Source organism: Phodopus roborovskii, unplaced genomic scaffold, assembly GCF_943737965.1.
Source record: "Phodopus roborovskii unplaced genomic scaffold, PHOROB, whole genome shotgun sequence".
Taxonomy (NCBI): Eukaryota; Metazoa; Chordata; class Mammalia; order Rodentia; family Cricetidae; genus Phodopus; species Phodopus roborovskii.
The window spans coordinates 9,652,730-9,796,908 of record NW_026126516.1 but is presented as its reverse complement, the minus strand read 5'-3'; the positions used below and the strand labels follow the sequence as shown (position 1 = coordinate 9,796,908).

General features: G+C 42.3%; 3 long non-coding RNA genes, 19 other non-coding genes and 4 pseudogenes across 22 annotated transcripts; all 26 read right to left on the bottom strand.

Annotated features, from left to right (window-relative positions):
• Nucleotides 1-70,806: 70,806 nt before the first annotated feature.
• LOC127231227 (small nucleolar RNA SNORD113/SNORD114 family) lies at nucleotides 70,807-70,877 on the bottom strand. Its single transcript, XR_007835272.1, has one exon. It is a non-coding gene; the product is annotated as a small nucleolar RNA SNORD113/SNORD114 family (small nucleolar RNA).
• Nucleotides 70,878-71,802: 925 nt separating this feature from the next.
• On the bottom strand, nucleotides 71,803-71,874 carry LOC127231220 (small nucleolar RNA SNORD113/SNORD114 family). The gene has a single exon (XR_007835267.1). It is a non-coding gene; the product is annotated as a small nucleolar RNA SNORD113/SNORD114 family (small nucleolar RNA).
• Nucleotides 71,875-73,470: 1,596 nt separating this feature from the next.
• LOC127231230 (small nucleolar RNA SNORD113/SNORD114 family) lies at nucleotides 73,471-73,543 on the bottom strand. Its single transcript, XR_007835275.1, has one exon. It is a non-coding gene; the product is annotated as a small nucleolar RNA SNORD113/SNORD114 family (small nucleolar RNA).
• A 1,523-nt stretch (nucleotides 73,544-75,066) lies between these two features.
• Nucleotides 75,067-75,140, bottom strand: LOC127231224 (small nucleolar RNA SNORD113/SNORD114 family). The gene has a single exon (XR_007835270.1). It is a non-coding gene; the product is annotated as a small nucleolar RNA SNORD113/SNORD114 family (small nucleolar RNA).
• Nucleotides 75,141-75,912: 772 nt separating this feature from the next.
• LOC127231228 (small nucleolar RNA SNORD113/SNORD114 family) lies at nucleotides 75,913-75,987 on the bottom strand. Its single transcript, XR_007835273.1, has one exon. It is a non-coding gene; the product is annotated as a small nucleolar RNA SNORD113/SNORD114 family (small nucleolar RNA).
• Nucleotides 75,988-76,607: 620 nt separating this feature from the next.
• LOC127231223 (small nucleolar RNA SNORD113/SNORD114 family) lies at nucleotides 76,608-76,681 on the bottom strand. The gene has a single exon (XR_007835269.1). It is a non-coding gene; the product is annotated as a small nucleolar RNA SNORD113/SNORD114 family (small nucleolar RNA).
• A 663-nt stretch (nucleotides 76,682-77,344) lies between these two features.
• On the bottom strand, nucleotides 77,345-77,419 carry LOC127231225 (small nucleolar RNA SNORD113/SNORD114 family). The gene has a single exon (XR_007835271.1). It is a non-coding gene; the product is annotated as a small nucleolar RNA SNORD113/SNORD114 family (small nucleolar RNA).
• A 6,043-nt stretch (nucleotides 77,420-83,462) lies between these two features.
• LOC127231232 (uncharacterized) lies at nucleotides 83,463-83,529 on the bottom strand (annotated as a pseudogene).
• An 11,040-nt stretch (nucleotides 83,530-94,569) lies between these two features.
• Nucleotides 94,570-99,455, bottom strand: LOC127231047 (uncharacterized). The gene is made up of 6 exons (XR_007835253.1): nucleotides 99,379-99,455; nucleotides 98,635-98,708; nucleotides 97,045-97,095; nucleotides 96,301-96,381; nucleotides 95,649-95,725; nucleotides 94,570-95,080 (listed from the first exon to the last, which is right to left on the bottom strand). It is a non-coding gene; the product is annotated as an uncharacterized LOC127231047 (long non-coding RNA).
• LOC127231216 (small nucleolar RNA SNORD113/SNORD114 family) lies at nucleotides 96,717-96,788 on the bottom strand. Its single transcript, XR_007835263.1, has one exon. It is a non-coding gene; the product is annotated as a small nucleolar RNA SNORD113/SNORD114 family (small nucleolar RNA).
• On the bottom strand, nucleotides 99,033-99,103 carry LOC127231215 (small nucleolar RNA SNORD113/SNORD114 family). Its single transcript, XR_007835262.1, has one exon. It is a non-coding gene; the product is annotated as a small nucleolar RNA SNORD113/SNORD114 family (small nucleolar RNA).
• Nucleotides 99,456-99,674: 219 nt separating the features above from the next.
• On the bottom strand, nucleotides 99,675-99,745 carry LOC127231211 (small nucleolar RNA SNORD113/SNORD114 family). The gene has a single exon (XR_007835258.1). It is a non-coding gene; the product is annotated as a small nucleolar RNA SNORD113/SNORD114 family (small nucleolar RNA).
• A 3,086-nt stretch (nucleotides 99,746-102,831) lies between these two features.
• On the bottom strand, nucleotides 102,832-102,899 carry LOC127231226 (uncharacterized; annotated as a pseudogene).
• Nucleotides 102,900-103,094: 195 nt separating this feature from the next.
• LOC127231046 (uncharacterized) lies at nucleotides 103,095-105,209 on the bottom strand. Its single transcript, XR_007835252.1, has 3 exons — nucleotides 105,121-105,209; nucleotides 104,366-104,447; nucleotides 103,095-103,201 (listed from the first exon to the last, which is right to left on the bottom strand). It is a non-coding gene; the product is annotated as an uncharacterized LOC127231046 (long non-coding RNA).
• On the bottom strand, nucleotides 104,156-104,227 carry LOC127231214 (small nucleolar RNA SNORD113/SNORD114 family). The gene has a single exon (XR_007835261.1). It is a non-coding gene; the product is annotated as a small nucleolar RNA SNORD113/SNORD114 family (small nucleolar RNA).
• Nucleotides 104,807-104,865, bottom strand: LOC127231233 (uncharacterized; annotated as a pseudogene).
• A 292-nt stretch (nucleotides 105,210-105,501) lies between the features above and the next one.
• On the bottom strand, nucleotides 105,502-105,573 carry LOC127231212 (small nucleolar RNA SNORD113/SNORD114 family). Its single transcript, XR_007835259.1, has one exon. It is a non-coding gene; the product is annotated as a small nucleolar RNA SNORD113/SNORD114 family (small nucleolar RNA).
• A 321-nt stretch (nucleotides 105,574-105,894) lies between these two features.
• LOC127231045 (uncharacterized) lies at nucleotides 105,895-110,309 on the bottom strand. The gene is made up of 5 exons (XR_007835251.1): nucleotides 110,221-110,309; nucleotides 109,443-109,529; nucleotides 108,599-108,686; nucleotides 107,841-107,926; nucleotides 105,895-105,985 (listed from the first exon to the last, which is right to left on the bottom strand). It is a non-coding gene; the product is annotated as an uncharacterized LOC127231045 (long non-coding RNA).
• LOC127231234 (small nucleolar RNA SNORD113/SNORD114 family) lies at nucleotides 106,755-106,824 on the bottom strand. Its single transcript, XR_007835277.1, has one exon. It is a non-coding gene; the product is annotated as a small nucleolar RNA SNORD113/SNORD114 family (small nucleolar RNA).
• Nucleotides 108,277-108,348, bottom strand: LOC127231210 (small nucleolar RNA SNORD113/SNORD114 family). The gene has a single exon (XR_007835257.1). It is a non-coding gene; the product is annotated as a small nucleolar RNA SNORD113/SNORD114 family (small nucleolar RNA).
• On the bottom strand, nucleotides 109,064-109,119 carry LOC127231235 (uncharacterized; annotated as a pseudogene).
• On the bottom strand, nucleotides 109,859-109,930 carry LOC127231213 (small nucleolar RNA SNORD113/SNORD114 family). Its single transcript, XR_007835260.1, has one exon. It is a non-coding gene; the product is annotated as a small nucleolar RNA SNORD113/SNORD114 family (small nucleolar RNA).
• Nucleotides 110,310-114,001: 3,692 nt separating the features above from the next.
• LOC127231229 (small nucleolar RNA SNORD113/SNORD114 family) lies at nucleotides 114,002-114,073 on the bottom strand. Its single transcript, XR_007835274.1, has one exon. It is a non-coding gene; the product is annotated as a small nucleolar RNA SNORD113/SNORD114 family (small nucleolar RNA).
• A 2,851-nt stretch (nucleotides 114,074-116,924) lies between these two features.
• On the bottom strand, nucleotides 116,925-116,996 carry LOC127231217 (small nucleolar RNA SNORD113/SNORD114 family). Its single transcript, XR_007835264.1, has one exon. It is a non-coding gene; the product is annotated as a small nucleolar RNA SNORD113/SNORD114 family (small nucleolar RNA).
• Nucleotides 116,997-119,962: 2,966 nt separating this feature from the next.
• On the bottom strand, nucleotides 119,963-120,034 carry LOC127231222 (small nucleolar RNA SNORD113/SNORD114 family). Its single transcript, XR_007835268.1, has one exon. It is a non-coding gene; the product is annotated as a small nucleolar RNA SNORD113/SNORD114 family (small nucleolar RNA).
• Nucleotides 120,035-123,121: 3,087 nt separating this feature from the next.
• Nucleotides 123,122-123,193, bottom strand: LOC127231218 (small nucleolar RNA SNORD113/SNORD114 family). Its single transcript, XR_007835265.1, has one exon. It is a non-coding gene; the product is annotated as a small nucleolar RNA SNORD113/SNORD114 family (small nucleolar RNA).
• Between the last annotated feature and the right edge of the window lie 20,986 nt (nucleotides 123,194-144,179).

Below are 144,179 nucleotides of genomic sequence, written 5' to 3'. Positions count from 1 at the left end.
AGCAATTAGGAGACAGAAGCAAGCGTATCTCTGTGCGTTTGAGGCCACCCTGGTCTACATAGTAAGTTCCAGGACAGCCAGCACTACATAGTGAGACCCTGTTTTGAAAAAAAAAAAAACAAGAACAACAAAAACCAAGCACCGTAAGTGAACATTTGATTTGTACATCTATTTCATATACCTGTGCTGGGTGAAGGATGGAGAGATGGCTCAGCTGTGCAAACATGAGGGTGCAGCTCAGAGCCCCAGCATCTACATAAAAGCTAGGCGTGGCAGCACACGACTGTAATCCAGCATTGACAGAGTGGAGATGAAAAATGGACTATATGTACTTTTTCATAATGTTGGGGGTGTGGTGTCAGTGTCCTATCTGAGGTTTGTTCACATCTCCCTAGGGAAAGTCACACAGCAGAGGGACAGCTGCCACACATACAGGCTGGGGTACAGCCGTGGCTTCGAAGCACATACAATAGGACCAACAAGGGGAAACTTACTAATTACACCTGAACCATGCATTGGAGGGTAGGAAGCATCATCTCTACCCCAGCCCCAGGGAAGAGGCAGCCAGAAAGCTGGGATATGTACCCCTCTCCTCATGGACCTGCCCAGGGAATTGTCAACCCAGAAAGAAACTGCAGCAGCAGTATGATAACAGGCAGGGAAGAAATGACAGCTATTTCAGTGGCCAAGCCCTGGGGACCCCATGCCCCTTAACCTGAGGCTGCCCACCCCCACATGGGGCTCTGATCATGGGGTTCTCCTTCCATAGGAAAAGTGCCAGTGACCACACTACAGTCCCAGCCTCTGTTCCAGGCATACAATGTTGATAGCGTTAGCATAGGCATAGAGCAGGGCAGGAGAGGCAAAGAAGGCTAAGATACCTAGGACTCACGGGCTCCTGCCACTCACCTCACTGGACACCATATTGACATACTTTCAGGTCCCAAGAGCCCAGGCCATCCAACAAGGGCAACATGTGGAGGATTCCAAGGACTTCTCGAAGGTCATACAGAAGTTGTGGGAGAGCCAGGTGTTCAGATGTGTCAGAGTGTATGCCATCTTTGAAAGCCCCATCTTGGGTTTAGAACCCAGGGTTGACTAGACTAGCTGGCATCATTTCCTTACCCCTTGGTCCCTTCCCAAAGCCTGGGAGGATGTTGATTGCTGGAATGCAAACATTCTTTGTGTGTGTGAACCTCACTTTTATGCTTAGGCAGTGTGTAATCAAAGTTACTTTGGCTAGGTGGGCCATCCTGACACCCATTACAGCAGGAACATGGCCAGTTGAGCATCTTCAGAGAAGAGGAAAGTGACCTCTGTGCCCTGAAATCAAAATCGAATGAGCATGAGCGTTAGGAGATCTAAACACTAGAGGAAGAGATGAGATGAACCATCTGTGTGAAAAGGGCCTTGTCACCCCAAGGTCAAAGTGCAGTTGGCCTTATTAACCAGTAAAGGAAGAGACCTTTAGTTCAGTGGCATCATGCAAAATGACCCAGGGGCAGCTGCCTAGAGTATCACTAGCTTTGGTCTCAGAAAGAGCTAGTAAAGCCATGCTTCATAGAAAGCTCTGGCCTACTCTGACCCTATAACAGTTTTATCTATCATCTATGTATGTTTGTATGTACATGTGTATGTATATACATATCTACCTATGTAATGAGTAAGGTTTTCCCGCCCGCCGCTGGTCTTGTCCTGCCGTTGCGCCAGCCCCAATTAACACACCGAGACTCTGTTTTTGATATAATGCTGTTGGCCAGTTACTTGTTTCTTATCGGCTTGCTCTGTCTTAAGTATAAACCCATTTCTATTAATCTCCACGTGGTCTTATCTTACCGGAGAGAGAGGCCGACGGCGTTCTGCTCTCTCCATCTTCCTTCTTGACTCCTCCTTACTACTTCCTCTTTCCTCCTTGTCTCCTAGTCCCGCCTATCTTCCTTTCCTATTGGCCAGCAGTGCTTTATTCATTAACCAGTATGATAAATATGTATACAGAATGGCATCTCCCTATCTATCTATCTATCTATCTATCTATCTATCTATCTATCTATCTATCTATCTATCATCTGCCTATGTATTGTCTGTCTGTCTATTATCTATCTTATTTTTCCAGTCTGGGTTTCACATAACACAGGCTGGCCTTGAGCTGGCTCTGCATCCAAAGATGAACTCCTGGTCTTTTTTCCTTTACCTTTCAGAGTTCTGGAATTCCATGTGTCAGCCACACTTCCATTTTGGGTGGTGCTAAGGCATGGACCCAGAGCATCTTGTGAGCTGGGCAAGCACTGTATTCACTGAGCTGCATATGACTTCCCTTCACCCTAACACTGTCCCTTTGTTTTAGCCCAGCTGCAGATACAGCACACACTTGTCTACATTTTCACAGCTTCTTGCTATCCCTGTCATCAGATGTCCTGCTCCCTGGTCCCCTCAGCACCTTTCTAACCCAGGTAGAGTCCCCACAGAATGCCTGGTCCTCAGATGCACATTAGTCCTGTTTTGTAAACAAACAAACAAACAAACAAACAAACAAACCATGGCTTTGGACATTGAACTCACAGCATTAGAAAAGCTGGTAGACAGTTTACCACTCAGCAATATCTCCATCTGCCTGGGAGAGTCTCTTGGATGGCTCAGGTCCACTCCTGATGACCTTCTTTCTGTTCCTCTAGAATCCATTATGGAGGTTTACTTGGAACCAGGATGCTGGTTGGAGCATAACAGATTTTCTGTTTGAGGGTTTCTGATAATTTCTAGGGAGTACATATATGGAGTGCATAGCCACTGGATATAGGCAAGCATGAAAATGAGGCTGTGTCCAAGAGAAAGGAGATAGGGACCACAGGTGTTTATTTCTGGACTGAGGGGCAGGGGTTGTAGCAGTCTACGATATCCAGAAAGAGTGTTTTGCAAGCTCAGTAAGAGCTTTAGAGAGAACTGCTGATTCAAAAAAAAAAAAAAAAAAAAAAAAGGGGGGGCTCTGGAGAGAGACCCCAAATCAATGAGAGCCTTACAGGGCATTCCCAACTCAACAAGAGTCTTAGAGGGAACACAAATTCAATAAAAGCCTTAGAGGAAGCCCCCAACTCAATAAAATCCTTAGAAAGAGGTCCCAACTCAATAAAGAGCATTAGAGAAAGCCCTCAAATTAAGAAGAACCTTGAAGGGAACTCCTAACTCAGTGAGAACTTTATAGGGATCTCCAAACTCAATGAGAGCCTCAGAAAGAGCCCCCCAATTCAGTAACAGTCTTGAGGGAGCCCAAAACTTAACAAAAGCATTAGTGGAGAGCAAACAACTTAAGGAGAGCATTGGAGGGAACTGCAAACCCAAAGAGAGCCTTGAAGGAAGACCCAAACCCAACCAGAACCTTGGAGGAATCCCTGAAATCAATGAAAGCCTTAGAGGGAGCCCACAACACATGATAGCCTTATTGGAAGCCCCAACTCAAAGCAAGACTTAGAGGGAATCTCCTAACTCATTGATAGCCTTAAGGGGCCCCCAACTCAATGAGAACCTTGGTGGGAGCCCCCAACTTAGTGAAAGCATTGGTGGTAGTCCCCAAATCAATTAGAGCTTGTAGGAGGCTTCCAACTCAGTGCGAGTTTTGGAGAGAGCTCTAACTCAATGAAAGCCTTTGATGGAACCCCAACTCAGTGAGAGCTTGTTGGGGGCCCTGTAAGAGTAGTTTTCTCCCTTCCTCCAGTCTGGTCCCACCGCCACACCAGCCCCAATTAACACACAGAGACTCTGTATTTGATATAACGCTGTTGGCCAGCTACTTGTTTCTTATCGGCTAGCTCTGTCTTAAGTATTAACCCATTTCTATTAATCTAAGTATTTCCACGTGGTCTTATCTTACCGGAGATAGGGGGCCGGCGGTTCTGCTCTCTCCAATCTCTCCATGTTGATTGCTCCTTCCTACTTCCTCTCTCCTCCTTGTCTCCTAGTCCCGCCTATCTTGCTTTCCTATTGGCCAACAGTGCTTTATTCATTAACTAGTATGAGAAACATACAGAACGACATCTCCCATCAGGGCCCCAACTCAATAAAAGCCTTAGCGGAACTCCCAACTCAGTGAAAGACTTGGAGAGAGCACCGTGTCTCAATGAGAGCTGTGGTTGGAGACCCAAACTCAATGAGAGCCATAGAAGGATCCTCTAATGCCGTTAGAGCCATAGATTGATCTCCCAACTCAATGAGTGCTTTGTAGGTAGTCACCAACTCAATGAGAGCCTCGGAGAGAGCCCCATCTCTGTAAAAAGCCTTGGAGGGAGTTCCCAACTTAATGAGAGCCTTGGAGGGAGCCCCTAACTCACTGAGACTCTTACAATAAGCCCCCAACCCATTATTACCTTGGATGGAATACCCAACTCAATGATAGCCTTGTTGGGAGTTCCCTACTCAATTAGTGCCGTAGAAGGTGCCCAGAACTCAGTGAGAGCCTTCAAGAGAGTCTCCATCAGATGTATCCCCTTATTCAATGAGAGCCATGGATGAAGCTCCCAACTCAATGACAGCCTTTGAGGAAGTTTCCAAATTAATGAGAGCCTTGGAGGGAACCCCTAACTCCATGAGAACCTTGGAGGGAACCCCTAACTAAATGAGAGGCATGTAGGGAGTCCCTTACTCTATACGAGCCTTAGAAGGAGTCCCCAACTGAACTAGAGCCTATGAGGGAGCCCCCAACTCAGTGAGACTTTTGGAGGAATCCCCCAACTCAATGAGAGCCATGGAGGTAGCCCCTGACTTAATGACAGCCTTTGAGGGATCCCCCTACTCAATTAGAGCCTTCGAGAGAGTTCTCAACTCAACAGAGCCTTGAAGGGATCCCTCAACTCAATGAGAACCATGGATTGAGACTCCAATTCAGTGAGAACCTTGGAGGGAGTCTCCAACTCAATGAGAACCTCGAAAATATCCCCTCACTCAATGAGAGTCATGGAGGAAGCTCCCCACTCCATCAGCGCCTTAGAGGGGGCCCACAACTCAATTAGAGCCTTGTGGGGAGTCCTCAACTCAATGGAAGCCTTAAAGGGTGAGCCTGGGCAGTAACTCCCAATTCAAGAGCCCAAGGTACCACTAAACTCCCTCCCTTTTTGGTAGACTGTGGGCTTGAACCTAATTTGTAGCTAAGAAAACCGAGGCTCAGAGATGAGAAATCCACAGTCACCATTAGTCAGTGACACAGGCAGGTTTTGAAACATAGCCCATACCATCAGACACCATTTTATTTATTTATTCATGTATTCATTCGTTTTTCAAAACGATTTATTTACTTTTATTTCATGTAGGTGCTGGGAATCGAACCTGGGTCTTCTGAGGCAAGATGTGCTTGTGACCAGTGACCAATGAGACTTCTCTCCACCTCAGACACCATTCTATTATCTAATTACATGTGTGTGTGCATGCGTGTGCACGTGGAGGTCAGATGTTGACACGGGGTATCTTCTATGACCCTCCACTTTTATTATTTATTTATTTATTTATTTATTTATTTATTATTTTACACGTCCATCCCAGTTCCCTCTCACTCCCTCCCTTCCTCCCTTCCTCCCTTCCACTTTTCCTCCCTCCCTCCCTCATTCCCTCCCTCCCTCCCTCATTTTTAGCCTCTCTGCCCTCTCACATGCACCCTAACCACCCTCCCCTCCCATCCCCCCACTCCAATTCCATATGTAGGGGAATGCCATCCAGGTGGGGTCATGTAGATCTGTTAAGTCATTTGAAGTAGGGACTAGGGCTTCTCTCCTGTCTCTAGGTTAAGGCAGTTAACCCTCCATGGGGGATGTGTTCGCAAGGACCTTTTGTGCACCAGGGATACATCCTGGCTCTACTGTCTGAGGTCCCTTAGACTACTCAGTCCTTCTGGCTGAGACCCATATTCAGGGGGGCCTGAGTCAGTCCCTCCACTTTTAAAGAACATTTTGTTTTGCATCTGTTTATCTTGTGTTCATGTATGTGTGCATATATGCCAAAGCATGCACGTAGGGAGGATCAGAGAACAATCTGTTCTCTGCTTCTATCTGGTAGGTACAGAGAATCAAGCTGTGGCTTAGCTGCCAGGTATTTTAACCCTTAGCCATCTTATTGAATGGCTCTCCATGCTATTTTATTTATTTATTCGTTTATTTGTGACACTTCTTTCACACAACCTGACTTGGCTAAGCTGGCTGGTCAGTGAGCTCAGAGACCCCTGTGTCCTTGCCTCCCCAGCATGCTGGGTTATTCATTCACTGTACTGGTCTATACTGCTGTGTCTGGTGTTTTGCATGGGTGCTGGGGCCCTGAGCTCAGGTCCTCATGCTTGCATGGAAAGCACTGACTGAGCTATTTCTCCTAGGTACGGGTGTCCCTTCTGCTGTGGGAATGACCACCTGATGCTTGTCAAATGCATGGTCATTTTTGAAAAGTGTTTTCCAAAGGAGCACTTAGTTTCTACCCAAGGGACCCTGGGGAAGGGGCTAAAAGTCGTAAAGCAGGTATGGGTAGCTGGAGACTTCACAGTTATCTCTGCTGTAACCAAAGCCACCCTACAGGAGGGACAGGAGACAGGCCTGCCTGCCTTCCTAAGCCTCAGTTTCCTCCTGTGTCACATGCAGCCATCTATGAGAAGTGCCACCAGGGGGCTGTAGAGAGACGCTGGAGGGGCAGGTGCCCCCACCAAAGCCCTCAGCAAGACGGGGGCTGCCTGCCTTTGTCTTGACAGCAGGAAGGGGGGAATGGGGATGAGGCCAGGCTCCCCCCTTCTCCTGCCCAGCAGCCCAGATGAGGTGGCTGTGTGGGTGGGCAGGCAGAGGCTCTGGGGAAAACAGTGAGTCACCACCGGCCAGAGCCTGAGTGGAGCGTGTCCCTCCCGGCTGGAGAGAGCGGTGGCGGCAGGTTTCATGGGTAATTATGTAATTTATGAGTCTCCGGGCTCTGTCTGAGTCAGCCAGCCTGGCTGAGTCGTGACCAAGCTGAGGCCCGGCAATGAGAGGCGCGTGGGCACAGGCTGGATCTGAGATGTGGCCTCTGGCCCTGGGGGCTTAGCATATGCAGAAGGAGCTGGAATGGGGGCTCGTGTGAGACCCCAGGACGCCAGGAAAGGTTATCTTTTCACATCCCTGGGTTCTTAATCAGACTGTGGGGCTGGCACACAGGGGTCGGGAACCGAGCTGTGAACCCCTTCTTGGCATGTTGTTTTCAGGACAGAGGCCTCCCAGGAGGTCCCTCCGGAAGCAGTCCAGACCATGCCGCTCACCCCCATCCCCACTTAACAAAAGTCGCTCTGAACACAGACACATAGGCATATTTACATTTTATGATATATGTTTATTTTTCAAAGGGCTCCACACATTGAGGCTTTGGAAGCCAAGAGCAGAAATCTTTCCTTCTACCCAGTCCCCCGTGTCTGCCTATCCAGCCCCCACCTCAGGTCCCTCAGTAAGGAGAGATCTGAACTGCAAGACTGGGGCGGGGTAGGGGGCGCATAATGGTAAGAAGCAGGGGATATTGATGGGGTGCCTCAGAGGAGGGTGGCACAGGGCATGGCAAGGGTACTGGCTCCCACTGGGTCCTGGATGGTCTTGGTCTTCTCAGAGGGGCATCTTCTCCAGTCAGACATCTTCATTGCCTTAAGCAGGAGATCAAGGAGGAAGAGGTAAAACACGGGCAGAGCATCTCCTGTAAGATGGGAGCAAAGGAAGCCTTAGAAAGAGCCAGGTCCCTCTGGGTCACGCTAGCACCCCATAGACCCTGAGCCACCTGCCAGCCAGCAGAGACCTGTGTCCCTCCTTCACTAAATGGCCCTGGTATGCCTTCTAGCTTAGTCTCTTTATCTGTAAGGAGATACCATCCAGAGCAGAAAATAGATGGCTATCCCGGCTTATACAGGTGGCGAGCCCATTTTCTCTTGTCCTTTCCTGCCGGCATTCTCTCTCCCAACTGGCTCATCCCACCAAGTCCTCCCCCTTTCTATTTTTCCTGGCTAAAACCCACCACAGACACCACCACACCCGGAAAGAGATAAATAAATAAAAGAAAAACAATCTCAACTGTGAAAAGCAGTCCAAATCAGAATTCTTTTCCGGCCTGAGTTAATTACACTTTAAACTGGCATGTTTACTGATGGGGATTTCGAGTTAACAGAGACGCCCCCCCCCCAACTGTTTGTACAGTAAACTTTGCAGGCTGGCGGCTCCCCCAGGCCTTGGCAGCCCTGCAGCTCTGGCTACCCCGCCTGCCAAGGAGAGCGTAGCAGAACCATGTATTTTTGAGTGTTAGAGAAAACGAAGCTGTCGCAGATGGCAGGTTTGGGGTGGGGGGTAGGGGTAGGGGACTGTAGGGCTGGGATGTGTGCCTTCAACCCCATTCTGTGCATCTTCTACACCACTTCCAGACCCCTCATGCCCTGGGAAAACCCCATCCTTACTCCTGAGGGGCAGACACTTACCGGGCCCACTAATGGCTGCAGGTTAGGCCTCAGGGCTTGTTCGGAGCCGTGGCTGTCCTGTGGGCATACCCAATGGGACTGTCCCAATCTAGGACTAGTAGTTCGGATGGAATGTAGGCGGCTTCCTGAACATCCTCTACTCCTAGGGACCAATCCAGTGTCACCTGCCTACAATGGAAAGACAAATCCAACAAGCATTCACAGAGGCTTCTCTGTAAGCAACCTGGGCAAACACAGGCACACATGCCAACAAGTTCTCAAGGGCCCCTCCACAGCAGCGTCGAGAAAGGATCACATGATGAGCATCCGGGAGCAAGTGAGACCGTGCGATCATGCGTGCCTTGGGCTGGAGCGAGAAGGCTTCCTGGAGGGGGCAGGGCCTGGGGCAGCCTGCCCTCCCTCGGGGTCCCTCACACTCCCAACCCTGCCGCCTTCATTCAGAGGCTGTTGTTCTGTGATCCGCTAGCTGCCCTCCGCGTCGCTGGGATAATGAGAAAATGATGGACGAGCCTCCATCAGGCCCCGTGTCCCAGCCCTCAAGCCTGTCCTCGCCCATGACAAATGGTCCCACCACCACCACAGGGTCTTTTCAGCAACCCCAGCCGTAGGGTTGGTAACACTGCTGGAGATTTATGTTGTCTTCCTTGGCTGTTTCTCCCTTTCCTTGTTTCTTAATTTCTTCAAAAAGCGTGTTTTTATTTATTCATTTCACAAACACTGTCTGAGTGCTGCCCGTGAGCCTCCTCACAGCCATCGATCCGTCGCCTCCTGGTGCTGGTACCTAAGCCCACTTAACCCAAGGAAGACAGGTATTTTCTGAGCTTCTACTATGAGCCGGTCCCAGTGGTACATAGGCTTCCACAGCCCTTCAAATCTTGACAAAGAAACACTGCTGATTCACTAGATGTGGGTCTGACTCCAAGTCCCCACCCTCTAGGGACAGGACCCTACAATCCTGAGTCCTTAGCTGCTCAAAGATGTGATAAGAGATATTAGCCAGGAAGGGGCCAGGCTCAGGGGACTCAGTCAGCCCCTGAGGACCTCATATGAGGAATGACACCTTTAGAACTGTTCTAGCCCATCCAGACCACAAGCCAAGAGGTATGCAGCTGGTCTATACGGCTCTCCAGCCTCTGACAGGGTGCAGCAGGCTCAACGCGGGCGTGCACACACACACACACACACACACACACACACACAATGACAGAGACAGCTAATGCAAGCCTTTAGTAAGTAGAAGCAAACAACAGCCAATTCAGGCCTGATATTTAGCATCTGCAGTGCCCTGGGTTTTCTGATGGAGTAGGCAGTCCCATTTCAAGCCAGACATAATTGAGAGAGGAAGCAGATGAGTTAAAAGGGGGAAAAGAAAAGCCTGACAGTCCTGGCAAGCAATATCTGAGCAAAAGTGAGCTTGCCTCACTGTACAGAAGGTGTGGAGACCAATTCAATGAGCTGTCTGTCATCTATGGCACAAGGGGTCATTTTTAGAGGGACATGGGCCAGCATAAGCCCTGAGCCCTATCTCCAGAAGGGTGATCTTGGAAAGACAGCCTCTCTGGATCCCAGCAAATTCCTCTTCTGTAAAATATAACCTACTCTCCTCATGGATCAGAAATAATGGGGACAGCGTACCCTCTCCCCTTAAAAACAGTAAAGAATTGCACCACTGGCTCAGCCCCATCACATCCAGAAGAAACTATGGGATGGGCAAACTGGCTCTAAGAACTGCCAGGCACAGAGAAACAGCCTGTGCTATGTGACCTTGGCACACCCAAGTTTACTCACCATCTTGGAGATGGTGAATTCTCTGAACCCTAAAGTGGCCCCAGGGACTTCCTGCCTGCCTGCCTGGGGGACAGACATTGTCACTTGGCTCATTGGAAGAGAAAAGTCCTTTGTTTGTCTTTTCTTCTCTTCAAACAATAGATAAAATCTAGTGATTTTACTTTTAATAAAAGTCTGTATCAAGTGGGAGGGCCATCGCCTTCGGGTCTACAATGAATCTGGCATGTGCATGCTATGGATTGCTTGTCATCCCAGCTGACACTCCGTTTACTGCATAATACTCCCTCGGTGGGTGAGGTACCTGGGGCTTCCCTCATCAGTGGTAAAGGGACTTGGGGTGGCCTTCCTCCTGATGCTGCGGTGTGGCTGCGCTTACATTGGAGCAATTAAACTGGAAGACCGGCAGAGCCTCGCACACATTTAATATATTCCAAAGATGTGTCATTAACAGCAATTTCCATTTCCAAATGTTCCCATTTACTCAGGTCCATGCATAAAATATTAGCCCTGACAGCAGATCAGGCCCGCTGCACAAGGGGCTCCACAGGGCCTCTGGCTCACCGCAATAGAGGCGTTTATAGTGTGGAGGGTGGGGGCTGTGGCCAGCTGGATCTGGGGTCTAGCATAGGGGTCCCAGCTACAAGAGTGGAGGAAAAGCCTGTAGATTTAGCTGACCAGTCCCCTACTGCAGCAAGTCTCAGAAGAGTGATATTCTGGGGCTGGGGTGGGAGGTCAGGAGCTGGAAAACCAAACAGCCTCTAACAAATGCAAAGGCTATGCAAAACCCAGCTTCCATATTTATGGAATCAGCCACCACATCTTATGGAATTCCTGCTTCATGCTCACCACTTTCCTGGGGATTAACCTAATATGGTTTCTGCCTATGGGGACTCTATTAGTCAATCAGCACGCTTCATCATTCTGTCACTATAGACCTGGCCTGGATCCTAAGGCTTAGAATACAACAGAGGATAAGTCAAGGAAGTAAGAAGGGAGGGAGGGAGGGAGGGAAAAAGAAAGAAAAATGCAAAGGTCTGACCCTGCCTTGGGAAATGTAATATTTTTTTGAGATGGGGGAGTAGGGGGACACTGGAGAGCCTGGGGGCATGAGGACAATACTAAGCAGTTTGGGAGAGCAGGGAGCTTGGGAGGAACAGCTAACAAGCAGACTGATAGGCAGTGCATGCAAAAGGAGGGAGCTGGATGACAGCTGCCAGCCTGCCTCGATGGCGCTGCTGAGCAAGGCGCACCCCGCCCAGCTTGGAATCGAATTCCCACGAAAGGGGTATACAAGCATGAGGGCTGAGGAAGAGGGTGACCTGTGTAGGGAAAGGCGACCACGCCCAGCTCCCAGAGGGAGGGGCATGCGCGGGCCTTCTGAACAAGAGGGAGAGACTAAAGAGAGACCACATACCAGGTCCAAGTGAGAGTGGGCAGCCAGCCCTTCGGGCAGGACTGTGGGGAGTGGCGATGTAGAGGGGAGGGAGATTCTGTTCTCCGCGGGCACAGAGGATTTTGTTGCTGAGGATGGCCAGGAGGAGAAAGAAGCCCACAGGGTGGGGCTGCCAAGGTGCCCTGGTAGGGGGGCGGGTAATGCAAGCCTACTCAGAAAGAGCCTTGCCACCCTGGAAGTTGCAAGCTCACAGGAGTCAGACAGAACTGGGATGCAAAGATGAGAAAGCATGAGCTAAGTACAGGCCAAATCCTGTTTGTGTCTGCCCAAGGCAGGGACACAGCTGGGGAATCACTGTCTCATACACTCAAGGGGACATTCTGTGTCATTTCCAAAAGAGTAGAACTGGGAAGGTGACAGGCCAGGTTGCAGACTCACACACAGACTATGGTCAATGAACACAAAGGCATTAGCATCTCAAAGTAGAAGTGGTCCAGGATCGGATGTGACTGAAGGAAGAGGTTGACCATGTCACAGTCACCATACAGAAAGCAAACATCTCAGAGACAACCTATTTCAGGTATCACCAAGCAGCATGGACTCTACATAAGATGCCTCTTCCTCTAAGAGGGGCTTCCCAACCCCCACTGAGGGGATGCTCTGAGTCAGGATTAGCAGATACATGCCTGGCCATCATGCTGTGTCTAGAGGGCCAGCAAAGTATGTCCCTCCTCTGCCACCCAGACTCACAAAAGTGAGATCCTATACTAGAGAGCAGTTGGAAACCTGTCATGGGCTATCGGTACAACCAGCTGGCCTGGCTCTTTCCTAAGTGTTATGCCATCCCTCTAAGTGCTCACGGTATTGGGAGGCACCCCAGGAGCAGGGCATGCAGGCATGCAGCCCTTGGTATAATGCCTTAGACAGGGACAGATTCCGGTCATCCATTGTAAACCAAGCCAACACTTTGTAGCCATCCTGCAAGGTTGGTGTGATCCCAGGAAGCTCCTCAGGATGGATGTGAAGCTGAGGCTCGGTGAAGAGGGTGACAACTGTCATACAGAGTCCATGCATTCACCTACCGAGCAGCGGTGTGGCACCTGGTATGTACTGCCGAGTAACAGGAGTGACAGGTGGTACTGAAAACAGGCCATCTGTGTTATATTCGTCATTAATAAAGCGAACTCATCACAGACAACCTCTCCTCAAGTACCCAATGTTGGCTGCTGTATCCATGGAGTTTGCATCACCTCCTGAAGCTGTCCTGGGGAGAAGGGTGAGGTAGATGTGAATGGTGACGGGAGTTGGACACAGACAGCACACAGCCTGTCCCACCCAGCCCAGGTCCCCGCTGAGGCAGCAACCTAGAAGCACCATCCCGTCCCCACCCCCACGGGGGCTGCAACTCCAAGAGCTTCTCCAAGCTGAGCGTTGATACCGAGAAAAGATCAACCATGTATTATTCGAAGTCAGCCAAGCGAATATAACACGGTCGATCTCCCTTCAAGTACCAGCAGAGGTGCTGAGGTAGTGGCATCCTGGACGCAGGCTGCAGCGGGCACCGACGGCTAGTGGACCAGGTGAAGTACATTAGAAACAATTACTTTCCAGCTGGTCGACCATCCGTCCCATACCCCAGAGCAAGATGATTCCATGTTCTTCCCTGAGGTGCTGGGGCCTCCACTCGGCCTCCCTGGAGGGATTTGATACCGAAAAGGGGTTCACCGAGCAACATTCGTCCTCCAGATGCAAAGTTGCTCGGGTAACCTCTCTCCGAGTACCAAGGAGAGGCTGGACGCTCAAACCAAGGCCGATGCTTCAAGGTGGCTCTGTTCCCAGAAGACTCATCCTCGGGGCCCCTCAGAGTACCTCCCCGTTCAGCAAGAAGCCACCCTCCACTACCTGAGAGCACTTATCCCATCACCTCCCCAGTGGATCTACCACCCATTCATCTCCCCAGAATGAATATCTAGAGCCACCCCACCCCCAGTGGCCCTAGGGACCCAGGCAGACTAGGGCTGACACTGAGCAGGAGTAGTGAGCACAGTGCAAGAAGTTAACACAGCACTCTGCTCACTCTCAACTCTGCCAGCCCTGGTTCCCGCATCTTCTACCCTCCTTCCAGAAGGAGCAAGGGGGCAATGACACCCAGAGGTGCTCCTCTTTGTTGTGCCCAACCACCTCATGCCCCTCCCCAACCTAGCAACCCCACCCTGCCATCCCTCACAGGTGGTTTAAGAAGTAACATTGACCATTCAGCCCCATAAACAAAGCAATTAAAATGTCAATGACAAACAGCGGGGGAGGGACAGTTCAAGCAGATACTGGATTCATCTAGGTGTTCTGGAAACTGACCTGTGCATCAGAGGTTCTTCTCTGGGCTGGCATCAGTTCTCGGAAGTGTTCCTAAGAACCACATAGTGGTGATGACCACAGCTAGTGGTAGACCCAGAGTCCAGCCAGCAAGTGCGCTTAGGATGGTCCAGGGTCTTCCTCCAAGCTCCAGCCACTGACCAGCTCCAAGACAATGTTGTAGCCTCTGAAGTCCTTTGAGTTAAAGATCCTTCTGAAAAGAGCCACCATGAAACCTTGGTCACCTCTACAGCAAGCCAGAAAACAATGAGCCCTCTCAGACCCCAGGTAGTACATTAGATCCCGGATCGGTCAACTCCATGATGATCCCCCCATTAGGAGCTAGCCTCTAGGACAAAGAGACATTCATGACCAACAATAGGAATGTCCTAAGGCCTAACACTGGGAGCTGGCAACATGGGAACCCAAAGGAAGGGGCAGCTCCTAGAATGTTCCAGGTTCCAACTGCTCAGAAAGATCAGACCCCACTGACCACGGGGCTTCCACCCCACCCTGGAGCCAGGGTCTCACCTGGAACATCTCTTGAGGCTAGAGGAAGCTGAAGAGGACTGCTCATAGGGTACACGCTCTGGCACTGGTGCACATTTACCTCCAGAGGACCCTTGCCAGCTTGTTACGATTGCAGTCAGCACATTTGTCGAGGAAGCACTCTGTTAAGCTTTGGGACAGAAAATAAAGTTAGTAAAGTTTAGCCACAACAAAGGACCTGCACTGTGACCAGGTCTTCCTGCCTCACTATTCCACGGGCTCCAGTCTAAGCACATGAAACCTTCCCCATTGAACCAAAAAAATTGCACCCATGTTGATTTTCATAAAACATGCTTTTTTTTTTTTTTGAGTAAATTCCATTAAACTAATCCAATTCCCTGTTTAACTTCCTTGACTGTGCTTTTGAGCCATTTTCATTTCTTTTATTTCCCTTGTTATTTCCTCAGATTATTTTCATTAGGATCAATTCTTTCCCATTTAAAAATCTGAAGGAAGATTTGATTCCTCAATGTGCATTCGTCTACCACAAACATTACCGCTCACGGTTGCCACCACAATGGCAACCTAGCTCTTGTGGCTGTTGTGTCCACAGGGTACCATTTCCCCAGGTCAAATGTCGTAGCTGAAATGTTGTCAAGAAAATTGGATTCTTCTGCCAATTTGTAGTCAATTGAATGCATTTTCCTCCGAGCCGTTCCGGCAGTTTGTGGTGTTATTTTGTGATTATTTTATCACTACTATTTAATGTAAACGGGATGAAATTCTAGTCTCCTCTATTCACTTCCTAACCCGTCCAAAAATGGAGAACAAGGTTTGGTTAGAGATAGGGGAGAAAGAGAAACACACAGGAAGTAGGGAGAGGTGTTGGGGGAGAAATTGGATGGAATGTAAGAGCTCCTGACCTAGAGAGTTGGGGAGAAGAAGGCAGAGAAGGGAAGGCCATTGTCCTTGACACCTTTTGGTCAAGGTGTCTTCAGAGTAGAGTAGTCGACATGTGGGCTGAGAAAAGCTGCTAAGCAGACACTGGCATGTCCCCGGAGATCCTGTATCTGTTCACACCATGTTCTCTGATCCACACCCTTGCCTGTCCACACCATGTCTCCACCATCCATTCTAGCACATGGCATACACAGCGACCCAGAGCATTGCACCTCATCCCCAAAACCACCCCAGCAGGCTTTGATACTCAAACAAAAGTTGCCTTTGTGTGATTCAACATCAATAAAGCGAATTCACCAAGGGCAACCTCTGCTCCAGAATCAAACGTCAGCACAGGCCAAGAGCAGTGCAGGGCGCCTCTTCCCCAGGCAGCACTGCCTCCCTCGGCTCTGGCTCCCTGACTCCCACCCTCTAGGTCCAACAACTGCAAAACAGCCTCTCATGGACTCTGGCTTACAGAGCTCTGTCCTGCCTATAGGTGGAAAGAGCCTTATACAAATGCATTATGGGTCCTGGCTTTGGCCAGCAACTGATCACTCACCCAGAAGTGCATAGACACCAAATCTGAATCCCAAAATGTGTCTCCCAGAGAAGGAACCATGACTTCTCTGTGTGGTAGGGTCCATGTGACCCACTAATGAAGGCTGACCTAAAAGTGTGTGACTCCCTCTCCAAGGCAGCATCCTGAAAGGACACCAAGACCCCACAGATAAACCAGCAGCATCAGGGAGTACAAGGCTCTGGGACCATCCTCCATTCTCTCCCGCTTCCGAGCGGCCTCAAAGGGGGTTCGACAAAGAACACATGTCAAACTGTCATTCATTCAACATCATCCACACCACATACAACTAAGGGCACTAGAGATGAGACTTCCGAACTCATCAGACCTTGTGCTGCAGAGGGTGGGAAAGGATCCACATGGAAACTCCATTGATGCAGCGAGCATCATTATAAAAAGTCAGGCACTACCAAAGCACTGAGCACACACTCAGTGTGTTTACATACCTTATAAGCAGCCATTAACGCTCTCACACAGACAAATTGAGGCACAGACAGATGACAAGGCTGACTCATTCAAGGTCACACCATTAACAAGCACCAGGTAGTAATGGATGCTGCCGATTCCTCTCCTTCACAAGGGACACTGGAGTCAGAGGAAGGACATGAGAATTCTAACACCACTAAATGTCACCATGAGATGCCCTCCCACACTCCAGTCTGATAGCTGGTTCTACTTCCTAGAGATGACCCCGGGTCTAGAACATGAAGAAGCAGTGATGAATGAATAATTGAGTGTCTTGTTTTCAGCTAGACCCACCCTAGGCTTTCTCACCTAAATACAGTGTTTCACCCAATGTGCTCTACTCTCCACAACAATGGCCAGAGTCACCCAAAATAGTTGGTGTCATTTCTGGGCACTCCTAGTTTGACAACCAGGTGATATAAACCCCAGGGGGAAAAAAAAAAAGTACTCAGTGCAGGGGACACTCGACTTCCTTACCCTGCACAGACACTGACAGAACTCCCCCGGAGAAGCTCTCCCAGGAAGATTTTAGTGCCGAAAGGAGATTGGCCATGTAATACTCATCATAAATAAAATGAACACACCATGGACAACCTCCGTTCGAACACTTGATTTCGGGAGCTTGTGTTGGCATGCCCTAGGCAGTAGGCCTGAAGAGGTAATCCCTAAGGGTTGGGGCAGATGGCTACACATGCCCTGGGGCCTGGAGCTATTTCTTGTCTCCTGCCTGTAGTTAGTAACCCTGTCTGGAAGCCATTGCACTATCACAGAGGGGTTTGCTAAGGCCACACAGGGTGTGTCCTAGAGAAGAGTTAGAAGGCCTCTTATCAAAAGAACATCCAGAGACAGAACTGCCACTTCCTCCAGCAAGCCCAAAGGTAACTGCATGCCACGAGGGCTGATGGAAATGCTGGTGTAGGTGTGTGAACAGAATCTCTAGCTCTGAACTTGACCTTTCCCTAAGGTGCTTGAGAGGTTAACTATATGTGATCTGTAAAGGGAACACACTGAATGACTAAAGAACACTTCCCCTCATTCCAAAGCAGGTAACACCTCCAAAAGTCCAGAGAACCAGGGACACACCGGGTGACCAGAGAATCAGGGACACACCGGGTGAGGGCAGCATGCGTGCCCCTGAGCCTGCCTGTGGCGAATGACCCCTTCACTTACCCTGGAGAAGAGCTAACACCAAAGTCCCACCCTGAAGTGAGGTTCAACCCCAGAAATTCCTCCAAGGCGGGATTTGGTACTGAAAAATAGGTCAACCGTGTATGATTCGTCATGAATAAAGCGAAGGCAACACGGATAACCTATCTTCAAGCACCGCAGGTGAGTACCAGCATCTCTTCTCTGAAGCTGGCTTCCTCCAGGAAGTCCCCAGAGGACAGTGAACACAGAAGGTTAATGCGATGACTGCAAGAGGCCTTAAGGATATAATGCCACACCCCACACATCCAACCCTTCCCTCCCGGAGCCCACAGTCATCTAGCCTTGGCACCACTGTCTGGGATGCAGTGTCTAGGGAGCCCTTACAGGGTCTGATAATGGAGGGCCTAGATGCACAGGTTCCATTGTGTCCATCACAGGAATAGAGGGTCCCTAGCTTCACGCTGGCCTCCAGGCACACAGTGGTGATGCTCACAGAGAGGCCAACTCTATTATAACACCGATCATCAAAACAGTGTCATCACTGAATGCCAGAGTGACACTGACCCGAGAGAGTCATGGCCTCATGCCTCATGGTGAGCAAACTTTCAGGGGGTCTTCCTAAAGACAGATGTAACTTTGAGTGAATGGCCCACTGGGCATGAGGAGAACAAACGATAAGTTCACCATACCTGCCCAATGATGGCGGGTCCTGGGCCCAGGTCCATCCCAGAAGCTGCTGTCGTAATTAGGCATCCTGCCAAGAAGAAGGTGACATTGAGAAAGGGCTCTGACTCCTTAAACCACACAAATTTGTGATGCAAATGATAACACGGAGGACTGCAATAAAGATGGCAGCAGGTGGCATCTAAATAATAGGACTGACTGAACAATAAAACTAGCAATGCAGATCCTTCAAGCCAAGAAAAAAAAAAAAAAAAAAAACTCATAGAAACAACAGAAGAAAGCAGCACCTTTTAAATTAGATTACACAACTAACTCTAATGAAGAAGTAATAAAGAATACAATTGAGATAAAACTGATAGAGGAAAATACTGGCAAGACTGCTTAGGAGACCTGCACAGATCTGTAAAGACATTGTGTAGACATTCAACCACAGCTTACGTTGGTTGGTACATGATGCACAGCCTCAAGTAAAGTTAAGTGTGTGCAATGCATAGCTGCACAGACAGCGTACAGCTACGTGAAACGGTGCATAATGCACAGCTACAGAAAGGAAGGGAATTTGCTTCAAAACAGCAAGCTGTCTCCCTGCCTTCAAAGGCAAAGGAGAGGGAGGGAGCAAAGAGAGGGAACGGGGGGGGGGGGGGGCGCGGAAGGGAGGCGGGGAGGCCGGAGATGTATTGTCTATAGGCCCAAGCAAAGTGCACCTGGACCAGAACTGTTCCAGGTTAATAAGAGAGCTCCTCCCTGACCATCAGCAGGCACAGTGATTTCTTCTGTGAGATGTCAAAGTTCCAAGACAAAGATGGGAGAATTTATACCAGCCATGGGGTGTGACAATCCTTGAGCCAACAAATAGAGCAGAGAACTTAGTGCTGATAAATGAAACCCTTGAAGGACCAGGCAGGACCTATGGCAGACCATCATGTTATAGCTGTGTGTGTGTGTGTGTGTGTGTGTGTGTGTGCGCGCGCGCGCGCGCGCATTATTTATTTATTTTGAGGTAGGGTCTCTCACTGAGCTTGGAATTCACTGAGTCCCTTAAACTGGCCGAGCAGTGAGCACCTCAGGACACATCCTGTGTCTCTGCTGTCTGCCAGGAGTAACAGGTGCCCATTGCCACGCCCTGGTTGTTGTGTTTTTAAAAATTGGTGCTGGGGTCAAACTCAGCTCCTCATGTTTGTATGGTAAGCACTTCCTGAACTGAACCATTGCCCAGCCCTGTATTATGACCCTATACACACACACACACACACACACACACACACACACACAGAGAGAGAGAGAGAGAGAGAGAGAGAGAGAGAGAGAGAGAGAACAAAACCAAACTCTCTAATTCTGGGCTGATTATAGACAGACAATGAAAAGTTAGCAAGCTCACGAAGAAGAGAGTTAATGAGATTTTTAAAAGAGCAAACAAAAGAACAGCATGAAACATAGAACTGAGAGAAACTGTGTACAAATATCTGCCAAGTTTCTAAACAGAGTGAAAGGAACTCTAGGGCACAAAGGCTGAAAAAGGAAGTTTTGGAGAAACGGGAAACACTATGCAGTTGCCAGGAGGACATCCCTAGAGATAAAAGACTTCATAGAACACAGTACTCCCAAATCTCTCCCCAGAGGTATACACAGATCTAAGAGTACAATGGGCTGTGTATAGCTACGTGGGAATGCCTGTCTAGCACGCAGAAGGCTGTGGATTCAATCTCTAGAACTACAAAGATAAATGAGAAGTTTTTTTTAAAAAAGCCACATTAAAAAAAAAGAGTCAGTAAAATAATAAAGAAGATGCTGGACAAGACTGTGCAATCTCAGAGGAAACATCTAAAGTGGGCTGAGCCCTCTAAGCCTAGGTCACTTGTCCCCTACTAACCTGTCCCCTGAATTTGTAAGCAAGAGACCAGTCTTCTTAGCACCCAAGAACTCAAGGGAAGAACAATCTCGAAGGAATGGCAAGAATCTGCATCGCATTAAGAGAACAATTGAAAGCTCAAAGAGAAGCCCCAGTTTAAACAAGTGGTCAACGGTGAAGCTATCTTAAACCCTTGGGAGACTTACATTCAGATTTTGTCCAATGGAAGAATTAAAATGCGTAACCCTAGTAAAGCATGTGGTCAGAGTGGAGGCGTGGCCACGCCTGCAGCTGTCAGGGCAGTGGAGCTGAGTCCCACTACTTAATGCTGTCCCCGTCACCTTTGTTAATGGTGCTGGACTCTTTTAGGAGATGGCAAGTCTTGCTGTAAAGCAAAAAGGGAGAGATCTATCAAATCTTCCAAGCTCCTCCAGTTGTTTCTTTATGCTAGGCACAAGTGAAATTGTAATCAATATTTCAAATAAAATGATCTGTGAAATGGTTTTCTCTCCACCTCCCTCCCCTTTTGTGTGTGTGTAGTTTGAAATTTCTTAAAGTTATTTATGTGTGGCTAGAAACTTTTGTAATTTCTTTAATCTAATTTTTTCATATTGCTTAAATTTTTTTTTAAATCACGAGCATGCATCTTTTTCATAACTAGGAATAGGTAGAGTAAATACTCTTTTCACAGAGAAAATTAAGAAACGGAAAGGATTTCCTCCCACTATGCTCTCTTCTGCTGACATCCCAGCTGATAGGCATGGAAAATCATCCACTCACGTATGTCCCCACCCCACAAAACTGTTGACCCCTGGACTTCTTGCCTGAATTTCCCAGCATGTCTAGAAGTCCTCCCTGTAAGACGACACCTGTTAGTGGAAGAAGTTGGTAGGATCTGTCACTTTTCTCTTAAAGTAGATGATGTCCACATCTTAAGTCTATAACACAGGTATCTTCCTCAGTGATGGCCACACTCTCCCCGAAGGGCCTGGATGGAGGTAAGAACACTGGCAGGCCTGCCTGTTAGTTATAGAGGCAAGCACACGTTCAAGGACACTGGTACAAAACCAACATGAACATGGCTTTCCCAAGATTGGCATCAGGTTCAAGGGGACACCTGTTGAGACATGATACAGGTTGACCAGGCATTGGGCATCATTACATAATGCAAACTCACCACAGACAACCTCCCCTGTGTACCAGGAGGTAGCACTTCTCACAGTCAGTCCTACATCATCTTTGTGTCTGAGAGTGAACAGGACACTGAGGATGGGTCCTAATCAGACCCATGCTGTCTGTCCAACCCCTGGTTCATCAGCCCACAATCAGTACCAACAAGAAGGTGACTTCCTGTCCTTGGCTTGTCATGCAATGTTTAGTAAGTCAAAGACGGAGCCACACCCATAGCAAACCAAGTTTACAGAACCGGTTGCCCAGGGGCTGTTAGATGAACCTGTGCTCCCCTTTCAGTTCAGGGTATGGAATGGCTGCTGATAACTCCACATAGGGTCACACAAAATTCTGGTTCCCAGTCTATTCTATATCCTGAAAGTTGACTAACAAAAGATGCTTCTAGATGACTCTCCATGATAGAGTTAGGCACTAATAAAAATAGAAACTAGCCAGTATATTTCAATATTTAAACAGATAGAATACCCCAACAGCCCCTCTGGCTTTTCTTAAAAAAAAAAAAAAAAAAAAAAAAAAAAAATCAGGTGTCCTAGGAAGGAAGTTCTCGTAGGGTTAGCTTGAACACTGGGGGTTAAACATGCAACTAACTGGAGGAAAACTCTCATCGCATGCTTGGCCATCCAGAAACCCACCTTGGAAACAGTACTGGATCAATAAGTCCTTTGAGGCAGAGTTTGATACTAAAAGAGAGGAGAGCCGTGTATGACTTGCTTAGATGGATTGAATTCATCACGGCCTGCCTCTCTTTAAGTACCACACATGGACACAGGCGAAGAACGTATCGACTCTCTCAAAAAAGGTGACTGCATCCACTGTCCTGTGAAGAAGGGGAGGGACAACATTGGGTAGTGGGCCGAGCCGAGTGACATACACCTACATTAAGTGCATGCTCACCCGAGGCACACTTACCTGAAGGGGTTGCTGATGACATTGGATGTGGTTAGTCCTCCTGGACCAGAGGGGGCACCATTCCACAGTTTCCATGAAGGGAGCACGTTCTCCAAGTTCCCATGGTGGTGTGATGATGGCAGGACAACTATGACTGCTTCTCAAGGTTGGTATCTCACAGAACTGTAGAGAGATAGGAGATTTAGGTTAGAAAACCAGATGATAGATACATCAGCTAAGTAAGGCAAATGCTTAGTAAAGTACAATTTAGTCACACACCCAGGAGAGAAGGGACTTCAGGTCCCTCATGAGAAGTCAACATCATGTCCACATCTGAAGTCAACACTTCAAGTAGGCTGTCATAGTGGTGCAGCAGCTACCATGGATACCTCATGGTAACTTATTGTAAGCGTACACCCCTAAGGCCACAGTTCCTCCTGGTTCACCAAGCAGCCACAGCCATCAAGTCCATGGACACTTCCCCAAACTTGACAGGGTCTCTGGAGAGTCTTCTTTGAGTGGAACTGATGCTGAGGTTTGGTGACTAGGTGGCCCACAGGGTAAACAGAGTGCATGCCCCTCTAGTCAACCAGTCACAGACCCTGAATGATGCTGGCACCAACATCCTTCTGGAAGATGGCATCTTTTCAAAGTCTTGTAAGGTGATGCTGGTAGCAAGACCACAGCTGCCTCCCCAAGGTTGGCAAGGCCCACTGAGAGTCCTACAGATGGGTCAGATGCTCAGGTAACCAGACCAGGTGACTTACAGCTAGCTCGAGCATACTGTCGGTGGCCAACCATCCACACTTGGCTTCTCTACAAGCTTGACGGAAACGCCATCTTTCTGCAAGCTGTCATCAAGTCCAGGAAATCCTTAGAGGTAGCATTTGATACTGAAAAAAGTGTTGTCCGTGAATGATTCGTCACAAGTAAAGCGAATCCACCACGAACAACTTCTCTTCAAGTACCACAGAAAAGCAGAGACAAGACAGACAAAGGGCCCCTTCCATTTCTCCAGGGGCTATGGTTTTCAACCACCAACCTGCAGGCAGATTGGATGCTGAGTGTTAGTGAGGTGGGGGACAAGTGTTTCTGAAACATGCCAGAGAGGGGCAGTGGTCTTCACTCACCTCCCTTGCAAGGGTGCTGACATTGCGCCTTTTGCCTGAAGCAGAAACTCCCTTGGTCCCAGAGTCCACACGGAGAGGCTTTCAAGAAGAGAAGGGAGGCCACTTGCTGCAGGTCAGCCGTCCTCTGCAGGTATATAGACCACAGGGTGTGGAATGGCGCTTTGGACTTCTCTGTGGTACACATCAAACTGCTTAGGGGACTACAGCCCAGGCCGCTAGCATCCTTATGAGCATCAAGGAGAAGTTCACTGGTTCTTCATGACTCCAGGAGACCCATCTCTAAGAAATCACTTTCAAGAAGTGCACTATCACAAATGGCTTACTTATCTCCTGGAAGAAACCTTGGACTAGCAGGACCATGTGCCATTTCCAGACTCCAATAGCTAGTCACTGGGAAGCTATCTATTCCTTAGAGGCGCTTCCCCAAGAACCTGTCTCCTACCTTTCCATGCCCCACCTGCCCCCATTATTCTGTAAGACGTTCCACTAGCAGAGTTCCTCATGGCCTCACTTCCTTTTCCACAGCTCCACCTCCCATCCTGATGGAAACCTGGCTTTCCCCTAAGGACATGGGAATCGTTTATCTCATTTCCTACACTTCTGGCTAGGAGTAATCAATGCGTTACCGCTTTTCTTCTTCTTCTTTTGGTATAACAAACCATTTGTTGACATGTCACCCAACACCCCAGCATCAGTCCTATGACTTCCTCACTTTCAGTTACCCTTGCTTCCACTCACTAGCCCTTCAGACCGCCAAGGTCATTGCTTTAGCAGGGATAGCCACAATACCAGCAAGGGAGCCCCTGCAGCCCATGGAGTCACTTGAGGACCATAGCTCAGAGACATCACACCTCTATAGTCTCTGGGCCCTCCTCTTCCTACCTGTCACCCCTGGTGTTGGCTCATCCCGAGGGCACCCCGCAGTCTCCACACCTCCACATCAAGAAGCCTTCTCATCCTGGTGATAGTTGTATTAGCTTCCCGCGACCTGCACAACAGCCATGTTGAATCACTCCTGCTGTGGGATTCTCACAGATGCGCTCCCCATGGTTTGATGCTGATGCCAACCAGCACATTCCAGAATATCAACACTTGCCTCAGTGGCTAGATTCCGGTGTCAGGAATCATAAGGGAAGTGTATGATTGCCATTGTACATACCTGGAACCATCCCCAAAGGCAAGTTCTTGTCATTTAAGGAGGCATGCAATCCGGGAAGCCTTCCATAGCAGCACTGGGGACTGATGCATCCTTGTAGGAGTATCACACATAAAGCCAACAGCACAGGGATTACTGCTCTGCAAACTCCGAAGATGACCATCCATGTGCCCTGCTTTCTCAGAGACTTTCATCATCCAGTGAGTCTTCCTAAGAATGGGCGGAGAACCAAGGGTCAGGAACATTGGTAACACTCCTTGTTTTAGCCACATGAACAACTCTCTCTGAGGCTGGCTGAGGTCACCAGTCCCTTCCCCAATAAGATCAATACTGGTATATAGGACTCAAGGTCAAGAAGGCAAACCTGGAGGGGTGGAGAAATGGCTCAGGAGTTAATTCTCTTTCAGAAGAAATGGGTTCAGCTCCAAGAACCATACGGTTGACTCTTGACTCACGGCCATCTATAAGTCCAGTTCAAGAGGATCCAATGACCTCTTCTGACTTCTGCAGGACCCTGAATGCATGTACATAAACTCAGGCACACACAAAAACAAAATAAATAAATAAATTTTACACATATGCACACACAAAGTAAACTCAGCCCAATCATTTGGAATCCTGAGGCAGGAGGATTGGCATATATTCAATTCTGGGGGCTTTGGTTTTATAGTAAATTCCAGGCCATAACTCAAACAAAGGGGCAAAAAGCTGGCATCAATTTAAATGTATGTTCTCTGACCAAACTCCTGGGTCTGGAATTAAACCTGCCAAGATGTGGCAGAGAGAGCCTGGATGCTGAGGGCCCAGGACAAAGAAGCCTGCATGGACTTCACCGGCATGTCCTGTGGCCTTTGGTCCTTCTTGAGGACCTCTTACATAGGCTGCCATCTAGTTTTGCTTTTGGAAGCAGATTGTACCTCTCTCTGACAGAGAGAGCAGGGCTGGGAACTGAAGCAACCTGATCTCAGAAGTGCCCTGAAGATGGGGTGTATGGGTTACAGGCCATAGGCATCCCTAGCACCTGGATTTACCTGGGCCCACTATACTCTCACGTACCATAGGCCAAGCCTGATGGTATCCTTGTATGAAGCTGGCATCTATCTTGAACTGATTCCATCCAAGGATTCAACAGGACTGCTCATCACAAAGGGAACTGTCATCCAGAAGGTGGGACCTGGGCTTCCCATCAGGCATAGGTATCATTCCTGAAGGTGAGATGCCCAGAGAACAGTATCTTTCCTTATAACAGGGGTATGGACCAACCTCCCTTTCCCAGAATCAAAAGACACCCTGGAAGCTAGGATCTACTCACCGGCTAGGTGTGATTTCCACCGGCAAGGAAAGAAAGGAATCCATTCTTTTTCCAGAACAAGAGCCATGCAGCAGGGCAGGAAGCTCCATCATGGCAGTGACTGTACCTCACTGGTGTCTCCACCAGAGGAGGAAGTGAGCACCAAGAACAGTGACCTCAGGGAGAAAAAACAAAAAAACAAAAACAAAAACAAAAAAACAAAACAAAAACAAAAAAACAAAACAAAAACAAAAAAACAAAACAAAAACAAAACAAAACAAAACAAACAAACAAAAAAAAAACCCAAGTTGGGTTACCCCGGGAGAAGTCAAGCCTGAATTCCTGGGGTGCTCGGGTGCTCTTACTTAGGTCAGATGTGACCCTGACAACCAGACTGTTTCCAGGGGAGTCTTTACAGAGGGTGTGACTTGTCATGGGCTCTCCCCACTGCCTACCCGCTGCAAAAGGATTTTGCCCATGCTCTGGACTGGGGAAGGCTGCAGTCCTGGGGTCAACTCACCCACTGGGTGTGTCCTGGCACTGAAAACCGGTAGAGCAGTTGAGCGAAGGTGATCAGAAAACACACCAAGCTCACTGTAGGCTGGACCAGGTTTCCCAGGGCTCTTCCCCAGCAGCAATATAGCCAAGCAGTGTCCTGAAGGAGGTGCAGGTCCACTTGAGGCTCATGCAAGACACCCAATCTCACAGCTCTTGTGAGGGAGGACCTTCAAAAAAGTTTGATATTCGGAGATTGATATTCCAAACGAGTTTTTAAGCTGTGTGTTTTAACTGTGATGAATGCACAAACATAACGTGGATGACCTCAAATATCCTCAGGTAGCTGTGACAGGAAAGCCAGACTCTCTTGCCCACTGCTATCCCTGCTTTCAGAAGATTCCTCCCATGATGAGTTAATCCCTAGTCAGAGAGGTGCATGCCGACAGCCTGTAAGAAAGTACATGAGATGACATCAGCCACTCACTGCTGCTACACATTGGTCCCAGGGCCAACAACACGCTGCCTCATAGCAAAACCCATACCAACTAGAGCCAAGTTCAGGAGGTTCCCTAGGGTAAATGAGCTCAGAAAATAGGGCACCTCCTCTGGTTCTCCCTGAGAGGAAAGTTGGAAGACAAGAAGCCAGAAGTTGGAGGAATATCACAGAGGCCAGGGCCATCTTGGATGATACCTCTTTTGACAACATGCAGTGTTGCCGGTATCTGCAGACACGATTCCTCTTGCCCAGAAGCGGTGATTCCGGGAACGGCTCCTTAGGATTAACTGGAAACGGAGGGTTACAGAGTCAGACGGCCTCAGTCATCAATAACACTCTAGTCTGCGGACCCGGTGTTGACAATTCCTTCAGGGGGCTGACATGGGCAGTGCCTCCCTGAAGGGGCTCTTACATCTGGCAAGCCCATGGAGGCATGATTTGATTTGAAAGAATAATCACATGGCATTTGTGCGGAAGGTGGCATTTCACAAGTGTCCAGTTTGATCACCACAAGGTAGCATATTGGCTCCAGGATGTAAGCTCATGATGGGGGAAATGGAACACACACACAAGTAACACACGGCATCATCTCCAGCCCCCAGTGGCTACGTGTGTTGTCCACAGACCGGCAGCATTGGCATCACTTGAGAGCTTGCTAAAAATGCAGAATCTTGGTCCCTCAATCAGAATCTGCTTTTTAACAAGATCCCTAGGTGATGAATATCTTAGCAGCACGGAGGAGTTTGAGAGACCCTACTCTAACCGACAACTTGTACAGCCATGCACACACTGCAAGTCCACACACACACACATACACACACACTGTCCATACACCCATGTGCTGGGATGAATTGAAAAGATGTGCCGCTGACCACAGATACATCTAAGATAGGGTCAGCCCAAAAGAAGCCATGTTGTGCCCATCACAAATAAGCCATCAAAATAGATAGAGAGTGACTGAAAGCAGCAGTGGCAGGGAGTGTCCGCATTAACCCTCTATCTCCCACAGGAAGGCTGTGCTCAGAATGGATGCTAAGGAGAGTGGGTGCTGGACCTAGAAGCCCCTGGTCAAGCTCTGACTAGCTAGAGAGATGCTTGACCCCAGTACCTCCCCAAGGACTTAACAGCAAGAACAGACAGGCAAGTTATTCCCAGTGTCCTCTAGACCAAGCACGGCGAAGCAAGCCACCAAAGCTATTGAGTCCTCAAAGCTGTCCGTGTGAGAGCACACAGGAAGGAGCTTGCATTCGGAGGTCACTGCATTGGTTAAGAAGGAGCCTCAATAAAGTTGGTGCAGCACCCATGTCTGTCAGCTGATGCCAGCACCATGCTCTAGCACCTTCTGAAGCAAAGTCAGATAACCGAAACAATGGTTGTCCAACATTAGTCATCATAGATACAGAGAACACACTACAGACAGCCATCCTCCAAGTGTGCCAGAGAATGACAGCATTAAGAAAAATCTCAGCATCTCCTCCAAAGCCAGGGGCCCCTCCGGCATGATCTCCCATGGTTAGTGAGTGGGTCAGTGTCATTCAATGAGAGCCAAGGACACACTTGTAGAGCCAGTCACACTCTCAAGCAAGAGGCAGGGGCCTGAGATCAGTATCATATCCAAAAAAAGAAAAGAAAAGAAAAGAAATCAGGATTTTCCAAGTCATGAAAGCTGTGGTACCCTTCCATGACCAAGCCATATAGGCGGCACCACCAAGGAGCCCCTGGATCCTTTGGGTGAGGTCCTGAGGTGGGAGCCCAGTGCACCCTCTACACACCAGCTGTACATTGCCTTGCCCTTTGCCCAGGTAAGGTTAACCCATGCACTTCTTACAGAACTATCTTGGCATCCAGGAAGTCCACCGGGGTAGTATTTGATACTCAAAAAGAAATTGTCCTTGTATGATTCATCCAAAAAAGCGAACACACCAAGGATAATTTCTCTTCAAGTATGAAACAGAAGCAGAGCAGGAACACCAGCATCCATTGGCCCCCTGGGAGTGGCCACCGCTCCTAGCACCTGGCTGCACACAACACACGCATGCAGCATGCATGTGTTACTGATGGCTCCTCTAAGCACCAGGTAGGTGACGTACCCTTAGAACCCATTCCCCACTCAGCATGGCAACCTCGCAAGGTGGCTGGGGTCAAGAATCCAGGCACTGTCATCCTGCGGCCCTGCTAACTCCCCTTCGTGGGGTATCCTGTTCCAGAAGCCACTGCTGGAATGGCTTCACTGCTGAGTAACTACAAGCTTCCTTGGTCTAATTGTAAGTCCAGCAGAAACTCTAAGCTCCAACACCCACTCGTGTACCAGACAGAGAACTTCTGTCTCAATATTGATTCCCAAATCCCAGGAGAGGTTTTGCTAACACCACCACAGCTGCCGCTAGTCAGCTCAAGGCACACAAGAGTTGGCTGGCGCGTGAGAAGCGATGAGCCTAGGCTCTGCGCTTAGTCCTATGAGAGAGCCTGATCTCTTCCAGCCCCAGCAGCCATATGCAGCAGACCCCAACTTGACTCCCATGTGACACATGAGACTACGAGCATAGCATGACGACATCCTTGCCCAAGGATGTGTGATGGGAAGTGTCAGAGGCAGGATCCAGGCGCAGGTGGCCAGGCTGCGGAGTCTGCGCACTTGATACTGAAAAAGTGGATGACCCTGTACGATTCGACATGAGTGGAACGAAGAGGACAGGGATAACCACTCTCCAAGTACCAAAGGTTGGCCTGGAAAGGAGGACCACTGCCTTGGGTATGTCTTCCAGGTGAGGTCCTGGGGATGAATTAGATGCCGAGGGTTAGCGGACCACATCCCGCACACCAAGCAAGAACATGCACACTCAGGGACTACGTCACGATAGAACATCACAGAAAACCAAGAAATATAACAAAACGAAAACGGCCCACACCGCCAAAAACCTGGCCATCAACCTGGGCGGGGGACTGCCCACCTGGGAAGCAGGGACCCAAGCTACACACAACACAGTGCATGCTTTGGAACCCACCCACACAGAACAAGGAGAGGGGATGTTCCCAAGGCCTTTTCTGAAGTTGTCTTGCAACCATAAAGCAATCAGTGCAAAATGGAGACCCAGGAAGCAAGTCGGTCACACACAAAATGGATACACACGGTCATGCACACACATACCACATCCCTCGCTGAGTGTGGACTGGATCCAAGATTAGGTTTGATACTCACAGAGAGCTTGCCCTTGTATATTCCATGTCAATAAACCGAATATACAAAGGGCAACCTCGCTTTAAGTACCAAACAATAGCATAGGGCAGGTTCCGCTCTAGCATTCACAGGGTCAGCCTCGTCGCCCGGGACTTAGCCTGGGGAGGGATGGGAGATTCATAATCAGCCCACCAGGTGGCAAACACCACCTGCCAGATGTGTGCCCCCTGGTCAGCTCTCCATCCAAGGAGTTTTGGCTGGGAAATAGTGGGGACCTTTCCTAGATCTCTCAGGAAATACAGAACTCAGTTTCCTGCTTTCTGAGGGGCGATCTGGCTAGGACCACAGTCTTTTCCTTAGCGATGGACCATTAACATCCTTCCTCTATTGCTGGTACACTGCACACAGAGGGCAGAAGGACCCAATGAATTCATAGAAGAGACAACACCAAGGTCCTTCCTGCCTCCCTAAGAGTCATGGACATGAATGTCACTCCCAGGACCAGACCCTGTGCCACTAACTCTGCCAGACACTAGTATGGGACAAAAGTAGGAGAAAGTCAATACTAATACAGGAGTCAAACTCCACATGCCACCTTCCTCCTTTGGGACCTCTTCCTCAGAGAAGAGCAGGCAGTGTCTGCTCTGTGTGCAGAGTGTGTTATGGCCAGGAGAAACACTCACTTTTCTCTGATAAGCTGGTCTGCTTCCTTAGGTAGGGGGACTGTTACAAATGCCTCCTTCTGATATGGATACAGCCACAGAAGACCACTCAACAGGCAGCAGGAGCTACACACTTCAGCCTCTTCTCGAAGATAGGTACCACGTGCAGGATATCCCCCACTGGGAGATTGGTGGATCAGGCCTGAAACCATTATACAAAAATTAGTAGATCCTGTGACACTCCATCATCTGCATCACAGCTGGGACAGGCCAACACCACAGTTTCCCTTCTGAGGTTAATGCTGTAAGTAGGAAGGCTGCGGAGATGGCTTGCTACAGACAGACGTCAGGTCTGGGTGCCACTGTCCTTTAAAGGGCAAAGCACTGTTGGGCTATCATACTCAATAGGCACAGCCACCCCTCACCCCTCCCCCACCCCGACAGTGTGGCACAGACCTGAGGGCGTCCTCTAGAGGAAAAGAGTCCCATGGATGGAGTGCTGCCCAGGTGGCGTTTGATTGAAAACAAGTGCCTCTCTGTATATTCACCATCAATGAAGTGAACATACAGAGTGCGTCCTCTTCTCAGAGATCAGACCAGAAAAGGCGAGGAGAGAGCCAGGGAACCGCAGAGCAGAGGACCTGAGCTGAGCACAGGGGCTGGGGAGGCAAGCCTCAGCTGGATTGGCCCTGCACTGTGCACCCTGGGAGCCAGCCCTTAAGTTGGTTTACTTCTCAGCATCACTCCAAGACAGGACGATCTTCCGAAAGACCGGGGAATCCTGTGCAACTTGACAGAAAGTGGTGGAGAATGATTGGCATTCCTTCTAGAGCCTGTAAAACCACCCTGGGAAAGAGAACCTCCATCTGTGCCCGCAGCCACAGCCTCCAGGAAGTCTTACAGATGGTCACAGGAAGAACAGGGTTAGAACCCACAGCAACATGCATCATTCAAGAAAGAAGAAAAACTAGGAAGTCAGCTCTCTGAGAACCTCCACCCACCTCCCTCCCCAAACCAGAATAGTGGCAAGACCACTGACCGTTCTGTCGGCACTGGGGAGTTCAGAAAACCACAGGAGCAGTGAGGTCTAAACACCCGCCCAGTACAAGGCTCAACAAAGGGAAATGAGACCAAATCCCACCTCCACCCCATACCAGCTTTCTCCAAATTATCTTAGTAAATCATGCTATGACACTATAGCCAGGCACCTGGGGATGGAGGGTTCACGGTCCTGGTAGCCTCTGGGACCATCTTTACTTTGGATATCCATCAACCCCTTTTCCCTTAATTGGACAGGAAACCCTAAAGGTGACTGACCATAAGGATGGGTTGGCTATAGATGGTGGGTAGGGCATACAACCTACATCTAAATGGGCACTGGCTAGCTGCTGAGGCTCTTGTCACCTAATGCACCACACAGGGAAGAGCTGTCAGAAGGGGAGGCAGTGTTTTAGAGAAAGTCAGTTCTGCCAAGGTATGAGCTCCCTGTCTCTTTCAAGAAACATGCATGAGATCCTGAAAGTCAGGTGTAGGAAGAGCCCACGCAGTGGCCCAGCATGCATTTACTTACCCTGGAGGGACTGCGCCCTTCTGCTAGGCCCAGGCCACCAGCCTTGCTTCCAGGCAGCATTTGCTCCTCGAAGAGAGCTTGCCCTTGCATATTCATTTCGCGTAAAGCAAACACACAAAGGATAACCTCTCTTCAAGTAGCAAACGATAAGGAGCGCTGGGTGGAGTGCTGGTCCGGGTGCGATGACAGGCGTGGTGACAGTCCAGCAGTAAGTCTGAGGTGGACAGATTTGGAGGTCAGCACTTGCAGATGACACACGTCCCTTCCCCCCACACCCCCCAAAGGGTCACTCCAAAGATACCCCTTACCCAAGGTGTTCTCCTAGACAGATTGGCTCCAGAAAAACAAGTCAGTTCCAGAAAACACATTATAAATATGGTGATCACACAGAGAAGCAACTTGGTTTGAGGTCAGGGAAGAGATACTAAGAGCACAGAGGTCTCCAAACACATCATTGTGAGCAGCTAGCATATAGGCACACATCACACAAAGCACACATCTAGCTGTCCCTGTCGAACCCAGGAGGGAGACGGTTAGCATGCTTTCTTCTGTGACGTCGTCGTCATATCCTCGATGGTTTCCCAAGCAGCATTTGATACTGAAAACGTGGATTTTCCTCTACGATTAGTCATTAATATTGTACTCATAGAAGGAGAATCTACCTTTTAAATATCAAAGAACAATTCGATCCAGGAGGCTTCAAACTTGTGCTTGCGTCGGTAGACACAGAAGTCCCATTGGGCAGGCAGGGCTGCCCCAAAGATGCAATATGTCAGTCCATATTATCACTTGGCTTCTTGAGACTATTCATGGCCACACCCCATTCATTAGGAACTCGATGAACTTTCCCCCTCCCCAGGCCCTACAGGATCTTCCAGAAATAGTTCCAGAGCGACATTTGATACTGAAAAAGTGGATGTTCCTCTATGATTATCCAGGAAGCACGTAACCATAGAAGGAATATCCACCTTTTAAATACCAAAGAAGGACTGAGTTCCGGGAAGGACCAGCTGTGGTGCATGGCTCCTCTGAAACAGATTACAACACACAAAGGCTCGTTCTCAGGCCCAGACAACATTGTGGTAAGGCGACATCACCTGTTTCCCAGGCTGGCTCCACAGGCAAGGAGACTTTTAAAGATGATGGCCAGCAGACATATGATATGAGAAACACACATGTTCTGCAGCCCACCATCTTTCTACTTACCTGCAGGGCCCTGAGCCCAGTCTGGTGGATCACGGCTCCTGAGTCACATGTGAGACTGAAAACATGGATGTCCCTCTCTGATTACGCAGCAAGCATACAACCATAAAAGGAAAATCTACCCTTTAAATACCAAACAGGGCTCACTCCTGGAAAGCACGACCTAAGGGCAACCTATCAGAAGCAGAAGGGAAACTAGGAGAAAGACCAATTTGCTGTCACAGAGTTCAGAAAGAGACCCCCCAGCCTCTGGCTGAGCCAGCAGCTCATCAGAGTCTCTTCCTGATTGGTTGGGGCCCTTGGATACCTACAAGTCTGGCGCGTGCGCTGTGGACCACCAATTTCCTACTTACCCTGGAGGGGGCAACTGTACTGTCACTGCCCTGATGGTGGCTTCAGTTCAGGCCCATTTCCCAGCAGCATTTGACACTGAAAACGTGAAATTTCCTCTATGTTTAATCATAAATACCATAAACATAGAAGGAATATCCACCTTTTAAATACCAAAAGGATTTAGACCTGAAGAGCCAGAGCTGAGGCCCGATCCATCAGAAATGAAGAAGACAGCAGACAGGCGCCCTCGGCACAGCCCACAGAGGACACAGATTCCAGAACCAGCCTTGCTGTGGAAAGCACAGGTTGTGGGATCCATCTCCCCTCTTGCTCCCTAGGTGGGGAAAGAGGAGATAAATGCTTTTTGCTGAGTAGCTTTGCATTCAGAAACATCCCAGGGTAACCAGAGATACTGAAAATGTGGGTGTTACCTCTATGATTAACCTGAGGCATAGAAGAAACACTCACCTTTTGGATATCAGAAGCTGAACAGCTCTGCCTGGAGAACCCTGGCCTACAAGTAGTACATCAACAACACAAGAGAATGTGGAGACCCAGTGCCCACCTCATAGCTAAGCATGACACCTGGTTGTCATATGACCTGGTGGGATCCCTCTAAGTCCCCACCCAGCCCCTACAGAGAGTTTATGTCACTGAGTTTGTCCCCTCATTGTTCCCAAAGCCAGTTCTACTTCCATACAGCCCATCTTGGGTACCCTTGGTAGAGGCCTCATCAAAGTGTCTGCTGGAGCATCCATACACATTCCATGCATCAATGAAGACACCAAGGACGTTTTCTGAGAATCGGAATGAGTCCAGAGGTTCAAAAACACAGGTCCAAAGCATCAGTGTGATAGACTGTTAGGAAAGATTCAAAGGGTCTATTGATGTTTATGACTCACTATCAGGACATTGTCAAGGCCTCTCAACATTAGCTCAATTTCCTGGAAAATCTCTTTTGAATTGGCCAGACACAGAGGCATACCAATATAAACACTGCAAATCTTTGGTTAAAAGAAAACATGCCTCCCTAAAGCATACAGGAAGCACTGAGAACTCCATCTCAGCCAATTGCTTCTAGAGCCTTCCTCAACATAGCCTCAATGCTAAGAACAAATGGGCCAGGTGGCATTCCCCACAAGGAGAACACATATCCTAGGACCAGCTCCCCCCAACCCCCACCCAACAGCTGTCAAAGAACCAGTCTCAAAGTCTGGCCAGGTGAAAGAAAACCTCCCCTTTGGGGGGGACCATAGGTTCCCCCAAAAGATGGGTCACCAAAGGCAAGAAGGACAGACAATGACTGATGCTTACCAAGAGGCAAGGCCTTTCCCTTGGATCTGCAGCTTGTTATAGAAGAAAACATGATTCTTCATAAACTTCTTCAAGTTAATTAAACACATGGACATATGTCCTTCACTTACCAGCAGAACAAAGCTGTTTCCATGTATTGTACAGCCTTCACGAAGCCATGAGGTCCTGGGAAGAAATAAGAGAGTTGGTTAGGGGGGGTCTGATGGTTGTTAGTTCCTGGAGCAACTGTGTCCATTTCTCCTGACCCCAGGAGTAACTGCTGCCAGTGTAGCTATGTGTGAACTGAGTGTGCTCTCAAGACACAATTTCCAACTAGGTTTAGGTTCATGTGTGTGTATATGCACACATACACATGTTTCTGTGGATGTGCTTGAGGTGTATGCATGTAGAGGTCAGAGGTCAATGCCTGGTGTCTTCGGTAGTTACTTTCCAACTTTTTAAAAAAGTGTGTGTGTGTGTGTGTGAAAGAGAGAGAGAGAGAGAGAAAGAGAGGGAGGGAGGGAGAGAGAGAATCTATCTGTCAGTCTGTGCTTGTGTATGTGGGTGCCCAAGACGACTTGAAGAATGCATCAGCTTCCCTGGATCTGGTAGGCAACCGCGAGCCATCCAACATCGGTGCTGGGAACTGAACTCTGGCCCTCTGCAAGAGCAGCAAACATTTTAAAGTTTGTTATGGTAGCCACACCTTTGATGCAAAAATCTGGAAGACAGAGGCAGGAGCATCAGAAATTCCAAGTCAGCCTCAGCTACAGCTACACAGTAAATTCCAGGCTAGACTGGGCTACAATAAAAAATAAATAAATAAATAAATAAATAAATAAATAAATAAATAAAGCTAGAGTTACTGAAAAGTTATGCTCAACGAGTTGCACTATAAATATCAGAATGAATGTAACACCTCATAACAATCCCCACTTTCATCTTGTGTTTGCTGTTGCCATTTCAGTGTACATTCGTGCTTGTCCATTTATTCAGATCTTCAGGAACCTAGGAAGTACAAATTATATACGTTAAAATTCTCAAAATCTGAAAAGCATGCTAGGCATATTTTTTTGTTCACGTGCCAATCAATTAAAAAGGAAGTAATGTGATGGAAAGATTTGCCTTGGGAAATTAGATTATAGGATGATTCATTCAATAAACTCTCAAGTCTCAAAATAAGAAAATAAATAAACAAAGAACACTTGCCATCTGGCCAGCCACCTGCTCACATACCATTAGCAAGGGGCTGATGCCCACGTCATGTTCCTGAACTTGACACCGGGTACAGAAAGCCCTTCAAGGGAAGACTCTGTGCTCAGTCAGAAGAGGTCAGTGTTTAATATCTTCCATGTGCAAACACCTTGAGGTGGACAATGTTCACTGGAGCCTCCCAGGTCAGCTGCCACAGTCCTACACAGGCATCTCCTGTGAAAGAGACAGCAAGTTTTATGTCCAGAGAACATTTTACACTTAGAGCTGGAAGGCTCCCTCCAGGCCCACACGTACCTGGCCTGGAGTGGTGAGCAACAGCATCCGGAAGTCTGCCAGTTGAGCACAAGGCTAGCTGTCAAAGGGAACTGGACAAGTCAGGTTACCTCAGATGTCAAACAGGCACTGCTGGACAAGTCTTCTTTGCATTCTTTGGGCGAATCCGGGTCAGACTCCTCTCCAGAAGCATGTGGGCCTAGGGGCCTTGGGCTGGGTGGCAGGTGTCACACATATAATGTATGGCGTGCTCACTGCTCCACCAGCACCGAGGCCAGTACCCACTAGGCGGAAAGGGACTTTCAACCTGAGAAAATGGGCTGACCGTGCCTGTCCTGCACCCTACGATCTTTCTCCATGGACATAAAGGGAGAGCTGTTGCTTTTTAAAGGTGTTTCCATCCTTTGCAATGAGGACAGAGCCCAAAGAAGAGCTAGAGCCAGAGCAGGAGGCAAAGGCATCATTGAGCTGGTATGAACTAAGAGCTAAGTGTGTGGCTGACACTGATATCTCTGATGATGCCATTGCTGGGCTTTGGTGATGACAACAGCTACACATAAGTATACCCAAAGCTTTCATTATAAATTAAGCAATTTATAATAAAACAGCTACGTGTGACCCAAGAATGATCCCACGACCCTTACCCCCTCTGAAGCTGGCACAGCTTCAGAGACAACCCCACCCCAGGGAAGGGGGATGGATGAGGGGTTCACACACACAGTCTCTGCACAGCACCCCTTCCGACTCTACCCTAGAACATTAGCCACAAAGATGACAAATCACTGGGGAAAAACTGTCTTTGAGAGTGCCTCACACCTGCTCATGGGAGGTGGGCACTAACGGGGACCAGAGACAGACAGCAGTGGCTGGTGACAGCTTGCTGTCCCCTGGCCAGCACCCACAGGCCTCAAGGCCTTGCTGATGGCATCAAAGACCACAGCTTGTGAAGACAGGGCAGGATGGTGGAAAAGAGCTGCATTGGGGGGGGCAGTCTTTAGTTCTAGAGTCACAGTGTGTGTGTGACACCCATTAAGTGACAAGATGTGGTGGAGACATCTGAACCTGACACCTAGGCACTTGTCGCCAGAGGGAGGTGGCTGGCTTGTATTGGTTGTTTGATTATGTTGCTATCTGTCCTTTGATTTGATCATTTTCTGGGTTTCCTTTATCTGAACGCCATTCCACAAGAGCAGTGTTCTTCCTGGCTTCCCTTACCAGCTATACCTGTCCTGGGAGGTGGGCAGACAGACACCAAGCGTCCCTGAACCCAGCAACACACTGAGCAATGGGGGTGGGTGGAGGTGATAGGGGGCTGTGCTTCTTTGAGGCAAATGCTCCCATGTGCATGGAGAAAAACAGTAAGTGGTCCTTTCCCATTGGCCAACGGGGAGCTCTCCAAGGTGACATTTGATACCGAAAAAGAAGTGCACCATGTTTGTTTCGTGACAAATAAAAGCGAAAATAACACGGGCAACCTCTCTTCAGGTACCACAGATGAGCTCTTGCTTGCTCCAGCAGTGTGCCTGGGTGTGAAGGAAGGGATGCTGAGGGGCAGGCAGGAGGGGTGGGGTGGGGTGAGGCTGGAGGAGGGCAGGGCGAGGGGGTTCCCGAGCACAGGTGGGTGGCACAGCGCTCAACGTGGCCATAGCAATCCCGCCCAGACACCCTCCCTACCGCAGGGTCCCAGGAAGTCTTGGTGGAGAGAACCTGGTCATCAAGGTCGAGGAGTCTGCAATTTGGGTTTCCATGCTTGTCTGTGTCCCTGGAGCGTGTCACGCGTGGGAAATGGGATGGTGCCAGACTCCAAGACAGACTCTCCTTCCTGAGTTCTGGGCCCCCTTCTAAGAGCTGGGGGGGGGGGGGACAGAGAACTGGGTGACAAAGTCCAGAACAGCATAACCCAGTGTTTGCCTGTTGGCTGTTTTGATTCCTGGGTCTCCCCAGTAAGATGCCCTCCCCCTTGCTAGTTCCCCAGCAAGCAAGCTGCCCCTACACAGCAGTGAATGCCACTTGGCAAACATGGCAAAGACCTTGTGGAGAACTGGGAAGCCCAGGGCTGGGATAGGAACAGCAGAGTCCAGGCTTCTGAGGGCGAGAGGTCTGCAAAGGTAATGGCTGTGGATCATCCGCAGGCATCCTGAAAAGACATTAGTGCGTGTTAATGTCATTGCGAACTTAAAGCACGAATATAGCTCAAGTACAGCCAGTGATCCCACAAAAGAAAGCGACCTTGTATGAAACCTATCTTAGAGGGGACAACAGGAATAGCCAAGCAAGAGAACATATCATCCAAAGAATGCCACTTACACTTATTGGTGAATCAATGAAGAGTCACCCATTTCTCTCACAGTAAGGTAAAATTCAAGCTGATTTACACAAAAAGGAGATGTCCAGGCTCATAAAACATACAGGGTTACAGACATGCTGAGCTCCGGGGAAGGTTTCCATGCAGGTGCCAGGTTTCCTTTCTGCCTCTCTAATCTGCCCCCTGTGACATAGGTCTCTCTCCCCTTAGATCGCTACAGAGCCCTGGGTACTGTCCTCTTGGAGTCTGGCTGGCCTTCAAACTCATGTCCTTCACCACATAAAGTGGCTGAAGGGAACGTGGAGGGTTCTCGGGCAGCTCTCACGGAAACGAAGAACTATTCCCTCACCCAGAGGCCTCAACAAGCGCCTCCTTCGATCTCGTCAGCCCTGTGGGCTACGGTCTCATCTCTGAATCAAGAGACAGCTGAAGGGGCTGTGCAGTGGAGGAGTGGGAGGGCCCATCCAACCCAAACCCACTCTTGATAAGAAATCTCAGGGAACAAATGAAGAGGAGCTCTCAACCGCGCGCTCCCACTGCGTGGACTGACCAGCCCTCCCAGAAGCTGGCAGCTGCGCCGAAGTCTTCCATGTAGAATAGGGTACTGAAGAAGAAGTGCACCGCGAATGTTTCGTCACACATAAAGCGAAAAAAACACGGGCAACTTCTCATTAAGCACCGTCATCAGCAGCTCGGAGCCCTGCAGCTTGACGTTACAGCCGTTTGACGTTACTTCCTGTGCGTGAGCAGGCGATCACGCTGCAGCCCCGCTGTACCTAGGGGGCTCTCACAGCTGTGCCCGCTCCACGCAGGCAGAATTGGCATCTCGTAGACAGGCTTTGGCTTAGTCATCATGTGGGAGTTCTCCTCAAATACCGGAGGATACGATACTGACTCCCCAAAGTTCAGCTGTAGATCCGCGGTAAGACTGGAGGAACATCCCATGACCCACCAGTTAAGGTCACACCCGCCCATAGAGAAGTGGACAGCAACCTGGGTACCACGGTAGAGCCCCAAGCCAAGGAGGTCTTCCTGAGATGAGAAGTAAAAAGATATCTATGCTTTTCTCAGAACCAGGCAATGATTGCTTAACAAAACTATATGTAACCCACATGGAGTTTCAGAGAACAGATTACATTGAGCCTGGGCTTCCCAGGGACGAAGGGAAATGGAAGATTGACCTGTGAAAGAACATGAATGAAGCTAAACTTCGCAGGTGTTCCATGGAGATGGTGGGTTGCCCATGAATGGACACAGGTACCCACTATGACCTGATGGGTGCAGGGCACCTCCCCGCCCTACACTGGCTGGGCCAATGCACCGTGAACTGAAACACAACAGTCCCAGTCTGAGGGGTCTCACTTACTTTCTGGGTCTCTGCCATTGCTATAAGAACTGCTTGCCAGGAGCCTGGTGGGGGGAGGGGGAGCCAGCTTCGCCCCCAGGGCAGGTTATACATCAGGAATTCCTCCTAGGTATGGAAGGCACACCAAGCATTAGCAGAGCAAGACTCACGTGTAAATAAAATATGTGCTTTTAAACAAAAAACTCTGTCATACCTTTTCCACTGATGCTGACCCCAGTGTGCTTCCCCTAGGAAGATGCCACATCCTGAATACACGTCCTAGTCAGGAACTTGTGTGGGTAGCAGCCAATGGGTTTAATCCTCAGAAGACGAGCAAAATTGAACAACAGACATGGCAATGAGCAAAGTCTATTGACAGATGTAGGCTTGATGTTGGGCTAAAAGTACTCATCACTCACCGGGAGTTCTGCTGGCCTGCTTGGGTTAAAGCAACACAATCAGGAGGTTCCCCCCGGACGGAGTTCTTCACTGTAAGGGTATAGACCATAAAATACCGTCACACCCATGGTAAGCTTTTCTTCGAGTACCACACAGCAGGGCTGGCTCACACATACCAACCAGGCCCACCTAAGGATTCAGCGTACCCATACCAGGTACCGCACACATCCTACATTAGAGCACATGGTCTCCTCATGGGTACTGATATCAAATAGCGCTTCCCATAAGCCAATTGTACTCAGCCTTGCAGCCCCCTGTGGTAGGATCTGACATTACTGACTAAAAAGTGGGAGGAAGAGGAGTTAGGGAGATGAATGAGGACCTGGGTTAAATTTAAGATGGCCAGGTGTTTTGTACATACCTGCAATCCCAGAGCCAGAGAGGTAGAGATGAGCACCAGCATTCGGGAGCTCCAGGTTCAGCAAGAAACCCTGTCTCAAGAAGTAAAGGGGACAATGACTACGGAAGACACCTGACACCACACACCTCCACATGTGTACCTCTGCATGCACACGCACTCATGCCTACCCACCCGCCATGTGCACACATACTCACGTGTAAACACACAAGTAAAAATAATAATAGATCCCCTTAACAAGTAACCCGCCCCCCCACCCAGATTCACACCGGCCGCGATCCCGGCCATATCTTCTTCACAGCTGCCAGGTGCACCATGACGTCATCCCACAGACGATGTGGGTGCTGGTGGACAGTAAGACAGGTGACCTACAGCATAAATGAAGTGCACGTCACCGGTCTACCGTCCTCACAGCTACCCTGAAATCGGTGGGCACTGCAGTCCCTTCGATCACCCTGCTGGCATGTGGCATGTCCTATAGCTACTTCCAGGAGGACCCGGCTGGAGAGGCTGCCTCACAGTCCAAAGCCACAGGGAGCAGCCTCCCACCACCACAGAGACCCTGGCACTTCTTCAGACTTGACCAGCCCTCCAGGGCCAAGTCCTGAAGCCATGCCCCCAAGTCCCACAGTCCAGGGTACAGCAGTCAAGTTCCCTTCCCTGAAGGCTTCATCAGGGACAGGAAGTGCCTCCAGGGTGGGATTTGATACTAAAAAAGAGGTTTCCCGTGTATGTTTCATCATAAATAAAGAGAAGACAACACGGACTACCTCTCCTTCGAGTATCAATTAGCACTGGTCAGAAAGCAAACAAAGGCAAACAAAAACGGAACTGTCGAGTCTTCACAGATGCAAGGCACCAGATGTCATGAGTCTCGGTGGAAGGGTATGCCTTAAGTGTCTGGTTCAGTGGGCCCTGGAGATCAACCAAAAGCCCTTTAAAACTTGACAGTCAGCAGAATCGCCTGAGAACATATCCCACCAACACAGACCATTTGCACTTCATTTTTTCTCCAGGTGTAGGGGCCTCAGAAGGGAACAAGGGCATCAGGAGATATCCAGGAAACAGCAGCCTTCATCTTGAAGAAAAGCATCAGCATATAAAGGATTGATCCTCAGATATTGGGTCCAAGAGGTGGGTGGGTGGGTGGTCTGAAGGAAGACAGCCCTCGGGTCCAATGTAGAAGCTGGCTCTGAGTCTGGGCGGTTTCCAGGAAAGGTAAGATTCTAAAAAACAGACACATTATGGAGTCAGGGGAAGGGAAGTGAGCCCCCCGTCACCTCCTGCAGAGTAAAGCAGAGGGAGCTGGCCAGGTCCCACCCCTAGATGGAGCCCAACAGAAGACTGCACTGTTGGCCATGGAACTGAGTGGGATTTAGGGATAAAAACATACTTCATTTCCTAAAACTCACTTGCCAAATGTGTGCGCCAATCCCAGACCGGTTCTCTATTGTTAGAAAACGGCCGATCATAATTCTCTCGCAGCAAGGGGGTGGGGTGGGGGTAGAAATGAGGGTGGGGTGGGGGTGAGATACAGTGTCTCTAAAGTCATCCCAACAGTGGGGTCAATCATGTCAGAACTGAGGAGAGAGGGGTCAGAAAACAAAGGGTAGAAAGTTCCAGGCTTCTTCTTACCCACATGTGCCAGTATGTCCTCTCCCCTGCCCCCAAAGAACAAAGGACAGAGACCCTGCTGGAGCCCAGCAGTGTGTGTCCCAGCGACCCTGGGAGAAAGAAAGGCACACTCTCTACTCTCTACTGTTTTCCAGATGGGAGCAGCAGAGTTGAGTACCCGCTAAACAGGCAAGCTGGTTATGCCACCACCCACAGCACTGTGGACACCCTGCTTCTGACAGAGAAAGCTGGCTAGAAGTCGGAAGAGCCTAGCCTTCCATTGACAACCAGAGTCATGAACTCCTGCCTTGAGACAACCAAATCAGGCAGGGGCTACCGGTGCACCGTAGACTGAGAGCTACCTGAGAACCGCTGTCTTCCTTGAAGGATGAACTACCCCGAGCACGTTTCTCACACAAAATATCCTGGCATGTGTGCCAGATGCCACGCACAACATGAAAAACCCGTTCCTCAACTTATTCAACCTGGTCTAGAGCTGGCAACTGCTGTCTGTTTCAGGAAGCCTTCCAACCAGGTATTTGCTACGGACCAGGGGCTATCAGAATACCTGGCCCCCAGAGAAATGTCACAAAGCAAAGTTTCTCCTCATGTACTGAAAGCCACATTGCATACAGAAGCAGAACTCTTCTTCAATGTTTGGCAGCAACTCCTAAGAGTCTACTGGACACCACAGTTAGTGGGCCACATCCAGTGCTCGGTCCATCACCCAAATCTCATCAGATCATGGCTGAGGACAAAGTGTCCCTCCAGTTGGTTTAACACTAAGCATTTCTTTACAGTAAAAATAAGGCTACTCTTGCATTCGGTTAGAACAGGGGCCAGCTTCAGCCAGTCCCGGGGACTTCAAGGAGCTTCCTGGTCTCAGAACCAGCTTTTCATTCCCAAAGGTGTCACTGTCTCCAGGGCATGCTTTCAGGATACTCTGGAGGCTGAAAGGCATGGGTCTATGCACCATCTGTTACAGTGGGTGTTTTGTACAATAGGCAATCCTGCTCTGTGGGTTGGCTGATTGACAGCCCATTACGGTGCCTCCAAAGCAGTCTAGATATGCGTGGGGATGGCTGTGTCTAACCCGTTAGATGCACAGATGAGTGCAACCCACCTGTGTGATCTGGGGTAGAACTGTCTTCAGTGGCCATCACCTTCCCCAAGTTTAGAACACCACGTTGGTTGAGAAGTCCTCCTGAGAATGGACAAGATATTCAAGGTTAGTGGCATAGGCAGCAGAAATCTGATGTATGGGATAGGCTCTGTCACTCACTTGTTTGAGACTCTTCAGTCTCTCCTCAGTGGAAGCTGAGGCATGGACTGCAAGTCCTCCAAAGTGGGATCTGATGGGGGAGGGAGGTTGAACAGACATATTTCAAACAAAAGAACCTTTCTTGGTTTCTCCAATTAACACTGACAAAGGCTACCTCTCAAACCTTTGCCAAACTTGACCTTCACACCTGGTAGGCCTATTAAGTAGGCTTGGAAGAGTTAGGAGAACAAAGGACACGAAGTCACGATAATCCGTTGGCCTTGTGGCGAACCAATTATTCCGGTCCCCTGGCTGGATGCTGACAGGACCATCCTTCCCAGAAACTGGGATCTGGACCACGAAGCCTCCAAGATGGGATCTGATACTGAAAAAAAGGTTAGCTGGGTGTGTTTCGTTCTCATTAAAGAAACAGAGACCCAGAAAACCTCTCTTCCAGTACCACCAATGAACACTGACAAGACTACCTCGGATACTTCCCCAACTTGACCTTCAGATCTGGCAGGCATGTAGAATGCAGGGTTTCACACTGGATGTTAGTCAAAGTACTCAAGCAAGCCATTAGTTGAATATATAACTGACAGCCATCCCTTTACATGCCCCAGTAGAGCAGACTTCCAGGGCATGATCATGACATTGCATCACAAACAGAGAGTGGTAACACAGCAGAGACTGGCCATGGGACTTTGCCACCATCTTGGGTAATCACAGAAAGGCGCACATCCCCCAAACCAAAGCAGATTCCTCCCATGGATTTAGCATAGAAGTGTGCTAGGACAGTTGACCTGTGACTTGTGTCATATATAAATTGTGACACTCTGGTCAGATGACAACATGATCCTTGTTTTGAACTTGGATGGCCCTGTAGCAAGGAAGGACTCCAAGTAAAAAGGCAGCACAGAAACCCTGTCCAACAATACTGTATCAGGACACACATGTCACAAATGCTGAGGATGCTGGCTCCAAGTACAGCAGAGGGCAGCTGCTTTATTGTCTGCACCCAAAAGTTGACATCTCTTCCAGGAAGTTCTCCAAGGGAAGAATAGATACTGAGGGTTAGTGGACCAGGTCACAAACGGCACAAATACAGCGTGTGCTCTCTGGTCAACCACCTCATGCACCTACACATATGTCACATGTCAATGCCACTTTCCTCGTCTGCAAGCCACCCCTGCCCACAAAGCAGCCAAGCCAGAGAAGTTTGCTGAGAAAGGAGCTGCCACGCAAGAGTTATAGTCAGACACAAGAAAAGACAAACCCGCTGGGTTGCACTAGCACAGACTTAGTGTCCCCACCCCGCAGCTGGTGTTAGCTCCAGGAAAGCTCGCAAGGCGGGATTAGATACCGCAAAGAGGTCGACCGTGTAATGTGCGCCATAAATGAAGCGAACGCGCCACGGACCACCTCTCTCCAAGTACCAAGCAGCAGCAGTAGGGACACCGGGACACTGGCTCTTCCTCAAAGCAGATGTCACCTCCTGGAAGTCTTCCAAGGCGAGATGTGATATTGAGAAGAAGTAGACCATGTGTCCTACGTCATAAATAAAGCGTACACACCATGGTCAACCACATCTTCAAATACCATGAGGTAATGCTGACCCCAGCTCTCTTTTCTTAATTTGGTGTTACAGCCAAGAAGCCCTCACAATGTGTATCACAAATTGCCAGCAACTGGCAAGTGGGGCAATGACCACAAACTCATATTTAATGCCACTGTGACTTCCAGGATGCCCTGTAAAGGCTGGGTTTGAATGCCAAGTATTGGTTGTGGATCAAATGGCCAGGGTCAGAGATAATGAATATGGCCTGCAGCTAAGCACTGGGTTATTTGTGCTTGATAGCTCTTATTGCCCAAGTTCTGCTCTCAAGTTGGTATGGCTTCTAGAAAGCCCCTGGAGACTGGCTGATGCTGAGATGTGGTGGACCATGCTGCACATGCCATAAGCAACGCACACACTTGACAGTCTACCATCTCCCAAAGTACTGTGCTGAAGCCAGACCAGGACATCTCCCATGAAGTTTCTTGGCCTTTAGGAAGCCCTCCACGACTGACTTTGATATTGAGAAGATGTGGACCATACTACATACGAAACAGAGGTAGCGCATGTTCTATGGTCAACCATCTTTTCAACTACCACGGAGAGAGGGTGGTGTAGGGACTGGTGTCTTTTCCTCTCATGGGTATCACTTCCAGGAAGCACTCTGAGGCAAGATGCAGTGCTGGAAAGAGACCACCATGCATTGCCTGCTGCAGATGCAGTTAACAGAGCAGAGAAAAGTCTGGAAGAACCTGAAGTGAAGACCCTGTAACTAGTGCTGAGCCTTCTAGGAAATATTGCCCCCCCAAGAAGCCCCCAAGGTGCATTCGCTGTTATGGGAAGGTGGAACAAATAACATGCATTGTAAGTAAAGCAAGAAGCGCGTCAACATCTACCCCAAGGCACCTGTCCTACTGCCTTGGCCCCTGAGGTTAGCCTGACCTCACGAGACACTGAGCTGAAGCTGATACTGAAAAGAGTAGGCCACGTTACACACGCTGTTAATAACACACATGCAGTTTGCCTGAGCCCTCTTCGGGTACCGTGAGGTCATTGCTGATGCAATGCCCTGCTTTGAGGCTGGCAGCATCCTCAACAAGTTCTACAAGGCTGAGTTGGAGGTAAGGAGAAGTAGGCTAAGAAGTAAGTCTGATCTGTAAACCCACATGATGGGGTCACTAGGGGTATTCATGGAGGAGCCAGGTTGAATCATCTCCCTCCAGATGGCTAGATGTGATATGGGAAAAAAAGATACTGTGCATGAAGCACTAGTGGGAAAAAATGAGTGTGCCTCCATGTACCGTGCTCGGCACTGTGCCATGCACACGTATGTGCCCTTCCATGGGCATACTGTCTTGAAGGTTTCTGAAGACAGCTTTGAAGATGATGAAAATGTACAGCGTCCCTTGATCGTGGGCATTTGTGGAACCAAGGGTCCCTTCTCCAAGTCCTGTGGAGGGAGGGGGCATGCCCACGTGGGACGTGGGACACCTTTCCTGGAGGTTGTTGTCACCTTGAAGCTGAGAGCAACACTGTGTCACAAAAACTAACAGGAAAAGCACACAAAAAGCGGAGATGTTTGGCTAAGCAGCCCGATGTAGGGAGTGAGTCCCAACAGGCTTTCTTCTCTCACTTCAGGGTTACTCCAGGATGGTATGGACGGGACGGTTGGGCTGGATACCAAGAAGCGGTTTACCATCCCACGTACATACTCAAAATGTATGTGGGACAGTAAACCATTTCTTTAAGTACCGCATAATGGCAGGACAGCTGTAAGAAGGCTCATGTCTACAGGCTGCCTCGGGACACCTCTTCAGGGTTGGTGTTGACAAGCAGATCATGGAGTCTACTAACCAAGAGTTGCCTAGACACCCATGTCACTGAGGTCATGAATAGCACTGATCCCAGAAAGCATCATGGTCTCCTCCCCAGAGGTGGCAAGAGTTCCCAAGGCAGAGCTTGACAGAGGAAGAGGGAGACTACGCCATTTCCCACCATGCAGCAAAGAAACCATGCCATATGAAAACCATCTCTTCCCGTGTCATGGAGAAGCCCCGATGATGAGTCTAGTGGCGTCTCCCCGAAGACAGCGTCCTCTCCAGGAGCCTCGGGGATGGATTTGATACTGAGGGTTAGTGGACCGTGTTACATACGTCACAGATAAAGCGTACGCTATACGGTCTACTATCTCTCCAAGTACCACACAGAGACGCCGAGGACAAAGGCTGAGGGCACGTCCAGAGGGCCCTCGGGGCCACTGAGCTGGTGGAAAGTCGAGTCTGGTTGGGCACAATGCATGCATCATGCGACAGGCACACACAAGCCAGGAGTCTCATCTTCATGTCAGGACTGACACCAGCAACTCATCCCAGAAACAGACAACTCTTCCAAAAAGCCCATAGAGTCTGCAGACAAACTATGCTGTGGGCCTTATTGCTGCTTAAATGACCACTGAGTGCTACAAGGATGGGGAGTTGGACACAGTAGGAGTTAAGGGCATGCATGGCAGGGAGCTAACGTGGGTATGGAGGAGGGGTGCGAAATTAGGAAAGCCAAATGGCCGATATGCAACCAAAAAGATGACTTGGCTAGTTAGATCAGGCCAAGCAAACCAATCAGGGCTTGAGGCCCTGTCCTATCTCCTTGGGAAACTTATTTGTAACCATAGGGGGGGAAATGTCACCAGGAAATGAAAATGGCACATACGATCCCATCAAAGGCGGTTCCAGGAGTCCCTCTGACGTTTTAGTGAAAAAAAAAAAAAAAAAAAAAAACGTACTGCTCCCTAAACTCAAAACCACCGTTTCATCCCCACACAGCATACTGCCACTACAGGCGCCAATGGAGCTGCACTTAAACTGGAGAAGAGTTTTGCACACTGGTGCAAAATGACAGCTCACCAGGAGCAGGGAGCATCTTTGCAATGCTCAGAGCAGGTAGGTTCCGCTAAACAGGTAGATTCCGCTAAACAGGTAGGTTCCCCCTTGGAGGAGAATTTGCTCCATGAAGCCTGCAGAGCTAGCTGGCTGGGAGATGTCACACAGACATCTCGTACATCTGTCACATGGGAAACCATGTCTTTGGGTACCAAAACTCCCCCAGAGGGCTCACTGAGTGCCCAGAAGATGTTGGTCTTGCTGTAGGTCAGATATCAGCCATAGCAACAGAAATCACACGGAGGGAGCGGTGTGAGGATGAATCGATTCTCTTCCTCGCGGTTGTTAACACCTCCGGGGTGCCCTCCGAGGATGGATTGGATACTGAGAGTTAGTGGACCATGTTACATAGGTCAAAAACATAACGCCTACGTTCCATAGTCTACCATCTCTTCAGGAACCATGGAATGGTGTTGACCCCTAGAAACCTGGGCCTCGTCCCTGAAGCTGGCGTCACTTCCAGAGAGCTTTTCTGAGGCCTGATTTAGCAGTGGGAAGCAGGTGTGGTGAACAACACACTGTCCTTGAATGGTCGAGTAGTGTTGAAGGAGAGGCGTCATCTCTCCTCTGAGGTAGCGCATCCCATGAAGGCCATGCCAACTTGGAAAGGTGAACTGCTGTGCTAAGCATGTTCCAAACTTTATGGGCTTAGTCTTTGCTCAAACAAGGGCCAATGGTCAGCTCATCTTGACCAAAAGGGACACCGTAACGGCATAGAATATCATGGGAAAGATTTCTAGGTGGTACCCACCAGGCCCATCCACACTATGGTCATCCTTGCGATGTACCATCAATGTAGACACAAACTCAGGGATCAGAGGGCCAGTACTTCGCCAGCTTCTAGTAAGACCCTTTCCCCCGGATGGTGGGTGCCTCTGTCTACACAGCACAGCCACATAATGTAAATAAAACTCTGAGGCTTGATTGTCCCCAGAGAAGGCCAAGGCAGCTTCCTGTGCTTGCCTGCCAAAGGACATGGCCATCCATCAAGGTCATGGAGGCCAGTGTCCACTGAGCCACAGCCCTGCATGCCTGCTCTAAATGTACAAGTCTGTAGACTGGTACTCAGGGCTCCAGTTTCTCCCCTGCTCCCAAGTGGGTGAAACAGCTCTCTATGCCATGTGGTTCTTTGTTCAGTCTACTTCTCCACACTGGCTGGAGCATCACTGCTTATATCATTCTTAAATCCAAAACCAGGCCGCCTCTCCTGGAGGTCTGAATTCTTACATCAAATGCCTGCCTGGCACCGCCCCACCATCTCATCCTACGGCCAAATCCTCTCTTCTACCCAATGACTCTCTATGTGTTCTGTCTCAACTATGGAACACCTATAGAATATGTAGTCAGAGCAAAACATCGTGGTGATCTTCCTTGCTGCAGATTCCAGCATAGCAGGGAAGACCCACGTGGAAATGAATTCCACGGAACCTGGGTTTCAAGGAGCAAAGGAAGGGCTGCAAAAGAGCAAGGAGTATTCAGCAAGACCGGGGAAACATCTCCTGAGTTCTGAGCAGCCGAGAAAGAGTGAAAGGATTCAGGGAGGAAGAGGAGATGAGTAGAGAGTGTAAGGCAAAAGCAGAGCCCTGAATAGAGGGACGAGAAGGCAGCAGAGTGTGGGGCTGATGGGCAGAGCACAGCAGTCTAAAGCATTTCTGTGATGGGACCCGGTAGGTGGCTCCAGGAGCCACCGTGATGGAGCGTGGGTCATTCAAGTTCATGAAAGGACTTGAACTTTACCCTCAGAGCAAAGGGGCGATATTACCAGTTGCTAAAGACCGTAGTGAGTTTCGTGTTTTGTGCAAAGAAGGCATTGCAGGTAACGAGGGCAGGCGGAGAGAGCAAGAGCTCAAGAAGGACAAATGAAAACCAGATGGCAAATAGGTCACAGAGGTGGAGCGGAGAGAACGGGCTTTGGGTCCTTTGAGGAGAAGCCAGGGAGAAGTTGGTGGCACCCCAGTGTAGGTGTGGAGTGGCAGGCAGTAACAAGGATCCACGAACGCCCACTGCGGAGTGCCGTGGTGAGCTGGGGAACTGGCATCACAGTGGGTGGAGCCTGCATGAAGCACAGGGGTCCATGGAGTGGCAGTCGTGGGCCACTGCGGAGTGACAATACCTAAGTGTGAAGGTCCCCACTAGAGCACTGTAAGGCAGGAAGAAATGGCTGACTCCAGAACAGAGAAGTACAGGATGCTGTGTAATGTTCTATAGGGCATGGGTGGGCTGGGATGCAAGTTCAGAACCAATGCCATTGTAAGCGCAGCACAAGAGACCAAGGAAAGGCGAAATAATGGGATGATGCTGAGGTGGAAAGTCCCTGACCAGAGAGCATTGGAGGACAAGTCACTGGAATCTGGTCTCCTTGCTTTGGGGTCTTCTCTGGTACAAGGAGACGTACGGTCCTCAGATCAGCATCCCTTGCGCCAGGCAAATGGCACACATGCCACAGTGTAATACCATAGAAAGAGCCAACCCTAAATGACAGAGCCAGACTCTGTCCTCCCCGAGTGTCACTTGTCCACCCAGAGTGTCATTTGCTTCCAGAGCGACTAGCGAGCGGAACGCCCCGCCTTCTGTCCCACAGCGCTGTGCCCTGTATGCAGCTTGGATTTCCTTGCCTCCCCAGACTCAAGTCTCTTCTGTACCCCTCCACTTCTGCTCTTCAATTCCCCCAGGTACTCCCTTTCCCCCGATAATGCATACTTCCACAGGGTCATTGCCTTGAGCTAGGTTCACATGCAGAACATGTGTACACATGTCTAACCTGTGTGCAGGACTCCCACCTATCAGCAGCATACAGTGTGGATGAGGGAAAGATGGTGGCATTTCACACAGACAAGATCAGGAAGCATACGGGGGTGTGGCTGGAGGGCCACAGGGGCTAGAGGCTACAGGCAGAAGAAAGGAGGCCCCAGACTTGCAGCAGGGCCAAGCTTCAGAAGGCAAGGTGGGACATTCACATATCCCAAAATAGCAGGGCAAATGGGAACGACCCCCTCAGGACTGTCACACTGGGGACACGTGAACTGAATAGCACCTGGCTACTAATCATTCCATACAGGAACCAGGCAGACCGACTACATGTAACTAGGGGCACTTATGGTTTTGAGGATGCTGAACTTTATTTAAGCCCACATAGATTCTGGAAGCTGGCTGAGCACTTTCCAAATCAGCAGAGCAAAAGAAAATAAAAATGTGGTTTTGGCCCTATAACAAAAGATGGCGGAGGGAAAGAGGACAAAAGAAACAAAGCATCAGTTTTTAAAGCTCACACATGACAATCAAGGGAAAAATGTAAATGGGTTTAAACACCCTCAAAGAGAAAGGATTTTCAATTTGGGTCAAAAGCCTCAAATCCAAACTATATGTTGTCAATTTAAGACAGATTATAAATAAACTTGAAAAATTGCAAAGCCAAGAGATGGCCCAGAAAAATAGGAAGGCCTCAATTTTCCTGCATTCAACTCTGAGGCAGCCCACACAGCATGCATCTCAAACATCAGGCAATTTAGTCAACAGCTGACAGCCAGAAGCCAGGCTCTTCCATCGGCACCCTGGCTTGCCATACACGCGTACACAGCAATGGGTTCGGTTTGCTTGTGCAGCTGATAAAATTGTTAATTGCAGAGCTTTTCTAAGATTGTACAAGGGTTGACCCCCACCCCACCCTGGTACACTGTGAGAGAAATGTGCCCAGCACCCAGCCCTCAGAGACACGCCCACCTCCAAGCAAAACAGGGTAACTTTAACTTGATCTCTCTGAGCCATTGGGCTGCTGGGTCCAAAAGAAAGGTTTTAGCAGCCCTTGTAAAAAGTTACTTGATCACAATTTTGCTTTTGTTTTTTTATTATCAATAAATTACAATGGAAAAATAAAACGGCTGATAACTGGTGAGAACCTTCATGTTGTAATGTGAAGTAGATGACTATGGAGGTCACCGGGCAGGTTCAAAACAGCCCACCTCTGACTCATTTAAAACAATCAATTGTGTGTTTAAGGGCAGGATGGAGAAGCAAGCATCATGGGACACAAGAGACTGCTTTGGTGGGGTCCTGAAGAGCAAGTCTCCAAGTTCAAATGACACGCACCCGTCAACGGATGCTTCCATATGCAATTAATTGTATCCATGTCAGGTTGATGACTCATGGCAGAGAGAATACCTGTTTGCGATGGAGGGGCAGCCAATGACAGGGGGCGCGGCACACACGAACATCACGCCAGTGAACATAAGACATCAAAACATGAAGAACAAAATTATAGAAACCGTTTTCCAAGCCTCTCAGTTGTAAGAACATCAGCTCGGCAAAAGCAAGAAAAAGACCAAATGATAGACAAACCTCAAACCCAGAACCAACATCATATTTAACAGAAACTGAGAAATAAAAGACGTTCATTTCATCAGTATTGGGTTTTCCTGCCCCAAGTACTCAGCAATATAATAGAAAAGTATTACACACTCCAAGAATAAGATTAAAACTCTAGTTATTTATAAAATGCAAACCTTCCTAAGGAAATCCAAAAGAGAGGGGAAAAAAAAAAGAAAGAAAAGAAAACTAACAAGATTAAATTGCTTTACGTCAAAACCTATGTCCTATAAACCAGTATTACAACTTGCTTTAAATGCCCATGAAACATTTACAAAGTTGGTTATATCACGCTTTAAAAGGCATCAAAATTTTCCTCAGAATAGAACTTATGCGCACATTCTCTAGCCACAATAAAATATAATCAATCACATTTGAACAGAAAGCATCAAGGACAACAAACAACCCAAATAAAGCAGACGTGAGTTTTAAAGGGAAATCTCATTTTCACATTTCATCCAGATAACCATCTAAGAACAAAAAAAAAAATCATAATTACAAATATTCAGAGTTACTGAGAAGGCTACATACTGAAGCACACGACATGAAGTCAAAGTTGCAATGAGAGGCAAATTCATATCATGAAATAGTTCAATCATCAAGGAAGAGCAACAGTTGGGGATACATAGACAGACTGAACAAGTCTGAGGGAAGCAGAAGGCAGGGACCAGTAAAGATAAAGGCAAGTATCAGTGAGCATGCTCACACAAAATGCCGAATTGGGAAAATTATTCCAAGAACAGACTTTTTGAAGGAAACAGTACATTTGTTTAGATCGTGTATTAAAGAGATAAAGTATGCATATATATGAAATAAAGAGGTGATATAATCATAGAAATATAGAAATTTACTACAGCATAAAATTATTTGTAACTCCGTACCAATAAAACAACTTTAAATCTCAGAATGAATTATCTCCTGGGAATAGCAAAGCCTAAAGGGAATTGAGGGCTAGCTGTGTGGGACACATGATGGCATACTTTATCTCTTTGTCTTCTCAGGGGCCCCTTTTAGGCTCTCATTTTAACCATTGACAAAGCAGGAAACAAAGGAAGGAGACAGTGTTCCCAAGAGCTCCACGATAAAGAATTCATGCTCAATATATCTCAAAGCTTAACTACGGTGATAAATCAGAAGAGGCAGAACTTTTAAAGATACAGAAAGTTAAAAGATTCCAGTCAATACAAAAGAAACAGAAAGTATGGTGAAAGACTTCTCAGGAGGTTAATCTCAGCAAATTCAAGTTTTCATGGAACTTTCCATTCAAATATTATATATTTATATATATGGTACAGAATATAAAAAAAGATGGAGTGACACCTGATTCATTTTACAAAGCGGACATAACTTTGACACTAAAGCTGACAACAAACACATTGGAAAAATCCTAAATTAAATACTTGCAAAGCAAATCTTATTAAAAGGACAACATACCACAGTCGAATAGAATTTGACCCCAAAACATTATTATCATTCATTGTACTGACAGAAGAAAACAACACAAGCATCCCTCAGACATAAATAAAAGCGTTTCAGAAAATTCTAAATCCAGTTCTGAATCATATATGAACTAAAAGGATACTGCAATATAAAAAAAGAAAGAAAATTCTAGTCTGAAAAATACTTTGTAATTGTACCCAACGGTGAAACAGAAGGCAGATTTCTGTTACTAACAATTGTCTTAGATTCCATAGCCAATGCAATAAGATAAGAAAGTCATCAGCAAGACAACACAGAAGAGATAAACTACAGAGCTTATGGAAAAACAAGTGTGTCTACCTAGAGTTTTAAAGCATTCAATGAAAAGCTTGTAGAACAAACAAAACAATTCAACGAGACAGATAGGAACTAGAAATTATAAAAGTTCCCAACATTCCACTGACAAGGAGGTCAAAAATGTAAAGAGATGGGGCCAGATTTGCAACAGAGGCAATAATTAATTCATTGAAATAATCTTTCTGATATACTGTGAATATACCAAATATACATGAATTTAAAACTGCAAGATAGCATGCAAAGACTTTTTTTCCTGTTTTGTTGTTAGTTCAGTTTTGTTTGTTTGCTTGTTTTTTGTTTTTTGTTTTTTTTGAGATAGGGTTTCCCTCTGTAGCCAGTCTGGCCTTGAGCTCATAATCATTCTGCTTTTGTCTCCCAAGTGCTGGGATTACACGCATGTACCACATTGCCCAGGTTTAATCAACAGCGTTATAAAATTTCAGAAAATGTACTGTATTTTAAATTTCAAGGTATTCCTAAAAATCCACCTGAAAGAATAAACAAATGAGACTAACAAGAAAAAAATTTAAAAGGCAAAATGAAAGAAGATTATTGCCAGTGAACAATGACTCAATGTAACATTAATACAGGAAAACCAAGTCCAACTGGCCTAAAATTTTAGTAAGTCAAGTGAACTAGAGAAAGTCAATGCAAGAATAAAAACTACTATAGAGGTACATATGAGGGGCTAGAGACAGGGCTCAGTAGGTAAGAGCTCTTGCTGGTCTTGCAAAATGGTAGTTTACAAGCATGTCTAACTATAGCCCCAGGCAAACCAACAAACTTTCTGGTTACGATCAGCATTGAACACACATAGTGCATAGACACATGCAGTCCAGACACTCACTCACTCATATGTTTAAAAATGATACGCAATACAACAAATGTAGAAATTAGATATTTTTGTGATGATTTAATGGGATAAATATTAAAATATAAAACAAGAAATTGAATAAATTCTAGGAAAAAAAAACAGATTGACTATTTACATCAGCTTTATTTTGGAAATACCTGTCTATCCAAAACTAAAATACAAATGAAGAAACTATAAGGAAAAAAGTGAATGATAAATTTCTATATAACCTAACAATTTTTAAGAGTTATTTTAATATTTATGTCGGGTTAGAGGCAGAGTTCTGTGTGTGTTGCATGAGTGCGTGCGTGCGTGTGTGCGTGCATCCATATGCAGGCGCAGCTAAGGCCATAAAAGTGTATCAGACGCCCTGTAGCTACAGGTAGTGATGGTTGTAAGCTGCCCAGGATGGGTGCTGGGAACCAAACCCTGGTCCCTGTAAGAGAGGCCCCACCATTTTTTAATAAAAGGCTCCATGAACAAAATTGAATGGAAAATGAGATAGATAAATAGGTGGTGGGGAGATGGGAGGAAAGAATAGTAGCATATGACAGTAAACTAAGAATGCAAAATTGGAGGGAACACTTAGCAATATCATAGAATCAGTCAAAGAGGTCCAATATACAATTGAGGTACTCAGGGGAGGGGAAATAGATATAATTGTTTTATAAATCCAAATGAGGTTTTGAATCAAAATAGTAAAAGTAGATGACGAGAGAGTCAGATCAATATAGAAACAGTAACATTCTCAGACAAATTCATGCAAGATTGAAGAATGACAAGGACTTAGGCCAGAAGACAAGGCTTTTGTATCTGTGATATTATCAGTAGGGGGTCTCTCTAAGCTGTTTTCTTTGCTATTGTTTTCCCATTTGTGAGCCTATATGTCTCTGAAAATCTGAGGGGAAAAGTCCGTAACATAGAATTTTATACCCAGCTGCTGAATTACAATGTCAGTGTGGACATTTTCCTATTCAAATCTGATAGGTCTCCAAAAGTTATTTCCCATGAACCTTTTCTCTTGAAACTCTAGCAAAATAGAAGAGTAATCCCTAAAACAGACATCATGGTATCTATAAAAACCAGAGACCCATCTAGGGGGGAAAAACCCCAAAGGAACCTTTCCCCAGAACAAGATGGGAAAATCAAAATGGTAGCAGTCTAAAGCTAGAAACTAGAGAAGCTGACTCCAAAATGGAATTCCAACATGATATGCATGTCTTCAACAAATTGTGTTGGTATGTATTACCCTGAGCCACACTTAAAACTGAAGGACTAATGAGAAAGAAAAACACTCTCTCCATTCCCCCCCTCCACAAGAAGGGAGTGGGTAAACACTCAGGGCCATATTGTCCAGCTTTGTGAGCATGTCCACACTCCTAAGAGTATTGATCAAACCAACATTTCAAAATAATCTATAAGGACCATAGACAGGGATGTTATGTTCAGGGTAAGACGGGGGCATAAGTAAAAGAGAGTTAAATGCTTGTCTTCAACAATAGAACAATCAAAATGATGCCTAAGCTTAAAAAAAAAAAATCACACAAAAAAGGAAGAAAATCAAGAAGTAGAAAAACAAGAATGTTACTTCGCGTTATGGATGTAAATGTCAAGAGAATCAGTTAAAACAGTTACAGGTAACAAGTAACATTCGGGTGGAGCTGGTAGAGTGGGAGGGCTGATGTCTCCCTGACAGTCTTGTAGAAGGATCTGGCTCTTAAAAGTGATGTGTATGCATGAGCGTGACAAAAAAAAAAAAAAACAGAAAGGAATAATGAAAAGTGCAAGGAGCTTGAGCTGGCAATTCAGATACAAATACCCCACAAAGAGGGTAGAAAAGTGTTCTGTGCCGCTGTGATAAAAGCTGTGGGGACGGAAATGGTGAAATGTCATGTTTTGACAAACCAGCAAAGGTTAAAAACGCTGATAATTCCCAGAGCAGCAGGCACTTTCTCAAACTAATTCTGAACATGTAATGGGCAAAAAGTTTGCAGAGGGTAATTTGGCCATGTGCTCATGCCTCCTGACAGAGCCACTCACTTGTACAAAGAACAGCAAGATACTGGTCAGAACTGTGAAGAGATAGCACGTAGAGAAGCCTGCTAACATACACCACCCGGCTTTACATCTGTCTGCAGATGGACACACACAGACCAATTATGTCAATTATAGTCGCTGACTAGACTCCTACGTGACCATTAAAACAACCAAAGATGGGAAATTACTAAATGGCATGGGGCAGAGTTTAAGATACATAAGCAGATGAGAAAAAAATAGGAATGATGAGCCCAATTAAACACACACACACACACACACACACACACACACACACTTTATAGGAATAAACAAAAGAAAAAAAAAAAAATCAAACACTGTTAACCATAAGTTGGCAGTGGTTACTTTGAGTGGTGTGGCTGTGGAAATTTTGTTATTTCCCCCCTCAACAATTTCCATGTTCTTCCAATGAACAACAACGTGTTTTATTAATAAGAAAATATTATTTTTGTTTTATTAATAAGAAAATATTATTTTTAAAATATCATGTGATGAATGTGATTTCTTAGCTTAGTATTTTTTCAGAGGAGTGCCCACATGGCTTCTGAGTTTGTGTTTCCCCATGGCAGTCTATAGTTCAAAAAATGCAACTGTCTGAAGACCAGGCTATGGAGAAACTAGCAGTCCTCAATGGGTGGGATCTTGGGGGCATACCATCACACCTGTCCTTTTTTTGCATCATACTAAGAAATACTGCAGACTGGCGAACAAAGTTATCCCAAGCCCCAGCTCAAGATCTCAAAGAGGAACCTGCTATCTAGTCATCTGTGATGACAAGACATATGGAAATTGAGGACTTGTCTGGCCAATCCTGCCCTCCACTCAGAGAAGCCACTGCCAAAGGTAGCTAACACAACTGTCCAAGAGAAGCCAGTGCGTGGCCTCCCCACAGGCATAGAGACAGTCCAGCTCAGTTGGAAAGCCCCTCTTTCGGTGCTTACAATCATAGCAGCCATCAGACCAAGTCTGGTCTTGTCCCGGACACACAGCATTGGAAATAACCAGAAAACGAAGAGCTTACCCAGCAAGACTGGCTCTGTGTCCCTGGCGTTTGTCCTCACAGGAAGCTGAATCAGGCAACCAAGCCTTCAAAGGTTCTGTGTTGGGGGACCTTCCAAGACAAAGTGGGCCAAGTCACAAAACAAAGTCCAGCAGACCACATTCCCAAACCTGACTTCTCAATAGACCCAGAGGAACTGTGCACATTCTGGAACAGGGGACTTCGGCAATAGAGGTGGGTCAGACCCACGTCCTATCCTCCAGCCTGTCCTTACTGGTACACAAGATGGCTCCAAGGCTAACTCAGGGAGTGGAGATAGGAGGTGTAAGAGGGAGCCATGTGCCTTCCTGTACCTGGAGACTGGAGCACAGGTAGGAGGGGAATGTGGTGGGCAGGGGGATTTCCACAAAGTACTCATTACTGTAGGACAGGGGGCAGCGGGGAAAGGCTAGCAAATAGGAAGACACCATCCAGGATTTGTGACCTTGTGTATGTGGCTTAAAAGGAAGGGAAGCTCAGGGGATGGAGGGATGCCCAAACAAGGCCTGGGTAGGACTTGGTGCAGAAGAAGAAGGAAGTATGGATGAAGAGTAAGAGCTTGGGACAGGCCAAAACTACACCTTACACTCAGGGTTAGACAGTTGACTTATTGCTACTGTTACCATTTACCATCTTCTAACTCAGGCGTGCAGAGAATTGCACTTGGGGTGGGGTGGGGTAGAGGGGCTTTTTATGCAACCTTGGTCTACATCGCCTTCATTTAAGGTTTTAAGGATTCAAATGACCATTTTAAAGTTCATTTTCCATTCCACAGGGAGAAAACTAACCGTGACTTATGTCTGCAGAGGCCACTACTTCCTATGTGACACTGTCCCATCCACTTGGTGATAACCGCAGGTGCTTTCCATAGGCTCTTACAACTGAGATTCGAGGGCCCAGCAGCTGGCGTGGATGCTGGGAGTGCAACAGTTCTGGCCACATCACTCTTGGCCCAAGAGCTGGGCTCTGTGGCTCTTGCTGCTAAGGGAAAAAAGTGGCTACTGTTAATGACAGGGGGGTACCCCATGCATCTGCCCCCACAGTCACAGAAGGAACAATGTGGAAGCTAGTGAGAGCCAATCGCCAAGCTTTGGGGTGAGATGAGCTCTGAGGGTTAGAGTGGGTTACAGGGCAGCTCTGATTCTACACAAAATAAAGAGAAGGCAACATTGCTACTGGGTTGTGACCTACGTGTGCCATGTCTTTGGAAAATGTTATCTGGGTCAGCTCCTGACAAGGAAGGACTGATTTTCAGAATGGCCGCTGAACCAGGGGTTACTTATGATTTCCAATGAGCAATGTTACAATATAAATGGAATGGAAGCTTCTAGAAAGTTGAGGCCCTGAGTAGAGACAGAAGTGTCCAGGCTGCAAACAAGATGGCTACCCCTGAAGGTGGCTATGGAGAAAGGAGATACTCCCGATGTGGAGAGTTCCCTCTGCTCACATGGCCTTTGTTTCCTTCTTATGGGGAGGGTCATGATGAGGTAGCCATGCACCACAGCTCACTGGCTGCAATCATCCCCACCCACTACAGGGAAAGGGGGAGAGTCTTGCCAGACCCCTCCTCTCTCATTTCTGCCTCATAAATTGCCATCCCACCCAGTTGTACCCCTGAGAACTGGCCAGCTGGTAAAGTCTCATTTCCCTGTCAACCTGGCTGACTTGACTAAGCCAAGATCTCGAGAAGAGATAGAAAGGAGAAGAGGCCTAAGAGAAGCTGGAAGACCTGCAACCGGAAGGCATCTAAGCAAGGTTCCCAAGTGGACCCTCTGCATGACCATGTGACTTCCAAGGCTGTGTTGTGATCTCTGGGACCCGATCCCTCCACCTACACTTCCAATGTGCTATATCCAGGTCTCATGAGCACACACAGCTGAGTAAGCAGTATCATGGTGTGCTGGCATATTAAATACGTGGATACACAGGGTCTAGAACGGTGGGATTGTTTAATGGGGGAGGGGGTACTTGCGGGGAGCAAGGTTAGGGGTGAAAGAAGGGCAGGGGCTAGACTGAGAAAATGGCAGGGAACTCTCTAGGAAAAGAAACCTCCTCCTCCTCCTCAGAAGTCTGAGGTCTGACCTGTGGTTTCAGGCTCCTCAGACAGCATCACAGGCAGGGGGCAGCTAGGGTCTCTGGCTACTGCCCATACCCGACTATGTTGAGAATGGGCTCTGGTAATGGGCAAGGATGACTTCTACATAATTGTAAAGGATGGTGCTGGGAGAATGTATGAGTTTAAGGGAAAATAAAATACCATCAACCGGATCCAAAATTAAGAGCTAGTATGCAGGAGGGCCTGGAAGGATGGGAAGGAAGAAATATGCACCCAAGTGTAGGCCTGGTGAAGCAATGAGCGGGAATTCAAGTCATCAAGGTGTCCCTGTTACATGTGGGAAAACTGGGGTTGGGCTAGGCCATCCCTAGTCTCAGCTCAAGTCTCTGATTAAGGGAGGCAATGTTTCCTTTACAAAGCCCAAAGAAAAATGCTGAGTCCTTCGGGAAGCTCAGGAAGCAGGGTTAAGAAGCTGGGCCAAAGAGGTCAGCCTGTTTTCACTGCACCTGGAGTAGAGACTCTGACATGCACACACACAGGTAGAAGAGTTGAAGAAGCACCCTCCCCACCAAAGCCGGGGCAGCTCCTGCCTGTTTCTAGCAGTCTGCCAGGCAGAGCATGTGCACACAGCATGGAATAGAAGATATACATGACCACAAGCTCGTTGCAGCACAAGCACACAGACTTTTCCAGAACAATGAAAGGAAACCAACTTGTGTTTTAAGTTGAGGTCATCTCCCAGGATATACCTTTGTATATCCTGGGTGAGGAAATCGAACACCAGGCTCCTAGTCATTCCCTACTTTGGAATAGTAAGGCCTTGAAAGGCAGTTCACATCGGTCTCACCCCACACACCACCCAGCCTGGACCAGAATTCCACAGCCACCCACGCCCATGCACTCTCAGAGATCAAGCTCCTTGCTTGGGTTTTGCCAGAAGCTTGAAAGAAGATCTAGGAAGGGGACCAATCGCTTTCCAGTTCCATCAGAGAAGCAAACCTAAACCACAAGGGTTTCGGCTTTGCGACGCAACCCTGGACTCAGTGACAGGGGGACTTGTTTCAGCCTTCATGCCCCCTCTTCTTTGGGAGGGGTCACAGCACATACATTCTCCCCAGCCAGACTCCACTCTGGCCTGTGACCACGGGGTTTCAGATTCTGAAAGAGACCTTTTGGAAAATATTCGATTCCAAGTACTAGTCTAATTGACCACATCCTGTCCCAAACTGCATGGGGAGCGAAGTTCATTTAAACAGGGACAAGGGTTCATGCCAGGCAATTTCAAGGATGAGGGTTCCACATCTAACAAGACACAGGCAAAGGCAGGGTATAGCTGGAGGACACAGGACCTGAGTCTGGTATGCACGCTGAACTCAATGGGCATACAGCTGTGTTTTTGCCTCTGTTAATATTTACCTATCCCAGAAATCTTCATGCTCAAGTTCCGTAGCAGGTTCTGTCCTGAGCAGCAGAGGAAAGGGGTCATCAAGCTCAAGCATCTCAGCCAGGGAACAGGTCTTGCACGACCATGGTGGTGTCTCTGAATGTGTCCAAGTCAAGGCCAAGGATGAGGGCAGAACACGAGTGATGTGATTCAGGACAGGATGAGCAAGATGTCTCACTGCCTGTGGCAGTGGCCATAGTAATGATGGTGATGGTGTTGCTGATGGTGTTGTGTTGGTGGTGCAGTGTGGTTACTGGTGGCCATAGTGATGATTGTGATGGTTACACTGGAAGTACTACTGTCGTTGTTGATGGTCACTGTCATGGTGATAGTAGCTGGTTATGTTAATGATGCTAGTGATGTTGCCACAGGAGCTGATGCCATTGTTTGTAGTAGTGATGCTCATGATGGTTGTAGTGGTGGTAGTGATGTCAAGGTGGTGGCATGCTATTGATGCTGGTAGAGGTTCTGATGGTAGTGTCCGTGGTAACAGAGGTGCTACTACTAGAGAGGTACGTGGTGCTGGTTATGAAAGTGACAATGGCTATAATAATGGTGATATGTTAGTGGTGATGGGACAGTTGTGATGATAATGACACTATAGAGGTCGAAGCTGTGATGATGGTAATGGTGTTGGCAGCAGCAGTGCTGATGTTGTGCTGATGGTGGTGATGGGATGGTGATAATGGTGGTGAATATAATGCCAAAAGACACTAAGGTATTAAGGGTGATTGCTTTGATTACCCAGAAAATTCTGGGCAACGAGGGAGAGGTTAACTGCGGTATCCTCTATGTATGTACCACCCTGCAAAGCTTTAGAGTCTAGCCTGTAGGCCTCAGTGCTCACCAAGCTGATACATTCAGGAGTTATACACTACCACAGTAGTCTAAGTCCTTTTCAGGGGATCTAGAGCATGCTTGCATGGTAAACAATCAAGTAAATCAAGGACTCAGGTGTGAAAAATTAGAAAAGATGGGCCTACCATGGGTTGGTCTGCAGCGGGATGGATGGTGTGTGATCAAATCCTCATGGATGAACCGTATCCTGTATATCATCACTGAGTCCGAAGGGAGGATGCAGAACTGGGAATGAGAGCTATGGTCCAGGGTCCGGAACCACCATGGCAAGAAATGAAGAACAGGCAGAGTCAGGCAGGCATATGGTGTGGCTAGACACATACTAGTTCAAAGAGAGGAGGGAGGGAGATGGGAGGGAGGGAAAGAAAGGGAGGGTGGAAAGGATGGAATCATGGATTGTGGATCATATAGGCTAAGCGCCCCATAGAGGATAAAAGTGTTGCCAACGTACTTTTTGAATCGTCTGTTCTCTGGTAGAAGGGAGTGTTGTGACTTTTCTCAGTAGGCTATGAGAAGCTGGGTGTCTCCAGTCTTGTAGACTCTGAGAAAGTGGGTAACATAAACATAGCTTTAGACAAACATAATTGAAGGGATCAAATAAATGTAGCCCAAACAAACAGTATTTTTCTAGTTTTGTAAAGGTGTCTCATCCCTCTCAGGTACAACACTACAGGAAAAACATGAGGTATCATTAACTGCCCGATGATAACCTCCTGTGGAAAGCACATGTCCCTCAGGAATGCCATCACTGTCCTCCTATAGCTAAGGCTGACCGTGGGAAGCTGCTTTCGATAAGCCCCAAATCCCACGATCAGAAGTGAGAGGAATTTGGTTTGCTTGGAAAGGCTAGGCATGCGCCCACTCAGCAGAGGCATAAAAACAAGTCTCGGTTATTTTTGATCTCCTTTTTTGGCAGAGGCAAGGGGAGCTTTCGGGAAGACCCAGGGCTTCCATTCTACCATGCCAAGCCAGAGTTACCCAAGGATGGGCCAATGTCCCGGGCAGTCAGAACTGCCAGTACCCTGTCTCATTATCTGGCATAGGAAGCTAGGCCCTGGCGAGAATCTGGTCTTGCAGGGAGGATGCCACAGACCATCTGACACATAGTACACTTTCCCAAAGAGGAGCTACCAGGCCATACTGGTTCCACAAAAGCACATGTATTTTTAGTCATTTGCTCATTCATTCAGCAATAATTTACCAGGTGCCTACCAGGCTCAAGGCTGAGCTGGGGCTATGGATAGAGGGAAGCATTTGACTCAGTTCCCGGCCCTCAAGGCTCTTTAGTTTAGTGCTGACATGTAAACAAATGCCGGTGATAGAGAAATCAGGGAGCTCTGGCTCAAGTATTTACAACTGGTGTGGAGCTGGGCGTGGCCACTCTCTTGGGAACAGAGAAAGAGTAGCTGAGAGTTCATTCATCGCGGCCGAGACAGCTGACTCGCTGCTCATTCACTTGTTCCATCACTCAGTGATTACTTGACTTACTTTTTAACCACACACCTGCTGGCTAATTTGCTCCCAAATCAATCCTTTTCTTCATTAACTGATATATGTTCATTCATCTACCTATTGGCCTTTTCATACACCTACTTTCAGTTACAAGTTTATTATATAGTTGTTATAATGAATTTTTTCCTTTCATTGAGTCACTCAATGACACATCCTTCATTCATTCATTCATTCATTCATTCATTCATTTGGGTAAACAGTGACTTTTTCTTTCGTTCATGGACCCAAACACTGACTCACTGTCTCTTTATCCCTTCATTAGAAATGAAGGCCTACTTCTCCATCCATTCATAAATTCATGGACTGACTGATCCACTCAAGATCACACATTCACTTGACCTAGAGTGACTCACTGCTGAGTTTATGTTCCATTCATTCACTCACTGGTGGCATCTTTCATCACTCACTCATTCCATGCTGGCTTGCTCATTAATGTATTTACTCACACACTTCCCATGCACCAGTATTTCTGGACCACACTTGGACTTTTGTCCTGTTACACTGTGGGTGCACTGGTGTTACCTAATCCCATAGAGTTACTAATCCCATAGGATCAGGCTCCTATATACGCTCCATAACACTAGGTCTGACAAGGATGAAAGCCAATAGCATTGGGTAGAAATTGATACTTTTGTAATAATTATTTCAGCAGATATTAAGTATCAGAAAATAAAGATCATGGAGCATTAGAATTTCCTAACAAACCTGCACACACATAAGCTCACTAGAATTTGTGCCTCTGATAGATATATATGCACGCGCACACACACACACACCTACCTTATTGGTACATACAAAGTAGCTGTATGCACCATGTTCTATAAAAAACAAAGCAAGAGAGACTAAAGAGTTCCTTTTGTAGATGTCAGTAACTAAGAACTATAACCATAGTACTCATAACAACATTATAATCACTAGCCTGTGACTGGTCCAGCCCAATCTATTTCTTAAAAGATTGGGTTACTAAATAAAGGTAACAACAGGTCTACAAGAACTCATCATTAAATAACAGAAGAAGACAAAAACCAAAAACTAACTTAAAAAGAATGCATATTTAACATGCGTTTTGGGCTCCCTTATACACAAAATCTTTTTGTTTAAATGGATTTAAAAGAAAAGAAAGTTGATCATTTAAAGTTTCTGGGTTTTTTTTTTTTCAACAAGAATGTCAAAAGAAAAGAATTTACAGCCAAATTAGGGGGAATTGATCTGCTACCGTTCTCTATAGACTTGTTTAGCAGAGCACACTAGATGGCCCTACTTAAGCAACCCGTCCTGTTAGTATAGCTTTCAGGATGGGTACTGGGTGGACATTGTACTTAGTTCTACTTCACTGCCTGCAATGAGAGTATGCCTGTGATCCTGTTCTGGAATGTACTCCAAGCCTACTGTGTGTAGGTGTCATTTGTGCAGACAGCATCACCTGACCACTAGTATACGTGTGGTCTTCTCTGACTATTTGGCTCACAATGTCAATTGTAAACAGACAGTGACCATCTGTAAGAAAATGAGTAAGCGAGAACAGGACGTCTGTTACTCACCCAGATCTACGCTGCTCTTGATCACACAGTCAGTGTTGGATCCTTTGTCCCGAAGCAGTGATGAAAGGAGCCAATGTGCATCCATTCTACTGAGTGCAAAGTGACAGAGAGAAGCATGGCATGGCTTCAGTGTCGGCCTACACTTTGAAGTCATTCATTTAATGAACCTTCCTCTATTTGCTTAACTTTTGATCCACAATGAATTAAATACCAAGGAACCTTTAGCATTTCAAACTGAATGGACCAAGACATTTCAGAACTGAATAATTCTTACTTTAAAATTGGCCCACATACTGAGCTCATTTTCCTTCATCACGAGTATTTTTATCGACTGAGACATTTATTCAGTCTCTGCAAAAATCAATGTCTGTGAGCTCTCATCAACGCCTAAAACTTTAGGATCTCCCATTCCCCACTAATTCTAGCATGCGATGGACTTCAGAGGCTCATTGAAATCATGGAGTTTTCTCAGATGCCTTCCCGTAACATCATCAGCCCATTCGCACGTCAGGTCACGCCTTTAGTGAACAAGCACAATGTAAGATGCTTTGTTCTGGTCCTTCATTTGCATTAATTTAACTAGTGTGGATTTATAGTGGGATCATGAAAGACCATATAAGGCTTACTGACTCTCAGTTACCTTCTGTAATCACACAATAGAAACCATGAGATAATGGCCCAAACTGAGAACTTCATTACTTACATTTCATAATATTCTCTCTCCCCAGAGGGCAAAGACAGAGATCTTCATGATTAGGAAGAGATCAGCTATGGTAGAGTGTCCTGTAGAACAGAAATATAATTTGCCTCTAGCTGTGTGTGTGTCGGGGGGATGACATAAATACAGTACACATATCTGATAATAGAACTTAAAAAGCATCAAATACTCAGAGTATTAACAAAATATTGAAAAATTTTAAAATAAGAGAAAACTAGATAAATCACTGTTACTGTGTGCAATTTTTCTGTTTTAGTGTATTGATTTCTATCCTTAGTATTTTATTCTTTCAGATGATAAACTCGCTGTTTTTACACATTTAAGACAGTAGCAAAAATAATGTAGCCAAAGGCACATTGCTCATTGCCAAGGTGACACAGACTGTGTAACTTCGTGATGACATTGAAAGGGCCCTTAGTGGTCAATCATGGTAATGATGGGGGTTTGTCTTATGGTAAAGTGAGTTCTGAACTAATGATGAACCCAGGGTCATAGCCATCAGATACTACTGACTCTTGGAAACAGAGCAAAGCCTATTGGTCCATTAATCATCCCTCCCACAGCCTATCAGTAGTCTTCCTTTCACACATCAGCTATGAGTTGGACTTCATTCTATTTGTTGATTTTGATGGACTCATTTCAAGTCAACCTAAACATAAGCTCAAAATAGTTCAAGATCTTTCTACAGTTTTTTCCCCAACAGAGAGAATAGATTCCTATTATGTTGGAAGTCCATGTTCCAGATAGTCTTAATGGTCCACAAGTCCTACACTACCAGCACCAGCACCATTAGAGGTTGTGTTATTCATTCATGTTTACAAGTTTTGATTAACCATGCATCAATATCAAGAAGCTCACTACCAATAATCATGTAAGAATCACCAAAACTTGTAATCCCTGAACTGTTCTAAAACCCTTCTGTGGAATTACTACCCAGAATAATACCTCTATCCTTAATTAATGTTGGGAGGGAGGGATGAAGAGGAAACAGGGTTTGATATATAAGACTATTAAACTATATTTAAATGAAAAATAAAACAAAAGGAAAAAAATTAACCTGAATGTTGCATGCATACACAGATGAGTCAGGGTAAAAATCTTTTCTATTAAGCCCATTTTCACAATTGAGTCAAAGTGTGTTCTAAATGATAATAAGTCACACATTAAAACTTTTATTTTATGTGTGAATGGCTTTAAAAAAAAATCAAGAAAATAATTTCAATTGTCACTATGCAAAGGGCCCTCCACACACCTATCACATAGACGCAGCCACAGACCTGACCAAGGAAGAATGCCTCAGCATAACTTTGTTCTTTCAGGGATACAAAGACGAAGGTCATCGGCTAGAATGAGACTTCATCTGCATTGGTTTTGTGTTCAATCTTTCATTAGTCAATCATTTAGACAATCTGGGGTGCTTTTATTTGATTTCTCATATGTAAACAAACAGTATCCGCCATGCAACAGACACAGACTCTATTGTCGGTCTTCTACATGATGCAGAACAGTGTTTTCAGGACATAGAAATGTCTTCTTGACTTGCAAGATATTCTTATAGTTGAAAAGGCCCATTTCTATTCATTGCTATCTATTTGATTATGGGGTCGTTCCTTAAACTACTTGAAAATGCATTTTAACGAAAGGAAAAATGAAACATGCATAATTTCCTGATCTCCATCTACACTGTCACTTCAAGGTGGGGGTGTATTTCTTCTATGGTAGACCTCAGCTCCAGACATGTACCCATTTCTCTTTCAGATGACAGAAAGAGCTCTGAAAAAGACAGGAATTACATGGTCTCTTTTCATTGCTTCTCTGTTTACTTATTCACTCACTAATTCACCATTGGCAACTTTTAAGGAGTATGGCTCACAGAAAGGCAAGAGACATCCTATTGGATAATTGTCCTTTGCTATAATGAGTTACCAGCTAATTCTCGAAACTCTGCCTCAACTTCACACTACTCAGTGGAAGGCCTCCTGTTCATTACTCACTAGCAACACATGGCTTTCTGCCGGTAATAACGGCATAAAGTAATATTGATATAAATATCGTATTTGAATACATCTTTATAAGCTACACCTCCAGGTAGGAAGAAGGAAATCTCCTTCCATTCACCTGTGCTAAGAGGCAAAGAACAGGAGCTGTGACAAAGGAAATGCTGTTTTCCCTCTCCACTGAGCATTGCTTTTCAGCTTTTATTATCAATCATTATTAAACAACCATTAACTGAAAAATGCAGTTATTTCACTTTCAATAGGAAGAAGAGTGAAGAATTTTGAACTTCCCTTTAGCCGAGAAGTAGAAAACTTCTATATATTATTGGTGTCATCAGAACCAAAGAGGTGGTAGATATGCAAGCACATACTAGTTTAAAAAAATCTACTAATGGTATTTTTGCTTCATCATATATCTTCAATTTTGACATTCATAATTCATTAGTTCTCTCACTGGCCCAATCATAAAGAGTGGAATAAAAATGCATAAACACAAACTATAAAATGTGATGTGTTCTATTTCCTGACAATCATCAAGAAGATAATTTGAAACAAAGAATGCATTTTTAATCTCTGGGGATGGATCTAAGAATTCTACCACACAATGGCTATTATTGATCAAGGACTGGCCTATATTTTTCAATTCATCTCCAGTCTGTTAGGTAAGGCATCTTCTCATTACCAATGTCATCTCTATGAATTTCATGAGATGGAGAAGAGCGGTCCTACTCCTAATTTACGTAAAGAGCTACTGCAACATTGCTGTGACAATTTTGTCAATTATCTTCCATGTTTCATATCTGCCTTATCCAGACTACTTTGTATTAACCCCTACTGGCTGCTGGCATAAGGTTGGCCACTGTTGGGTATATTACACACTTTGTAATAATACAATGGTTATCTTAAGCGAATTACTCAAAGAAAAGAATGTTGGCTTCAACTCACATCCAAAATGTACTTCTTCTCGGGGAAAGGCAGAGCCCTAGACCACGGCAGATGCCTCCATCAAGTCACATAGTTCCTACACTCGGGGACATACAGCCCACAGAATATGACAAAAGTAAGACACCCTCACTACTCATCCTTGCTTTGCAGCTTTTTGACTCAATCAATCAGTAGTTGGAGTCATTGCTTTAAGAAGATAAATAATTTCAAACTAGATACTGCAACAATTAGAATACTCTCAATCATATTGTCCATATAGCATTAGAGGTATGAGTAGTGACTCTTTCTTTGGATTTTGCTAATTTCATTGTACTAATTGATATTTTACCAGCAGTCAACACTGATCCAAGGTTGGCCACCTATTTCACAGATTTTTACCTTGTCTATTTATAGATGTACTGATATGTTAGAAATAAAATGTCAAGAACACACCTGATATTCCTAATCTGTACTGAGAACATTTTTACATTAGCAGAAATTCATTCAGAGATTTATGAATGTATAATCAATAGATGACTTAATATCCATCCCTGATCATTCAGTGGAATACAGTTGGGCATCACTAATGATGTATTGAAATTGAAGGTCCTTTTGGAGGGAGAATGGTTTCAAGACAGGGTTTTTCTGTCTTGAATTGGCTTTACAGACCAGGTTGGCCTTGAAATCAAGAGACCCATTGGCCTCTACCTATGGAATACTGGGATTAAAGGCATGCTCCACTATGCTTGCATTTTCTTTTAAAAAACTCATTCAAAACAAGCTAATACTGGAGGATCAATCATGATGGTGCACACTCCTCAGTGCAGTGCAGAAAGTGCCTCTAGCCATGGGAGATACTCCAGTCACACAATATGTGCATTCTGAGGACTACAGAGCAGAGAAAATAATAAAATTAATTGGGTTTTTTGTTTTGTTTTTGTTTTCTGTCTTTTTCTACTTTCCTAGTAATGATCTGTACTCTTCATTTCCTACTGGCCATTTAAGGAATACATTCAATCTTAACTCTGTAAAAGATGAAAATTTCAACCTTGCTCTGCATATGAACATTGTCTATAATTTATCTGTTCACATCATCATTAGCAAAAATTTTTTTTGTTAAGGGGGCATCATGCATTCTGTACATACTGATCTATTTCTTGGGTCTCATATGAGAATTAGTCAATAATTTTTATTTCTACTTATTTATGAGACTGATGTATTCTCATATTGACACAATTATAAAAACAGAATGGAATTTATAATGTCAGAGAAAATGAATATATTCTACAGTCCTGAAGGAGCACTTGAAAAGAAGGGAATAGATTATATTTCTTCTTCAGTAGATCTTAGAGTTCCAGAAATGTAGTCATCCATGTGACTCATGTGCCACCAGGGATCATTATCAATCATGAGTGCTTCTTTTTTTTCCAATCACTCCATTAGTGTTGTTTAATTAGTTCAATAATGAACTAATAACAATGTATCTATTATTCAGATAACCCTACAAAACCTTTCTCATTCTTAATTCATGTGGAATTATTCTAACCTTAATTAATTATCAACAGTCTTTCACAAATAATTGACAACTTTTATTCCCTTCTGACGCTCTCATTGGCATGGAATGGCCATCCTTGGTGTCATGCTAAATTTTTTCAGTCACATTGAGTTCTGCTAAGCAAATCACCAAATCTGCTTTATATTATAACTTTCACGATTTGCTCAAGCAGATATGTAAGATTCCTATATGATCTAAGAAGTATTTCTTATTCATCATGTAGTTCTATAATTGGACCACAATCATTTATTTTTATTTATATATTTATTGATTCATACACTAATCCAATTATAAGAACATCAGGGAGTGTATATACAAGAGGAGAATTGTACTTTGTGAGGGACCCCAGAGGCCCACTTACTATGTATAACTCGTATATGCCAATATGGGCATCACCAATCCAAGACTGAGTCTATTTCTCTCTATTCATTTCTCCATGGTGAATGTATGTCTGCTTCTATAACTACCCTCATTTTAGCACTTAAGCATAATCAGATATATCATTTTATACTAACTCCAGGAATATTTGTTCCATTTGACCTAGTGTGGATATATTTCTCATCTTAGTCACACAGTGACTAACCTTCCATAAAGCATCAAAGCCATGACAAGAATATTGACCAGATACAACACCATCCCAAGCATATGATGAGCAGACAACCGTTGAAGATGAACGCATCCTCTTGGAAGAGTTCAATCTAAGGAACACAGAGCAAAGCAGAGGAAAAAACATTGACAATGCTGCCATCAATGTTTCTGTAGCCATGTATATCCTCTGTGTTGAATCTTGGTGTTTCAGACACATAGTCATCATGTATGATTCAAATGCCACCGGTGGTCATCATCAAGCCAAGATTAGTTCTCCTTTTCTCTAATTATTTCTACTTTGCCTATCAATAACTTGAATATAAACCCTATGATTAGTAACACCACCCCATACCAAAAAATAAATCTAGAAGCCTGATTATTCCTAACCTGTGCATAGATTCTCTCTAATATATCCATTATATCAAAAACACACAATAGTTATCACATTTGAATTAATAATGAACAATTTTATGTAGTTCCCATATCTGCCATGGGTATTTAGATAGCCATTACTAACTCGACATTAAACCACAACTAACTGCGTTATGCTCTGTTTAAGCACTATATTAAACCACTTAAATCAACACATGAAATTGTTTTAACTCACACTGGTCTTGCTCTCCTCCTCAGCAGGGTGCAAATGAAGCTCTTGACCCTTGGTGGAGCCTCTAATTGCATGGTCCATCCTGAGGAGAGTGGATGGGAAGACGGGACAATGAAATACTGATGGAGAAGACAGCAAAGATGAGAACCCTGGGATAAGATTGAAATATTTAAACTATTGTCTTATAAAATGAGTATCATTCAACTTCCAGGTAACCAAGGAAGTAGATATTATCTGCTATTGACACTATGTCCACTGTACACAAACAGCTGTATGCTGCCTCTTTCTCTTTGGATTACATATATTCAATGTACTAAGGTGTTTTTTGTTTGTTTGGTTTTTTGAGGCTTTTTTTTCTTTTGTTTATTTTTTGCTTTTGTTTTGTTTTGTTTTTTTTTTTTTTTTGGCCACAACACTCATGTTTGTAACTGAATAATGTTTCATCCACTTATCTGTTTTCTGTATTTATGGATATTCAGGGAGTTAAGAATATTCTGGAAGAGATGAACACAGAAAGAACATGGGCTGCAGGATGGAGCACAGAGACAGGCAGGTGTACATTATCCTGCACTGTGTGCCTTATCAATCCAGCCTTACTCTATCAAGTAACCTCTATTCACTCTCATTTTGGCTCTTGATTGAATCATTAACTCACTAGTAAAAATGGAAATTTTATTATTCTCCCAAATGCTGAACAGACTTTTTGTTCTGTATAAAAAAAAAAATCAATCCTGTATAAAGAATGAGTTCACATCAACCTGTCTTCTTCAATGAAGAGGCTGGGTTTATCAAGAAAGGGCAATTCAACATCATCATTGGTAATACTTGGCTTAGTGCAAGCACAGTTAAATTTCATTTTAATTGAATATATTCATTTGTGTTTATGAGTGTATCACCATGCACAGAGGTCAGAGTTGAACACATGGCAAATGTCTCTCTTAACCACCATGTGGGTATTGGGGCACAAAATTAGGTCAACAGATTTTGAGCAAGTGCCTTGATCCACTGAACCATCTCACTAGCCCAATATTACACACTTGTAACCAACCTTCACCAGACCACAAAAAACACAAGCCCACAAAAACACAAAAAACACCAGACCACAAAAAACAAAAAATACTCACATTGCCCTGAGTGACCACGGCCAATGCAGGAATCAACTCAAGAGCACCCATTCTGAGGAGCAAGGGAGAGAACAAGATTAAAAAAAAGGCGCTCTCCTTCAAGGGTCCTTGTTTACTTACTAATCTTTCACACTGGACCTTAGAGTTTCAGACAGGTATCAATCATCATTTCTTTCAAACCTTGGTAACTATCATCATTGGTCCAGAAAATGTTTGTTCTCGCCTCCACTGACACTGTTGACTGCCTAAGCCAATAGATCTCTAGCAATGCTTGTGATACACACACTACACAGGAGCATAGCTCTCTGACATATATATGCTCACATCAACATGCACACTTGTACTATTCACGATGCTCACATGTCATATATGCTTAGTATACAAGCCCATCGTCATCCCAAATGAAAGTATGAAAATGGACTGCTAGCATTATATTTCATGCTTTGCACAAATAAAGTGATGCCTACCAAAGCAGCCAAGACCCCAAAACATACCTTGATTCACTTAATGAACACACAGGGATCTGATGCCAGCTTACACAAGCACATTGGGAGGAAACAAACAAAAAGAAGATAAATGACTTTTAAAGGCAGGTAACAACCATGGCTTTCAACTTTGATTTAGAGAGCAATATATCTAATCTTTAACTAAATAATATAATTTATGTCTTAATAAAACAATCAAATTTAATTATGTCAAAGACTCAGAACAGAAAGTGTGGCTGTAAGGTGTACTGCATATATTATCCTTAAAGGAAGAGTAAGGGATGGCCCAATGCAAAAGTAGATACAGGTATTCTCATCACACATAAAAATAGTGTGGTAAGGAGTTATGACTAATGTTGGGGTCCATGTAGACATGCAAGCATGTTGTGGACAGAAGTGTACTTTTTCTTGTAGTTATACACAGTACAAGATGGATTGGTTCATATGAACTTTGTTTTGGTTTGGAGCATCATGAACTGTTTGGGGAATATGTGCTGTGAGAGTCTCTTAGGACACAAGAAGCTGAGTTTATATTATGCTTTGTCAACTTCATGATTGACATTTTAAGAAGATTAAAGAAATAAGGATGGTCATTTGAAATTTAGAATAGTGAAATGCTCAGTAATGACTTATAATATTAATACAACAAAATAAGTATAAATACAATGTACATATGCATAAATTAATTTGATGTTTCATACTTTGCATGTCTTGCATGTGTTATTGTGGAAAATGTCCATATTACACTACTATCTTTCTCAGCATAACCATGAAACGTTCAAAGAGACCCATCGTACCAGTATTTGGAGCCCACATGAGAATCAGGGTCTGTTGCTCTCAGCATCCATAGGCCCTGGACTGACACCATGGCATTCTGTGGATTCTCCACCTCTCCATCACTCCATCACAGCAAACTTGTACCACCGCTAAGGTCTGCTCACTGTTGGGTAGGAGGCAGAGAAGGGAATAGAAACATTTAGATTTTCTCTTCCTGCTCACACACAGTGTCTACCTCTCAGGGAAGCTGCGAACAGGCTTTCTCTCTAAAGGAGTGTGGGGCTTGAGTTCTAGTAGGATCACACCCTGAGGCTGAGCCAAGACATGGCAGAGCACAGTGTCCACTTCTCCCGACTCTGAGTAATATTACCCAATAGCTGCAGCCCAAGAACCACATGTCCACAAGGGACAGGAATATGCCTATGGGCCTCCATCCACAGCTAAGCACATTCAGGTGGTCATCGGGAATGACCTCAGATTTCTGGATACCAGGCGTTCATCGAGTATCACTCAACGCCACCAGATCTCATCATCGGTCGTGGATGGTGCCCCCTCTCTCCCTGATCTGCTACAAGGCTGCATTTCTTGGGCGTTGAGGGCGAAGCTCAGATCTCAGAATGAGAGATTCTGCTGGGTTCCAACCCTTCCAAATTCCCCTTAAAACAAGGACTAAGCAATTACATCCTGGACTCTTCTAAGGCAAAAATAAATAAATAAATAAATAAATAAATAAATAAATAAATAAATCAATAACATTCAGGCCCATACCTGGAAGTTGGTGCAAAAGGCAGGTCACAAGGCCGTCTCTCAGTGCACTGGGCTTTGGGCGTTCATGGTGTCACAGTAGTGGTGGTGCAGACATCAGCACCTTGGCACCATCAGTCGGGTGAGTCTCACTGAGGGTTCAGAGCAGAAAAGGACAGACAAGGTTGAGACCCTGTAGGTCACCACTCCATTCCCTATGCAACTCCTAGACCACACCAAATATCTCTCTGCACGGGGATCACTAATAACATGCCATTTTCAAGGAACCATGGCTGTGCTATCCTAAGTCAACTGTGGTGGCTTACTTGGGTCCTTATGTCTTGTCCCCTCATCAAATTACAAGCCCTGGGGGGACGACGCAGCTGAGATTTCTCAGTGCTCAGGACCATGTCTGCACCAGGCCACTCACACCCTCTTTGCCTAGCTGCCAGCCATGTTTCCTTGGAGAATGGACTCTAATATCCTTCCTGTATGGGTCCTGGTCACTCAACCAAGGACCCACCGACCCAGAGGTCAGTGCAGACTATACAAGGGAGATTCCTCCGGTCCTGACCTCAGATATCTGTTAACATGGCTGTCATGGAGAAACACTCAGACGCCACCAGATCTCATCATCGGTCCCCTGCTGGCTGCTGTGTCTGAAGCCATCGGGATCCGCTCTCACTCACTGTTCAGTGTGGAGCACTCGGGAGGCCACACTCCATGAGCCTACTCTGTTCTGGGCCACCTGACCTCCTGCTCTTGCAGCCAGCATAGAGCTCACTATTTACTGCACAGTGCCTAACCGGGAGCCTTTCGAGGAGACCATCTTACCTGTCTTGTGGTGCCCACTGGAGGATCGGGGCCCGTTGCTGTCAGTCCCCATGGTGGTCCGGGAAGTCTCCATCTCTCCATCTCCGCAACCTGGCACCACCGCTAAGGTCTCCTCACTGTTGGGTAGGAGGCAGAGAAGGGAATAGAAACATTTAGACTTTCTCTTCCTGCTCACACACAGTGTCTACCTCTCAGGGCACCTGTGAACAGGCTTTCTCTCTAAAGGAGTGTGGGGCTTGAGTTCTAGTAGGATCACACAGAGGGTCACCCTGAGGCTGAGCCAAGACATGGCAGAGCACAGTGTCCGCTTCTCCCGACCATGAGTAATATTACCCAATAGCTGCAGCCCAAGAACCACATGTCCACAAGGGACAGGAATATATCTATGGGCCTCCATCCACAGCTAAGCACATTCAGGCGTTCATCGGGAATGACCTCAGATTTCTGGATACCAGGCGTTCATCGAGTATCACTCAACGCCACCAGATCTCATCATCGGTCGTGGATGGTGCCCCCTCTCTCCCTGACGTGCTGCAAGGCTGCATTTCTTGGGCGTTGAGGGCTAAGCTCAGACCCTTCCAAATTCCCCTTAAACCAAGGACTAAGCAATTACATCCTGGACTCTTCTAAGGAAAAAAATAATCCCTAATAGTCAGGCACATACCTGGAATGTGGTGCAAAAGGCAGGTCTCAAGGCTGTCTCTCAGTGCACTGGGTCCTGAGCGTTCACGGTGCCACATTAGTTGGGTTCAGACATCAGCAGTTTGTCACCATCATTCGGGTGTGTCTTCCTGATGGGTTCAGAGCACAAAGGGGTAGGCAAGGTTGAGACTCTGTACGCCATCTGTCCCTGCCTTTTGTAAGTCCTGAACTGCACCTAATTTCTCTCTGCACTGGTTCCCAAATTTCTTACTACTTTCAATGGAAGTCAACTATGAATGCTACTTAGGTCAGTGTCTCTTCTCCTTTTATGAATTCACATGCCTGGGCGAAAGCCCCAGCTGAGATTTTCTCTCCCATGGAAAATTTTACATTTCAATTTTTTTTGCTGTACTTGCTTAGAGTCAGCCATATTTACTTTGCTCATAGTCATTACTGTGTTTCCCAGATTTTTTTTTTTTTTATTTTGGACAGGTCTACAATTTTCTTAAGGTGAATTGTTTGTGACTGACCTCAGATATCTGTTCTCATGGCTTTCATGGAGAAACACTCAGATGCCACCAGATCTCATCATCGGTCAGTGCTGTTTGCTCTGTGTGCATCCCTGGTAAGTATGTTACTCGGGAGGTCACAGTTCAGGTGTCAACTCTGAACTGTGATATTCTATTATCTACTCCTCCAGGCAATGGTAAGTTCCTTATATCTACACAATGCCTTACTCTGGAGGACTGTACATAGGCTCCATACGTGTTTTGAAGAGCTTACCATAGGATGAAGGCTCCCACTCGGGCAGTGGATTGACTTCATTCTTCTCTTGACATCTTAAGCACTGTGTGTCTTTTCTGCCTTTGCGTTTAGGGATGCTGCATTTAAAAATTGGAAAATGCAGTGTAAATATTAATACTTTCTTCTTTGATGGACCCCTACTTCTTCTTTTTTGCTTTGGTTTGTGTGTGTGTGTGTGTGTGTGTGTGTGTGTGTGTGTGTGTGTGTGTGCGTGCGTGTTTGTTAGTGTTGACTGCCCTCTAATCCACAGTGCATTTAAGCTGAAACTTTGATGGAAGCATGGCTCATCATTTTCTTTGCTACCGTGTATTAAAGGTGGTTACTTATTTCCATCCTTCAAGTCCTCATAGAATTCTCCTTCTCTAGCATTTGCTACCATTGCTCTGTACTATTGTAGCATCACTGTAGCTACCTTTCCTCCATTCACTCTGGTCAATTCTGTGCATGCACCCTCTTCACTTTAGATAATGTCAAGTGCATGGGCTTTTCCTGCATAGGCCAGTATCCCCAACTTGACACAGTAGGCTGCCATTTTCCCTGGCCCACCAATTCTATATTCCTTTATTCATCAATGGGCATTCAAAGGCCAACATAATATATCATAACATTCAGAGTGATCCCCTTTCTGTTCCATCTATCTTGAATCATTGATTCATATGAAGTGATTTTTCACCAACATATTAAAATGTATGTTAATTACCCTCCAAACTGTAAAGTCTTAATGAATCACAGATACAATATTAAAGACTGCTTCCCATTACAGTCAGCATACATTTCTTCCATAGGAATCATATTAACAGTGGGTTGCTTGGAAATCTAATTTCATGACACTTATGCAGATAGCAGGCTCCTACAGGAGGACTTTGCAGCTCAAGTCTTTTCTTCAGGTCTAAACAACAATGTCACTGCAGACTGCTGTGCATGGACACATCTGTTAGTCCATTTGAAAGCATTTTTTAAGTTGTATAGACCACATTAATGTACCCTCCATTTTTCTCTATTCTTGCTTACATTGAGTTATTTAGTTGTAATAGCATAATTTATAAATTACTCCTATTATCTTTTATGTATTCACTACTGCAGACTAACCAAGACATTATCTGTAATTTACCCTGTTCCATCTTTACACTGAATTATGACTACATGACCCTTGCTTCTTTTTGAAAATAATATGTTTATATACCCCTGGGCAATTTTCCTTGCTCCTCATGTTTATAATTGGAGGACTCCACCCTCTTTTTTCTTTGTACTTTTCCATGGTCAGTTTTTGGTAAAATAGGTATGTAAGCAGTGAATATCTGCCGCCACATGGATCTCCATGTCTAACACACAAGTATCACTCTGGAATCAAATAAATTCTCTTCATCATCTATATATTTACTTTAATATTGACTGTTAATTTAATCATTTTTTCACTAGCAATTATGGAAATCTCTATTATCCTTCAAAACACTGCAAGAGGCTGGAAGCTTCTCCTGTACAAAGAAAAACTCACACCAATTCTCCTTCAGTGATGAGCCTTGGTTTTTATAAGCATACCCAATTCAATATTCTAATTAATGATAATTTAATTTCATTGATCACATTTTTGTAATGAAATCATATTTCACATTAATTTTTATGCATTTATTTCTCTGTGTTGGGCATAGGATGGGAAAGTAATAGAACTTTAGGGCTCTATGTATTCACCTAAGGCTTTTGAGCTGACCCACCACACTGGCCACTGTGTTAAATAACACAGTGAGTAACTTTGCACAAACCACCTGAATCATGTCAATACTATCCCCTGGCCCACACATTGGTTCTAAGCTCTAAACACAGATAGGCAACTGGTCATCTGGTGACCACGGAAGATGGTGTGATCACCTTAGGAATGCGGTAAATGAGCAAAGGCTGAAACAGCACACACTGTTCCCTAAGTCTCACTATCCATTCTTCTTTGTGTTGCACCTCCAAGTTCCAGATACCTGGTCCACTTTCCTTATTTCTGGTCTTATGATGGCTTAATACTAGATAAACATAAAATGTTTGTGCTTTGTGTTAATTACTATTTGTCAGTTTATAGGTTGTGGACTTCAAATTAAACACATACAAATGGTGCATAATAGTATTATCTATTGATTTCATCACTAAACAATTCTTTTAAAAAACATTCTCAAATCAATGTGTTTGCTACAATAATAAATCTGTTTTCTACGTGTGTGATTCTACTTGATACTTCACATGAATTGGAGGAGAGATTTCATGTGGTGAGATTTCACACTATTTGTTCATGCAAAGAAAAATCTTTAATGCCATCCACACAATGAAAAATTTAACTACTACTTACATATGTCCCAAGATCTAACCTAGAGATATGCCCCCTGGGTATAACAATTCTGGGGAGAAAAGTACAGACAAGGAATAAAAAATGACCCTCTCTTCCACAGATCCTCACTTACGCATTCATCATTTATGTTGGAGCTCAAGAGTTTCAGACACAAGCCATTTGTCATCTGAGACTCATATACTGGCAGCTGTGATCACTGATATGGGGGCAGACCAATTTTTCTTCATTCTTATCTGCAGTGATTGGTGAGTAATCCATTAACTCACTAGTGATGCATCTTGAAGCCATATACATACATACATACATACATACATACATACATACATACATACAATTTGGAATGTAATATCTACAGCTTTTGGCTTTTTACTATGCACTAGACCTGTTTCTGAATGTTTTAAAACAGAGAGTAACCTGTCCACGACAAACAATACAAGATCTTTACCTATTATTCACTCTGATTTCACGATTCCAGTGAGAACTAAAAGATTGAGCACACACCATGGAGAATTCCAGCCCCAGCTCAAATGATTTCATTGGGAAGAGCATAGAGAAAAGGAGATAAAAAGAAAGAAAACAAAAAGCTGGAACATTCTTTTTCACAGAGCTTTGATTTTTAGCAATGTTTCCTGAATTGATTTATTCACTCACTAATTTAATGATGCGTGCTTCTACCTTCACAAAAGATATAGAAACAATTTAATTTAAAAACAAATTTAAAATAGCCCCACATACAGGAATACAGAATTGAACATCTAATGTCTATGGTAACTGCGGATGGATGCCTGAGAGTTATAGTTATTGCCCGCTGTGCTTTACTGTTTTGACAACAACATATCAAAGTGCTCCTCATGCACTTCATGTTTGTATTTGACTAGTGTACCAGTTGGTTGAATTATATTTCTACTGCTTAATTATTTGACAGAATCAACATATATCCAGCCTCAGGGCCCTGAGACATTCCTAAATATATCTAGAGCAATGGTTCTCAACATTCATAATCATGTAACTCTTTAATTCAGTTTCTCGTGTTGGGCTGACCTGAATTGATCAACAATTTTTGTACTTCAGAACTGCAATTTTGCTACTGTTATGAACCATAATATAAATATCTGATATGCACAATATCTGATACATGCCTCCAAAGGGGGTTGGGACCTACAGGCATTTCAAGGCATATCAGATACATGATCCATGTAATTCAATCTCCAAAGGACTGATGGATCACAGGGTGGTCTAGGGGATGTCTTCCACAGAGAAAATGGATTATTCTACATTCTAGTTGTCTATTACAGTGCAGATATGTTTCATGCAATAAATAAGTGAGGTCCACTCTCAGGACCTGCTTTCATCACTGGTTTGTGTATTGGACTATTATTTTTTATTTGAAGTTACTAATTAAGGCACAGAAATAAAATAGCCCAATTCACAAAAATAAACATTATGTTTAAGCAACATCTGTCTGCAGAATCCTATTCACTTGAGACTTTTATCTTTCTTTAACTGGCCTCAATGTGGAACAGTGATCAGGAATCACAACTGACATCAATCTCAAATTAGGCTACAATCAAACTTTTCTTCAGATCACCAGTGCCCCATGCCTGTATCTATCACATTCCTTTATCCACTCATCAGATAATGGCTACACAAATGTGTCCCATCTTGGCACCTGTAGATAGCACTGTAGGGAAAGGGAAATTGCAGTTGTCTCCTTGAACTGTTTTATTTCCAGACCTGATAGTTGGTTAGATTATAAGGCAATTCTATGTCTTTTTTGGTTTGGTATGGTTTTTGGTCTATTAATTCATATTCCAATCAAGAGTGCACAAGGGAAGCCCTCTATTCACTATGATCACTAAACTTTCTTGGTAATAGTCTTCCTTACTGGAGAGATGGGGTATCTTAGGAAATTTGTATGCCTATTATGCCTATTGATCATTATTTACTGTTTGTGGTTTTAGCTATTGAGTTTTGAGCCCCTTATTTACCCTAGAAATGCCATAGGTACTTTGGGCCATGAAGGAGAATGATTTGTAGGGAGACGGATGGCCCTGGAGATGACCATGTTGAAGGAAATAGGCTAGGCACAGAAGGACAATCAAAGAGTGTGGGACACAAAAGAGTTCACTTACTGGGAACTGAGAGTGGAGAGATGGTTAGCAGAGGGTTTAGTAGGAGAAGAAAATGCAGAAAAGTTATTCTTACAGTTCAACGACCTTCAGAAGCTCTGGGGTCTATGTATTGTGGAGAAAGCAAAGGAATAGAAAAGAAGATAGTAGAATTTAGGAGGAAATTATTATAAGGGGAAAGATGTGATAAATCTAATTGGAAAATTACACTAGGTAAGCATGTGTAAGGGTACCTTAAGGAATCACTTTGTGTGGTATTAGATAAAATGAGTGAAAACAAAGATAGCATCAAGTTGCATTTTTCTTCTGCCCAGCCCCCATCTACGGTTAAAACCATAGGCCGTGCTTACTTCATTGTCTTCTCCTTTTAAAAACTAACACTATGGCTACATTTAAGCAATGGCCCAAGGGGAACAAAAGGATGTTACTCACAGTGTAAGCACAAGACACCGCAGGGAACGTCAAGGAGGGGATGCTCTTGCTCAGCTCAGCGCCTCCATCTGAGGAGTACAAAGCAGAGACAGAGGGAACTTGGACATGGTCTCTTCATTGACTCATTTTTCTACCATGATTTAGCATAATCTTCAATATTTTCACTGCAAATATATCTACTCATTGAGAATTACTTGTCTACATAATTTTTAGTTCAGCACTGTGGTATAGTTGATCAATGTCTGCTCTATCAGCCTTAGTGACACATGAGTTAAATAAATTCCAGCCCTGGGCCGACCTACAGACTTGGGGTTTTGGTCCAGCCTGGTCCATACATAGAGACACCAATAGAAAAAACAGCTAATACCTATATCCTAATTGCACAACTTTTCATTTCTTCATCTCAGTCCATCTACACTTTTGCTATTCAATCTTCCTTGAGGTTCTATAATAATAAAAAGGCAAACATGAAGCAGGGATGAGTCTCCATTGCCTAATATCTTCTATACCTGTGCACTGTTTCATTAACTAAGAAATATATACAACCTACACAATGCAAGGATAATATGCATTAACGTCCCTAATGTTCATCTACAGATTGAACCTGTCAGCCACTGTATTGTTTTGGTTACTGTACTCATTTCTTCATGTATGGAATACTCAAATTCTATTAACCTGATATTGTAGAGGCTATGATTTGATTTCTTTGATTTATTTAAATAAGACATCCTTTCCAAAAATACAGCAAAAAAAAAAAAAAAAAAAAAAAAAAAAAAGAACATTTAAGTATTGTTCATAATGAAGAGTAGGGATACAAACAACAAAAATGGCAACCACAAAAAAAAAAAAATGTATCATCTTTAGACCATCTATACTGAAAAGTACAGAGTACAACAGATGAAGAAAAATTTGCACATCCAATCACTGCTTATCAGCTTATCAATTGTTATGGACCTCGGAGACCTAGACACATGCCATTCATCGTCTGCAACTGACAGTTGTCATCACTTGTCCAGAAAAGGCCCAATATTCCTTCACTTATATTTCTAAGTTGTAAGTTGACAAGTCAATAAAGTCATTAATAACCTTTCTGAAAGACTGTTATTAGAAAAATCCAGTAAGAGCATAGCTGATGTAGTCCAGAATGATGCCCGGATGAATACATATCATCAGCGTATAATCCTTGGCATATCATATAGTAACCAGGATAATTATAAATTTTAATCTAAAATGTAAAATGGCTTCAGTTAGTTTTACATGACTACATAAAAAAATTTTAGAAATACCATGGATTTCTGATAAATAAACCACCCAACCTAAAAAATAGGAATTATAAATATTACTTACATCATGATCAAGGTTGCTGGCAGAGATGAACCATGAAGAATTTTACATTGAGAATCCCATTGGCTCACACAGGACTATAGAGAAAAGTAGATAAATGAACACATGATTAAAGAAAAATTGAGATATTCTCCCATTGACTCTTACCTTCTTTGTTTGGGAATGGTAATTCTCCACCTTCAGATGTTATGCCCCTTTAATAGAGCTCCTCATGTTGTAGTGAACCCAACTGTAAAATTATGTTCATTGCTCCTTCATAACTGACTTTGCTACTGTTAGGAATCCTACGGTATATATTTGACATACAGGATGTCTGATGTGTGACCCTTGTAAAAAGGTTGCATCACAAATGTTGAGAACAAGCGGTTTACAATCATTTATACATTCATTAACTTAAAAGTGTATAGCGTTGTTTGTATTCTCTTAAGAAAAGAGGTTTAAATTTCCCATATACTGATGATACCAGCTTTACCATATAACCTCTTAAATGCCTTTAACCAAAGAAGGTCTAGTAAGGGAGTCAGACATCTGAATAAGGATCTTGCTAGTTTCTTAACAAATCATAATGTTACAAGTCATGTATTTTTGTAGTTAGAAAGCATTTCATTAATTGAGTGATTGATGTTCTCATCTATCTAATTTTGACACAAAGGCCATGACCAAGAGCCTTGGACATTGCTAGGTCTGTCCTAAAGGCACCTTCTGAAGAGACAATGAACTCTATTTCATTTGCATTAGACTCGAGTGCAGGCTTATTTATTCACCAAACAAAGCTCATTTGACAAGAGAATCATCACTGGTTCATGTTTGCCTTTTTAATTATAACATTTCTATTTTTATTCTAAGCTATTAATTAAAGTGAATCAACAAACATGATTCATAAGCTCAGAATATGACCATGGGCACTTCTGACCTCTCTGTCTTTCCAAGGGGACCAAAGGCAACTACTCATTTTAAATCAAATTATTTATTGTCCTTCTGATGAAGATTCTCTCTCTTAAGTTTCTTATATTACTATGGCTTTTCATATACAAATATATATTTATAGATACATATTTATGAATATATTCTGGGAATTTCATGTGTTTACAATGTACTTTATTAACATCCAACACCCTGTTCCCTTTGGGATGACCCCTCTGTCTCTCACAACTTTATACCCTTATATAACATATGGAGTCTAAAATTAGTGCTGCCCAAATGTGTTTGAGTATAAATCCAACCACTGAAGCATGGTCAAGCCACTAGGCTATTAAGACCTTGTCAGATTCTATTTAGACACAAATTAATTTTTTTTAAAAAAATAATTGACATTGTGGATGGAGCAAAAGGCATTACTAAAAAGACAAATAATGCAGGCGCAGAAGGACAAGTAGTACATGAACTCATTCATGTTGCAAACTGACCTCAGGGAAGTTGGGAGTTGAATGTTAGTTACCAGAGACAGGAGGGTGACAGAGGTGGTAAAGTAGATGCAGGAGATGCTGAGTCACTCTTATATAGCTTAGGTCTGGTATATATATAGGAAGGTGACTTTAGGTGACAACTAGATTCCTTCTCTTTCTCTATTTCACACCAGTTTGGTGATAATTCATAGATTAAAAATAAATATAATAAAATGCAGACGCTTGAATGAAGATGTTAGTATGGAATTGCTTCCAGGGAGTTCAAATGTATTCTATAAAGTAAGGTAGGTGGTTCATACACAAAGGACACTGTGCTACAGAATAGCAGTCTAATGTTACCATAGGGACATTTCAGAGTCTCTGGTTAACTTTAATTCTTTATAGAAGTCAAAATAGTCATAGCATATTATTATTCACAATTTTCATAATTCTGAGTGTAACCATGGAGGTCTAGCCCTTTGAATGATGTGTACCCTGGCTCAGAGCATCAAGGCCCAGGACATCAAAGAAAAACAGCTCATTACAAAGATGGGCTAATTTATTTTAGTTTTGCTTATCATCCTTCCTCAGTTCCCTATTTAGGGAGTCATTATTTGGAGGCTCTTTATGCTACTTTCCTTGACCCAAATGTGGACTATTATCTATTAATTATGCTGTCCACCTCATCTCTAGCCCAAGAGGACATGAAAATACAAAAGGTATTGCTAGCCTGACAACCAAGCTCTCAAAGTAAAAGGATGGAAATAAGTGAAAATGTAAATGGAAAACAAATACATTCCATTTTACTGACACATTTATTTCAAATTGCGTACAAAGCTGGGGCCATTGTTCATTACCTGTGATTCGATGATACCATTGATCATCAGTGATGCAGGACAGCGTCTTGCTTTCTACTTTTTATAATTATAAACCCTATGATAAACAACCACTTCCACATAATGATAGTATTATTAATCTATACAGGGACTTTCTCTAACATGGACATATCTATTACATTAACCCACACAATATCCATATTTTCATCATGAAGAAAAATTTTCACACAATCTCTTTTCATACCATTGATACTCAGTTGGCCATCTGTCCAATTTTGAATATTGAGACAACTCCTCAGACCCACTGACTTGTAAACGTCAGTATTTACAAATTATATTAATAATATTTCTCTCCTCCATGATTTTACAAATTGGATAAACTTTTTGATGTTTCTTTATGTAACTAAAAGGGTAAATTTGGCTATTGACTTTTTCGTAATACTGATCAAAATTCATGAAACACAAAACTTCATCACTCAACACACTTACCCATACCCGGAATGGCAGCCTCCCACAATCCACTTCATGCCTAGTGAGCTTCAAGGAGCCTAAGCCACAGGAAAGGTGACCTTGCCTCCCTATGTGCTTTCAGACTAGAATAGACCTTCTCATCACATTATACACAATCATGTTTACTCTTTTCATTTGCTACTTTGTAACAATAAAATCAAACCTATAATGTGACACAAAGGCTGAGAGGCTGATCCCTGAATATTACTAAAATCTGTGTGCTCACCCCCACAGAGACAAACATGCAAATCCCTGCTTGCAACAGACCTCAGAAGGTTTTGGCGCTTTGGTCATAAAAATAGTAGGGAGGCAGTGCACCCCACATCCTGGGTCCTCCTCCCTTGTTCTTCCCTGTTCAATGTGTGTTTTCTTCCAATTTAGAGCATGAAACACCATCAGCTCTGTGATAAGGAGTATCACAATAAAAATACCATGCACAATAAAAATACATGCACTCTAAAGACACAAAAGCGGGCACAATGGGGGAAGGAAGGGGTCAAAGGGATAACACATACATGAAAATGTCAAACTGGAGCACACTACTATGCACAACTAATGTATGTTAAAGAGAAGGAGGAGGATAGAAAATTATGGGTTGTTGGGGGGGTGAGTTGGCCAACAGTAGATTACACATGGTCCAGTGGATGAACCCAACCTAGTAGGTGTATCTGGGAAGTACTATTTTGAGTATATGACTTAAAAAAATAGAAGTATCTTAAGGCATGAAATTGGGACAGACAGGCTTGTTTTTCTGGACATTGGTTGTATGTACAGCTACATTTTTTACCATTTGTTGTGAATGCATTTGAAAATCCAGCAAAGGAAACCATTGGCTGTTCTCTGGAACCCATCCATGCCATCGATGCTATCACATTGCCACCAGGGACTACTGGGTACATCACACTGAGCATGCACCACACATTAGTGTTTAATTTACTTTGGACACTTGTCTCTATGCATCATATTGTGCTGAGTATCGGAGCCATAGATCTCTCGTGCATAAATATGAAATAAATGGGGAAATTTAAAATGGAACAGTGAAGGGGAAAATCTTGATCTTTTTTAAACGGGAAGCTGTGGTAGCACAATGATTAGTTTATAATCCATGGAATTAAATGTACTCACACTTGGTACATGGCTAGCTCACTTTCCTTTCTTTAAATGGTCTTTTTAATTTGGATTATTTACGTAACATTTTCTAATTTGCTAAAGGTCAAAAACATATAAAATCGCAAGTACCTGTGACGGAGACACTGAGTCCTCACACATCTGTGTATAAGCTGGCTGCTGACGTGGGTCACAGGCTTATTCTATTTTTATCTACAGACAGCAGCGCTAGAGACACCAAATAACAAACCCTGTTCCAGTAAACAAGCTCAGAACGAGGCTGTACTTTAGCAGACTCATCTACCCTCATTCACAGCTCTTGTGTTTATTGATTTACTTATGACACATTAGCACTCAGGGACAAGCTAGCAGAGGACCCGAGCAAGTGTACTGAGTGTTCCTCTTGTCTAACAATAGACTGGTTTCCAATAAAGGTAATAGAAAAGATTTGTTTGGGATTTTATTTCTTTGGGTTCTGTTTTGGTTTCTAGTATGCTATAAAATGATGTGGAAAAATAAAGATTTAATAGCTGAATTGAGACTTGATTCCATTCACAACACTGGGCCATTTAGGTTTAGGTTTAGATTGCTTTTTTTTTTTTTTTTTGGTGGGGGAAGGGGATTTCGAGACAGGGTTTCCCAGTATAACAGTTCTGGCTGTCCTGGAACTTGCTTTGTAGCCCAGGCTGGCCTCAAACTCACAGAGATCCACCTGCCTCTGCCTCCCAAGTGCTGGGATTACAGGCGAGCGCCACCACCGCCCAGCTAGATTGTATATTCTAATAAGATGTATCGATAAACCATTAAACTGAACTCCACTCAGGCTAAAATAATTAGATTTTTATATATCATTAACAACAGCCCACTAAATCATTTGCAAATGGTCCCAGGAAGAGGACCACACTTCTTTCTGAAAACTCCATATCCTCCACATGGTAACACATCTTATGTCACCTCTCATAATTGTAATTATTGGGCCAAGACATTGAGATGTCTTTTTCCCATAAAAATCTCTATTTGTTTACTAATTGGTTTTTCACTTCTACAACACTATTAACTGTCTGTGAACCATAACTCTCATGGGAAACACAGATCCATAGTTATCCCTAAAATCAGCCTAGAGATTCATTTATGTCACTGAATGAATGTCATTATAGTACTAATTAATCAACTCATTAATCCATTAACAATGTTTCAGAGCAGTGTACAATTGCTTTGGCCTTCTTTGATTACAGTTGCTACTTACCAAACAGCAGGCATTAGATGTCTTAAACAGATTTCTTACTCATAGTGGTCCACTCTTGTATTCATAGGGGCGTGCAGCTTCTCAGAACAGTACACGGGTCTGTCCTGAGAAGCACAAAGCAGAGAAGGCAAAATCAACACTGAGATACCCACTCGATCTGAAGCACAAACAACAGCCTAGATTCTCTTGCAGACGAACCTCACTGCTGTGGATTTGTACTGAAGCAGTAGTAATCATCGAGCCCTATTCATGCAATTCCCTTTCCCGATCCACTTTTGCATTTTCATTGAACAAATTATTTGTTCGTTGATTCTATTGAAACTCGTGATTCAAAAAACTCAAGACAAATATATGTAAATCCCTCACTAATTCTACCTTTAGCTGGTGAACCCTGTACTGTTTATTATCAGTCATCACAGCCTTTCAAATACTATTGCTCCCTGACTGTAGAAGTTATCATATTTAATACATAATAAAGTAGAAACAATGTTTTAGAACAAGTACCCCGAATCAAAATGAGACCTTAATTACTCACAGGGGCCTGACATGTGATCTCCATTCCAACAGTGTGAAGCAATCAGGGTGTCCATTGTGAAGAGGGCAAAGAAAAGAATAGTTGTCCATTAATATTTTCTTTTCATTACTCTCACACCACAGAATAGTCCATTAATATGCAATATGTACTCATTTTCTAGCACTATGATAAATAAGCCTGTACCTGGCACAAGTCATTGACTGTTAACTATCCATACCCTCTCCAGCTGAAGACATAACACAGTAACTGTTGGCCATCCATTCCAATCATTATCGGTATTCTTACTATGCATTTAAACAAACAGTTCCATGACTTTCCCCTCCTCATTAATTCATGTGTTTGTTTATTCAACAACTGCAACTTTAAAAGAAGGCTAAGGGCCTAGTCACCAATATGCTTTCTGGGCCCCAGTGAACAGCCAATTATGAGGGACAAAGGGGCAACACTAATTAGACTGTGAGAGTTACTCTGTAAGTAAAGTAAACACAGGCTACTGGGAAGAAGATATGTGTAGGAGGCATAGGGTGAAGAGGAGGAAGGAGGTTGGAGGTGAATATGATCTAGATACATTGTATACAAGTATAAAATTATCAATAGATATATTTGAAATGTTATTCTTTTTTACATGGTGAGAATAAGGGCCTTTTATTGCTCCAAAATGAATTGTGAACCTTTCCTGACTCACATGGGACCAGTTCAACAATGGTTCTTGGTCATGACTTTCTTCATGGTCATTTACATGTGATTGCTATTTAATGTATTATTTATCGGATAAAATTCAAAACCAGACCTGTATGTGCTAATCACCCACAGAGTAACTTGTTCTCTTAAGACTCTTCTTTGATTAATCATCATACTACATATACTAATTAACCAATATAATGTTTGACCCCAATGCCACATGGGTCAGTAGGACATGATCCCCATGCTATGAATACATCAACTACTTTCTTACATTGATACAATGTATGTGCAAGAGCAAATTATCTAAGCCAAGAGCAGAAGTTTTACTACTACTCATGGTGGACCAAATGATCCTACACTCAGGGGGAAGGCGAGAAGAACAGAACACTAGAGAATACTCAAGCATTATGTATTCTGGGATGTGCAAAGCAAACAAAAATCACAGCGAGACCCCACTGCCCTTGATTGCCCACACAGGCCATTTCTACTGAGATGGGAAAACATTTGCTAATTTTCTGTAATGAATATTGGCACATCAGAATTTTCATTATTTTTTGTGTCTACCAATATTAAAGAAATAAGACACATGGACTGTGTATATTTCCTAGTAAAATTCACGGTTCAATGTATGTGCATATAATTACACCATGGTAATTGTGTGTTGGTCAATACCTATCCCTAGAAACAGTTAACAGACACAATTTAATGCACCGCGTAGCCAGACTGCGGCAATTCACACTCTTAAAACACATCAACATAACACACTGGCCTAACATTACCGTCACTGGTCCTAGCTGGGATCTCTTTATTCGCACTAATTTACATGTGTCTAATAAACAAGTAATTTAATTCAATAGTCCTAATTTTAAAACATCTGGTTCATGAATTCTAAGAGCAATAATTATTCTACATGCCTTTAGGATTGCCGCCATACTCATATCATGTAGTCTAATTATCATCAATGAATTTATAAGTGTAATATTTCATGCTACTTTCATATTTATCATTTTTAACAGTTGGCCTTGGGAACACTTCTTTATACTTTTAATAATGTAATTATTGATTCAAGACAAACTCACAAGGTCATGAACATTAATTCTCACTCACATTGGTCTTTGTGGCCTCCACCCACAAAGCAGACAGCATGGCAGACCTCCATTAGCTGCAAGGCGTCCTTCCTCAGAGAAAAAATAAAGAAGGTTAGAAAGACTAACCCCAAAAGGACCTCTTTCATACTCTTCACTAATTAATTCATTTGGCTGTTAATTGAAATTTTTGTGGCATAAACACGTATATCAAAATGACCATCTTTGTGTATGACTCCATTTGTGAGAATGTTATTAACACTAAGCATTATTTTTGAGCACACTGCCCTTATGATCCTTAATAAAGAACCCAGGCCTTTGACTCAAGCTTTTTCATTAAAAAAAAAATCAATATACACAGTTTATATTAATGTTTCGTGCATCCTTGAACATATTCATAGGAAAACAAGGCCTTGATTTATTTACTTGTATACATGTTTGCTTGTCTACAAGCAATTTACACAGATAAAAAGATGTGTGTAAAAAGGTCCTGTAGTTGTGAGATGGTACAGTGGACAGAGGTACCTGCCACCAAGTCAGATGAACAATCTCTGGGATCCACATGGGGAAGGAGAATTGAGTCCCATAAGTTCTCTGATCTCCACAAGTATATGTCACGACCTTCTGAAGACAGACAAATGTACCAACAAGATTTTTGTGTACCTCTAACACTCCTCCACAGGGACATTAAGAAGACAGAAATAGAGCAAGCTCTTATCTGTCTTGGGCCTCAGTTTCCAATAGGCCCAGACAAAGGCAGAGCCCTAGACCACTGAATCACCACCACTAGACTTGGAATGAGCCCATCTACATTCTCATCTCACTGATTATTGGTTGACACATTGGTTTACTAGTAATAAGGACATCACCTCTAAACCCTTGCCATTTGTTGTTGGAATAAGACCCCCTGCGTGAAGTATCCTTACAGTCACCAATATCAAAGGATCAAGGGATTTCATACAACTTCTAGTCATCCCTTGAGCCACGCTCTATTTCATGCTTATTTTACATGTTACAATGAGTAAACTTAAGAGAAAAGAAAAAAACAATACCTTTGTTAAAGTGGACAGCTATCCAAAAAGGCAATGGTAGAGACCAGAAACCTCCAGAACACAGACGCTGGTTCACAGGTCAGCCAGGATGTCAAAAGCAAAACAGAGAAAAAGGAGACGTTCATTCATCAAGTTACTTATGTGTATGTGAACTTGAAATGATATATTTTCTCTTATAGTGTACATTTATCTCTGTACACTACAAGAATATCACTATACAAAAACAATCCAGGCTCCCTTAATGTTCTCAGCATCCATAAGTAAGAGCCCTTTAAGCACAAGTGATACATTTGTTCCGGTCTTTACTGGACCTGAGAACTCCAGACAGTATACCCACGGTGGAACTCATTTCCACTTATTCTCATCTAGTGTGATGATTAACTGCTTCGTAAATTTCTAACAGCAATACAACAAATATCTATTAATTATAAAAACTCAGTTTTTTTTAAAGCCTTGATTTTTTTTTTCATATACTTTGGGGGAGGGGACACGCTAATTTGAGTGCATATTCATGTTAACTCTTCTTGCTGCTGGACGGCTTACACTAAGAGTAGGCCCAGACACATTTCCATTTTTCTTTACTGTTTACAGTGAGTAATTGGATTTTCTTAAATGTGGGACTTGTAGCCCAGTATAGCCACAACCTCACTAAAGTGAAGCAGACACTGATAAAATTGACACATTTCCTCCATTAACCCTGCGATCTTTGAGTCACTGTTCAAACACTTGGGTGAATCTGATTTTGCTTAATGTATATTTCATAGTCTATTAAGAAGAACAAGGCAGCATTGAACTTCCACTAACCTAATGTGAGAATACCAGCCATAACTTGGAATCTCTGCTATTACTGTTAGCCATAAGAAAGAGCTCCGGACACTTCTCCTTTGGCCAATTATCACTATTTATTAGCATTAATACTTTTAATAGTGTTCTTTCCCAATTTGTACTAATTATATGATCCTAGAAACCCCTTCATCTTTACTTATTTATAATTGTACATTGATTCTTTATACTTTTAAATTATTCACAATAAAAAAATAATACCTCTTCAACACGTCCAACCAAGTGTTTTGATTGTACATCCTCTTATTGATTTCATGACTGCAAAATAATCAAAACTTGTGAAATACAAATTCAGAGAAGACTCTTATGACATCGTGTATCTCTCTATAGCATTTGCTCAGGAGGGAGCAGAAGTTATAATTACTTTTCTCTGGGGCTTCAATGGTCCAGATTCATTTCCCCACCTATGACTCAACACCAGCAGTTATCCAGCAGTTATATTGATCCAGGTTTCTGACTACTTCATTTCTTATTATCCAGCCTTGTTTACCAATTAACTCACTAGCTGCCTGTGAATGATCAGACGTTAACAGACTAATACCCTTTAAACATGAACACACCTAGGCTGGTTCTTCATCTATCTAGGAAATCATTTACTGCAAGGCACTATAACTCACTTGGGACCCATCAAGGTTTCATTTAGGGACTGACCAATGTAATATTGCATATCAATTCTATATTGGCAATGGCTACTTTTCTTCAATTATATTTAATATATTTCATATACATTAAAACTTATATATCACATACTACTTATATGTACATTAAAACTCAAACAGTCTCTATGTTCCCACCCTATAGAGCTACTCACATATCAATGGCTATAGGCAAACTCCAAACTCAGTCCTTTCCAAATGTGTTCTTTTCAGAAAACAAGGTAGAATACTTCATTATATACCCCTATCTCTCTCAAGTCTTTGCATCCATGTCTAATGTAAATATTCACTCTTCGATATTTATATTTTCTGGATAGAACACAAAACAGTGTGTTTGACAGATGACCAATTTCACTTTTGGTACTGAGGATAGAACAGGGTCTGTGGGTACAAGTCACCGCTGTACCACAGACTGCAAGCTATCTCATGCAGATTGAGACACACATGTACACTCGCAACTGTTTAGCCCCAAACACCACATACTCATGTGTTTAGGTGAAATCCACCCCCATTCCACATGAACTTCACATTCTCAACACCTTTTATCTCACAATGTACTATACAATTCACTAAGGATCCACTAACTCATATTCTTTATATTTCCACGGAACCTTCCACTCACTTTCAATAACTCTACTTCACACTGTTTTAGTGATAGAGTAAAGACATTTATTGAAACCATACTTTTTCATACATTACATTTGTATTAGTTTCCCCCCCAACACCTCCCATATCCTCCCCATTTACATACCCACCCTAACCCAACTCATTCATTCTCTCAGTAGAATGAATAATCACCAGAAACTGTTATAGAGAGTAAGACACATGCATTACCACACATAGAAAATTCACAAAAAAGAAATCAGGAACCACAATATACAAGCAAAATGTCAGTAGGTTAAAAGTCACTACCCAGACAAAGCATTGTATGCCACAAAAGCTTCCAAGAATGTCATCGAGTTCATATTGTGTTGGCATGCGCATAGTGTATCATCTTAAAGGGTGTTTATATGTCCAGTGAGAGTCCATCGGAGAAAGAGTTTCCTTTGAAAGAGTTTATGAATTGGACACAGCTTCCAGATTAGGGATATGGGGTTATATACACTTCCCCTCAGAGCGCTGGGGCCCCGTTGTAGGCTCTGGGCATGTAGCAAAAGTCTATGAGTTCATTCATATTTGCATCAGTCCTGCTGTGTCTAGAAGGGCTTGAATCCTTGGTGTCTTCCATTCTCACCGGTTCTTACAACTTTTTCCTCCTCCTCTTCCATAGGCTTCCCTGATCCCTGAAGGGAGGGATGCGATGGAGACATCTCAGTTAGAACTGAGTGTTCCAACATTAGAAGGAATATTTTCAAAAATAGCATGTTCAGGTAAATAAGACATTGCTACCACTGACCTAGCAACTTTGTCTCTATGTTATCCTGTCCTGGTTTCAGTGTTTTGAATTTATTGTGTTAGATTGTCTCCCTTGATGGCATTTTCATGGAATGCTTTGCTTGTGTTTGACCCTTTTCTAATGTTAATACATAACATTATAACAATAGAATGAAAACACATGAACACTAGCCTTGTACCTATAAACCATCTCACCACAGGAGTGTTGCCAACAGAGGTGGTAACTCAAGTTTGCTTAGATTTGGACTTTTGAGTCCAAAAAAATCTGGTATTCATCATGTATAAATTATAGGCATTTTTTTTAATTGTTTCAGGTCAAATCTTGTACAATATTGCATATGAACAGCTATTTATGGTTTCCTTTTCCTGATCATTGTAAGCACATCACATCTATACGTGAAAAATCTTCTGGAAAACATTTAAAAGTTCAAAGATGAAGCTATAATTATTACTCACGATTGTAGCTGTAACCCTGATGGCACAGGCAACCTTAGAGCTCAGGACCAGGCAGCAGACATCCATTGTTGGGCTTTCTGAAAAGACAGAAAAGAAAGTACTGAGATGTTGTTTGGCTCATATAATTACCTTCCAGTGATCCAGTCAAGTTTCCTTTCTCTTCAGAAACAGAATACCTTTGAATTTTCTATTATCTCAAAATAAGAACATAGGCCATTATTTCTATAATCCATGTCATCAGACAAAAGCAATATATTGGGAACCACGAATAAGGATGTAATGTGTCCTCTATTTCCACATCTGTGAAGAGGACCACTTCTAAGAGTCAATGTTGACCTTAGACTTCCATAACGGTAATTATGACATCTGATTCACAGTTGACCCAAGATAGGTGCTTTCTTTTTCCATTAATTGTAGCATTTGTTTGTTAATCTGTGAATGAGGGAAGACACCTCCTTCAGCCATCTATAGTATCATGCACTACTTTAAGGAGATCTCTCCATTTTGCAAGTATTAATTAAATGGCACAATGTTTGATGGCCACGATAATTTCTCAGTCAGTTATAGTTGGCTTTAGTATATTCTGAATGCTTTTATGAATAGCTTGATGAACCCCTGCAAACAAAAATTCAAGGGATTTTACCATACTCACTCTGATCTCTGTGTTCCTGATACATAAGTTAACTGTGGTCTCGAGGGCCGGAAAAGGAACATCACTCAGGGAGCCTCAATGCTGACAGAATACAGAAGAAAAAATTGCAAAAAAGAAAAAAGAAAAAAAGAAAAAGAAAAAAAAAGAATAAGAAAAGAAAACCATATATTATGAATTTATTCTTTCATTTTTTAAGTCACTTGTGTGGGAGCTAAATTGGCATAGCTTCATTTATGTGATAATAATGAATATTCAAGCCCCAAACAAAACAAGAATCCAACAGTGCAGTGTTCCTAGCTAGCAATACCACTTACTAATATTTCTTGACTGGAATGATTGTCATCCTGAACAATGCTGAGCAAGATACCTAACAACTACTTCTAGAATCGGGACATCCAGACTAGATGCCTTAAGGTGTGGAACTCAGACTTCCAGACCTGTTGTCATGATCCACGGCTCATACCCAACAAGATGTCATCACTGATCCAACCTTGGCCTCTAGTTTCTCTGGTGAATTGATAGCACTGTTATTCATCCACTAGTGAAAATTATGAATCTTGAAATCCAGCTATATGTGGGCTGCTTTATGCCTTTACATCAATATTAATATAAAAATGTTAGTTATGAAAGTATTCCACAGCCACATCATACTACTTCTCACTGGGCCATTGGGGCACTGGATTCTATGTAATGGCTTTAAGAAAAGAGGAAAGAATTGAAATCAAGACAAGAACTTTGACTCACATTGCTCCCTATGCTCCATGCACCAGATGACCAGGGGTGAAGGCATCTATTCTAAGAGTACAAAATAAAACAGAATATAATGATTTCTTCTTACATCTACATTCAAAAAAGAGCAACTCAAAAATAACTAGGTGGTATATTTGAAGATTTCTGAGTTATTTTGAAATTTACTGATCTTTTATTGATATACTATGATTCCCAATTGTGTGTTTTTATGTTTTTGAGTGTATGTTTGTATCTGAGTGTGAATGGGCTTCACATGGTTTGTGTGTGTGTGTGTGTGTGTGTGTGTGTGCGCGCGCGCGCGTATTGGCTTTGTTCTATTTGTTGGTTTGGATTTGTTCTATTTGTCCACTTTTTTGTTGTTATTTACTTGTTTATATTCGAGAGAGAGAGAGAGAGAAAAACAAGAGATAGAGGTGGGTGGGTGTGGAGGAGGGAGGACCTTTGAAGAGATAATGGAGGGGATATCATGATCAGAATACTATATTGTATTGGATACAGTATGTATCCAAGGCTAAAAAATAAAAACAACAAAAGGGGAATAGTTCCCCAGTGTTATCACTCAAAATGATAAAATGTGTTATCATTCTCAGAGATCACTGGAACTATCTTGGAGCCATTTTTCTCTTAATGACTTTCCATTATCTTAAATATTATTGTTTTGTCTTGCTGTAGCAAGCCCAAACTGGCTTTGAAATCACAGTGTTTTGGGCTCAGCTTTTAGAACAGGGATTCCTCAAAATCATACCCCCTGCTGTTTTTACTTCCTTTATCTCATCTTATTAATCATGTAAGAACAAACAAAATATAAGTACATTTCTTTTGGAAAAAATACATAAAATTGAACATAGAGTTTGTACTAAAAGAATTTATGGTTATTATTTGCCATATTAACCAAGATGTAAAACCATGATCTTTTTATGCATTAATAAAATACATTGGTTTTAAATTCATTAACATCGTTCTTATAAGTGGGAAATACTTCTCAATCTAACTTTAATCATGAATAAATCTTGTAATGACTTAGTAATTGATCCAATTATAAAAACCATAAAGAACAGTACTGTGGATGAAAAACAGGAACCTTGACCATGACTTACTTTATCCCTAGATTCAGAGGTGAGTACACAGAGCATAATGTGGACCTCAGAATTCCAGATATGTGCCCAGGATCCCACACAGGTTTAAAGAATAATCAAGGATCTTGTGCTTAGATTTGTCACTCACTACTATCTCAATAGTACTAATGATCAATTGATTGTTTAATAAATGTAAAAGGAGGACTGATATTGGATCAGTGATGGCTGCTCTACCCAGAAAACAAGTGATAACAATACAGAGAAAAGACTTGATGGGTGGCTCAGAATAACAAAAAATATAAGGTAGAATCTAAACTATACATCAGGCATATCCAAAAATATTTTGCTATATTGAATATTGCTTTTGATATAAAGGCTTAATGTGATTTTATTGTTTCACCCACATGCCATGTTAACCATTAGGCCATATTTGCTCCTCTCACATGACAAGCAATGATACAATAAAAGGGCTAGTATTTAAAAGTAACCCAGAAGGAAACATACTCACACAGCATTTATCATGTGAACAGAGAGTCTCATGACAAAGGAAGAATGTGGAACTCAGCTTGGGGGTATTCATTTCTGAGAATATAAAGCAAAAGAGATCATAAAAAGATTGAAATTCTACTTACTTGTTCATGTCCCTTTCTTTTTATCATCTAAATGAGTGCTACATGACTATACATTCTTTCTTGATAAAATAAAGGGCATGACTTTACTAAGAACATGGCACATAATTTAATTGAATGTGCCATTTATACTCATTTCTGAAAGGACTACTATGTTTGGTATACAATTTTAGCACCCTCCCTGTAGAAGGAGAACTGTAAACTGTATTTATATTTTAAGTCATTTTAAAGTAGGTCAGCCCCAAAGATCATGGGTATATACTACAAATTTTATGATGTGGACCTCAGACTCCCAGACCTGTATTCATGATCCACGATCATACGGCACCAGTGATCATCACAGATCCAACATCAGCCCTCCTCTTCTCGACTAATAGCTGCAAGTTTGAGAAACTGATTGTCTGAACTTTTGAGATAATTACAAAGATCTAAGGACAAAATCTTGAGTATATGTCAGCGTTCTACAGAATTATTGTCACAAATTCCTGAATTTTCAAAACTGTGTGGTTCTATATTAATCCTTTATCAACAGCTGCTCTTCCCATGTGATAAGTAGTTCTTATCAATACCAGGAAGAGCCTTCAAAAGCAACCCATCAATATTAGAATACTGACAATACTCACACAGAGTCTATATTACAAATATACAGTGCTCATCATGAAGCTCGGGACCAATGGATAATGTGGGATTCACATTGAGGGCATCTGTTCTGAGAGTAAAAAGCAAAAGGCATATTAAAAACATTAAATTGTACTTACTCATCCATGCATTCTGTATTTTTGTGTTACTCCTCTCAAATTTCTAACTTTACTTATCCTTCACAGATGAAAAAGCAAATGGCCATGGTTCAGACCCAACAAGAACACAGACCTTCAGATGAACTGAAAGCATCATGGCTATACTCTAGGTAACTTTGGATGTGGACCTCAGACTCCCAGACATGTACTCATGATCCACGATCATATGCCACCATTGGTCATCATTGATCCAACATCAGCCCTCCCCTTTATCATTAATTTATGTGTGTTTATTGGGAAATTGTTTAGGACTACAATAAAGATAATTATGAAACACAAATGTCTAAGGACACAATCACTGTATACACAGTGTTCTATAATGTCTCTTTTGAACAATTTTAAAATTATGTGTATATTGTGCAACACGTTGTCAATAGCTGTTCTTTGCAGATGATAGTCTTGCTCAATACAGAGAGCAGCCTTTCAAAGAAACCCAAATCAATACAAAGATAAAGACTATACTCACACTGTGACAATATGATGAAGAGAAAGAGTGGATCAAAGCTCATGACCAAGGGAGAGTATAAAATCACCATAATGACATCCATTCTGAGAAAAGCAAAGGAGATCATAGAAAAAGTGGCAGTCCATTAAGCTACCCATGTAGCCTCCCTCTCTACTGGACATCAAAGTATTTATGGCATTATGATGTACTTTCCCAGAGAAAACAGACATTGAGCTGACTCTTACAATTCAAAGGGCATTTCCTGTACTTTTACTTAGTTGTCTGCTCTGAATGAACTGTGTTTGGTATATATTAGTATTCCTAATGTTGAGGAACTCCTTAATTGGAAAATTAACAATCTATTTTTATTTAGGAAATTATAAAGTAGACTATTATATCTCCTGTCAGCATCATGACATCCAAAACTGTGGTCATAATACATATAGCATATACCACCATTTGTCATCATCGATCGCTAACCAGCTCTATGCTTTGCTATTAATTTAGGCACATTTATTGGGCAAAGAATTGCTGTACTATCAAGACAATTATGATTCACAAAATTCTAAGGATCAGACCCTTGAAAATATCTAAGAGTTCCACGAAATCTTTCTTGTGTACCCATTTTATTACATGAATTATAGCCCGTTTAATTGTACAAAAATATGTTAAATATTATTTTTCACACATACCATATTTACCCTTTGGTCTTAACCCTTAACAGATAATAAGGAACAGAAATTCTAATCAATCAAAACCAATGAGAACCCTGACACTACTCACACTGTGTCTATATGATAAACTCAACATGCTAACCACAAAGCTCAGGCCCAAAGCAGAATGTGTAAATCATCTTGAGGGTATCTATTTGAAGACTACCTAGAAGAACTTGGTATAAAGAAGATGGACACTGTGTTTACTGATTCATGCATTCTGTCTGCTTATCTTTCTCTTTTCATCTGAAGACTCATCAAAGTGTGTGCTATACCACTGTGTTGTTCTTTAGGAAAATAAGAGAGCACTGCACAGAAGCCACCAGGAACACTGGTTGTAATTTTAGATTATATGGCATTGCAAAAACATGCTGTCAGAATAAACTACTTTATTTTTGTATAAATAATTAGAACTCTTGCTGTGGAGTTATGACTTAATTAGTATAGACTAACAAAGGCATTTTTGTTCTAATTATAAAAGCAGAAAGTCATTCATATCTGCATGACGGCCATGGTTATATGCTATTTTATGATGTGGACCTCAGACCAGTGGTCATCACAGATACAACATCAGCCCTCCTTTTCTTTATTAATGGCTTGATGCATAGTGAACAACTGATCACTTGTGATACTGAAATAATTATAATTAACAAAAATAGTATAATATAGAGTTTTATAAGCCATTAGCCCTGTGGAATATCTTTCCTTCTGAATTATTAATCTGGAAAATTTGTCATAAACATTCACGGTACCAAGAAGCCAAGAAAAAAATTCAACAATACTATCATCAGGCCCAAAAAAAAAAAAAAAAAAAAACAAAAACAAAAAAAAACAAAAACAAAAACAAAAAAAGAGAGAATACATCAATTGTACTTGAAATGTATTTTCAGTATTCTTCTCAATTTTAGAAAATGGCTTCCAATTTTTATTGATATTTTATCTAACTGTAAAGTATACTTTACAGTAGTATCATCTGTCACTAAGATAATGGGTAAAAACGTGCTCTTTTATGATGAGGGACTCAGTGGTCATCACAGACCCAGCATCAGGTCTTCCCTTTCTCAATTAATTTATGCATGTTTGTTGAGAAATTGGCCACTAGTATTTTTGAGATATTATGAATTATAGAAATTGCAGGATCAGATCCATGACTTTTACTTGAAAGCTCCTCAGATTATATAGATGTAATGATCTAATTTCATTGCACATTCTTAATCTGACAATCATATGTTAAGCATAGTGCTTCCCTTTGGTCACAGATGCTCTCCCAGGACATAAAAGTTTATAAGTACAGGAACAGTAAACAGTAATTGAAAGCAACACAAAGTAATACAAGAAAACTGAATGTACTCACAGTGTGTCAACATTGTGAACCCAAAGAGATAATGATGAAGATCACAATGATGTATAAGTCATCTTTGGGGACAAGTCTATCCTGAGAGTACAAAGCAGAAGAGAATATAAAAAGATTGACATTCTGTTCACCCATCCATATACTCTGTTACTGGCTTAACCCATCTCTTATCACTCATATGATTATGTGTGACATTGAGGTGAGTTCTTCATGAGTGAGAAATTGGGCAGAGCTGTCACCCTAACAAGAACATAGACTATAGCTTTAATTCATGTGGTATCCTCAGACATACTGTATGAATAAACTATTATATTCAGTATACCTAATTAGAACTCTTATTATGAACCCTCAACCCTACAGAAAAGAACTACATGCAACTAAACAATTTTCAGATTGGAAGAAACAGTTTTCTTCAGGAAGAGCACACCAATTGGGCATCCAGTACTAAACAGTCAGCAATGAAAATATACAGGAATAATGGCATACAAACTGAGCAGATTGTATTAAGGAATACATGTGTGTGTGTGTGTGATTTTATATGTGTATATGTATGTATATGTATGTATCAGTATGAATGTAAGACCAAGTAGGAATGTATGGGAAGATTGACAGGGAAGAGAGATGGGAAAAAATGATAGAACCATACAATAACTTGAAGAAATTGTAAGTACCTTAACAACTTTATTCCTATTTTCATCAAGTGTAAGAGTGGATTTTCATATAATTCTGCCACTAAAGTCGTGGGTTTAATTTAAATAATTTGTGATGTGGACCTCAGACACAGATTTGTAGTCACGGTCCGACTCATAAGCTACCCACGGTCATCATTGATCCAACATCATCCCTACTCTTCTCTATTAATTTCTATGTGTTTGTTTAATAAATTAAATAATCATCTATCACAAATAGCTAAGGCAAGATCCCGGAATATACTTCAGGACTTTTCAGGATCTTTTGCAGGATAGAAAACTTGTAAACATTTTCACCCATATGCCATACTAATAATTTGGTCATGATGGCACACCAAGAAATTAATATTGACTATACTCACACTGTATCTATCCTAAGAACACAAATGGCAGATGAAGACGCTCATAACCAAGGGAGAATGTGTAAATCAGCTTAGGGGTATCTGTCCTGGGAGAATAAGACAAAAAAGAATACAGAAAGATTGATATTCTGACTACAATCCAATGCAAGCTATCCATTAGCATTGTCCTTCTCTATTTATCCCTATGCAGCACACTATGATGTGTTCCTGAGAAAAAAAATGGCCAAGGCTCTGAAGTAACAAAGGACATTGTCTAAAACTTTTGTTCACCTTGCATCCTCAAACATCATGTCTGAATGAACTATTATGATAAACTTATTATTTTTTATGGTGTGAAGTTGATTTCCAGAATTATAGTCATGACACATGACTATGTACAAGCAATGGTCATCATCAATCCCACATCACCCTTATGCATTTATACATATTTAGTAAGGAAAATCATCATACTATTAAGATTACAATGAAACAATAAACCCAAGGACAAAATTCTTAAATATGCTTCAGTGTCCTTCATCAACCTTTCAAATCATGAGCTAGCATTTTGCTACATATTATTAATTTGAAAAAATTATTAAATGATGTATTTTGCACACATGTCATATTGACCTTTCGGCTATGGCTGGACGTCTCAGATACTAAGTTGTTCTTTAGCAATTCAGTGAACTACCATTAAAAGCAACATGAACTAGCATAATACATTGTCTATACTCACACTGTGTGTATTTTATAAACTCAACAAACTTATTACAAAGCTCACTATCAGCTTGGGAGTCTACATTGTGAGAATATAAAGCAGAGATTGTAAAAGATTACTATTGTTACTCATCTACACTTGGTCCCTTCATGTCTCTAACGCTCCCTTGTCACTTATCAACATATATACATGCTATTATAATGTGTTCTTGAAAAATAAACAGTAGATATGCCTGTGACCCCATCACTAATATTACCTATGATTTCACTTCATGTGGCACCCTCAGTAACAGAATCCCTCATATTTCCACCAGATAATGGCTATAAACTAGATAATTTATGATGTGAATCTCAGACTTCCAGACCTATAGTCATGATCCACGGCTCATACAGCACCAGCGGTCATCATGGATTCAACATCAGCCTTTCGTGCTTCAATTAACATCTACATGCTTATTGAGCAATTCTCTATAAGAACTTTCTTACATCAAATCTCGTTCATAAGTAAGTTTTTAACAGATACCAACAAAAACACTTGAAAACTGACTACTCACACAATATACTCTGAACACGAAGAACAAATCATGAAGTTCACAAGCAAGAAAGAATGGGTATATCTGGTTGGAAGCACCAATTCTGAGTACAAAGCAAAAGATAATTAAAAGATTGACATTCTCTTAACTCATCTAATGCCCTCTGCCTTTCTGTATCATCCTTCTCTTGCTACCAATCACATATTGTCATGTGTTTCTTGTTAGAAAATCGACATGGTTATGACCCTACTAAGAATGTTTCCCTTGGTTTCATGAGATATGATAATAAGCAAGTTTGAATTAAAAAAAGTTTCATGTATATTTTAATATGCCCATTGTCAAATTGAATCTAGTCAAAATTACATTGGCTATATTTGAGTTTACATTTTATATAATTTTAAAAACAGACAATTACTAAGATCTGTCACAAAGATCACGGGTAGAGGCTAACTATCATATGGTATAGACCTCAGACTCCCAGACCGCTAATCATGATACATGACTCATACGACACAGATCTAACATCAGACATGCTCATCTGATAGTATCACTATTGAGTTAATTATGAATCACAAAAATCGAAAGACAAAATGACTGAGTATATTCTAGGGTCATTTGTTACACTGAGAAAGGTCTGAATTGGGCAATGTTTATGAAACACTGTGTTTTATCTGCTTATGATGTTGGCCTTGGTTGCTCTTCAAAAGGGGAAGCATTTAATGAATTCAGTCTGTAAAAGTAATCCAAACCAATAACTGGACAAGGACTATACTCACTCAGTATTTATGCTCTGAATATAAGTTTCACATCACAAAGCTCACAAGAAGAATGTAGCAAGTCAGCTTTGGGGTTTCCATCCTGAGAGTACAGAGCAGAAGAGAATATACAATTGATATTGTTTAATTACCCATGCATTATGTTATCCCTATTTTGTTATTACTTATATACTGGCTAAGTGTTGTATTAGGTGTTCTTCCTAAGCAATCAAACTGTCACAGTTCTGGCTTTACCATGAATATTCCCAATAATGTTATCCTAAATCAAGTATCCAAATGAACTTGCTATGATTTTGGATATTGACTTAATTCATTTATATTACAAATGTATACTATTTTTATCTTCTGTTACTAATAGGATGTTATCTGCTGTTTCATGATGTGGACCTCAGACTCCCAGACCTGTAGTCATGATCCACGAATCATATAGCACCAGAGGTCATCACAGATCCAACATCATCCCTCTCCTCTATTAATCTGCACACTTTCATTGAGTAATTGATCACTAGTACTATTGAAATAATTATGAATCACTAAAATCTATGATAAGATTCTTGAGCATACTTAAGAGCTCCTCGGGATATTTCAATCTTGAGTATCTATTTTATTATAAATTCTTAATTTGACAAAATATTATTAAACACTATGTTCATGCACATTGCATATTAATCTTTTAGTAATGGGTGCTCATCTCAAATGATAAGCAGTCTTCATCAATACAGGAAGAGTATTCCAGAATACACAAAATCAACATGAGGACACTGACTATACTCACGCTGTGCATATATTATGAACGCAAAGTGTTGATTGATCACAGAGCACAGGACCAGTGGACAAGGTACAATTCACATTGAGGGTATCCATCCTGGGAGTACAAAGTAGATGAGATTGTAAAGATTGATATTGTAATTACTCATCTATGGATTCTATTTATCTTGATTCTTTGTTGTTAGCCCTCATCTAAGTGTGTTTTAAACACACACAGAGTAAGGGCTTTAATTATAGTGTATATGACATCTGAAATATTGATATCAGAAAGACCCACTTTAGTTTAGTATATATTAGTATGACTTAATTAGTAAAGGCTTTACAAAATCTTAATCTGGATAATAATCTAAGATATTAAGTGGGGTTTTCAATATATGCATGGTCACTAGAGACAACATGAACCAACACTGGAATGTTGGCTGTGCGCACACCGTGTCTATATTATGAATGTAAAGAGTAGAACATGAAACTCAAATCAAACTGAAAAATTGCAAATCACCTTAGGGGAAATGCATCTGAGAGTATAAAGCAGAAAATAGAAATATATTGGCATTCTGTTCACTCATCCATGCTCTCTGCTTGCTTGTCTTACTCCACTCTTCTTATCACTCATTTACATATCCATTGCACTGCAATATGTTCTTACCGAGAAAACAAATTGCCGTTATGCTGACTCTAACAGGAACATTGCCTATAATTTTAACTCATGTGATAGACTCAGCTATCTCATTTGAATGAGTTATTATTTTGGGGGTTTGTTTTAATACACTTGTTAAGTAAGTCTTGATCATAAAATGACTTAGAAATATAGATTATTCCTAATATTGGCAACTGACATAATGAGTTTACATCAAGTATTTCAGGATGTGGACCTCAGACCCCCAGTCCTACAGTTCTTATTCACAACATATGCCACCACTGGTCATCACTATCCCAACCTCAGCCCTTCTCTTTCATTAGGAATCACAAAATAATCTAATGGCAAGATTCTTCAGTAAACATCTGGCCTCTATAAGGTCTTTTTCTCACGTTGAGCATACATGTTATACATTATTGATTTAGCAAAATTTGGTTAAGTATCATGTTCACCCCCGTGTCATATTAAGCACTTGACCATGATTACTCTTCCAGATAGTAACAAGAGTTTCATCGATACAATCTACAGTCTTTAAAATTATTACAAATATTGAATATACGAACACAAAATCTACTCTACAAACACCATGAGCAGTCAGCTGGGAGTATGTCTTCTGAGCGTGCAAAACAGAAGAGATTATAAAACTGCTCAAACTTGTGGTTTACACGCTCGTGCACGCTGCCTGCAATCTCAGCCCCTGTCTTCTTGGCACTCCTCTAAGTGTGAATTACACTGTCATGTGTTATTTATGAAAAAAGAAATAAAAAATGGCTATGGCTCTGACCCTATCAAGTACCCTATCATTTTAATTTATATGGCAGGCTCAATCATCAAGTGTGAATTAGTATGTAGATTTAGTGCTCCTCCTATGCAATTATATCATCCTTAGAAAATGATTTAACAAGTATATGAAATAGAATAGCATCACTTCCCAACTCCCTTTAACATCTGAGCTACATATTTTATCATGTGAACCTCAGACTTCCAGACCTGTAGTCAAGATCCTTGACTCATTTATCCACATCAGCCCTATCCTTCCCTGTGGATTTATGAATATTTATTAAGCCATTGATCACTAGAGCGAATGAGAAGTTTTATGGACAAGATCCCTAAGTATACGCCAAAGTTCCTCAGAATCTTATTCTGTGATTAGAATCTCTTGTTAATAAGGGAAATTTAGTTAAAGGTATTTCACCCATGTGCCATATTAACCCTTGGGGCACGGCTGCTCTTGTCAGATAAGTGGTTTTTTGTCTGTATGTGGACAGCCATTAAAATCAACATGAAACAACAAAAGAACATTGACTATACTCACATGGTATCTACATCTTGAACCCAATGAGTTCATCATGAAGCTCAGGACCAAGGAAGAATTAGTAAATAAACATGGAGGAATCCATTCTGAGAGTATAAAGCAGAAGAGATAATAAAAAGATTTATATTCTGTTCACTCATCCATGTCTTCTACATGCCTGTCTTGGCTCTTCTTAACCTTTATCCAAGTAGCTGTTAAACTAATATGTCTGCTTCTTGAGAAAAACAATAGCCATGGCTCTGGCGCATGCCTTTAATTATGGCTCAGATGGCATCTTAGGATATATGGGTATATATTATTAGGACTTGTTCTGTGAAGTTACATTTTAATTGGAATATATGATATAGATTTGTATTTCTGATTTAAACTAATTGTAAGAATAGACTAGCACTCTTACTTGCTTTCAGTGACTGCAGTATAAGCTAGATATTCTGATGTGGACCTCAGACTCCCAGACTTGTACTCATGATCCACGAATCATACACCACCACTGCTCATCATTGATCCACACCAGCCCTCCTTTCTATTAGTTTCAGTGTTTTTGCCTCATCATTCAAAATATTAAGATACTTATAACCACAAAATTCTAATGGCAAGGTCCTTGAGTATAACTCAGAACACAGGCCAAATTTTGTTCAACCTTGTGCTTCACAAGGTTTGGCCATGATTAACCCTCAATATTCTAGGTAGTGTCCATCAGATAGTATGAGGACACAATAAACAACATAAACCGAGACATGAACATTGACAATACCCACACGTTGTCTAGTCTACGAACACAGAGGCTGGATCGCAAGGTTGAGGTGCAAGTGAGGCTGTATAATGTCAGCTTGCAGGGCATCCATTCTGAAAGTATAGGAGAACAGGAGATATAGGAAGACTGACACTCTTATCCATGCATAGGAGCTGCTTTTCTTGACAAGTTCTACTCATCTCTCATGTAAGTGTTCATTACTCTATGAGATTTTCTTCTTAAGGAAACAAATGGCCATAGCTATGACCAACAATAACATTGTCTACAGTTTTGTTTTACGTGAATATACTACTGCATTTTGGAATATATAAGTTGTCCTTTTGTGGAATTGTGTCATGATTGGAAAATGACTTATATTTACTTACAGCATAGTAATATTATTGTTTGTTATACTACATTACAATAATATTTTAATTCACCTAATTATAGACGTAGACTACCATGGGACATATATTAGGTGTTTTATTTTGTGAACCTCAGATTCCCAGGCCTGTAGTCATAATCCATACAGTCATCATTGATCCAACATCACCCTCCTCTCCTCCTTACCAATTTGCATTTATTTAGCAATCAATCATTAGTACAATTGTGGCAATTTTGAGTCATAAAAAAAGTAACTACAAGATCCTTGATTAAACCTTAAGCCTCTCTAGGAATATTTGCATTCACTGTTTCATTACATGCTCTCAAATTGGAAAGAAAAAAATTAGACATTTTTTTTCCATGCACACGCCATATTAACACTTTGGCCCCTGATGCTATTCATAGATAATAAGTAGTCCTTTATTGCAACAGAAATAGTCCTTAAAAGCAACACAAAACGACATAAGAACACGGGCTATACTCACAAGGTCTATATCTTTCATATAAAAAACATCGAACATCAAAACTCAGGACTAAGGAAGAATATGAAAATCAGCTTGGAGGTATTCGTTCTGAGAGTACAAAGCAGAAAAAGTTATGAAAAGATTGCCATTCTCTTCACTTATATGCACACTCCCTCTTTCCCCTTACCCAAGTGTTCACTACTCTATGGTATACTCTACTTAGGAAAACAAATGGCTAAGGCTCTGAGTCAACATAAATATTGCCTAAGATTTTAGCTCAAGGGGAACGCTCAGTCATTGTATCTGAATGGTATTTACGGCAGTGGAATTCTGTCTTAATTAGAAAATGACTTCCAAATTCATTTTTATTTATATTTTACATAATTATCCATGACATCCACCACTCACATAATAGCATGCACTAGATGTGTTATGATGTGAACCTCAGACTCCCAGACGTGTAGTCATAATCTATGACTCATACAGCACCCACAGTCATCATTGATCCAACATCAGCCCTTCCTCTTCTCTACTACTTCAGGCTTACAGGGACTACTAAGATAATTTTAACTCCCAGAGAAACCAAGGAAAAGATCGGTGAATATAATTCTGAGTTATGTTGTATCTTTTGCAATAATAAGGACCTTTTTCATTGCATAAACTTAATTTGACAACATTTTATCAAACCATGTGTTCCAACACATAACACATTCAGCATTTGCCATGGCTAGTCTTATTAATACAGTTAATGCCCTTTAGAAGCATCACAAAACGACATAATAACGCAGACTGTACTCACACTGAGTCTATATTACAGGCTGAAACAGCTCATTAGGAGGCTCATGACCAAGGGAGGGTATGAAAATCAGCTTGGGGGCAGAATCCATTCTGAGAGAACAAAACAGAAGAGACCATTAAAAGTGGCATTTTGTTCTCTTACTCATGGACTCTGGTTACATGCATTAATACCTCTTTTTATAACTCACCTAAGTATGTATGACAGTGTCGTATGTCCTGTTAAGAATAAAAACACTCGGCATGGCTCTGACAATATAAGGGTCCATATTATTTTCCTCAGTCTTCCCTGTCTTCATGGGAAACTGGTGCGCTTGAATATAGTAGCGCTATATCTTTTAATATATTTATTAATATATTCTTAGTACATTTACTGTGGGACTATTAAACGAAACACTTGATTTACTTTTCTTTTTCCTGTGTATTTTTTTTCTGTATGCATGCATTTGTATTGCATGAACTAGGCACTTGGAGGCTGCTATATTAGTGGTTGATCCCAAATTGGGTTGCATACAATAGAAGCAAGTTCTTTTTAATCTCCTGAACCATCTCTCTAGCCCTGAAATTATTTCTTTAGTTGATAAATGCCTTAGCAAATAACTTTCACTAATATTTTTGTCTATTTATAAAAAGGTTATTCCTTGCAACGGTCACTGAGATCATGGGTATAGATTAGGTTGATAAGAACAGTTCTAGATGGTGGTGGCTCATTCAGCACCCATGGCTATCATTGACCAATTAAAAACTCTTACTGTGTTTCTTCACTAATCCATCATTTTACATGTAGATTCCAATGAGTTGCAAAGATTTACAAATGAGATCTCCACTATTGTTTCACAGTCTATCGGGCAAGGTACTGATGCATCAAGTTTATGTCAACTGTTATGTTTGAAAGCACCAGTAATATCTAAAGTAGTCTGTATGCTCTGGTCACAAAGCTTGAGACCAAAGAAAAATGCAACTAATTCCCAGGGGAAAACAGATTAAAATACAATTAATGTACAATATATTGACAATAAAATCTAGACATCACACTCAAAAGTACCAATATCAATTTGAGAGTGTGTGTGTGTGTGTTCATGAACATCTACATAAGTGCCCATGAAGAGGACAGATTTCACCTGACAAAAGCAATTTACCTTATGTTTTTGACCCAGGGTCTTTTGTTAGCCTGTAGCTGCTTGCTTTCAAGGCCCGGGGTCCACTGTCTTTTCCTCCACAAGACTGAGTATAGCAATACACCTGGGTTGTATATAAACTCAGGGACTTGTACCCAGCCCACTTTCAATGTCCCTGCAAAGTCAAACGGCACGGGAGGATTCTTACATGTGCTCGGTTTAGTTTTACGTATTGGTCCTTTCTCCCCTTCCAATAATAGGGAAAGGGCCCACAATGCAACTTGAAGCCAGCAGCTATGAGCACTGTTTTCACGTCCATGTTAACAAAAAATGATTGGGACAAACCTTGTAAGTAAGTAAATAAGAAGGCTCAATGGCAACATCCTCAGCAGTGTGTTCATGGCCTTGTTAAATTGACCTCACAGTCATAGTGGACCTAACAGGAGCTTATGCATGCCTTTACCAAGACGGGAGTGTCTTATCAAGGCCAGCAAAGCAAATCAGGGACTTTCACTCCACTTACATCAGTTCTCTTGACCCGCACACATGGGGTAGGGAAACACGGACCTCCCAGCCAGGAAACAATGTGTCAGTCCGCATCCATCCAGGGAGTACAAAGCAGGGAAGATAAGAAAAAGATTGATATTTTTCAAATCGCTTCCACGTGCTCCCTTTCACTACTTGTTATTTAGGCTTCATGTTGTGATGGTGGTGTCAAGAAGAATCAAGTAAGAAGACTTAAATTGACGAGTGGACCCTCAGTGGGGCCTAATCCATTAATTCTTATCCATTAGCTATTGTCCCCGGCTAAGAGGGGTGACATGAGATGTGTTATGCTGTGAACCTCAGACAAGTATTGTAGTCATCGTCAATCCATGACTAATAACGCCGCCGAGCATGGTCATCATCGGTCCATACTAGCATTTCTCTTCTATAATAAGAGAATCTAATGTTTGTTGTTTAACAATAAAAGTGTTTATAAATTTTCAGGATGACTAAATCCTTTACTCAGATAAGTTCTATACTCTATAATAACAATATAGAGCATCCCATTGAGGAAAAGAGATGATTTTCAATATTACTCACACAGGTATGGGGGCTTCTGTAAACACCCGGGAATAAGGGTAGAGTTTGTGAGCGTGGCCCAGTGTTTAAAGCAGACTGCAGCCATTGCTTCTGAGGGATGGGAACTGTGGATGATGAAAATTTGTTGACTTAATTCATGTAGGTTTTGTAAAATTCTGTAGATGTTTGTGAATCTATGATAATAGCTATATATTTACACTTAATAAAATTTAAGTGTCTCTGTTGGTTCATTTCAGATTGTGATGATTTTATAACATTTAGTTTTAGCAAATTAAGAATGTCAACTTTCCTTTTCACTAAAGATCAGGGATGAATGAAGAAGCCAGTAGCGATGGGCACAGAATTCAGGATCGAGAACTCAGATAGATAGCAGCCATTCATTAATTGCCTAAGCATCACAAGTGTTTGTGTGTCCATTAACAATAGAAAAACCACTACAAGGACAGAAATACTGAATGAATGGATCTATAGAATCTCATTCTAGACTCAGATATTTATACAAAATTCAGCTGGAACCATATAGCATGCTTCATCCATGAAACATCAAGGAAGAGACCCAAAATTATATACTACTATAGTGTATCTAAATGAATAAAGGCAAAACGCATTGCAAAACCATGAACAGCACAGTTCATTTGCATTTTTTAGAGTCAAATGGGACTGGATTAAAAATCCACCTCTTTCACAACAGAAGGTCCTCAAGAGCCTCCAATTTAGCATAATTTTTTGAGAAACCAATATGCTTCTCCTATATTTATCATGGGTTCATTACAGCAGAGATTCCATAAAAAACTAGTGTCAGAACATATAGATGATAGAGAGCTAGAAGCATGAATAGAAAATGCTATGTAGATAGACAGACAGGTAAATAAAATCTAACATGTTATATAATTGTGTATGTTTTAGAGCAAATGTTTGGTGATTCAAAGTATCATAATAATTAAAGTTAAAATTTTCATAAAGTATCTCGAGGAAATTTTATATCTGTCATTAACTGAATGTCTCATTTTTGAGCAGTTTGACATCATTTAACAGTACGGAGAAGCAGACAAAGTAACACAAAAACATAAACTGTACTTACATGGCATCACATGATATAGGGCCCAGGTTAGCCGTGGAACTCGTGATGATGTTGGAAGTGTAACTTCAGCTTGGGAACAATCACAGAGATGAAAAGAAGAAGAGATTATTCACACAATCTTGTACTATACAATGGACCTTACAATTTTTTTTATTTTACTCAACTAAGTATTTAAAATTATATTATACTCTTCTTGAGAAAATACATAGGAAAAACATTTCTAACCCAAACAAGGATTTTCAGCACCCTTTTAAACAGCATAGCACATCCTTAGCTAATGAAGAGTAATGTTGCACATTCATTACTACAGGGTTTTTTGACTCTATGTGTGTGTGTGTGTGTGTGTGTTACTACTAGGAGTATTACCTTAGAAAATGGTTAGTGCTCTTATTTCTTATACATATAATATTTTAATTATATAAAGGAGTAAAACTCAGTACCATAAATATTATATGTTATGATAATGTACTATACTACATACAACTCAAATCTACTCTGGTGTGAACCTCAGACGCCCAGACCTGTAGTCATGATCCCCGGATCATACATTGTCAATGGTCATCATCGTTCCAACACCACCTTTCCCTTTCTTTCAGCATTTACTAATGAAAGTAGCATTTTTATTACATAACTATTTGTACAATTTGTAATAGGATTATAATGAGTCATCAAAAACCTGAGGTATTGAAGCCCTTCTACAGGAGCTTATGCATGCCTTTACCAAGACGGGAGTGTCTTATCAAGGCCAGCAAAGCAAATCAGGGACTTTCACTCCACTTACATCAGTTCTCTTGACCCGCACACATGGGGTAGGGAAACACGGACCTCCCAGCCAGGAAACAATGTGTCAGTCCGCATCCATCCAGGGAGTACAAAGCAGGGAAGATAAGAAAAAGATTGATATTTTTCAAATCGCTTCCACGTGCTCCCTTTCACTACTTGTTATTTAGGCTTCATGTTGTGATGGTGGTGTCAAGAAGAATCAAGTAAGAAGACTTAAATTGACGAGTGGACCCTCAGTGGGGCCTAATCCATTAATTCTTATCCATTAGCTATTGTCCCCTGGCTATGAGGGGTGACATGAGATGTGTTATGCTGTGAACCTCAGACAAGTATTGTAGTCATCGTCAATCCATGACTAATAACGCCGCCGAGCATGGTCATCATTGGTCCATACTAGCCTATCTCTGCTCTAGTAATATTTGCGTGTTTTCTCCTCTGTAGTGATATGACTGTTTTGTTTTTTTATGATAAATAATTCCCTTACTCAGATATATTCTATGCTCTATAGTAATATAGAGCATCCCTTTGTGGAAAAGAGACAACAATTTTGAATGTTACTCACACAAGTTTTGGTCTTCTGTAACGCAGAGGAAAAGTGTAGAGTCTGTGGGCGTGACCCAGTGTATAGGGCAGACCGAAGCCATTGCTTCTGAGGGATGAGTACTGTGGATGGTGAAAATTTAATAACTTAACTCATGTAAGCTTTGTAAAACTCTTTCTGTACATGTGAATCTGTGGTAATAGCTATGTGCTTTTACACTAAGTAAAATTTAAGTGTAATGTCAGTGTCTAATTATTTTTGTAATTTATTTATGATGACGTTTTAGGAAATCAAGAGTGTCAAACTTTTTTCCCTTAAGTGCAATAGAAAAAGCAGAGTGAAGCGTGAGGCCAGTAGCTATAAGCATAGATTTCAGAGTCTAGGACTCAAGAGAGATAACAATATATTCGCAGTTTGCCTGAGCATGACAGTTGTTTGATAGGGGATGTCCTTCTGAATGCTGTGAATATATGTTTGTCTTACTGACTGATGAATAAAACTATTTGGGGCAATGGACAGGCAGGATGTAGCCCTAAGAGAGGATGGGTAGACAATTCTGGGAATAGGAATGCAGCGAGAGAGTAACAAGATAGCAGACATGAAACAGCAAAGAAACCGGGCATTGTCAGGTAAGCAAAGACGATGTAGAGATACACAGATTAATAGCAATGGGTCAGTAAGAAAGAGAGAGCTAGCCAATAATGAGCCTGAGCTATCAGTCAAACAGTCAAACAGTCTCTGCATGATTATCTGGAATTGAATCGCTATGGGTAGGGGCAGGATATAATATTATGGCAACAGGTGTTTGGGTGTCTATTCTGAGAATTAAAAACCAGTTTATAACCAGATATATACAATGAATGGGTAGATAGGGACGCTCAGATTTTTTATATCCAAGGCAGATCAACACAAATTGAACAGAAGAAACCATCAGTTTAGTGTATTTTAAGAAAATTGACTGACAAAAACAGTAAGTCACTTATTAACTTTTGTAAATCTGAACACAGGAAATACCATAATAGTAAGACGTGGTCAGGTCTGTCCAGCTGCACATCACCTGCATGCCTGGGGACAACTAAATACTCTCAGTGTTCCAGGTACAAAAAGGAGATCGTGACTCAGTCTCCTCTGATCTGTTCAATATACATACATTTTTTTTTGCATTTTGTAGAGTCATAAAGAATGGGTTAAGTGTCCACCTGATTCTACAAAGGAGATTTGCATTAGTCTTTGCTTTATCTTCATTAACTGAGATAACAATAAGCCTTTCCTATATTTATGATAGGGACATTATAGCTGTGACTCTGAAAAGGGCAAAATTGATGACAGATTATATTTCATAGATGACAGACAATAGAGATATTAGGATCAGTAGAAAAAATGATATATATATAGAGAGAGACAGAGATGGTCAGATACAATGCATTATCAAATTATATTCTTGTGTATGTTTGGAGTGATTCCTTAGCAATTCAGTGTCTCATCTTAATTTCATCTTAAAGAGATAAATCAAGTGTGTCAAAGATTTTTTGTTAGTAATTAACCAGATGTGTTACTGCTAGTAATTAGTACCTCATTCAACAATAAGGATAAGTAGTCAAAGTAACACAAGAACATGAACTTACATGGTTTCCCATGTTCCCAAGACCCTAGGCTAGACATGGACCTCATGATGCACATGGATATGGAACTTCAGCTTGGGAACATCCACAAAAATGAAAAGAAGAAAGGATTATAAACAATCATGTTCTATACCATGGCACGTGTGGTTTCCTACTCATTTTATTAACTTAAGTATATTTAACTATATTTCATTCATTGAGAAATTACACAGGAGGGATGGATCTAACACAAAAAAAGTTTTAGAGACCATTTTAAGCAGAACACAAAATCCTATGATAATGGGTAGTAACATTGTACATTTACTAGTAATGGCTTTCTGAACTTTATATAATATATACTTACATACTATAAGTATTATATTGTATTCTAATTGGAAAAAATGTAAGAAACAATGGCATAACTATTATATATTATGATATCATACTCTAACAACACCCGACAACTCTATCAAAAATCTACACTACACTTCTTCTGGTGTGAACCTCAGACTCCCAGACCTGTACTCATGATCCCCGGATCATACATTATCAGTGGTCATCATTGATCCAACACCACTTTTTTCTTTCTCTTTCACTTTCTGTGTTATTCGTGTTACTTGTTATAGTTATGCAACTTTTCATCACAAAACCCTGAGGTATTGAAGCCCTTCTACAGATTTTGTGGCACCCTGACTCTCTGTCTCTTCTCTTAATTTTGGAGCCCTCAGCAGTGTGTTCATGGCTTTGTTAAATTGACCACATAGTCATAGTGGACCTAACAGGAGCTTATGCATGCCTTTACCAAGACGGGAGTGTCTTATCAAGGCCAGCAAAGCAAATCAGGGACTTTCACTCCACTTACATCAGTTCTCTTGACCCGCACACATGGGGTAGGGAAACACGGACCTCCCAGCCAGGAAACAATGTGTCAGTCCGCATCCATCCAGGGAGTACAAAGCAGGGAAGATAAGAAAAAGATTGATATTTTTCAAATCGCTTCCACGTGCTCCCTTTCACTACTTGTTATTTAGGCTTCATGTTGTGATGGTGGTGTCAAGAAGAATCAAGTAAGAAGACTTAAATTGACGAGTGGACCCTCAGTGGGGCCTAATCCATTAATTCTTATCCATTAGCTATTGTCCCCTGGCTATGAGGGGTGACATGAGATGTGTTATGCTGTGAACCTCAGACAAGTATTGTAGTCATCGTCAATCCATGACTAATAACGCCGCCGAGCATGGTCATCATCGGTCCATACTAGCCTATCTCTGCTCTAGTAATATTTGCGTGTTTTCTCCTCTGTAGTGATATGACTCTGTTTTGTTTTTTTTATGATAAATAATTCCCTTACTCAGATATATTCTATGCTCTATAGTAATATAGAGCATCCCTTTGTGGAAAAGAGACAACAATTTTGAATGTTACTCACACAAGTTTTGGTCTTCTGTAACGCAGAAGATATGTGTAGAGTCTGTGAGCGTGACCCAGGGTTCAGGGCAGACCGAAGCCATTGCTTCTGAGGGATGAGTACTGTGGATGGTGAAAATTTAATAACTTAACTCATGTAAGCTTTGTAAAACTCTTTCTGTACATGTGAATCTGTGGTAATAGCTATGTGTTTCTACACTTAGTTAAATTTAAGTGTAATGTCAGTGTCTAATTATTTTTGTAATTTATTTATGATGATGTTTTAGGAAATCAAGAGAGTCAAACTTTTATTCCCTTTATGTACAGAACAAAAGACCCAGGTTGAAGTGTGAGGCAGTAGCTATAAGCATAAGCATAGATTTCAGAGTCTAGGACTCAAGAGAGATAACAATACATTCGCAGTTTGCCTGAGCATGACAGTGGTTTGATAGGGGATGTCCTTCTGAATGCTGTGAATATATGTTTGTCTTACTGACTGATGAATAAAGCTGTTTGGGGCAATGTACAGACAGGATGTAGCCCTAAGAGAGGATGGGTAGACAATTCTGGGAAGAGGAATGCAGCGAGAGAGTAACGAGATAGCAGACATGAAACAGCAAAGAAACCGGGCATTGTCAGGTAAGCCAAGACGATGTAGAGATACACAGATTAATAGCAATGGGTCAGTAAGAAAGAGAGAGCTAGCCAATAATGAGCCTGAGCTATCTGTCAAACAGATTACTAACAACAAGTGTCTCTGCATGATTATCTGGAATTGAATCGCTATGGGTAGGGGCAGGATATAATATTATGGCAACAGGTGTTTGGGTGTCTATTCTGAGAATTAAAAACCAGTTTATAACCAGATATATACAATGAATGGGTAGATAGGGACGCTCAGATTTTTTATATCCAAGGCAGATCAACACAAATTGAACAGAAGAAACCATCAGTTTAGTGTATTTTAAGAAAATTGACTGACAAAAGCAGTATGTCACTTATTAACTTTTGTAAATCTGAACACAGGAAATACCATAATAGTAAGACGTGGTCAGGTCTGTCCAGCTGCACATCACCTGCATGCCTGGGGACAACTAAATACTCTCAGTGTTCCAGGTACAAAAAGGAGATCGTGACTCAGTCTCCTCTGATCTGTCCAATATACATACATTTTTATTTTGCATTTTGTAGAGTCATAAAGAATGGGTTAAGTGTCCACCTGATTCTACAAAGGAGATCTGCATTAGTCTTTGCTTTATCTTCATTAACTGAGATAACAATAAGCCTTTCCTATATTTATGATAGGGACATTATAGCTGTGACTCCTCTGAAAAAGGGCAAAATTGATGTCAGATTATATTTCATAGATGACAGACAATAGAGATATTAGGATTAGTGGGAAAAAATGATATATATATATAGAGAGAGACAGTGATGGTCAGATACAATGCGTTATAAAATTATATCCTTGTGTATGTTTGGAGTGATTCCTTAGCAATTCAGTGTCTCATCTTAACTTCATCTTAAAGAGATAAATCAAGTGTGTCAAAGATTTTTTGTTAGTAATTAACCAGATGTGTTACTGCTAGTAATTAGTACCTCATTCAACAATAAGGATAAGTAGTCAAAGTAACACAAGAACATGAACTTACATGGTTTCCCATGTTCCCAAGACCCTAGGCTAGACTTGGACCTCATGATGCACATGGATATGGAACTTCAGCTTGGGAACATCCACAAAAATGAAAAGAAGAAAGGATTATAAACAATCATGTTCTATACCATGGCACTTGTGTGGTTTCCTACTCATTTTATTAACTTAAGTACATTTAACTATATTTCATTCCTTGAGAAATTACACAGGAGGCATGGATCTAACACAAAAAAGGAGTTGTAGAGGCCATTTTAAGCAGCACACAAAATCCTATGATAATGGATAGTAAGATTGCAGATTTACTACTAATGTCTTTCTGAACTTTATATAAAATATACTTACATACTATAAGTATTATAATGTATTCTAATTAGAAAAATGTAAGAAACAATGGCATAACTATTATATATTATGATGTCATCCTCTAACCACACCAAACAACTCTATCAAAAATCTACACTACACTTCTTCTGGTGTGAACCTCAGACTCCCAGACCTGTAGTCATGATCCCCGGATCATACATTGGCAGTGGTCATCATTGATCCAACACCACCTTTTTCTATCTCTTTCACTTTCTGTGTTATTCGTGTTACTTGTTATAGTTATGCAACTTTTCATCACAAACCCTGAGGTATTGAAGCCCTCAACAGATTTTGTGGCACCCTGACTCTCTGTCTCTTCTCTTAATTTTGGAAGCCCTCAGCAGTGTGTTCATGGCCTTGTTAAATTGACCTCATAGTCATAGTGGACCTAACAGGAGCCTATGCATGCCTTTACCAAGACGGGAGTGTCTTATCAAGGCCAGCAAAGCAAATCAGGGACTTTCACTCCACTTACATCAGTTCTCTTGACCCGCACACATGGGGTAGGGAAACACGGACCTCCCAGCCAGGAAACAATGTGTCAGTCCGCATCCATCCAGGGAGTACAAAGCAGGGAAGATAAGAAAAAGATTGATATTTTTCAAATCGCTTCTACGTGCTCCCTTTCACTACTTGTTATTTAGGCTTCATGTTGTGATGGTGGTGTCAAGAAGAATCAAGTAAAAAGACTTAAATTGACGAGTGGACCCTCAGTGGGGCCTAATCCATTAATTCTTATCCATTAGCTATTGTCCCCTGGCTATGAGGGGTGACATGAGATGTGTTATGCTGTGAACCTCAGACAAGTATTGTAGTCACCGTCAATCCATGACTAATAACGCCGCCGAGCATGGTCATCATCGGTCCATACTAGCCTATCTCTGCTCTAGTAATATTTGCTTGTTTTCTCTTCTGTAGTGATATGACTCTGCTTTGTTTTTTTTATGATAAATAATTCCCTTACTCAGATATACTCTATGCTCTATAGTAATATAGAGCATCCCTTTGTGGAAAAGAGACAACAATTTTGAATGTTACTCACACAAGTTTTGGTCTTCTGTAACGCAGAGGATAAGTGTAGAGTCTGTGAGCGTGACCCAGGGTTCAGGGCAGACCGAAGCCATTGCTTCTGAGGGATGAGTACTGTGGATGGTGAAAATTTAATAACATCTCATGTAAGCTTTGTAAAACTCTTTCTGTATATGTGTATCTGTGGTAATAGCTATGTGCTTTTACACTAAGTAAAATTTAAGTGTAATGTCAGTGTCTAATTATTTTTGTAATTTATTTATGATGAAGTTTTAGGAAATCAAGAGAGTCAAACTTTTTTCCCTTTATGTACAGAAGAAAAGACCCAGGTTGAAGTGTGAGGCCAGTAGCTATAAGCATAGATTTCAGAGTCTAGGACTCAAGAGAGATAACAATACATTCGCAGTTTGCCTGAGCATGACAGTGGTTTGATAGGGGATGTCCTTCTGAATGCTGTGAATATATGTTTGTCTTACTGACTGATGAATAAAGCTGTTTGGGGCAATGTACAGACAGGATGTAGCCCCTAAGAGAGGATTGGTAGACAATTCTGGGAAGAGGAATGCAGCGAGAGAGTAACGAGATAGCAGACATGAAACAGCAAAGAAACCGGACATTGTCAGGTAAGCCAAGACGATGTAGAGATACACAGATTAATAGCAATGGGTCAGTAAGAAAGAGAGAGCTAGCCAATAATGAGCCTGAGCTATCAGTCAAACAGATTATTAATAACAAGAGTCTCTGCATGATTATCTGGAATTGAATCGGTATGGGTAGGGGCAGGATATAATATTATGGCAACAGGTGTTTGGGTGTCTATTCTGAGAATTAAAAACCAGTTTATAACCAGATATATACAATGAATGGGTAGATAGAGACACTCAGATTTTTTATATCCAAGGCAGATCAACACAAATTGAACAGAAGAAACCACCAGTTTGTTGTTTTATGACAATTGACTGACAAAAACAGTAAGTCACTTATTAACTTTTGTAAATCTGAACACAGGAAATACCATAATAGTAAGAAGTGGTCTGATCTGTCCAGTTGCACATCACCTGCATGACTGGGGACAACTAAATACTCTCAGTGTGCCAGGTACATAAAGGAGATCTTGACTCAGTGCCCTGATCTGTCCAATATACACATACAAAGAAACAATTGCATGCATATGGGATTCTATATCCCTCGAACTTAAAGGAACAGCACAGAAACTATATAATATTACAGACTGATTAAATAAATAAATACAATCACTGTGTGTAAAATCATGAATGGTTCATTGCATTCCTTTCATTTATTTATTTATTTTCATTTTATAGAGTCATAAAGAATGGGTTTAAGTGTCTACCTGATTCTACAAAGGAGGTCTGCATTAGTCTTTGCTTTATCTTCATTAACTGAGCTAACAATAAGCCTTTCATATAATTATGATAGGGACATTTTAGCTGTGACTCCTCTGAAAAAGGGCAAAATTGATGTCAGATTATATTTCATAGATGACAGACAATAGACATAGTAGGATCAGTAGTAAAAAATGATATATATAGAGAGAGATGGTCAGAGACAATGTGTTATCAAATTATATTCTTGTGTATGTTTGTAGTGATTCCTTAGCAATTCAGTGTCTCATCTTAATTTCATCTTAAAGAGATAAATCAAGTGTGTCAAAGACTTTTGTTAGTAATTAACCAGATGTGTTATTGCTAGTAATTAGTACCTCATTTAACAATAAGGATAAGTAGTCAAAGTAACACAAGAACATGAACTTACATGGTTTCCCATGTTCCCAAGACCCTAGGCTAGACTTGGACCTCATGATGCACATGGAAATGGAACTTCAACTTGGGAACATCCACAAAAATGAAAAGAAGAAAGGATTATAAACAATCATGTTCTATACCATGGCACTTGTGTGGTTTCTTACTCATTTTTTTAACTTAAGTGTATTAAACTATAATTCATTCCTTGAGAAATTACAATGGAGGCATGGATCTAACACTAAAAACAGTTTAGACACCATTTTAAGCAGCACACAAAATCCTATGATAATGGATAGTAACATTGCACATTTATTACTAAAGGCTTTCTGACTTTATATACTATATACTTATATGAGTATTCTATTGATTCTAATTGTAATAATGTAAGAAAACAATGGCATAACTATTATATATTATGATATCATATTCTAACCACACCCAACAACTCTATCAAAAATCTATACTACACATCTTCTGGTGTGAACCTCAGACTCCCAGACCTGTACTCATGATCCCTGGATCATACATTGTCAGTGGTCATCACTGATCCAACACCACCTTTTTCTTTCTCTTTCACTTTCTGTGTTATTCGTGTCACTTGTTATAGTTATGCAACTTTTCATCACAAAACCCTGAGGTTTTGAAGTCCTGAACAGATTTTGTGGCACCCTGACTCTCTGTCTCGCCTTTTAATTTTTGAAGCCCTCAGTAGTGTGTTCATGGCCTTGTTAAATTGACCTCACAGTCATAGTGGACCTAACAGGAGCTTATGCATGCCTTTACCAAGACGGGAGTGTCTTATCAAGGCCAGCAAAGCAAATCAGGGACTTTCACTCCACTTACATCAGTTCTCTTGACCCGCACACATGGGGTAGGGAAACACGGACCTCCCAGCCAGGAAACAATGTGTCAGTCCGCATCCATCCAGGGAGTACAAAGCAGGGAAGATAAGAAAAAGATTGATATTTTTCAAATCGCTTCCACGTGCTCCCTTTCACTACTTGTTATTTAGGCTTCATGTTGTGATGGTGGTGTCAAGAAGAATCAAGTAAGAAGACTTAAATTGACGAGTGGACCCTCAGTGGGGCCTAATCCATTAATTGTTATCCATTAGCTATTGTCCCCGGCTATGAGGGGTGACATGAGATGTGTTATGCTGTGAACCTCAGACAAGTATTGTAGTCATCGTCAATCCATGACTAATAACGCCGCCGAGCATGGTCATCATCGGTCCATACTAGCCTATCTCTGCTCTAGTAATATTTGCGTGTTTTCTCTTCTGTAGTAATATGACTCTGTTTTGTTTTTTGATGATAACCAACTGCCTTACATCGATATATTGTATACTCCTTCTACAGTAATATAGAGCATCCCTTTGTGGAAAAGAAGACGACAATTTTGAATCCTACTCACACAAGTTTTGTCTTCTGTGACACCAGGGATGAGAGAAGTGTCTGTGGGCATGGCCCAGGGTTTAAAGCCGAACAAAGCCATTGCTTCTGAGGGAATATCTGTGGATGTTGAAAATTAAGTGGGTGTTTGTGAATCTGTTGTAATAGCTATGCGGTTTCACTCAGTTAAGTTTTTGTGTCTGGATAATTTTAGCATGCAATGATTTTTGTCTATACCCAGGATGAAGAATGAGAATGGAACCTATGATCTAGCCCTTGCCCTTCTTATTTGCCTGAGCATCACAGGTGTTTGTGTGACTATTCTGAGAAGTATAGACCAGAGCAAGGGCAGAAATATTAAATGAATTGATAGTTATGGAAGTTCAGTCTAGACATAGAAATTTATGGTCAGCTCTACTCAAGAAAGTTGATAGGGACTAACCTTGAGCTTCCTGTATAATAAATGAGCTCTCTGTCAAAGGCACTGAGTCACTCATTACCTTTTACAACCTGCAAAATCCTAAGAAGCCATTCTGGTCTGTGAGTTTGTTCTGGTACACATTCCCTGCTTTTCAGAGGAGAGCAAATTCTTCTACGTGAACCTATGCAGAAAGGAGAAGGACATGACTGTGTTTCAGCAAATGTAATTATCCATGGGACTATCTGCATGCATATGGCATTCTTTATCTATACATGTTCAAGGAACAGAACAGTCACCCTATAGTAATGTTGTGTTTTTACCTACAGTGACCAATGTAAAAACAGTGAGAAAAGACTGGAAAAACTGTCTGCCTGTTTCACAACAGAAGGTCCTCAGTGGCCTTCACTTGCTTCATAATGTCTTTGATCCATATTTATGATAGTGGAAATAAAAATATTAATATAATCTATGATAGTGGAAAGTATCCTATGTTCAGTAATGGAAAGTTTTAATATTTTTCTAATTTTTTTAATTAAATTGCCATTTGGGATTGAAATACAGTGGACAGTAGTACAGAAATCACAATTTTTCATCTGGACATGTTGTGAGCTCAGACTCATGCAGATACCCTCTTCAACTGGGATTTTATTTAGTGATTAATCAAATTAAATAACTATTTTTTTCCTTCCTAAATAAAAAATAGAAAACCAAAAACAAACAAAGAAAAAACACAAACATTCATCCAGATGTCCCTTGCCCTACAGCATCATCCTTAATCAATACATTACTAGAATGCAGTGTTTCATAAATACATTAGTAATGATTCTCATTGCATTAACTACTCACTTGTTTGGTAGAGAAATGACACATTTTGTTTGTGTTCATTTACAGGGTTTTTGGTTGATTTACACATTACTTTAGAGCACAGAAACCTAAGACTAAAATTCCTGTTATTTTTGATTGCTGGATTAAGCGCATATCCTTAAAGGATAATGAATGGGATTTTTCACAATGGACCTCAGGGTTTCAGGGCTTAATCAAAGTCCTCCATTCAGACATCCCAGGGTAGACCTCATTGATCCCTAAGTAATCTTTGACCTCTTTCTTTTTCTTTCAGACACAGTTTTGTTTATTGACCCATTCATGGCCTCACAGGCAGCAATAAAATAAATATTCATGAATTTAAACAAAATAGCCTAGGACAATAAGCCTCCTGGTAGGCTCTTTTTTCTTAGCTTAACTCTTTCCTGACCTTTTGAAGGGGCCTTAATTGAGGCATGGGTGCCTCAGAGCAATCTTCTTCCTGAGTGCCTCCCTTCAGCATGAGGAGGAGTCTAAAACAGCCTTGCTAAGCAATCCAAACCTGAGACGAACTGCATCTCCAACTCAGCCTCCAATAACATTATGTGTCTGGAAAATACTGGAAATGTGGCCACTGCTGTGGATACTTCGCTTCAAATACTTGTGTGTATGGTGGCAGCCATGTAGGACATGCAGCATTATATTCTGTGAGTAGGTAACTTTTAAGTGACCTGCACTGCAGAAATAAAGTGGGTAGTGAGTAATCTGTGCCTACTGGATACATAGCAGTCGCTTCACACTACATTTGTATAATTGGTCTGGATATGGGCAAACTTAAATAATTCAATGAGCACTCCAGAGAAACCAGCCCTGATTGACAGGACTCCTTGATTATTATGTATTCATAAAGTTTCTTAATCACAGTGGCAACAGCAAAACTCTCCATCTCAGAGAGTAATCCAGTCTGCTAGTCTTCATGATGTCATGTCAAATACCAAGTTTCCAAATAATGAGCCATTTAGATTTAGACATGAGATTGGTACTAAAATATTCATGAAGTCAATTCCCATATTTCTCAATTGACCAAAGAATATGCCACCTTTACAAATATCTAACTATTCATTATAAGTGATAAACTGAACAAAGTTCAATTCATCACTTAGAAACAAGGTCGATCAAAAATTGTTTGAATCTCTCTATAGGTTCCACCAGAAACAGCAGCATAATCCTTGTTCCACTGAAATACTCCCCTAAAATGTACAATTCAGAAAAAAATTAAATGATTGATACAGTAAAAAAAAAATGAAATGAAATCTGGATTTCTTTTTCAGCATAAAACATTCTAGGTGTTTTGTTCGGTTTTGTTTTTAGTGAGAGGAGAGTCAGACACCATGTGTCACTCAAGTTGGCCCTACACTTATGATTACCCTGCTGTCACACAGACATACACACACACACACACACACACACACACACACACACACACACACACATCTTACAGGATTCAGTATTCTAAGAATGGACAATGACCCCTGCTATCACACACACACACACACACCTCACAGGATTCACTATACTAAGAATGGACAATGATGCCTTTGCGTTAATCAAAGTTTTGATTCCATCCCTGGTCTCTACTCAGGGGTACTCCTCCTCTGCAAGCACTTAGACCTTTCCCCCAAATAACACCTGCGACACAGCTACATTATTCCCCGTAAACTCAGTCCACACCAAGTGTACACAAGCTCAGTCCTGATCCAGGACTGGGGCCTGAGCCACAGCTACTAAATTTTTCTTATTGGAAAAAGGCATGCCGCAATGACAGCACACAGCGTGGCACCAATAAGGGGCATTCTCTACACAATCAGTCTGCCAGACTAAAAATGCCTGAGCCAGCTGTGCAGGAGAACAGATGTGCACTATCTACAGTGCTAGTTTTCTAGCCAAGGTGTGTTCATCCCACTTCCCACTCACTGGTCCCTTTCACTTCCTACCTTGGGCTTATTGGGGGTACTTCCTTCCATGGCCACCCTTGAGGAAAGATAGAGCAGAAGGCCCCTCATGTTCCCATCATCACTCCTTACCTCCAGAAGTAGACGTAGATCTTCACCATGGGACAACGATCAGACTGTGAGAAGAAGGCGAGCTGCCAATTGAATGGAATGTATACATTTCAATAGAATTAGAAGTAGATGTGATGACTACTCTACTTTAAGGCGGGTTTTGTCAATGTTCACATCCCAAGACTGATATTTCTAGGCACTAACTCTGTCCATTTTAAATACAAATTTAAAAAAATGAAATATCGCTGACTCTGTCACTCAAAACCAGAAGATATTGATTATTAATACCTGCCTAAGTTAACCCGTCTGTCCATGTGTCTGTTGATGTGCCTATCAAACAAGCCCACAGAAATTTTTGAAGAATGGGATGAATTAATTCATATTCCATTAGCAAGCACCAATAGGCTCCACTCTCATCGAATCTCTGCATTTCCCAATACATTTATTCAATAACCTTATTCTAAAGAGGACCTCCGTCTATACCTCAGGACTTGCTGCACTAACGCCAGACAACAACAGAGGGGTCAGCTACTCCGCTTGTAAAAGGAACAGCAATCTTTGCCTCATTAGCCGCTTTCATAAATGGATGGCGCAGAACCCTGTTTGTCTTCTACTAATGTATTGATTGACACAATAATAACTTAACAGACACGAACAATGAAAGCCCAAAAGAACGTTTCCCATAATCACAGAGGACCACTCAGCCGCAGACCAGGTTTAATCAAAACATTGGATTCAGATACCCACTCATACTCATCATCAATCCAGACCTAGTATATATTCTATACTTCGCTCCTATTATTCTTGACTTATTCATTGACTCACTAATAATATCATCGATATCCATGAATTAAGGGAGGAAAGATCCTCAAGGAAAGAAACTCATCTTGACACAGACCACACAGAGCTACAGTCTGTCCTTTCTGCTGTGAGCCTCGCCACAGTAAATCTGAATGAATCCAATTCAGTGCACAGTAGTAATCTCTGTCATTCCTGGAGCTTTGTCTCGTGGTTCAATGATCTACCATCTGATAAGAAGAGTCTCTGCTTCATTATAATTTCCTCTCAGGGAAGGGACCATGAATGAAATACAATGAAGATGTATCTGGGTCCGCTGGGATCCTGATCACATTCAAATACTCTGGGAAGGGTTAAAAATGCAATCCCATTTTTTTAATCTGAGGAATTTGGCTGTTCTGAAGTGGATTCATCCTGATTATAAACTCCCAAATCATTCCCATCACGGTGTCAATCATGTCCAGATAGAGCCTGTCCCTCAGGAACCATTCGCTTACATTTGTGTCTTCCTTCCTTACGCAGAGGTAAACAGGCAAGATCTTCTCCAGAAGGCAATTGGGAAGACATGTCAGCCAAGCTCACTCTGAGGAGAAAAGGCAAACATTCAAATGAATTAGTGTCATTTAGATTCTGAGGAGGAACCACAGTTGGAGGTGATCAATTAGCCATAAATGTTGGTTTGCGTTCCGGTTGGAACACTTGGGAAGGAAGCAATCCTTTATATTTATGACCTTATGGAGTTTAGAAGCGAGAGCTGCACTCTATATTTATGAACCTGCATAGGTTTATATTTTAAATAATGTAATGAACACCACTGAACCCAGCAGTTTAAAAAAAAAGAAAAATAATTCTAATTATTAGGACCATCTGGTGTGTTTGTTACCAACATACATAAGAGCAAAGTTGTCCTTCTAGGTGGACATAATGCAGAATTGAAGATGAGAGATTTACCATATGGTATAATCTCTGTGATGGGCCACGCTTAATTTTCCAGGATAACTGTGTGCTTATGTGTTATATGTAGCACTGGGATTCGCGTACATCACACAAACCCTTTTTTAATTTCCATGAGCCCTAGGGATAGAAATCAGTTCTTCATGATTCCAAGTACCTGACTAACTTAACTATCTCCCCAGCCCCTGTTTACTTCACTCACTGACTGATGTGTTTAATTTCTCAAGAGATAATTTTTTTTAGCAGAATTTGAAAGCTTACAACCATCAAACCAACATGGGAACACTAACAAGATGACTTCTTGTGGATTTTAGAAGTGGATGGTATAAAGAGCTCAATGGTGGAATGTTTTCCACTGGTACATAATTGCTGAGTTAAAAAAAGAAAATACTGGTTGAGATACAAATTTAGGAATGTCCCTTCTTAATTGTACTGTGATAGATATGCATCTGTCCATACTTGATTAGCCTTATGTCACTGCTCAAATTATAGAAATGGATTTGACTTAGTTTGGTAAGAAAAAATGCCTCAGTTTTATTAATGGTTGTGTGTGTCGTCTTATCATTGCTATGTCTTAGTGTTCCCCCCTTTGGTCCCTAACTACAAAAACACATGTTCTTTTCCTAGAACCGGGGAATTTCCCCGCGAACTGCTCCCTTTTTCAATAATTCAATCACAAGACCTCTAAACAACTAGTCGCCTAAACTGATATTTTTATATTAATTAGTTTATTTAAAGTGTGTGTGAGTGGGAATATGTGTAGAGGCCAGAGGAAAACATGTAGGAGTTTGTTCTCCATGAGTGTTTCAGTGATGGATTTCAGACGCTCAGCACAGTCACAAATGCCTTTACATATATAGCAACCCCGTCTGCCCTAATTTTTTTTTTCATCATTTGTTTATTTTGTTTTGTTTGCACAGCTTCAACGCCCTAGGTGTTAGGGTTGCAGGCATGTGCCACCATGGCCAGCCTTATTTTTCTTATTTTTTTTTTCCTTTATTCATGGTAAATCTTATTACAGCAATGTGGGTTGTGCCACGAATCCACAAAGATCAGGTTTTGGGGACTCGTCTCTACAGGCTGCAGACACCACTTTGCAATAGTCCTCAGATTTCATAAGGGTTCAATCACTGTCCTCAGTCAGAAACCCCATGCTCCTCATCATTGGCCCATGCTGGGTGTTTGCTTCACTTATTAACTGTCGGGCTGATAATTAACAAAGCAGAGTCCCCCAAACGAGATCATTGGGTTGGGGCTCTTTTCTCATTGAGATATTCACATCACACTACTTGCACAAGAGTACTCCAAGGTGCACTGGGGATTGTTCAACATCGCTGCTTTGGATCAAATCCATTTCTAGTTTTTGAGTGGTGCTCTTTTATTTAATTCATCCATATGTCAAAAGTGGCTCCATGAAACATAATGAAGCTACTATGTTCCACCTCTGAAACACTCATGTATTGGGCCATCACAAAGAGCTACTCCTGGGTATGCTGAGCTTGATCATAATACCAAGTGTACCTCTAAAGGTCCTGGAATCGCTGCATGCTCTCAATTGGTCCAACATGGGGTGTGTTACCTGATTTAAGTGTGACGGTCATTTATTCATTTATTGTGAGACCAATGAGCTAGCATCTAAAAACAAAAGACTGCATGAACTAATGGTCTCACCTTAATTCTCATCTAAGGTCCTTTCTCAGGACAATGACTTAAGTCTGTGCCCTACATTCACCACAGGAGGGAAAAGACAAATTAGAATAGATGTAGGATGTAATGGGTCAAGCAGATCTACGTAATAATAAAATTTACCTCTAATATTGAACTTGGGGTTTTAAACATGTAAGTCCACTCACTACCCCACCTGACTGCTAAAGTAATTAGAAACATCATTAACCAGGGGTCTCTCACAAATTGTTAGCCCCTTTCTTACTAAACAGCAAACACCGAGCAAGGACAGCTCCCTATATGCGCATGACGAAAGTTAACAAGTGGTCTTGCTTTTCTGCAAGCAAAAGCATTAGCGTTCCTTGGTTTATTACACTACCTGTTTACAAATCGGTGGTTTTCTTCCTATGTATCTTGTCTTTTTTATGTTTCTACCTCCACTTATATTACTTGAAACAGCATGCTTCATAACCCTGAATCACAAAGTCCCAGGGGCAAGTTGAATGAAGTTTTCCAACTTCATGCTCAAAGATAATTCCTACAGAAAATAATGCTTACCTCTCACTGAGTAATGGACCTGAGAATTACACCATGGCTTTACCGGAGGTGTAGATTCACACATGTCTGTCTACCAACAGGTATCGTGGATACAGGCATGGCTACCTACTCATCAACAATACTATTTGGGTTGGTGTGTTTATTCTTGGATCTCTGATCAGTACCCTTCCTGTAGAGAAAATGGCCTGTGTTGTTGATCTAAAGGCCTCTAGTTGAAAAATGTGGATTAACTGGTAAACTAGACTTGCCAAGCCCTGTCTCATGAGAGGTATCTGTCTGTCCCTTAAAGTTGGTGGAAACCTACATAATTGGCATGTGCTATCCTCCACTGGGCTTCTGCTAGTGAAGGGCTCTATGGAACAAGCGTGGCTGCTGCCTTATAGTGTAGTTAAACATGTAGAATGTTGAACATCTCTGGAGGAATGACCCTTAGCTGAGTTTAACTAAATTAAACATGAAGTTTTTGTTACTAAGACATTGCAATTGCAGTCCCATGATTGTAACTCCTTAATTCCAGGTCCTATTTGCTTTTTTGAGATTGTGTAGCTGGCTCCTGTAGAGGAAGCCCACACAACTCCAGTAGATTGACATGGAAGTTTGCTTACCTGGGGCTTCGTGCTCTTTTATTTGGAAGGGCAGAGGTGGTCATCATGGTTAGAACATGATAAAATCTCTGGCCCGGAGGGGGGAAAGAAAGCATTTGTCAGAATTATCATGTGATAATATGTATTCCTGATTAGGTCTATGGTGACTTTTCAAAATATAAATTGAAAACTAAAATAATTCCTTAATTTTCAATACATTGAAATCTACAATGTAAAAACCTTGAGCTATAAAAAAATACTTTCTTCTAGCTATAGCCACTGCCCTCAATAATGGCAGGCTGAGTGATTTTATTTTTATTAAGAAAATCAACAAAAAAAAAATGAAGGTTTGGGGGGAAGGGGAGTTCGAGACAGGGTTTCTAAGTGCCTTAGCTGTCCTGGAACTCGCTCTGTAGTCCAGGCCAGCCTCGAACTTACAAAGATCCACCTGCCTCTGCCTCCCAAGTGCTGGGATTACAGGCGGGCGCCACCACCGCCCAGCTGGATTGGCATTCCTATAATGTGTCTGTGTTCATCTGGCAATTATGTGCACATTTAACTACTTTTTATAGCAATGAATAGATGTCATTTCTCTAAAGGAACTATCCAAGACCATTTACCAACATAATACAAAAGTAATTACATAGAAATGACTGTGTACCCCTGAAAAATGCCAAGAGACTCTACTGTTGGATAGAGGTAATAATATATTCCTTTGTAATAATTTCCCAATTTCTCCTCTTTTTTATTCATACATGTAAAAACACATAATCTAATTTCAAATTATAATCCAAATTGACAATGTATGTAGCCCCTCTGGCTGTTCTGGAAATTGATTTGTAAAGCAGGCTGGCTTGAATTCATGGCTATCCACCTGTCTCTGCCTCCCAAGATTAAAGGTGTGAACCACTACCACCCAGCTTGAAGTAATAAATCCTAATAAAGAAACAATCAAAAGAATCTGATTCTTCCTCCACATACAACAACAAAAAACAAACAACAACAAAAAACAACAACAGACAGTAAATCCCCACAATAACAAGCATGGCATTGTTAACATAAAACCCATGGCTTCCTCTTTCCACAGAGAACATCAATGTCACAGCGATGGTTATCCTGCCTGAAGCTTAGCAATCCTGTGCTCATTAGAGCAATGCTTGTTTCCATTTACTGAACTTTCTGGTATGTTAACTACAATCCAATAAACAAGCAAGAATTCACCATCCACTATATCCTTAATGATGAAGAACAAAGCCATCAGTTTCTCACAGCTGGGTGAAGGGCCATCAATCAGATTTAGTATTGTGTTGATATTGTGTTCACAATAGTACATAAATTCTGCAATTTCATAAGGAATCCACACACAGCTATATTTTCTATTTCCTTGGTCATTTAAATATTTATGTATCAGTATTTGCTTAGTTGTATCAATTTACTTACAGTGAAACACAGACTTATAAAACTAAATCGTTAAGTAACAAAATTTGAAATGCTCCTAATAACATTCACTAAACAAGTGTGCATTCTTTTTACATATTGGTTTGAGGTGTGTTTGTGTGTCTTTATCATGTGTGTCTTTGACTGTGTTGTCTTTGTATGTGTCATTGTTGTGTGCATCTTTGCGAGTGGGGTTAAAATGAGCATCTTCTGTGTGTCTGTGGCATTTCATCTTTGTGTGTTTGTCATTCTCTTTCTGTATGTCTTTGTCTGTCTGTCTGTGTGTATGTCTGTCTCTTTGTGTGTTTTTGTCTGTACCTGTGTGTGTCTTCGTCTCTGTGTGTGTTGTGTGTGTGTCGCATACCTTTGTGGTATCTTTATTCTATGTGTCTTTGTGTTTGTCTCTGTGTATGTGTCTTATCTCTGTGTTGTGTCTTTGTTTATGTATATATCTTGTGTGTGCTTGCCTTTGTCTGTGTGTCCTTATCTGTATGTTTTTGTGCCTTTGTGTATGTATGTATGTCTTTGTGTCTGTCTCAGTATGTACATCTTCATCTCAATGCATTGTGTGGGCCTTTGGTGTATATGTGTTTGAATGTGTTTATCTTTGTCTGTGTGGGTGTGTTTGTCCTTGGTTGGTTGTCTTTTTCTCTGTGTGTCTGTCTGTCTCTCTCTGTGTGTATGTGTGTGTTTGTGTGTCTGTCTTTGTATTTTGTGTGTCTTTGTGAATCTTTACATTAATATCTGTCTTTGTATGTGTCTTTGGTGTATGTCTTTATCGGTGTTTGTCTTTGTATGTGTGTCTTTGTCTCTTTGCATGTGTGTGTAGTGTGTCTTTGTCTCTGTATGTGTGTTTTGTATCTGTCTCTGTGTTTGTCTTTGTGTGTGTCTTCTCCATCTGTGTGTATGTGTCTGTCTCTGTGTATGTTTGTTCCTGTGTGTGTGTTTTTGTCTCTGTGTATACTTTGTGTCTGTCTGTATGTGTGTCTTTGTCTGACTGTGTATTTTGTGTGTATGTTCTGTGTGTCTGTGTGGGTCTTTTTCGCTGTGTATGTGTGTCAGTCATTCTTTGTGTATGTATATGTTGTGTCTTTGTTTCTGTGTAGGTGTGTTATGTGTCTGTGTGTGTCTTTGTGTGTGTATATGTGTGTGTATGTTTGTCTTTGTCTCAGTATGTATGTCATTGTCTTTGTTTATATATGTTTGTGTGTTTGTCTTTGTGTGTCTTTGCATGTGTTTATCTCTAGGTGAGTCTTTGTATGTGTGGGTTTGTCCTTGTGTGAATCATTGTTCATGGTTGGTTGTCTTTTTCTCTGTGTATGTCTAAATCTGTCTCTGGGTATGTGTGTGTGTATGTGTGTCTTTGTGTATATGTCTTTGTATGTGTGTCTGCATATGTATTTTGTGTGTCTTAGTGTATCCTTATGTTTGTGTCTTTTTTGTGTGTTGTTTTGTTTATATTTGTATGTGTTTTGTCTCTATGCGTATCTTTGTGTGTATGTGTGTGTTTCTGGTTGTGTGTTTTTTTGTGTTCGTGTGTGTGTGTGTGTGTGTGTGTTTGTCATTGGACTAAGACAAGCCTGATAGCATCTGTTCTGGGGCACTGAGAGACTCTGATGGCAGTTGTGAGGACATACTCACTATACTCACTTTATGACAATACCAGTTGTGAACATTCTTTGCTATTTGTCTCAATTTTAAGGTGTAGTAAACACCTCCAAGATGATGCCAGTGGTGTCCACACCTGAGGAGCACAGCTTTGTATTACCTTCTCACATCTTGGATTGTGATTGTCTACGTGGCCAGTACAACACTATGGAGGGTGGTTTGTGCCTTACAGTAATAGGTTCTATGATACATTAAGATAACCGGACTGTCCTGTAATAATAGCTCTAGGGATATTACCTGTCATGTTCTAAGGACTCTCACTGAGGATAGTTTCATGTGGAGAGAAAGCTTGGTCCCCATCAGCAGCCAGCCATGGACATGAGCCTTGCAACAATATCACATTCTCACATACATGCACACAGCCACGCATGCACACACGCACATATGCATGGGTGCATCCACACTCACACGCACGCACACATGAATACACGCACACAACCACACATTCACACACGCACGCAAGCAAAAATGCGCAGGGGCACACACACACACACACACACACACACGAATGCAGCCAAGCATACACACACACACACACACAGCCACACACGCACACATACCCACAGCCAAACAACTGTTGTGGCTAACATCTCTCTGAAAACAGACAGGACTCCACATAGGAACCCCTAAATACTGGCTTCGTGGAAACTGTGAGAACTAACATTTTCCATGCTTTGAGTCATGAAGTCACAGGGTGATTTCTTAACAGCACAGCTAGAGAGCTCAACAACCACAACTGAGCATCCTGATTCAGGCTTGCTTGACATCACAAGTGTTTCAAATCTGAGACGTTCTTTTCAATTTGTGATGTATTTTCACAAATGCAATGAAATATCTTAAAAATCATATATATTATTCAAAAGAAATAAAGTTCACTTGTCCCCAGTCACCTTATACATGTGACCAGAAGGAAGACTTTTAATATACTTCAGAGCCCCAGCATTTTAACTGTAAACATCAGGAGGACAGGTATGGGATCTTCCACGTGAACCAAGACAATGCTAGCAAGTTTGGGTTCTAAAAACAATGCCTAGTATTTCAAATTAGGGGAGTTCAACCTGTACAACCACAAAGCACGCTCTAGTCATTCAACATGTTCCCATTTCAAAGAGTTCTTGGCCCAGACATTTATCATTCATGAAATGTATAAATTCCCACTGAAATACAAAATAAATCTTAATACTGAAAAATTCTGAGAATAAAAGCCTCCCATGATTAACAGATTTAGGTTGTGCTTGGATCATATTAACAACAAACTCTGGTGGATTCATTCTGCAGCTCCTATAAGCTTTCTTTTATTCATAAGCATTTATTCCCTGGATGTAATTTAGGAAAAACAAGCTATCTACAAAATAAAGATGGCAAGCCAGTCAGCTAATGTGTGAAGTAGGGGGACGCTTGGATCACTGTTTCAGGGTATACCCTTAGAAATACAGAATGAGGTCCCTTGAAAAAGATAAATGAGGTTAAGGTGTCCGTGGGTAGCAGTACACAGACAGTCTTAATGGTTGCATTTATTTCTCTTCTGCTAGGTGGTGAATTTCAGTTTCTGTTGTATTAAAAATTAAAGAGAACATAAGTCAGTACATAAGAAGTAGAGTTATTTTGGAGTCAATAATGGGAATGTAATAGCAACCAAGTTTGGATTAGTCACCCAATCCCTCCTGAATCAGCCTATTAAGATTTAAGCCTGTGGCTTCCATTCCTCATAAAGGGTGTGTTGTACTTCACAGAGCAAAAACAACTTCCATTCTTCATGGAGTGTGTTCTGCTTCACAGAGTAGATGGCTGATGTAACTGTTTAGTAAAAATGGAGATGTTGATTTCTGCCTGCATGGTGCAAGGACTTAGGGACTTTGATACTTCTAAATTCCATATCCTTAGCGTAGGTGGTTTATTGCTAATTATTGACAGAGGCATGAATGACCAACACATAAATAAAATAAGAGGACCACTGCAGGCCCCGCAACAAAAAAGAACTAAAATTTGCAGTTGGTACAATTCAATACAAATAAGGTTAAAGATGGGAGACTTTAATTAATCATTAAGGAGACTAAATCAAATCAGACCTCTGGACTGGCAGGATGACTTTGGGTAAAAACACTTGCTAGAAAACCACAGGCCTGAGCTCTATTACCACAAACCACCACGAAAAGGAGAGGAGCAACTTCCAAATACCTGTCCTCAGACCTACACACCACACACACACACACACACACCAACCACACACACACACACACACACACACACACAGCGCCATATGCACACCCACCCCAAATAATAAAATGAAAATTTTAAATGTATATTTTTTTCACACAAAACTTGCCCCCATCTGGCCCAGGGTCTACATGCTTTAAGTAATCAACTGAAATGAGGTCATCTCTTAGTTCAAATTTAAGGGCACATTAAAACCAACAAAAGTTGAGGCACTGGACCAGAACAATAGACATTGTGATCTCAGTGTGGAAGTAGATGGTAATAGAATGGGCATAGCCTTTGATGAACAGAATTAAATCTGTAAAGCTTCCTACCATGCTTACACTGCTTAAAATTAGACAATTATTCAAACAATCCTTTCCATACAAATAATTTATTCTTGTCTAAATAATACCACTGGCCAGAACAATCCAAAGAGCAACACCATGGTTGATAGCACAGGACATGTCCTTCAGGGAAATGGTCAGAAAGACTTCATCTACATGTATCATGACACACTGTGTCAGCAGCAACAATGAAAACACTTATTTCTTTTCTTTCTTTCTTTGCAAAATTGGCTGACTTTATTCATTCTCGCAGATGCCCCATTAGAATACAATTCACAGAAGGCCAAGGCCATTGAATGGGGCCAACTTATACAAGAAGCACACCTCACAACAGAAATGGAAGGCATTTCTTTTCTAACATTTTCCTGAGTTCCTCAGTGCTCTACATATCTATGAATTTATTTTTTCGCTTTGCTCACTGCTTTATTCAATGATGTGCTGATATATATGATAAACTAATAAATGAAAAGGCCCAAGGGCAACATCACTGAATAATACATCATTCTTTCAAGTGTCCATTCCAAATATAATTAATAGATCTGTTCAATTTCCCCCAGTACGTATATACTTTTTCCTAAGTGACCTTAAGCCCTTTCATCTCTGTGTCCCCCAGGGGTCCATGCTTGCCCCCTTCGGCATTAAAGATGGTACCATGAACAAGTGATTAAACATGACATTACTTCACATCTAGAATAAACAGATAGTTTGTACATTGTTGTGTACCCTTTCTCCTCAAGGAATTAATAGCCTAAGTGTTACCAACGAAAAAGTACATAAATAAATCATAGCAAACAAGAAATAGAATATTGAGCAACCCTGAAAATGAATGAAATGCCACTCATCATCTTTTATTGGATTTTACTGATCCTAAATCACATTAATTATAAGGCCCCAGTCTGAGCACACTCCTGTCAAGGCTTACCACTAGCCTTTGTTGGTTTTACTTATGAATTATATCCATTTATTACTTTGGAAAAATGCAAGCAACACCCATAAGGCAACCTCCGAACCCAGGAACATAAAATTCAAGCTATTACTCACATAAATCTCTTCAATCTCTTCTTTTCTTACCCACAGAGGTAAAATTAAGACCTTTGGCATCCCAGGATAACTCACTTGGAGATGGTCCATCCACTGGGCAAAGTCAAGTGCAAACTTTCAAAAGAAAGAGAAAGACTTAGCTATACCAGGGTGTACTTATCTCGTGGACAGTGGGGTTTAGAGGACAGTTTCATATGTGTACATCACAAACTCTAATAGACCTGTACCTATTACTGACACTCACCTGTACTTTTCCTGACATTCACCTGTACGTACTTATTACTGACACTCACCTGTAAACCACCCCCTGTTCCTGGTCACTTCCTTGACCCTTCTGTGTGTGTGTGTTTTTTTTTTTTTTTCATTAGATTCCACACATGGGAGGAAAAGCATGGCCAGCATTATAGACAACATTCTCTCTGTTGAAACACACTATCCCATTACATAAAATTGTTTATGTATTTATCCTTCCTCCCTAGTACAATCAACATCTAACTACCTCCTATCACTACTAGAAACGACCACAGGGACACTTTGGCACACCTGTATTTGTGTTCCTGTGTGGCTAGAGGTCTCACATGCCCTCAGAGGGGCAGCAATTTTTTTTAAATCGGAATAGAATAAGGGAAGCCAGCATTAAAAAAATAAAAATTCTAACATCTGTTTGTCCACATTGTGATTTCCTAACTGACCCGTAGGTGACAATCTATATTTTCCTCAAAAAATCCTTCACTCTTAAATCAGAAATCACTGGAGTCCAAGAGGCAGATGGCACACAAGCGTAAATTTCTTTCAGGAAGTCCTACCCCCAGTCCAGGCTTGCTATGTGTGCATCTAACAGACTTCAGTTTACTGTTTAAGTATTGATGCATACACCCCAGAACTGCTCATTACTGATTCATGCTCAGTGCATTTTCTTCGTTTATTTATCTGTACGTTACTGTTTCTGCATAAATTATTGATTTTTTTCTCATTCAGAGTTTCTCTGATTAAATATCTAAGTGCCCATGAATCATGGAAATTCAAAAACAAAATCTTTCACTAACATAGCAAGTGATTAGCAGGCTCATGCCCACAGATCAGGTAAATAAGATGTTTTTTCCATTGGACCTAAGGCCTGAACTTAAAGATCATGCTGTCTCCTGCCACTCTGCATTCTACCGTTCCCTACAGATAGTGGGGCTAATGAGTGCACCTCAGATTCCACAGGTAGAGACCACACACACACACACACACACACACACACACACACACACACACACACACACACACACCACACCACACCACTCTGGATATTGCTAGGTTCTTCCTACACACACACACACACACACCACTCTGGATGTTGCTAGGTTCTTCCTGCACCATATTTAAAAACCTAGATCAGACCCTCTACTGATAGGTAAACTTTCTGCAAACGTAACCCAAAAACAGAGGAGAATTTTAGAGAACTGTGTGCATGAACTTAATAGTCCCCAGCCTTTGCTTTTAAGGACTTGGGCTGTGCTAAAAAATCCCCAAATCTCAGTTCTCAACCACAGCTGATGTCTGGCAGGTTTGCTCATTTTTATTTTGTTTTGCTTTTATAATTGAAAGATTAAATTGTGCACATTAAGTGTTCACATAATTTTTTCAAGGACTTTAAACACCGCAGGATGACTAATTCGAGCTAACTAGCGCCTGCATTACCTGATTGTCACATCTGTGCTAAAAACACTTCACCTCCCCAGAATCACCACTTCCCCATTCTGTTGTGGTCCTTGCCTTTGTTTTCATGCCTTCACTTCTCTTCCATGTAGCTATTTGATTTTGCTTTTTAAATGTAAGATCCCATTATGTGGCCCAGGATGGCATCAAACTCAGAGCATTCCTCCTGCATTAGAGACCCAGGTGCTAGAATGGTAAGTGTGAGCCATCATGCCAGGCTAACCTTTTATTTCATGTCTGTAGGCAGTTGTCATTTTGATGTCACAGTTCACTCCAGGAACCCAAACACTGCATACACGAGTTCTTTCTCTCCTGGCCCACAGAGCCTCAGACGAGCATGAACAGGAATAAGTCACTTAATCTACAGGGGTAAAAAACTTTAATAAGTTTCCATAATCTTTATCTAAAGGTGGGACAACCATTTTAGAAACAACATGTTTGGTATAATTTTCAGATTATCTGAATTTTTTGTAAAAGGAAGTTTTAGGAAATTGGGGGGGGGGCCCACAATACAGCATGGGCTGTCTTCCTGATACTTCAGATGTAATCTAGAAAAACCACTGCTTTTACACACATCCTTAATTATCCAAAAGAATGGCTCTTATCTTATTTATTGGTCTCTTCAATTAGTATTTTAGGTAATACAATTTGTAATTCCCTTATATGCAGATTCTCGCCTATAATGTGATTATGATTGTAGGTATTACACACAATGTATATTATGTGTCTATGTATGTGTACAATATAATATGATGGAAAACAAGATTGAATCATAATAAAGATAAAGCGCATACTAACGAGTTCATGTAAGTCCTTTGTAAACTCTCTTAATAGTTATCACAAGTTCAATTCTAAGTAAGTCCTGAAAGGGGCAGTGTCCACATAGGATTCCATGAGGGGCCGTTACTTTGCTAGGGGAGTTGAACTGGAAATTACAATACATTATATGGATATTCCTGTGAGCTGTCACTCTTTCCAGTGTGGTATTTATGCTTTAAACATGCAGTTTAGATGTGTGTTTAAAATAATCATAATTTTGAAATTGTTGAGAATTCTGACTCATTGTCCCTGAATCTCAAACACGTCAGGAATTTGAAAACAAAGAAAATAACTTTTGTTTGCTCTCTGTCACAATTCTGAAATGCATTTGTAGATGAGTAAAAATTGTAATAAATAAGAAAGTAAACCTAATGTATACACTAATTCACGAATTCATAGCTACAGTGGGAACTTTAGACATAGGTTTGATCGCAGCTAAGACAATGACTATACAGCTGTTCAGTGTGGTTAGTGACCACTATACTGGACATTGTGTGCCTATAGAATAACACACAAAAAATATGGATTTCTTCATTGATTGATTGATTACACAATCAATCAGTATCTCTGAACTCTCTCTTCTATCTCTCCTCTGTCTCTCTCTTTCCTCCCTCTCTTCCTCCCTCCAGGATTTCACTATAGAGTACAGATTAGCATTGAACAAACAGCTTCTTTGTGATATCGCTATTATCACTGCACTGGTATCACTAAGATAACATTCTGCTTCTTTTATTTTTTGAGAGAATGTCTGTTTGTAGCCCATGATAGCCTCAAACTTGTGGGCAATGACCTGCCTTAGCTCCAAAAGTGCCATGCCTAGTTCTCAATCAACCTTCTCAGTATAGGAATATCATACTCATCATTAGCCCATCTAGAATTCCAAGTAGATACAACAAGCTATTATAAACTTGATCAGTGGATTAATGATCAGTGGAATTATTGAAAACCTAAGAACAATGTGATCTTACTATGTGTGAATGGAATTTTTTTATTGAAATGGGATTAGATCTTTTTCATTTCTGAATTGTACTGCTGTTGATCAGAAATCATCATACTGTGATATTTGTGCAATAGGTAAACTCTAGTGTTATCTTGTGGGGCTGGAGAAGGAACCTAGGACCTCATCTACAATACACAAGAATTCTCTCATATAGATACATTCACAGGCCTTTAATATTCACTAATCATTCACTGAAGCAATTTGATAATATAAAGAATACATTCAAAACAAAACTTAACAGACCACTAACAAATTTGACAGTACCTTTTTAGTTCTTGCCCATTAAGATATATATATCTTCACTATTAGAGACAGGCTCACATACACTATAGGGCATGAACTCAAGAAAATGTTGAAAAGTTAATAAAAGAAATAAGTCCATGAAACAGGCATTTTTTAACCAGTAAAATGAAGCTGTACAGAACTATATTAATTATAACCTTCTTTGTGGCACATTCGATCACTAGCCTACAATCAATATTCATTTGTTCAAATTATATATTTATTTATTCATCTTTAACACGCTTAAAACTCCTATTAAGTCAATCACCTAATACAACTAGTGGAAAAATCATTAGCCATGCAGGATTATTTAACTGTAAATTAATATGGTAAGCAAAAGAAAACCTTTACTCTTCTAACCCACATCTCAAGTGTTCAACTTTCCTGTCAGGCTAAAAACCACCAAATAGGATGGAAGTAACCACAGGACATTATTCTCTCTGCACAAAGACCCTATAGCAGGCTGGAACTTTTCCTAATGAGGTCAAGGGTTTGAGTCCCACCACCATCATCTGCAGTTCATGCTAAGTCTCCTACATTTGATTTGATCATTCCTCTCCTTTAAAAGACATATTCTGTCTTCATCACTTAATGTGTGTGTACACCGCTGTGTGTGATGTATGTGTGCATGTGTGTGTGTGAGTGTGTGTATATAGTACGTGTGTGTGAGAGTGTGTGTGGTGTGTGCATGTGCGTGTGCATGTGTGCACGTGTGTGTGCATGTGCGTGCATGTGTGTGGTGCGCGCATGTGTGTGGGATGTGTGTGAAGTAGGAATTTTGGTGCCCTGTTACTGGACTTGACAAGTAATTTTGAGCATCCTGACATGGGAGCTGTGATCTGAATAGGAAGCTCCCTAACTACTGAGCAACCTCAAGCCCCAAGAGTCTATCATTTCTGAGGAATTGTTAGCGAGTGAGCAAGCTCCATTGGTACAAACGCCATACACGACTATGTATGGTGGCAATAACTTGCATGTCCTTCTTCTCACTCCTAGCTCAAAGAGTAAACAGCCTAGATCTTTATTTGGGACCAAATGTCTAAACAAATCATATAGCATAACGTACACAATAAAATCCCAAACAGCTGGTTAAGAGAATGGAACATGCAGGCTGTTATAGTGGTTAGGAGAACACTGAATTAAAATCCTTCCATATTTCTACCATTCTTATCACTAATCCATGTTATGGGAATTCAATAGCTTCCTGCACTTATGTTATTATTTGCTTTTAGTACTAAAATTAACATTCCACTGACCATTGTGTTTGCATCATTATAAGTATGTTGGCTAATCCCTTACTCAACATATTTTTAAGGACCTTTCACTGACACAATTCAAATCATAATTCCAGGGTAATAAGTGTTTTCCTTTAATTTGGCCTCCGGGTCTCTATCAAGAGAGAATCTAGTCCTGCCATGATGGGATTCCATGGGGGATGCTTTTCAATGTGCCTTTCCTGGGCCCCATCCCCATCCTAGCAGACATACCAATGCTCAACTGTTTCACCCATGGCTAGATAACCTTGAGTTTAGGTGCACCGTGATCTGGGTCCGCTTTGTTCCTACCAAGGCAACTGCTCTCTTGTCCCTGTATTGGTCACATGAGACACAGAGAAGGCAACCCTAAAACAAAACATGGGTTAAGAGTGGTCATTTAAATGATTGCTAATGAACCTCTAAGAAACAGGTGTCAGGCGCCTTGGAGGAGCAAAGGCAAAGACAGATGACCTGTGGGGCAATTCAGCAGGCAGCACGTGTCCATTGGGACATTCAACCGACTCCCAGCGGTTGAATATGGAAGGCATGTGG